The sequence below is a fragment of the Thunnus maccoyii genome, chromosome 7, assembly GCF_910596095.1.
Source record: "Thunnus maccoyii chromosome 7, fThuMac1.1, whole genome shotgun sequence".
Lineage (NCBI taxonomy): Eukaryota > Metazoa > Chordata > Actinopteri > Scombriformes > Scombridae > Thunnus > Thunnus maccoyii.
Window position 1 is genome coordinate 5,047,910 of NC_056539.1, and position 144,179 is coordinate 5,192,088.

A 144,179-nucleotide genomic window follows, 5' to 3' on the forward strand; every position below is an offset into this window, starting at 1 on the left:
AAACCATGACACCTCATTTATAGGCCTAAATGCTAAAAAAAAAAAAAAAAAAATCAATGTAAAGCGATCAAATACAACACCTTAATATATATATATATATTAAGGTGTTGTTGTATATATAACACAACTGAGTGGACACCTCTGACTCTGTGTCAACTTTAGTTAAAAATGGGCATTATTTATCACAGAATTGTGTCAAGTGTTTCTCTTCAGTGTAGAAAAGCATGATCAAGTTTTTAAAAGAAACTGATTTAGCTAAAACAATCTAGGGGTTTTCTTATTTGAAAAGACTGAGTAGAGGATGAACAAAAAGAAGATGTTTCTTTAACTTTATTAACAACACATTAATATTACAATACAATTATTTGTACAGGGAGTATTAGTGATAAAACAAAATAATCACAAAAACACAAGCAGACATAATATTGTACAATGTAAAAAGATACATAATACAGAAATTAAGATAGAAAAATAAATAAATATAACTTTAAAAAGTGAATAAGCAATATTGCAAACCAACTTCAACCATCTAGCAATGTTGTCCACAATGTTTTTCAAGACATGAGATGTCTTTACAGCTTTTTTGTCTTTAGATAATTTACTGAAAGAATCATAGAATTGAAGAAGAAGAAGAAGAAGAAGAAGAAGAAGAAGAAGAAGAAGAAGAAGAAGAAGATTGTTTTGATGGTAATTACATCCATGGGTAATTCTTTGTTTGGTAGAAATATTAGAGAAAGGGCATATCTTTATTTCACAATCCAGATCAGTGGGTAGCGGTAATGCATCGGAAAGCTGTTTGCCAACCACCGATGAAACCAAAAGAAGAAGAAGAAAAACGCCGCTGAACCGGACGTACTTTACAAACGTGACCTTTCCGCTAGTGCTGACCTAGCTCTATTAAACTGAAATACACAGATAAGCCTAATGTGCTCAGGGAATATTTTCTAACAAACAAAATACAATATTTGTCTGCGGTCTGATAAACGTGCAGTAAACGGCACACTAGCGCCATGAGTACTATGTTTGCAGACACGATTCTGATCGTTTTCATCTCCGTGTGCACAGCGCTTTTAGCAGAAGGTGAGTGAATCTAGGCAGCTTACTGTCGTCCAAGAAACTCAGGGAAACATGACGTTTTCACATTATTCTGGGTAACACAGATTGACATAAGACTGCCAACGTTATTACTATTGATAAATAGTTATTTTGGGATCTTACAATGTCCTGCAGTTCTGTATTTAGCCAACAAAGCTAATCGCAAGTGCCGTGCGTTAGTGTCGAGGCAGACAGCGCAACAAACATAATTTCCGGATCAACTGTCACAGTAACCGACAAGAGAGTCGAGATGTGAATGATGAAATGACTCCTCTGCTTCCATCCTAATTTATGAGAATAGAAATAAATTAAGAATATACCTTCAAATTAAAATGTGTACTAAAACAAGCACTTAAGTTGTTCTTACAGGTTGATATGACTCTGATAGTGTGCTTTTATTTTCCTGTTCTCACTGAATACTTCCATAAATTGTTTTTTGTCAAAGTGTTTTTGTAAACGTTTTTTTCAACCTCTTCTTTCTTGGCATGGCAAGTGCTGTTGGAAACTACAACATCTTAAATTCAGCTGTCTAATAGCAAATGTTTATTGCTGAAAAATAAAATGTTCACATTATCCCTTTTAATGATATTTATATTCTACTCATTGTTTTGTGGGTTTAATTTAATTTGATTTAAAGTACTCAGATCCTTTAAGTAAGTAAAAGTACCAATACAGTATAAAAATACTCCATTACAAGTAAAAGTCCTGCATGAAAAATCCTACCTAGTAAAAGTACATAAGTGAGAGACTGCGTCTTCTTGTTAAGTACTTGTTCAGTGACAGTAGAGTTGAATCTAAAGTATTATCAGCTTGATGTAGTTAAAGTATTGCAGTAAAAGTAGTGGTTTGGTTCCTCTGACTGATATATTATTATATATGACATCATTAGATTATTAATAGTGAAGCATCAGAGTTAGAGCAGCATGTTACTGTTGTAGCTGCTGGAGGTGGACCTAGTTTACACTACTTTATATACAGTTAGCTAGTTTAGTCCAGTAGTTCCCAACCTAGGGGTCGGGCCCCTCCAAAGGGTCAGCAGATAAATCTGAGGGGTCGTGAAATGATTAAAGGGAGAGGAAAGAAGAAAAAACAAAGTTCTGATACACAAATCTGTTTTCAGTTTGTGGACTTTTTCTCTAATCTTTAATTTTTGGTGAAATATTGGATCATTTGAACATTTATTGAAATGAAACTATGTGAGAAGTTTAGAGGGAAAAATCACTATTTGGTGGAGCTGTTAACAACTCAGACATGTGAAATGTGACCCCGACTACACACTGCTTTCTGTAAGACATCACAAGCCAAAAATGTTGGAAACCACTGGTTTCATCTTTAACAATGTGTTGTATTTTAAAAGCTTGTTATATTATCCATTGTGTCAAATCTTCATCTGAAAAGTAACTAAAGCTGTCAAATAAATGTAGTCGAGTAGAAAGTACAATATTTCCCTCTGAAATGTAGTGGAGTGGAAGTATAAAGTAGCATCAAATGGAAATACTCAAGTGAAGTACAAGTACAGTATTTGAGTAAATGTTCTTTCCACCACTGTCTGACTCCAACAAATAAATAAAATAAGGCTGCAGAATGTTCTCTGGTTAATAATTGGTGTCAATCAAGTTGATCTGAACTCCATACTGGCAGGAGTGAAGCCAGACAGGTTCTGTATTTTCTATAGTGATATCATCATGAAATAGTACATTTTCACTAACAATTCTCTTATCGATTTTCTTCTCAGGAATTACCTGGGTTTTAGTGTATCGTACCGAAAAGTACAAGAGGCTAAAGGCTGAGGTAGAAAAACAAAGCAAAAAGCGTAAGTGAATCATACTTGTCCCTTATGTAACGCTACTATTAGTATTTATATAATATATTGATTTCCTCTGGACTGTTAATATTTATTCACTGTTGTCTGTTTGGTATTAGTTGAGAAGAAAAAGGAAACCATCACAGAATCTGCAGGACGTCAACAGAAGAAGAAAATTGGTAAGAGTCTTTTAAATGATAAGAAATATGTATGTTTTAGCAGAAATTAATAGATTGAACAGGAAAACCCCAACATATGTTTTTTTTTTTTATGAATAGCCTCTTTCCTCACAGCGATGGTGTTCTAAATAAGTGATTTATGCTTCTTCATGTATTACAGAAAGACAAGAAGAGAAGCTGAAGAACAACAACAGAGACCTGTCCATGGTGAGAGATATATTATAATTTCAGCATTGTCTGTGATTTTGACTTCTGGTATGAGAGAATAGTTGTACCTGCAGTTGTACATTATCGTTATTAACAATGAATGTGTGTTCTAGTTCAATCCAATCTGCATTCTAAACAACTGTTTGTAATCTTTGTTTGTTTATAGGTGCGCATGAAGTCCATGTTTGCCATCGGCTTCTGCTTCACAGCTTTGATGGGCATGTTCAACTCCATGTAAGTGTTACGCATTGTTACACCAGGTTAAACCACTATTTATATTTTGTAAAGACATTTTTTTAAAAAAAGAAAATAAGATAAAAGTCAAAATGTTGACAACTGTAAGCTACTGCTGCTCACTGAGTGCACAGGAATATTGTGTTCTAATGACAAAAGTAATAAATAAGTAATTATTATGTTCTGTAAACAGAAAACATTATCTGATTTAAATTCTCTAGACCACCTCTTAAAATGTGCAGTCAAACTCTCACCGCTGTCTGTTCCTGTTTCTTCAGTTTTGATGGAAGAGTAGTGGCCAAATTGCCGTTTGTGCCGCTGTCTTACATCCAGGGACTGTCTCATCGCAACCTGCTGGGCGAGGATTACACTGACTGCTCCTTCATCTTCCTCTACATCCTCTGCACCATGTCCATCAGACAGGTAACTTCTACATTCACAGTGACTGTAGACCCAGGTTGGGGTCAATGCCTTTCTCTGAGCAGCAATATTATTATATTCTTTGAGATGTATCATCTAGTTTTCAATGGGAGCCTACATACAGCTGATTTGATTCAGGCAGCAACATGTTCTGTCCTCTGGTGCCACCCTCAGGCCAAGTTTTACACTGTTTGTCCCACAAAGGAATTCAGTTTAGCAAAGTTGTCATCATCAGCGAATTTGTTTTCTGGTGTGTAATGAACACTACAGCCTCAGGAGGCTGCTAGTGCAGCTGTAGACTTCAGCTTTGTTGACATTTTGAAGACCAAACAATAAAGCAGCTGTTTGAACAATATTCAATATTTGTTATAATTGCATGAATGCCCCACCAGTGGAAAGCACAGATTAGAAAGTTATACATAATCTTATCAAACTCCCATTAATAAAACCAGTACATTACAGCCATTCTCTGCTTTGGGACAGGACTATCATATTTCTAGCATCTTCAATGGGATAAGGCTGGCCTTATTCTATATATTTCTCATTGTCAACAAATCCCATGAAAAACCCCAAACCGTCAATGTGTTAGTCTGTCTCTTCATACTTTCTGACTGTTGTGGCACTCAGCTCCAAGCCCAGTGGTTCCCACTGAAGATTTACATCTTTGAAAATGGACAACAAAAGCACAAAACACTCTTAAATAACTGGGCACTGTAGTTTAAAGCAAAAATTAGAGTATAATACACATTTGGTGTTCTAGTTAGTATTTCTGACAGCAGGACGATGTGTGTGTGTGTTTGTGAGGGACTGAGTCAAAATAAACTACAATGTCCATTCATCATAAGAAAGGAACATGTTACCCAGTGCAACAGTGTGGCTCACTGATGTGTTTTTGGACAATAATGCAATGTACTCTGTGCAATACAGCAATAGCTGTATTGCACAGAGTACTATGTCAGGCTTTGAAACACAGACAGTATTTGTTAGTAGGATTAATTCATTGTTGGTTTTGTCTTTTCATGGGATTTGTAGCCTGGAAACCAGATGAATCTGCCGAGCTCATGTTTTATTTGCGTCTGACCCCCCCTTCCACTCAGACTGGTTTCCACCAAGTGGCAAACTCTGGGGCTGAAAAATGAAGCCAATGCAGAAGTGCCAAAAACTGCAGTTCCTTGAACGGCCACTTGAGGCTCCAAAAGCGAGTCAATCCTCATAGACCTCCATGTTAAAATGCCCAACTTTACAGCAGAAATAAACATGTTTACAGCCTGGAACAAAAAACACTTTAGTCAGACAATACTATACAATTTGGGTACAACGGGAAAAACAGAAAACATTGCTTTGCAGTTACACAGTAATGATGGCCTTGCCTAAGGTTAGGGATGGATGAGTGTTTACACCTCTATTTCGATAGTTTATTGTGCTATATAAACCTTTATCACATGAACCTCAGATAGAAAATCTATTTCCTTGTGTTTTCCTGTTTCTGAATGAAGTTTTTGTGCACTTTGTCTTTTCTCCAGAACATTCAGAAGATGCTGGGTCTTGCGCCTTCCAGAGCTGCAACAAAACAGGCTGGAGGCTTCCTGGGACCTCCCCCCCAAGCAGCTAAGTTTTCCTAATCATCGGACAGGTTCAAGAGTGCTGTTCCATCACTGCGACTGTGTGCAGTCATGGCTTCCTCATCAGACCACAGACACGACTGTTTCAAGCTGTGCCGGAGCAAACATATTCTCTATTGTAGCTACTGTATCACTACCCTCTGTTTGACTTCTAATACACGTGTTGTTTATTTAACTTTCAGATTGTCTTATGTAGAAATTAGAAGAAAAGTTGTTCTTAATTATATTGATTACCAAAGGATACAAATGTCTACCTTGTATTCTGTGCAACCATATGTTGTTTTTGGAATTTTAATTATTAATTGGCACAATAAACATCTGATCCATTTGTCAGTATTATTGTATATCATTGTCTTTCACTTCTTGCAAATTAATAAAGTTTTATGATCATGTTTAAGTAGTGTTTTTTTAATTTCTGATTTTTTTTCTGATGATTTCTCTTTTATTTCTCTGCCTTCTCGTGTCATTATCAGCTAAAGTGTTCACACCCTTGTGAGACCTCCATGGCATGGAATTATCCCCCATTTCCACCCTCCATTATTCAAGCATCCTGACCAAACAGTTGGAGTCACTAGTGCAGCAACACGGTTGAGAACTTTCACAGGCTTCCCACTTGCAAACACAGAAAAGCCAGAGGTACCTTAAAGGTGCCCTGTGGAGTTTTTCTGTCAACAAAGTTTCTGTTTACATTCAGTGTTACTCACCAAAACACACTGTGTATCCTTGAGCTTTAACAAATGTGTTCAATGTGTGTTCTTCCTCCAAACATTTTCATTTAGCAATTTGTCTTAAAATTTTGAAACCTGCATTATTTACATCCATGGTCACTAGCTAGCAGTATTCTTCCCTGCCTTTCCTGTTGAATTGCTGCGCTTCTTGGTGCGTTACTGCCACCTGTTGATGAATGTAATAGGGTGGAACCATTGACTGGAAGGAGTGCAGGACAAGAAACAAAACCACAACCCAAATCTAAAAACATTGCTCCAGAGTGCTGCTAGTTGTCAAGAACTCTACAGGTCACCTTTTATTGGGTTTCAAACCCTGGGTTTCATTTCACAACAAACACTTGTGATGGTAGGAAAAAAACAGGTGTTACTAATAACATTAACAACAGCTCATTCTATTCTAATAGCCCCAATGAGCCAGCATGCACAATACCAGGACCCTGAAACTGAAACAGTTAAATGAAATTCAGTCATCACTCATTTTATTATTTATGGAAAAAAGCTTGTTCTCTCTTTAATTATTGTGCTCTTCACAATTTTTCAAGCATGTCTTAAAACAGGTGTCCATATGAACAGTGAAAGAGGTTTTCTTTGCTGTAATCATTCCTCCTGTTCATACTGGCTATTAAAAGATCTCCTTCAAATGTGCTTTCAATGTAAGTGATGGAGGACACACAATCATTTTGTGTAAAAATGCGTTTAAAAGATGATCTGAAGCTTTTATGAGACTTCAGCATTCTGAGTTAGTCATATCAAGTGGATATCTGCCACATTTACAGTGTTTCCCTGTTGAGCTGCGGTGGAAGGATAGTAACAAAAAGAGGAACTTTGGCACTAAAAAGACTGTAATGTTGAAAGATATCTACTTGATTTGACTCATTTGGATGACTGAAGCTTCATATTAGCTTCAGATAAACAGGAATGATTACAGCAAACATATTTCAGTGTTCACCTGACTATTGTTTTAAGACAGACTTGAAAAACAGTGAACTTGTCCTTTAAGACTAATTTCAGTGTTAAATAGAGCAGTCTAGGCCCTCTTCCAGCAGAAACAACTGTCTATCCCGTATGTTTTGTGTATTTTTACTGGAACAGCTTCATCACTTTGTTGGAAAAATATATGACTCTTACAAAACAGATGATTTGACCAATAATAAAATAAAGAAGTGTAAAACTTTAAATGAAAACATAAATTTTATCATGCCAGTCACTAAGGATTTTTCAAGACAATAGACTGTTTTGTGGAGAACATGCTTTTGAGGTGGCTTTAGAGGATTTGATTTAGTACAACAGGATTTTTTTTAGTGCTATTTCAAATAAATCCTAATAATATAAATAATAAATAAATGAATAATCTTTTTTTTTTTTTTTTTTTTTTTTACCACTAAAGCAGAAATGATAGCTAATTTCATGGCAAAATTCAATATCCTTGAATAATTTTTCCTTCCTTCCTTTATTTATATTTATTTATTTTTCTGTATATTATTAACTTACTTATTATAACTTGTCTATGTTGAGACAACTACACATGGGTCCTCTCAACTAACTTGGGAAAGTAAAAAGTAACACGTTCTCTATCGGGACAGGACGAGCTGCAACCCAATATAAAATAAACAGAAATGAGACGCACCCAGAGGATACAATAAACAGAAATGAGACGCACCCAGGGGACAAGACAAACAGAAATGAGACTACCCAGAGGCAGTACTCCATGTTGGACGATAGAGGCGTGTACTGTCTGCTGAAGGGGATTAATGTTCATATGTGTACCGGTGTCGAGTGAACGTCTAGTTCGTGTACGGAAGCGCTAACGGTGAGTCCACATCACACTTTCTCTGTGTCATTGTCATTAACGTCTAACTCCTGTTAGCTTAAGTGCTTAGCTGAGCTAACAGTTAAAGCATAAAGATATACAGCGTGAATTTGCATGTTGTCCTAAATATTCTGCACAATATGTGTATGTAAGTAATTTTGCTGTAACTGTTGCAGGTCCTCTCACAATGGCCCAGTCAATCCTCGACATCATGCCCGGAGCCTCGACAGGGACTGTGCAGGTCACTGAGCCTCTGAACTTCTGGGCTGGAAAACGAGTGAAACCCAGACAGGAGAAAAACGCAGAGCCCGTGTTTGAACCTGCGACTGGTAAATACAGCACAATAAAGTCTGGTTTCTCATTTAATGCTGATTTTAATAAGCCGAAGGCTTAATAAAGACATTTGGGGATAAATATATCGTCACTATGAGGACACCCTGTTATATAACTGGGACCCTCCCATTTTCCCTACGGGCAAGAGTGGAGTAACCAACCTAATTCAAAAGGAAAAACTGAATGATGAAGAAAAACTTTTTCCTGTTGCTTTTGTTAAATTGCTCTTAACATCAATAGATAAATAAATAAATATTTCACTGAATTCTCTCATTCTTATGTTTGTTTTTTGAGCGTTCCCAGACTGTTAATATGCTTGTTTCTGCAGGCCGGGTCTTGTGTCAGATGGTACCCTGTGGGCAGGAGGAGGTGGATGAGGCCATTAAGAGTGCCCATGCTGCCTATCTGAAATGGAGCAAGATGGCAGGCATGGAGAGAGCTCGGGTGATGCTAGAAGCCGCCCGCATAATCAGGGTGAGACGGTCAAACTGTTGAGTCATTCTCACATGCAGAATGAGAGACTGGCCATTCAGATTTCAGTGTTGCGCAACATAAATTGAGGCTGACTGTTGCCAGCATGCAATAAGACTAGTTATTCATTAAAAACACAAACTTTGCCCCCTCCCTCCTCTACTGGCCTACATTTGTAAAAAATAGACCTTTTGTATGGCTGTGTCACCTCCTTTTTTATGTCATGCTGGTGAGGATTCCAACCCTAATTTGTCATTGCATAATCCTAAAGCTGTACACATGAAATAACACTGCATTTCCACAAGGTGTCATTTCAAATAGTTCAGCCAAAATTTTGCATTTACAAATTTCTTTGTTATTCCAAAAAAAAATAGGAACGAAGGGAAAAGATTGCAAAGCTGGAAGTGATCAACAATGGCAAGACCATCACTGAAGCACTGGTGGACATTGATATTGCCTGGCAGTGCATTGAATACTATGCTGGCATGGCTGGTACACTTGCAGGTGGGTGCACCAACGCTCTAGTTTTTGTCAAATGAGCATGATCCATCTTCACCTAAACTTCATCTGTACCATTAGATCCTTTATACTCTGTTATATTTGCTCCAAAATTGAACTTACTGTTGTGTTGTGTTTGTATTTTCTTCAGGCCAGCATGTCCAGCTTCCCGGTGGATCATTTGCTTACACCAGGAGGGAGGCCCTTGGTGTGTGTGTGGGAATCGGTGCCTGGAATTACCCCTTCCAGATAGCATCATGGAAGTCTGCTCCTGCTCTGGCATGTGGTGAGTTTGTAACAGTGTTTCTAACACATTGTTGTAAGGTTTGAGGCCATTTTTTCTGCTTGAGTGTCCAGCATCATGTGTCTCTTGTGTTTAAGAATCCTGCCGTGTGGACCGTAACCTGCAGTGTTTTTTAAATTTGTTTTTTGTTTCTTTAGGTAATGCTATGGTATTCAAGCCTTCTCCAATGACTCCTGTGACTGCCGTCATACTGGCTGAGATCTACAAAGAGGCAGGAGTACCTGACGGGCTCTTCTGTGTGGTGCAAGGTGGAGCAGAGACTGGCACCTTGCTCTGCCATCACCCGATGGTCGCCAAAGTCTCGTTCACTGGCAGCGTGCCGACAGGCAAAAAGGTACACTGACAGAATATAACAAATATAACATAGTTCTGTGAAATTTAACAGAAAAGAACAAAGCAGTGTGAACATCATGTCTACTTTTATAAGTAGACAAGTAGTATATTGCCAGAATCCCATTATATTGTGTTAGATGCAAGTTTAGCTTGATTGGGAATGTTTGCACTGTAACAACAATATAACGTTGATCACAACTGGAACAGATTTAGTGGTCATTATGATTGATTACTTAAAACTTTCAAGATATTGCAGTATCTTTATACCATGGTGAAATGACTTGGATGCCTACAGTCATGAACAAATCATAGTATGAGGAAAATGTGGATCAGCAGTGTAGATTATATGTGCTTTGTATTTAAAAAACACTAATACACTGTGTTCTCCTTGTACTCAGGTCATGGAAATGTCTTCAAAGGGGGTGAAGCAGGTGACTCTGGAGCTTGGAGGGAAATCTCCCCTCATCATCTTCAAAGACTGTGACCTGGAGAACGCAGTGAAGGGAGCACTCATGGCAAACTTCCTCACACAGGGACAAGTGAGTTTACAGGGTTTTGTTTTTTTTTTAACCTGTTGTATCATTTACTTATTCTATTCGATGCACTTCACCCCACAGGTTAAACAAAAATCAATCTGCTTTTGTAAAGGTTTGCTGCAATGGGACCAGAGTGTATGTTCAAAGAGAGATCATGCCGCAGTTCCTGGCAGAGGTGGTCAAGAGGACCCAGGCCATCCCTTTGGGTGACCCCCTGCTGGATGGCACTCGGATGGGGGCACTGATCAGTAAGCCACAGCTGGAGAAGGTGCTGGGATTTGTCAGTCAAGCCAAGAAAGAGGTACGTAAAAATGATGAAAGCATTATTACTTTGATCATTAGATTAGACAAAGTTGTCACAATTCCTACAGATGAATTGAGCAATCATGGAGAAGCCTTTATCAGGGAATTAATCAGCTGTGATAGCACCTCAAGAATACTCACCCAGCTATAAAGCAATTTAAATTGTTTTCAGTTTTTAGTTCTCATGGATATTTTACTAATATGTTTGTTTCTCCAGGGAGCCAAGGTGCTTTGTGGAGGGGAGCCTTTTGTACCCAGTGATCCCAAACTGAAAGGAGGCTATTTCATGGCACCCTGCGTACTTGGTATATCTGTTTGTATATTCTCCAATATATGTCTTTTTTTTAGTGCCCCCGCCAGCTACTGATGATACAGCTTCAGAGATTATTCCATCTGCATGTGTTGTGTCCTTGTATGTATGTTACACCCAGCTCTCTCTCCCCCGGCACAGACAACTGCAGAGATGACATGACCTGTGTGAAGGAGGAGATTTTTGGCCCAGTCATGTCTGTCTTGCCTTTCGACACAGAGGAGGAAGTTCTCCGGCGGGCTAACAATACCACTTTTGGACTGGCCTCTGGAGTCTTCACCAGGTCAGCTGAGGAAAGCTTGCGCGCGCACGCACGCACACACACACACACACACACACGCACATCTTTGTTTGTCATTATTCAGAAGTCTGTTGCAACTGCTGATAAACAATGCTGATGGTTTACACTTGACGATAAGGAGGTTATTTCATTCCATTGGCAGTGACCCTGGGTTTCCACCACATGGCCAATAAAACTTTCACAACTAACGTGGAACTCATTGTACAACTAGAAAATGCAGTTTCTGTAGAAATTGTGTGTGATTACTGAAAGCGAATTTAGATAGCATAACTGGAAGCTGAACACTATTGAAAAATCTACCAAGATTAAAATCAGCAATGGATGTTTGTAAGACAGACATGCTATGCACTGAGCTAACATGTCACACAGTAATGTCAGGCCAGATTCTGGTGTTTAGCCTGTCACTTGCATGAAATTGACAAAAAAGCAGCTCAGCTCATCAAGCAGATTGACATCACCTGGACTCCTTCATCTCTACTGAGTTCTGCCCTAATCAGGGCTCAAACTCACAACCTTTGGATCTAAAAGGAGTTCAGAAATGACATGAGCTTAAACCACTGGACTACTCAGACATGCCACGTAGCACAGGAGATGTCTTTAACAAGCATATCAGTCCACATTTTAGGTAGTAATGTTAAGGTAAGCTAGAGTGGAATTGAATTATGGTATAGGATAAAGATGTGAGGCAACTTTGTACATGAGAGAAATATTATGAGGAGCACTGCAGTGAGCAGGTACTGAACACACAACCTTGTCATCTAAAGGGTAGCTGATCATGAGAGCAGTGTTCTAAACCACTGAGCCAACAGATATTCCCAGTAATGAGAGAAAAAATCTCCATTTTGATGATGAAAATGTATTTGTCTCAAACTAGAGCTTGGAGCCCAGAGATTAGTACATCATTAGTGAAAGCAAGACTAGTTTAACATGAGAATGAATGATATGTGTAAAAAGTGTTTGAAGGAAGAGAGAATCTGTAAGTTTAAGAAACTGGAGTGAGAGGAGACACACATCCTGCAGACTGTATTGCAGTCAATGAGAACATGACAGCGACTCTCTATCAATTAAGGTTCAGATCTCAAAAACTATAAGTCCCATGTGAAATGTATTTACATTGTGAGAGAGAAGAGGCTTGTGGCAACATACTGAGACAAGATATGTGCTTGAGGAGTTAAAATTGTGGAAGTGATAGCTGTTCAGAAAAAAAATTCTAGTCTAAAAATACCTGTGCTCTCCACTGTGCCTGATCACATGACACACTGGTGAGACCTGACAAAGTCTGAAAAACCTCTGACTGTTGGCTTAAATTGCTGAAAAATTATAAAAGATATCACTAAACAATCTGATAACTTTGAAAGTTCAAAGTTTTGTGAACATTTTAAAGTTTGAATGGCGTCTGTATGATAAGGGACGTCCAAGCAGTTGAGTGTCAAAGTGACCAAGGTTCCAACTTGGTTGGATGGTTCGTCCCATAGACTGCCATTATAAATTTTAATGTTTTAAAAAATTATATAAAATCACTGAAACATGTTACATTTCAGAAAAATACAATCACACATCCGCTGAATGAGTTGCACAGATTGATGTTTGAATGGTTTTTATAGCACAAAGTATGCAGCAGTTGAAACGCAGCAAAAAACGTACAGAAGACGGAATAAGAATAAAGAGCTTTTAGCAATCACACAATAATAGTCTTTGCATCTGGATGGCAGATGAGGCAGCATTTTTACCTGCGTGGTCAAGTTGTATTTAGACGACTGAGTGTTATTTTTGTGCTGAAAATCCCAAAATCTGTCCTTTTTCCCCTGCCTGCAGGGACATTTCACGAGCCCATCGTGTGGCTGAGAACCTGGAGGCAGGAACCTGCTTCATCAACAACTACAACGTTAGCCCTGTGGAAGTGCCATTTGGCGGATACAAGATGTCAGGTAGGATGTTGTAAAGTTAAAATGGTCAGAATTACCACTTCTGTCAATGTAGACGCAAAGTGTCTTCAATGTAGAAGCATGTGATCATAGTATTACATGTTATTGCAGTAGGTGACCTGAATTAATCTCAGTGAATGTCAGTAGGGTGAATCATCTATGATGTCTACTGTGCTTTGCCAGGCTTTGGCAGAGAGAACGGCCAGGTGACAATCGAGTACTACTCCCAGCTGAAGACTGTGGTCGTAGAAATGGGCGATGTCGAGAGCCTCTTCTGAAACTCCTCACCAAGTTTACACTGCTGTGACCAGAAATTTAATAAAACTCTTCACCCTTTAGTCATGATCACTACACCAGACATGAGGACCTATAGCACTCTCCTCTTTTGCACTGTTTGTATTTTACCTGTGTACTTAGAGAAACATGCCTGAAAAAATCACATGTAAGAACTGAATATGTGGACTATTATAGCTTCTTACCTGTTCACAGTCTTAATTTTCATTAGCTAACAAGTTAACCTGCTTTAGCATTGAGCAAGTAAATCAGTGCGCTGCTAATCAAATAAAAAAACCTGCCTTAAGTAGAAACTGAGAAGGAAACGGCATTAGAAGAAAGACAGCTGGTGTCAGATACTGTGAATTTCAGTGAAATTCTGTTGGACAGCTACTACCTTTTTGTAACAAAATAAATTCCATTCAGATACAAACTCTTTGTTCCTGGTTACTTGCTGCTTCAGGGGAGAGGAGAGGAAATGACAAGGAGACAAAATAGAACTAAGGATGAATGATATAGATTTTATTTATTTATTTATTTTACAGATATGGAACATCCAATATTCTTCATATTTGCCAGTACAAATACTGACTCAGATATGTGACATCTTAATGTGATACCACATTTACACCCTCAACTACTGTAATACACCTGTTGTATTACAAGTACACTAGTTTGCTCAGCTTATCACTATTGAGCAATTCTTGCTTAATCATTTATGAGACCTCATTTGTTTTTAACACCGCTTTGTTTTATTACTTGATAGTCCAGTTTACAAGTGTGTGCAGTCACTCAAGCACCAATTGCTTTCTCTGAAGTGTAGAAATTTTTAAATGTGTGTTCTTGAAATGAATCATCTTCAGTGTGGATGTTTAATATAAAATATGCCTGTTGTAGGTTCTATATAGTCCCCTGTCACTCAAAAATATGTTTTTCTTGTTCCTACAGTTGGATGTTTGAGCTTCACAGTGTAGAATGCTTAAAGTGGGAAGTTTCAGTGTGCTCACTGAAAATCTTATTTCAAGTTCAACTTTTGAAATGAAAAAATATTTGCATATTCAATTTTTAATGAGGAAGAAGGAGTAGATGCCATTTTAAGGAATTTTACATGGTAATTATACTTATTTGTGGAAAAATCATATCAGAGATACATTATTGTTCCAAGCAGAATATTTTTGCGTGGAGGGGATCTTTAAATAATAATTACTGTTAAACTGACAGGTATGGGACACTGCAGCATGTTGTAGTTAAAAGACAGTGTGGACAACCAGAGTTCTGTCCAGATGACAATAATAATAAACTTTATTTATATAGCATTTTCTCAATAATGTTACAAAGTGCTTTACAAAAAAACCCCCCAAAAAACAGACAAGGCAGATAAAAAGAAAGTAGAGACAATAAAATGAAAAGGCTAAAATAAATAAAAGTATATATCAAACATGTCAAAAAGCTTTTACAAAGAATATAAAAGAGGGCATCACCACATAAGTGCTGTATTACCAATAAGATTAAAGACGTACACATCCAAATTTTACACAGTAGATATCCAACAAATGGACTCAAATGGAAGATTATATATTGTGTAAAACTAATCATAATATTAAAATTGACTGTAAAAATGTCATTACACTTCAAACATGATAAATATAGGGGAGAATGGGGTAAATAGAGCCAGTGGGTAAAATGAGCCACCCCCTTTATCTTGGTAACCATAAACAAAAGTAATCATGTGATCACAAATTAAGAAAGTATAGTTCACATTAATCAATCCATCTCAGACTCAAGCACATGGAGAGAGTGGTCAGCAAAACAGAGCAAAAAAAAAAGATTTTTGTCATGCCAAGTGATTTCATCATGTTATTAAAGTTATCAGTCTTGTATCTTAATTAAAAAAGATAAGTTTTAGACATTATGACATGTTAATTTAAGTCAGTGTAAGCAACAAAACAAAGTCATAAACGTAACATAACTGTGGATCTGAACCACTGTGTGAAACAGTTTTGTCAAAATAGAGGTTGTGGGGTAAAACGTGTCAGTGACATTGGGGCAAGTTGAGTCAATGGTTCAATTTACTCCCAAAAATATTTTCCGATATTCTAGAGACTAGAGACCCTGTTCATGTTAATGTTTGATCACTGTTACAAGTATTACAATGTTGATGAATAAATACCTAATTGTTGATTGATGTTAAGTTTAAGCCACACACAAACATGCTATACATACAGACGGGTGGCAAATTAAAGGAAAAGCCAACATAGAGTGTCTTAGTAAGGTGTTGGGCCACCAGAACAGCATCAATACACCTTGGCATTGATTCTACAGTCTCTGAACTCTACTGGAGGAATGAACACCATTCATCCAAAAGATGATGATGGTGGTGGTGGAGAACGCTGTCCAACACATCGATTCAAAATCTCCCATACGTGTTCAAATAGGTTGAGATCTGGTGACTGTGAAGGTCATAGCATATGATTCACATCATTTTCATATTCATCAAACCATTCAGTGACCCCTCGTGCCCTTTGAATGTGGGCATTGTCATTGAAATGGAATGGAATGTCCAGGGAGGAAAGGCAGATAAGGATTTAGCCTTCAAGTCTTAATTCTAAGCAGAGACCAAAAGAAACTCCCTAGAGATACGGTGAATTAATTAAAAATAACTGTTAGGGTGATGAATATGGGATGATTGTGATGCATGTGGCTGTATATGCAAGCACCAACACTGAACTTCATTCAATATCTCTTCAGCCTAGCAAACTGGGAGATCTGGACTTGAAAATATGTATTCTGGATATTGCAATAAAACTCTGAAAGACAACTTGCTCTCTGTGAATTCATCTTAAATTTCCACTACAGTCATCCTGGAAGAAACAACTCCCATCAAGGTAAAAATGTTTCATCATAGGATAAAGGTGATCACTCAGGACAGTGGACCCAAACCATGCCAGCAAAATGCCCCCCAAATCATAACAGAGCCACCAGACCCCCTCACTGTAGGGGTCAAGCATTCAGACCTGGACCAGTTTTTCCTTTAATTTGATACCTGTCTGTATACACAAAAACACATTCACACACATATTATTTCTGTGGCTAACACACAAAGCTCACAGTTGAATCTTTACTGAAAGTGTTTAGGTGACATGTTGAACAACAGGACACAAACATATAATTTTACTGAAAAGTATGAGTTTTTGCCTTTGTTAAATCGATGACATTAATAAAGTTCAAAATTATCTCAAATTTGTTTGATTTTGTGTAATTTTTATATCAGTATTTAATGGTAACACTATTTTCTATTTCTATTTTATAATCTTTTTATCATAACCTGAAACTCCTTCTTTTTAAATTATCATTATTCTTTATTTAAACTCGTATTCTTGTTTCTTTATTCTGTTGAGCATATCTGCACTGTTTGTGTATTTAAATGTTTTTTAAGTAAAGTTCGAAAAAAAATCCAAACACAAGCATTTATTTTGACAGCGATGAACCGGAAGTGTTTCTGCTCACTGTTTTGAGTATTCCATCGTTGTCTTGTAGCGTCCGTTCAACAATGCAGGTAATGTCATTTTAGTCCAATATACTGCGAAAGACCACATAGTTCTTTATCATAGTATTCGTTGGAGTCTTGTTTGTATTCGGTGCTTGTGGTTTATTTGTCATTAGAACTAGCAGTAGTTAGTTTGCTACATTAGGTAGTTAGCGTTCAGCTAAGTTAGCATATCTACCATCACTGTAGAGTCGCACGGACTGTCGCTATGATGCACTGTGATGTGAGTGTATTTAGATATTAGACTGACTTGTCTTTTTTCCTCCTTCAGCAGCGAGAAGAGAAGCAGTTAGAAGCGTCGGTGGAGTCGCTCGCTTCTCGAGTGGCACACGTCAAAAACGCTCTTCACAGTTTCATTTATAAGTTGGAAAATGAATACGAGCGATTAACATGGTAAGTAAAGCGTCTGCTTTACTTATAATGGGGTAACAACGACTACCTATTTTACACTTTTAATGTCATCATTATTAGTATAGATGATTATTATATTATAGATGATTAAATAGATGGTTGACCACCAAACACGTAATATCACATTTGTTTGTTTTTTCATGCAAAGCAAAGAATTGGAATATTAATATGACTAAATTCTGTTTACTTAAATGTAGACATTTGAAGTTGTCACTTCATCATTTTCAGCCTTAAATGCCTCAGCATCAGGTGTTGTATGTGTGAAGTTGTATGTGCAACTTAATTGCACAAAAACAATGAAGTGAACAACTTCACACACAACACGCATGTTGAAAGTGTTGAAATTTAAGAAAATGGTGAAAAATGTTGATCACTGTTTCCCAAAGCCCAAGGGAACATCCTTGAATGTCCTGGTTTGTCCACAACCCAAAGATATTTAGTAAAATATATAGAAGACTAAATAAACCAGAATATATTTACATTTGAGTCACTGGAATTGGAGATTTTTTTTCTTGAAAAATGACTCAAAACGATGAAACCAAATCAAAATAGTTGCTGATTCATTCAGTAGTTAATCAATTAATTGACTAATCAAACAATCTATTGAAAAGTACATTTTACATATTGCAATTTAACTGACTTTCAACAGTAGAGTCTGTGTCCAAGTAAAAACATAGTCAAAAGTCTCCATAAGCTAGAAATAACTGGGTTGTGTGCATGAAGACTTTGTGTGACTGATGCTTTAGACGTCTTTATTGGAGATGATCGTGCAAAATGAGTTGTATTAGAATGTTTGGCTTCCAAAATTGTGACCATACACCAGTCACAGTTTGCAAAGATAATCACGCCAGTCAGTCTCTGTCTCACTCTCTAGCCAAACTCTAAAATCAAGACTGAGTTGTCATTGTGTGATATTAATGAAAAAATATCTTTATCATAATATGTAGTGGATTGTTGTGGAAACCGAAATCTGTAATGTTTTAAAATTAATATGATATCTATCGCTATGATGGAGGGTGTTGAAACTATCCACTTAACATCAGCATTACCTGGTTAGTCAATGACATGTTTTACTGCATAAAAACAATGAGGAACTGTCATCATTTGTCATTAAAATGTACAGATTTTAATTTCTAAGAGGTTTTTGGCAGATAAATTTTCATTCTCAGATGCTGTGGTGTGTGTTTTCGTCACTCAGGCCCCAGGTTTTGGACAACTTTGCTCTTTTATCTGGTCAGCTGAACACTATCAATAAACTTCTCAAGAATGAGAAGACACCATCCTTTCGCAACCAGGTCATCATACCCCTGCTTCTGTCTCCAGACCGGGATGAGGATTTAGCAGTGAGTATCTTTCACTCTTAAAGCCACTTAAGTGTCTGTCTTTCTGACCTGGCCATTCATCACATCTGCTTATTGTCTGTTAGAAACTCACAGAGCAGCGTGTCCCGGTGTTCAGCCACGAGATTGTGCCGGACTACTTGCGAACCAAGCCTGATCCAGAGGTGGAGGAGCAGGAGAAACAGCTGAGTGCAGAGGCCACACGTATAGGCCCAGAGGTGGCGCAGGTACGTTAGTTATCATACAGACTGACTGGATTGATGCTGTCTTACTCTTGATAGAACATGAAGCAATTTTACTGTTCAAAAACGTAGAAATCTCACTTGTGTATTTTGCATTATTAAAATTATCAGGTGACATTTTTTACCAACAGAAACAGATCCAGACGTTGAATAAGTTGTGTACTAGTCTGCTGGAGAAGCTAAACAATCCTCGTGAGGACAGAGATGCAGAAAGTGCAGGTATGTACATGGTTTCACTGAGCACGTCATTCATCTTGAATTGTAAACTGAACTGTGCATGATTTGGTCTTTTCAGCAATACGCCAGAACAAACCATCTTTTAACCCGGCCGACACAAACGCACTGGTTGGAGCGGTTGCATTTGGAAAGGGGCTTTCCAAATGTAGACCCCCAGGGCAGGTGGCCCCAGGACACCCAGGACAAGGGCCCATGATGAGTGGAGGTCCCACCTTACAGCAAGTCACCATTGGTGGTGGTTCAAGCCAGCAAGCAGGTATGGGAGGACCTGTGGCTCCACAGCAGCAAGGACAGCCAGGTAGGAGGCCTGGAGATCTGGGTTAGTAGTTCACCTGACAACTTTTTTTTTTTTTACACTACATTACACATTACATGCATGGTAGCAGCCACAGTTGAGCAACACAGTTCTACACTCAGGTACTGTACTTAAGAACAATTTTGATGTTCTTTACTTGATTATGTCCATTTGATGCTACTTTGGAGGGGCCCGACCCCTAGGTTTGGAACAACTGTACTGAACTAACTTTATATAAAGTAGTTGAAACTAGCTCCACCGCCAGCAGCTACAACAGTAACATGCTGCTCTAACACTGATGCTTTAGTATTAATAATCTAATGGTGTCATATATAATAATATATTAGTCAGAGGGACCAAACCACTACTTTTACTGCAATACTTTTACTAAACTTAGCACAAAAAGTAAGGAAATTTGTGTTTGGTAGATTATTTCTTTGTTGTAACAATGCTTCTTGGCAATAAATCTTATACCGTTGGAAAGCCTGTTTATTTCTCTTTTTAAATGGTGCCACATTTTAAAGGAACCTGCATTTGTGGGATGAGCAGCAGAGCTGAGTATGTGGGTTGCGCCCATGAAAAATTTGCCAAATCTTCTCTGCCAGTGCCAAACTGTTTATTCTGCCATTGACTCTTGTTTGGTGGATTGGATGATTGAAGTTTGAAGAAACATGACATATTGGCAATTTAACAATTTATTCATTTAACAAACAGGAGCCTCAGTAGCATGTGGAAGAACCATACACAGCCACAACAGCCTGGCACCTCCTCCTCATGCTGGTCACCAGCCTGGTCACACACTGCTGTGGGATGGCATCCCATTCTTCAACACAAATTTCCTTACATTTTGTGCTATTTTTACATTAAGCTGATAATACTTATGTACTTTTACTTAATACTTAAGTAGGATTCTTCATGCAGAACTTTTACTTGTAATGGAGTATTTTTACATAGTTGAATTGGTACTTTTACTAAGTAAAGGATCTGAGTACTTCTTCCATTACCGAAGTTCTGAAACATCATCCAGCGTATAGTAGCATCAAAACAATATGACACAGTGTTGAGGGACAAGGACACATAACATAGATGTGATAACTCAACTATATTGATGCAAGGGGAGGAGTTCAGGATTTTTATGGGCATCTTAACAGTAAAACACATGGAGGGACAAAGTGTTAATGGAAACTGATACAATACTGCTATTCATTTGAGGGAGTTAATTAATTTGATAGTTCAGTAATCAGAGGGCACAACTTTGTAATTGCGTATAATAGCTTCCTAAGTCTCGCACAAGTGCTATTACAATATTTAGATATTAGCCACACCTGTGCATAATCAGGTGATCACTGCACAATGCATGCCAGTCACATGTCTGTCTGTAAAACATGTTTTACAAAAAATGAAGATCTAGATTTTATTAGTCTTCATTTGTACCGTGACGGTTCACTCTGTCTGCAAAATGTTCTGTGGTTGATAATGACTTTTATGAGCCTGAGAAGCTGAGAAGGTTATGTTTGTTTATATGTATTTATAGTATTTTTTTCTTTCTCTCCCTGTTTTTGTTACTCAGGTAAAATGCCAAGCAGCATCAAAACCAACATCAAGTCTGCGTCTGGTTCAATGCATCCGTACAACCGATGAGCTCCTTTCTTCTTAGTTCTTCACCCAGCATTTGTAACATTTCAGACTCACTAACATACATACATGTCACCTTTGTATGCCATGTTACTTACACGGAGCACATCAACTTCTAAGAAGTTGTTAACTCTGTTCTCTCTACTGTATGTTCTGAAAAATGATGTCAAACCTAAAATCTTCATATTTTTTCATCCATTAGTATACATATTTTCATTGTTTATACCACATCTGAGCCTTAGCATTTGACCCACTAGATGGCAGTATGTCCACATTTATGGGATTATGAACAGCTTGTATTTTGGAACTGTACTCTTTACACTTTTTCAATAAAAGATGTGTTTAATGGACTACTTGGTTGTGTGATAAATGCATATAAATGAGTATTTAGACAACAAACTCTAAAACATTAAAACAATGAACTTCAGGAAAGTAAAAATTCTATAAATATTCAAAGTAATTTGAATTTGACTTAAAATTTTGAAATAAATTGTCTTACAGTCATTTTAAAATAGTGTCAGTTTTGTTTTTTTCACATTTAAGTGGTGTTTACACAGCTCAGCATTGTCAAATTTGAAGCCTTGTTGTAACCAAACATCATTGGTATCAGTGGATCTGACTGTCTCGACATGGAGACAGTTCCCATCAAAAGACCATCCCAACATTTCAGACATTCACCATGATCCGATGTCTGTTCAGTATTTCTGCTGGTTTCTTCTTCTCTTGCTTCTCTTTGCCCATTTTGCTGCAGTACCAAAGGTGAGAATAATGAGGGTGGACGTCGCTCTGTGTGGCCTGATAATGTCAAAGTGTTTAAGGGGGGAAATGAGGAAGTATCAGTGCTGACGTGTGAGGGGGGCCTCTCTCCACGCTGGCTCCCTCTGTCCACTCCAATCCCTGTCCTGCTGTACAGCACAGTGACCGTGCTGCTGTCACAGCATGCAGGCCCATGGCTGACCTACATACACCCTCTGTCCCCAAACAGGCAGACGTCTCGCTGTGTCAGCCACCATGGTCAGACGCTCTGCTGAGACAGCTCAAAGCTGCACAAGGTCACACTTGCGTCCACAGATGAGGTCTAAATTATAAACAAAGACTTAACAGGCAGCATCCTGCAAACCTCAGAGAAAACGAACAGAACATAAAGGATCTACTGAATTTTCTACCAAACAAAAGTTAAAGGATTGTGACTGTTTTGCCCATTTGCTACAAATCACACATATAGCTGACATCAGTGTAGGCCATTTTTCCTAACACAGGAGGTTTCTAGGCACTTGGATTTCTAATTTGTTTTTCCTGATTTACAGGCAGCTGTTGGTTTGCGTTCATTTTATTACACTGAAAATCAATTTTATATGTTGCATTATCTTTATGTGTTTGAAAGGTCTGCACAGCAGTACAAAACAGTAATGTAACTTTGATAGAGGTTAAAGCTGTTATGATATGAACTAACATAGGTAGAAAACTTGTCACATGTTTTGGGAAATGGTTAGCAGAAATAAAGACAGTAAATAGCCTAAAACATGCAAAAACACCAGTGTTACATTTCAAGTAAATGGACCTTGTGATTAGATTGGTGCCACTTTCTGGTAAGGTATCCTTTATAAAGGGATATAAGCATTCATCAGTGGTTGATAAACCATTTACTAATCTTTTACAAATCATTTATATGCCACTAATAAGCATGATTTTTGAATTGCCAGGTTGTGGCCACCATACCACCATAACATTTGCTTTATTTAATTCTTTGAGAAGACACTTTCAATGTTCTGTTCAACCACTTACCTTCTGGAAAGCTCTGTGGGGCTTCCAGACCAAAATCCATTTATTAGCAATTTATTAACATTTATAACTGCAGACTTATTAGAGATTATTTTCATGAATGGCTTACTAAATATAACTGCAAACCTGATGACTTAGAAAATGTGAAACACTGACCCTTTATAATCAGAAAGTGTGAGACATTTAACCCTTAATTATTGATTAATAATCATTTATAACTGTAGGACTGATGACATCAGAGAGTGTGTTAACATTTACAGTTATAATTGATTATAAATCATTAATAAATGGTTAGTGTTTCACATTTTATAAGTCATCAGGTGTGCAGTTATATTTAATAAGTGATTAATGTTAATAAATTGATTATAAATGGATTTTGGGCTGGATAACCGGCAGCCCTTTCAAGAAGTTAAGTGGTTGAACATTGGAGGTGTCTTCTTGAAGAATTAGATAAAGCAAATGTTATGGTGGTGTAGAAAGGAGGGATTTTTCACAACCACGCAACCCAAAAAATATGCTTATTAATTGCTTATAAATGATTAAAAAGCAGTAGTAAAGGATTTATTAACCATTAATTAAGCCATAAATTAATGCTTTGATTGAATGATCTGATTTGTAAATGTAATGTTAAATTATCAATATCGTTTATTCTATCCCAGTTATATCCTCAAATATGTGTCATCTTACGTATGATTGAGGTTGAAAAAGATGAATGTTCTTCCATGTGCTCTGTAAGTTCTTTTCCTGTTGTGTTGGGTTTCTCACGTCTCATAATATAAATTCATAACGAGTGCAATAAAGAAAAACATTGATTTTGTGAACATCCGATACTTTAAGAACTGTAGGAGCAGCTATAGAGGAGGCAGTGATTTAAATTAAAATCCCTGGGGAGGCACATATAGTAATAGCACACTATCGCTGCCCCGACACTGCTGTCACTGCCATCTGAACCTCATGACAGTTATGTCTCCTCTGTGATATGCAATTAGAATATTAATTTACTCCTCGTCGTAAAACAAGCATGTTGCACTTGGATTTGAGTACAAACCATTCATGCTGCGGCCTTACAAAACCAAAACACAGACCAGAATTGGACTTTTTGACATCTTACATGACAATAGAAATTATTTTACCATAGAATATTTCGTTTTGGGGAAAGAAAAAAATAGCATTTCACATGAAGCAGGAAACAAGTAAAACAAAAAAACAAAAAACAAAAAAGTGACCACACTCCAGCTAATTGAGGCTAACTGGTGAGGTAGCCTTAGCTTAAGATGATTAACCCATTTTTTCATTTTTCCTGGAATTGGAAAATCAATTATGCTCCAACATCTTAGTATTTATACCACATAAATAACACAGTAGCTAAATCTGAAATCATAATAAAGATTAACACCAGAGAAACTACTCCTGCTAAAAGCTAACTTGCTTAGCAGAGTAGCAGTAAGCTAAATGCCGACTCACAAACTCACAATTTCAGTTGGTTAAGCAACCTTTAAATCACATATATAAATGCATTTAACTAAAGATTCATTTATTAAACTAGCTCAATTGTTAAAATGGACAAAAGCTGAAGAAGAAACAAAGACATTGTGATTGTGGATACTGTGCTTTCCCTGCGCTCCTTATTGTCCAAAAATTGAGTGCTGAATCTACATGTTTTTTTTTAGGTTTTATGTAAGGTCTGTGACAATGATTAATAATCAGCATAAAAAGGCACAAGATAGGGTTTTACAACTTATACATTACACTTTGGCAAAGAGCCTTAGAACATTAAACCCTTTAACTCAACTTGTTTCTGTGGTTTCTGCTCTCTGCCTTTGTAAAGCATCAAGTAAATGCCTCAAGTCATAGACCATGAGGGGTCAGTAGGGTTTCACTGTTGAGAGGCGCATGACCTGCCACAGGCACATTCTATAAAAACACAAATTCAAACTGCCTTCTGTTTGGACCGTTAATTTGAATATTGATTTTAATTCATGAATCAATGTCGAGTGTATGTGTGAAACAGAAAGAGATGGAGGGTGTAGTCACATCCAGTGCATTCAGACTGACTCTGAGCCACGCTGTTACATAGTGGATAATGGCAAAACTCAATATGACAGCTGCCTCCTAAATTACAATATACAGTATATAGCAGGGTACACAGAGCAGGGGTAACTGGGGAGTTTTTTTTACTAGACATAAATCCATCGTGACAGCATAATCAGCATTGCTATCTTGTGAAAAGACAGGATTTCCCTCCAAAGAAACACACTACAGTGACCAAACATGTCAAATAACTTTATGTCCAGAAGTGCAGGGAAAACACTTAAAAAAAGATGAAAACACAGACACAAACCCAAACAAATTAACTGACAGTTACATGAGAATCGACTTGAACGATCCAACTTCTGTTCTTGGATGTGAGTGCGACAATTATTGCAATGGCACTGTATCTGAATGTCCTTGATCATCACTGCAAAAATATTTTTTTCTTTCATTTTTGATTCATGTTTTGGAGAGATAACTTCCTCATTTCTTTAATAAGAGCATCTCCTGGCACAGATTTAAAGGTCCCCCCCCCCAATAATTGAAGAACATGATAAGGTCCATATCTTGCTCATTATGGAAGCTTTAGGCAAATATAAAGAAACCCTTTATAGCCTTAAACTCCCACACCCCAAACGCTCAAATATACTGCAGATTCTAATTCAAATGTTCCACGGTTGAAATAACTTGAAAGGCTATGATGACGCATACTGATCTGTGAAATCTTTTCCAAATGTCTTCTTTATGAAAGTTGGGATCAGAGGAATTCATTAAAGATCTGTGGGTGGCATAGGCAATTCAAGACTGAGGCTTTCCAGCGGCAAGTCACTGCCAAACTGAACTGTTTCCAAATCTGAAATCTGCACCACTGACTGGAACACACCCACAGTCACTAATTACTTGACCCTATTCCTGCAGAACCTTTTTTGGTTTTTGGAGTTATTTTGTGAGCAACGTGATTCATTTGAGATCTATCATTGGAGAAGAAGACTTGTTCCATCATATTAATGCAGAGGGTTTCCTTGAGACAAAGCCTCTCTCCATTATATTGTGCCCTCAGACCTCAGACCTTGCATCTGTCTGCTTCAGTAGCCCTTCCCTCAGGCACATGTGTGTGGCTTTGGTGTGTGTGTGTATCACGCTGGCAGGCATCGATGTAACTGATGCACATTATGCATTGTGAATAAGGCCAGTGTTTTTATGAGCCTCGTTATTGTCATTGATATAATGCGAGCCCTGAGCTCTATACTGTGTGTGCCACATGCACTGAGATCTGGTTGAGGATGACTGATATGAAACCCCAATGATGAGAAGGCTCCGATGTATGAAACCACTGAGGATAAGTTCACAGTAGACATTTGTGCTTTTGTCTTACATATTACTGCTATGCTTTTATTCCCCCCCCCCCCCCCCCCCCCCCCCCCCCCCCTCACATCAGAGTGAGGAAGGTTTTAGCAGTAGAGTACAGAGATGTGAATTAGACTTCAAAGACCTGTGTGTGACTACTTTTGCATTTTTTTCCAGAACAGTTATTTTATTTCCTTTTGGGAATCAAACATTTTACAAATCTAAAATTAAAAAATCTATTTTTTGTGTGTAGCCAGTTTGATATTTTTTAATTTGGAAGCACCAATATGAAGGAAGAGCAGAAATGATAGTAATATTTTTTCTCATGGTTTAACAAGTCAGAAAAGGTTATTTTTCTGTTCCATAAGAAAATACGTAGTGCCATTTGGAGCTGTACCAAATTGTTCACCTACCACAGGGCTAGATTAATCCACTATGGGGCCTATGGGCAAAAATAGCTGGAGGCCCCGCATTTCCCTTCCTCCGCATCTCCCCGTCAAGTTAGTTTGTGGTTATTTCAGTTACACACAAATGTGTTTAAAATTGCATTAGCTGATTTTTTGGCCAGTTGGCAGTTATGGAAACAACACAACACTGACATATTTATAAAGTTGATTTGGTGATCGTTTTAGCAAACAGTTGCCTATTTACGTGTCTAGCAGACACTTACAGCAACATTAGCATTCTTTTGGCATCAGGTCTGTTCAACCAATGAATCTAAGTCGTTTCCACCAAATCCACCAACTTCAATGAGCTGAAAGACGTTAAAACTTCCTGAGAGCTTAAGAGAAGCACAGTTGGGTGATGATACTTTATGGCTTCATCACTATATCCAGTCATTTGATCCATTGTTAATATGAAAATATTGATTATAGCAGCTTTAAGACTACAAACTGTATATGTAAGCATAATACAACTGATATATTAAAGGTATTGTGCTTTTATGAAAAAGCAGGGAAAAAGACAGAGAGGAACATGAACAAGACAAGAATTATGTACAGGAGTCCATATTTTCCAAGCCACTAATCTCCCACATGACCAGCAGTATTACAGAGGACATGACTGCAGTGTCCTCAGTGGTAGCTATTGCCCTGATTGACATTAGGCCTTTTTCACAGCAGAAATTTAGACTTGTCATATATGAAAAGCACAGGTGTTACTAATAACATTAACAATGGCTCTGTTCTATTCAAGTGTCCCAGTAAGTAATTACAGTGTGACAGTGATCCAGCATCCAGCGACCCTGAAACTGAAGCAGCTAAATGGAATTCAACCATCATCATTATATTATTTACACCTGTGCTTTTTTGACTGTGACATATCAAAATGTCTCCAAAATGTCACACATGTACACCTAGGTGATGGCTTATGACTATGTTGAAACATGGTCATAGAAATGCTTTAAATCACAACAGCTTTATTAAAGCTAGACGTCTAAGAAACTTTTCATCCGTCTTTTGCAAATCAGTTCTTTCTGGGAAAGGCCTTCACTTTTAAATAAAAAATATTAACACCTGGGAACTGATTCAATGAATACAAGTCAGTATTTAGAATTTTAGATTTAACGAGTTATAACAAAATATCAGGAAAGACAGGAAAGATTCTGCTTTCCTTGGGATACATTTTATTTATTATTCTTTCTTTCTGCCAAGGTATTTGTTAATGGATGAGAGACCTCACTAAGTCCTGATTCTGCTCCTGATTGGATTAGCATTTTTTTCACCATGTAAAATGGATAATGATCAGTGTTCTCCTCTTAAAAACCAACATTGCATTTGTCACGGTGTAGCATGTTATCTAGCCTATTTGTTTAGGAATCAGAAATTCAAAGGAATGTACACTGATTTTACTCAGAATGGGATTTACACCTTTTCACCATGTAATGACTAAATCAGCCTCACAATGCCTTTTAGTTTGTGGGAGCATATGAATAAATTATGCACGTCCAGCACTTCTTGCCTTTCATTCCTCAAACAGTGGCTAAAAGAAACCCTTTGATAGAAACAAGGAGGCTCCTCCATGTAATTACACTTGATCATGTTTGCATATGTCACTCCCACAGTCTCTGTCACGCTTTCTGATTTTGGATGCTCCTGGGAACCTCTTGCTAATCCACAAGTTAATGTTTCAACCACGTCCCTCCTCTTTTCAAATTTTTTTTCCAAGGACGTATGAATTGGAGGAGCAGAATCAGACATCCTGTCTGGTTTATCTGGAGGAGAGAGATAAGTGTGGATTCCGCCTCTTTCAGGGAATGCACATTAACCATGCCTCGGAGGGAGCGCTGGGTGTGGGGAAGGGTGTGCAGAGGGGAGGAGGCGGCTGTCTGCCGGGAGCACACAGCCTTCACTCACTTCGAAAACTGTGAAAATGTCCCCTTCACACCCTCAGCAGCTCGGCCGAGCTCCGGCGCTATGTTAGTGGTGATAAAATGCCTGCGTGCCGCAGCATAGTTGGAAGTGAGACGTGCAATGTTATCCAGAGGTGTTGGACTGACAAGTTTACAACGTGTAAACTTGTGTCCTACAGTGACTCCTGACCCTGACCCTGTTACAAAAGTCTAGAGGAGAAACCGCAAACAAGTTTGTGCTGAAATTCAGCAATAAATTTGAAATTTGAAAAATGTACAAACAGCACATGAAAAACGACAAAACTGCAATTTATGCAACAAAAGAAACTATTTATTTGGGATACGCATTGCCAGTACAAATTAAGAGACCATAAAACCTACACCTTTCAGCTATTTTTCTCCACAGAAAACAGGTTTTGAATTGTAATTAAAAAGACAATAGTTTTCCATTTGATACCTTTTTACATACGCAGAGATCTTAAAAGTTAAAACCTGTCAAGAAAAAGGCTCCACGATTTCACTCTGAAATCCTTATAAAAAAGAAGTTAACATTCAAAACACTGCAGTACGTTATTTTATTGAAGAACAAAAAGACATGCAACAAATAAAACATTTTATGTTTTACAAATTGTTCATTTTCTTTTCATGTCTCTTTTCCTTTTATATTCAAAAACTAAAAGCATCATTACATGAAGCTTCGATAATATTTGACAGGCAATGTGAAAAGTAGAGTTAAGCCTTTCTTTTTGAGGGGTGCAAAAACAATCCTTGTGTTTGCCTTGCATGGCCGGTGCTGTCAATTCACTCCAATGACTTCAGAAGACACGACTGAGGCAGGTTCTGTGTATCACTTCAATGGCGCTCGGCCCCTCGACTGCAATACTGAGCAGGTGAGACGAGGAGGAGCCGTTCTGAATGATCCAGATGAGTTTGTCTGGTGTAATCACACCGGGGTTGACCTCCACATTGTGGCTCCAAACATCCATAATTCCATACATGTGTGATAAATACAAACACACTGACAACTGTTCAAAAACACCAGTGGTTTCCAGGCTGTGATGAACTATTTTGTTATTTGTTGGGATCTCGGGGTTGGATTCTGTTCTCTTGTTTTTTAAGGGTTAAGTTAAGCTAAAGACAATGCCAGAGGGCAATGTTAACACTAACTTTTCACGTCACCTTCACTTGGACAGTAGCCATCTTGGAGGCAGGCTTGTGTCGGTTGGTAATAGTATAAAATATGAAGGATTTCACCATAAATCCATTTTGAACTCCATCAGGCTGCGTTAAAATGGCTACTGGCCAAATTGAAAGATGCAAAAGAAGTAAAAGTGCATATCTACATACTGTATATAGAGCATTCTTGGGCTAATTCACATATAATGGTAGCATAAAAAAAAGAAACATAGTCCTGTAGCGAAGCAAAATAATATTGAATGAAAACAAAAAAAGATGAATTATTCACAAAATGGAGGCATAAAAATATATCCAAACATCATCTGGATTTGTGTGCCATCGGGGTATTTGTTTCCATTTTGATTCATATAAACACGACTGTATTCCAACTGCATTTTTTTTGGCTTTGAATACAGAGTACTAGAGCTCTGTGAGATGCTCACTAGTACCGTAGATAATAAAATCCTACGAAAAGAGGAAAAACAAAAAGGTTGATAAAGCTGATCCCAATGTAGAGGATAAAAATTCTGCCATTTTTTTGGTATCAAAGTATGTAAATGCTGATATCTCGTGAGGACTATTGTAATCATGTATACATGTTAGACCACATAATATACTGTACATACAACAAAGGTCACAAATCTAGTTTCACATTTTGGATTGGTTTGTAGTAGATGTATGTTGTGTTCGCGGTGTCATTTTAAAACAAAATAAAAAGTGAAGGGACCCTTGGATACTGAAAATATGAACACTGTCGATGTTTTTCAAACATCCTCACTCATGTTATCAGAGAACAGGGGTTACGGGATAAGTAACCTCATGTTTTTTCAGCATTGAATGCATATGGAGTTATATAAGTGCCTCAATTCTGAGCAGGTGATGGGACAATTTAAGACGCACCTGCATAAATTATATATTGTTGTGAAATTATTACCGCACAAAGAATAATTAAATTTGAGCAAACAAAAATCTGTTCTAAGCTCACAATGTCTCATCTCTCAGGATTGTGACACGAATATAATTCCATACAAGAGAAGTGAATGTGAATTCAGAGAAAAGACATGCAATGTGTTAAATCCCAACAAAGTGGTGCCTTGAAATCAGGATTGCAATTTTTTTGTTTTGGATTTGGTTACCAGCAGTATTTGGCTATATTGATCTCACTGATACACGCTGACGACGACTGACAATGTACTGTATGTACACTCTTTCTTCCATATATGACTACTATAGTTAAATCTTACATTTCCTCTGTATGGTTTTCTCTTCGACATTTACAAATGTTACCCTTTGACTTCAATCATTAGGTGTTATTGTGCTTTAATACATATCGACGTGCCATAATTGCCGCTAATGTTGTCATTGATTTAGTGTTTCAGGTCAATTTTTCAGCCTTCTTTGAATATTGTGGATGCAACCAACATTACCTTGAGAAGAGAAAAATGATCTAACCTCATCCCTTTGTATGTTACACTCAATTTGTCAATTGCTCACTTAAAAAATGGTAAATTCTCTGCATTATTCTACTGCATATGAGCAGAAAACATACTACTCTGGCAATAAAATATAAAATGCCTTATATGTCACTGTCTGTTGTAGAAGTTCTGAGTACAAACTATATAAATTGAGGCTGGATACTGGATATTAACTGATTAACAAGACTGGACTAACATAATAATACCTCACGAAGTATGGCATGAAAAATGTAAGGACACGACATAAAAATGTTATCAAAATTCACCTCCAGGGCTGAACTTTGGCACTATAGATAAACAAAAAGAAAAATCTGTGAGCACAGTAATAAAGACAGGCATACTGTAAATGACAGGGGTGGTGTACAGTAAAATTCATATAATTATAAAAATTTGTAAAACCGAAGCATTTGAAATGTTGTTTGCTCTGTTGTTATTTCGAATAGAGGTAGTGTGAAAGCTTTTCAATTTACAAGACGTGGGGCAATATGCTGCTAACTGTGTGCCTACTGTGGTATATATGATGTAAGAGAAATACAAAGAGGCAACATGGACATCAAGTGGAAACTGTACAAACTGTGAAGTGTGAATATGAGTCCCCTACGTAGGCTGCTAACGGTGCCGCGGTGGTCCAGAGTGAAATATTTTTTGTCTGTAATGGTGATGACGTCATCCCAGACCCCAACTGTGTGTCCCCCAGTGTGACTCCATACTGTACAGTACGTCACATCAAGTCCTGATGGGGTCAAAAGGGTTAAGTTTTTGGAGATATGAGGGTGCAGCGTTGGAGGAAGTTGGAGAGCAGAGAGGACGGAGGGGGGTAGGGGAGGATCAGTTGGATGTGTCAGAGTGAACGCTTCCGGGTCCTTCTGTGGGTGAAGTCACTGATGAGGGGGTCGGAGCATCCTGCCAGCCACCGTTTGCCTGAGAGAATATAAAACAGACAGAAACAGGAGGGGGAGTTAGTTACTTACAACTCAGCTGGGTAAAACAAACAACGAATGGGAGTCCTGAGGGCAAGGTAGTGTATGAATGCAGCAGGGAATGCTGGGATACTTTCAGTTACACAGCCTTAAGCTAAATTGCCTCATGGATTGGGGTAAAATCAACCTGGCCCAAATTACAGCTAACATTTCACAATAGGACTGACATAAAAATATATATAATCATGTTTTCAACCAAGCAGAAATAGAGTGAATTATAGTCTCTAGCCCTCATACACTGCATACTCAAATTCATATAAAGAAAATGCAGAAGAAAAATCAAGATTTTGCCTTGTAATAAATGCCTGTCACTGTCATTTAAATAATATGAATAATATGTAGATTGTATGAAAAGACCTCTGTAACAAAACAAGTACAATCAATGTCATGTGCACTAATTATGACGCTGACAGCTAGAATTAACATACAATAAGAGCTATGGAGGTCTTTTCCAGTGGCAGAGACAGGCCTGTTAAAGAGCATTTAGGATATTAATAGTAAATTTAAAGCCATCAGAAAAACTGGAAATGGTCCTCGACAGCCTTTCATTTCAAAGCCTGTTATTTAAGGCGGCAGAGGGTAGTGTGTAATCAAAAGTGGAGGGGCCAGATTGTAGAATGTCTGACTTTGGTGACGCTCTGCCTGTTTCAGAATTGTAATTACAGCTGTAATCATTCACAGCATGCATTATGTATCTCCTCAGTCATTATTCAGTCTGTTTTTTTTTTTAAGATGGAATGTTTCCCTTAACTCTCTCATCATTTGTTCCACTCTTCATTCATAACATCTGTCTTCAGATGTCTGTAAAACTGTTGTTCTGGATACAGGGGTGTTAATATATTGAATTAACAAATGTGTAGCACAGAATTTCTGCCTTTTGGTGTTGAAACCTTGTATGGAGTTGCATTTTATTTTGGTATGTTTTTGATTTAAAAAATAATTTATGTCAATTTGGAGCTCATTTATGCTCCAAATTTTGGAACCTAAAATGGGAAGACATGCCAGAAAAGTTTGAGAGACCCTGATGTAATATATTCTACACTGGTGAAAAATATATAAGATCAACAGCTTTGACAATAAATATGGCTACTTGCAAAAATATTACAGAAAACAAAACTACAGAGTACATTATATAAAAAAGGGGCCAAACTCACTAACTTACTAGCCTTAGCTACATAAATCACAGGAAAACAGCTTGGCAGACAGATATCCCGCTCTTACATTATGCATTGCAGGGCTTCTTTACAGGGTATAAAAGTGAATAACACAGCATATTGTGGCAGTGTAAGATGTGGTAGAGCAAGCAGGCGTCCAAGGAGAACCGTATCTGTGAGGTCAAAGGACTGAGAAAGAACAGGGCCTGCATACGTTAGCGGCCTCTCAGGGTTAGCACAGCTGGCTTTGGGATGCGCTCGGAGCAGCCAGGAAGCCTATTTGAATACACATACATGTTTTTATACGGGGGACCTTTCATCTGATTATCATATGGCCACTGAGGCACGACGACGACAGCGGAGGAACCCAGCCGCGGCTGTGACTGTCCTCGTCCTCTCAGCGCGGCTCGCTGTCAAGGCCATTAGTGTGGCAGGAACATGATCTGAGCAATGCGCTTGGATTGCTGTCCCAAGTCCACACTCTGCTCTCCTTGTGTCTGTCTTATCGATTTTCCCCTTTACGACACGGCTTGTCGCTGTGAATTTCCCTACTGTTCGCAGCCGCCAGCTAGCAAACCCCCAACCCCCCCACCACAGCCCCCACTTCTATACCCGAACTCTGCTGCAAAATAAGACAAACATGAGGGGAACGCACCCCTACGGCACATGAGCAGTTGTTTCCAGCGGCGTGAGGTATTATTTTTAGTGGGACAGCAGCACTGTCTCCTGGGAGGCTTTAACGGGAGCTTCTGGCCCCAGGGCTGCTAATCGCAGGTCAGGTGGTCAGAGGGATTTGAAGTCCAGTGCAGGAGGTGTCACCTCACCTGTTTGTGCAGTTCGCTCACGGCTGACCATGTGTGGCTGCAGGTGCTACGCTGGACCTGATGGAACATGACAGGCTCAGACGGCGGCTCTGCATGTGTGTGGCCAGCCCCATGCCTGCGTACACCGGGCAGCGCGCTGCCCATGGCGCGAGCAATACAGAAGCAATCAACTAGGTGACCATGGAGCGGAGACAAGTCCTACTAAGTGGCATTCTGAGCCCTATGGCTTTAAAATAATTGGTAGGGGAAGAAAGTAAAAAAAAAAGAATGCTTACATTGATGCCCTGCGGACTGTACATCTGGTTGGCTGTGAGTCCTTCACTGTACCCGCCTGTCTGACTGATAACATGGCGAAGGGTATCCACCTGAAACATTCAGAAACAAACAAAGCAAGGTCAGAGTCAACACAAGAGAAGCACAAGAGAAAAGAGAAAGGGATGACAGTACAACAAGGGAGACAAGAGTACACTGCTACAAGTATATCCTTGGAGACAACAAGATCCAATCAAAAAAAAAACCAAAAGGAAATTTGGGATAAAAACTTTTGCTTTCTGCTAGTAGAGCTAAAACTATTTTCATGGTAAACACATCATGACAAATACTCTGTCCTTGAGAATCTGTGAGAGCCAACAATAAAGAAGCTCGGTATTGGCCCAGTACAAGTCTGAATAAACATTGTTCACAGCACACATTCTGACTTGCCACAGCAGGAAAAGCACAGGTGTGACTAATAACATTAATGATGACTGTTATATGTAGGTCCCCCCCCCCCCCACACACACACATCCCACATACATGGACATAGAAAAGACAAAGACTCAACTGAAACATATGTATTGGAATTAAAGTTGAATGAATCGGTTTCATGTGGGAAAAACAAACAGTCAAAAGTGCTTTCACAGCAAGAATTACCTTGGCAAGATAAAAAGCAAAATGAAGTGTACAATGGACACATTGACAGGATAGAAAAGAAAAACAGTCATATTCATCTGGCAAAAACATCATGTCAAAGCTGAAATCAAGAAAATATGACTAATGCTACATTCACGTAACACTGGAAAGACGGAAAAACAGGGAAACTTCCTGTTTTGACTTGGGAGCATTCATGCATTAAATGGTTATCCCCATTGCTAGCCTTGCTAGTCCCAGAAAATAGCCTGAATTAGCTAAATTAGTGCGATACATTTATGGCGGTTTGTTAGAAGTGAAGCCAGAACCCTTGTTTAGCTCCTTTTTAATTAGCTGAATCAACTTAATTAGAGTCAATATCAGATTTAATTTTGATGTAACTGATAGTCTGCCAAATGACAAAATGTAAACGTAACTGTCAGTGACTGTCAGTGACGGTGGTGACATGATCAGTCAGCTCACTCAGCTGCTCGTAATTACGGTCTGACGTGAGCGTGAATGCTGCATTAGTCTAATTAATGTTATTAGCTACACCTGTGTATGACAAGTCAAATGTCTGCAATGGAGAAGGTCTATAGGCGTTTTCACAGCATTTTGTTTTATCGTAGTAGGAAGAACTCAGGTGTTACTAATGACATTAATGATAGCTCTGTTCAATTCAAGTGTCCCCGACGGTCATGACAGTGTGACAGTAATGCAAAATACCATGACCCTGAAACTGAAGCAGCTATATGGAATTCAGCCATCATTAATTTTCTTATATACACCTGTGCTTGTCCTACTGTGACCTGTCAAAATATCTGCCACAGGAATGGCCTATTGGTAAGTGAGGTGGGTCTGCCACTGTATAATCTCTTCTGCACTGCCTGGGGCCCTACCTGTGACTGCACGTTGGCTCCCACCTGAGCCCCCTGGTACGAGTCCCCATTGAGAGACTGCACGCTCATGAACAAGTCCCCGGAGTTTGACATGTTAAAAGAGCCACCAGAACCTGAAAGGAGAGAGGGAGCAGTCGAATCACAGAGAGACAGAGAGCAAGCAGGGCAAGCAAGTCGGCCCATCCAGGGAGCAGCCTGGAGGAGCTCCATGCAGAGGTTAGCTAGCAGCCAGACAGGCTCTGTTAGATTAGAGGAGCGGAGCCAAGAGGAAACTAGCTGACAAGTGATGATAGAAGAACTACAGCTGTAACCTGACATAAGAGGTATATGTGTCACGTATAAGTTTTTACCATCAAATATATAAAGAGGCAAGTTATTTGCTAGTTCAATATTAGTGCTCTAAAGAGATTATTTGTGGCTAAAGCTAAAAGCAGAAAAAATGATTGAAAAAGCAGTCCAACATCATGAAAAATTCACTTGTTTGTAATCTTTTCCAGAGTCAAATTATCAATATAATTTAATCTAAGAATTGACCACACTTGGGCTCAGGATGTGTTTAGTCTAGTTTATTACTGGCACTGGAAGCAGGGGAAACTGCTAGCCTAGCCTGGGTCAAATGAGAAAATACATTTTCCAACAAAACTTTCAAACTGTCTTTACTTTGTGACTACTTGGTAAAAAAAAGTATACAAGAAGCATTTAAGATAGCTTTGGGGTGGTTGAAGGGTATGTTTTTTCACTTTTTATAGATCTAAGCTTGTTTGCATCTGCTTCCCATACTTGTTCTATGCTAGGCTAAAAGTGTTTCACGATCTGACTCCTGGTAAGACTGCAAATACATGAATTTCTCAAAATATTGGACAGTTGCTTTAAAAGATAAGGCTGGCATTATTCTATATTTTTATTTTCATTGTTAACAAATCTCATAAAAAGACCAAAATATACAACATGTCAGTCTGTCTTTTAGTACTTAATCCCCTCTCTGCCTTGTTAGTAGCCCTGATACTAAAGATGGAAATCTTGGGTCGTAAATATGTTTTCATTTTTAAAAAGGTTAAGTAATTTCAGTAATACAGTTGGGCACTGTAGTAGTTCACCCAGAGAGAAGAAAGTAGTGCATATTTGGGTGACTATTAGTACAGACTTGATGAGCTAATGAGTAGCCTATTTATGTAGGACTGACTTGATGTGTTCTTGATAGTTATTGGACAACAATGGAGCTCTTTGGCACAGAGGATATATCCGGCTCTGGCTGGGCAGTCAATATTTATTAGATAAATTCATGTTGGTTTCGTTTTTTATGTGATTTGTTGACAATAAGAAAAATACAGAATATCACCAGATTTTTCCTTTGAATGTCAGTGCAGCACAACATGATGAATACAGAGTAAATAAACATACATGAAGAATATGATTAATTGAGAAGAAGACAAAGGGACAGTAAGCATAGGGAGACTTGGCATGGGGCTCAGGTTGGCTAATCTCTGACACAGCTTTGCTCTAAAGGGGTTGTTATACTTGTTAAGGAGAAGAAGTGTGAACCTGCTCAATATAATAATGGTGCATTACCAGGTGATTGGCATGTTCCTTATAGAAGAGCTGCCTTTTTTAAAAATCCTACTTCTTTTATTCCTTACAAATCACAAGCACCAGCATTGAAATAGCCTCAATTTGATATAGCGCAATAGTTGCTGAATTGTAGTAATGCACAGAGAGGAGTTACATGTCTAATAGCTGAGCAGAGCCAGGGACTTCCTGTCTCACCTGCAGAGTTTGGAGTTGAGGGTGAATTTGCTTGGCTTCCATGTGAGGATGCATTAGCCGCATTCACGGCAGTTCTCGCAGCGTACATGTTGGCTTCTTCTTGGAACTTACCAATGTTTTTCTTGTATCTGATTCTTTTATTCCCAAACCAGTTGGAAACCTATGCAGACAAGCAAGAGAATGTAGTTTATTTCTCATGAAATCTCAACACACTGAACAGAGCCTCTCCACATTTAAGGGCAAGCATTCAGAGGAAACAGGGTAGTGTTTAGCTTGCATGGCTTTAATGGCATGTGTAACACTGCAGAGAGCCTCTGTCAGAGGTAGGGGCTACTTAGACTGCTGCTGTGAATCCACATTAGTGCCAGAATGGAATGATTGCCAATAACAGTCTCATTATGTCACCATGACTGCAGCTATCATCAGAACTCACGCACGCACCAATCAGTCAACATCCGCTAACACCCATTACTGCTAATGGACTCCCAGATGAAGCCAGGGGGGTAATCCCAGCGCTAATGATAAACAACATTAAAATGAAAACCAAATCAATCCTGCAAAGTTTCAAATACACAGAGTAGGTAAACATTCTCCTTTGTTATGACCAAGAAACGGAAACTCTACAAATCATTTAGTCGCTGAGCAGCTTCCACAATCAGGCCCAGATGCATCCTCAAATCATTTGGTATAAATTAATGAAACCAATTGAGAAAACAATCCATTCCCAAATGATGGATTCAACACACAAACTGCTGTTTACCTTGGCGTTGTCATTGCTTTCCTTATTATCAATTCTCACAGGATTGAAACAACTTGAGCGCTAGAATGCAAAGATGGAAAAAAACAAGGTGCCTAAATGTTTTACTGTTTTTGCTTGTCAGCAGCACTGGCACAAACATCTCTATGTTCAGATGTTTAATTAGTTACTGTAAGATTTATAATAAATCATCACTGCAACTGCCAGCAGTGCTAATCTTCTAGAGCTGATGGTCCTGCTATTTACTGGCTGATAGGAATGAAACTAACTATTATTTTCACAAGTGATTAACCTCTCTACCTTTTTTTTTGTCAATAGTCAATGGCGTCAAAAATAATGACAAACGGAAATCATTTTTCTACAGCTCAAAGTTTTAGCTAATGATTTTCAACTTTGTATGATGACTATCCAAAAAAACTTTATAATGATATAGAACAAAGAAAAGGAAAAAATGCTATTCAAATATCAATTATTAAGTATAGCCCGACGGATACAGGATTATCGGGGCTGATACTGATCTTGATATTTGAAAGTTTAAAAAAATCTGATAATGATATGTATCTGCCAATATTAATTTTCTTTACAGAACCCATAAAACGGTTGCCTCCAATTTGTGTTTTTAACAACTGCAACCAAGAAATGTACTGGGAAGGATGATTTATTGGCTGACATATAACAGTACACTGATACTGATATGGATGCAATGTGCTAATATTGGCCTGGCTGAAAAATTGGTCTAATCAAAAGTACAGCTGTTTAAAATTCCATCCATTGTGTACATTTTTGTGTTACAGTTCATAAAAGTAATTGTACCAGAAGAAGATGTGATTCACTATATGATGACATGAGACATATGACAGCAGTGTTGACTTTAACTTGTGTTTCTTCAGTAGAAACAAAGAGTCATTGGTCAAAAATATCTTTGTCTGGTTTAATTTACAAGATTTCAAACTTATGACATGGCATATTTAGACTTTGAGTTCTTTGTTGTCTCAGTGAAAGGTACTGCAAAAAGATTAGAAGAGCTGTCTGTACTCATGACAGTCACAAAACGTATTATTAGGTTACTTGCCAAGACGCTCACAGCAGCTGCTTCACGTGTTCAGATTTAAAACGTGTTCTGCTTACGGTTCTGTGCACAGTAGTTTTCCTACAGGTGGTGTGGGGTGGCAGTGATCTGTGGTGTACCTGGGCAACTGTGATGGCACACTTCTTTGCCAGCTCTTCTTTAGCTTCCTCACTCGGATAAGGGTTACTGAGGTGTGAGTAGAAATACTCGTTCAGGATCTCTGTTGCCTGCTTATTGAAGTTTCGCCTTTTCCGTCTGCGAAAAGAGAATCAGAAGTTAAAACAGAAATAGAATCCAGTTCTTGTCAATCATTAAAACACGCATCTCTATCCACCACCGTGTCTCACCAAAATCAGACATTTTCAAATCCTGCTGATAGGTGCTTTAATCCTGCTCATAGGTGCTTTAAGAGAAAGAAAAAAGAATTCTCTTCCACTAAACTAGAAGTGATTAAAAAGATCTTTGCAGGATCGAGTAGGGCTTGTTTTTACTCTGTCTATAGCTGAACCTGTACAAGTCACCAAATCCAGAATAAATTCAACCATCCCAGTTCCCACTGATAATCATTTTCATCACTGTTTTAGATGGTATGTTTTATGCAGTTTTGCATTAATAGCATAGAGTAGAATATATACAATTTTATTGTCCATGAGCGGAAAAACTCACCAAAACATTAAAGTAGCACAAGGACATGTAACATATAGAATATGGTAACAAAAACATCATAGACGGTAATAAAAGATACAGATCCAGATACTTAAAACAAAGCACAAATCATTAAAACACAAAATATAATAATGTAAAGCAATATTTGAGACTCAGTCTTTGAATTTAAAATGCTGATTGCACTTAAATAAAATACTTCTTAAAGTAATTTTAGTTGCCAAGGCACCCTATAGTGCCTTCCAGGATCTCAAACTGAGGAAATAAAGGATGAGAATTATGTGTGAGGATGCTACTTGACAGTATCTGAGTCACTAAGCTTTATTGGAGAATTCCAAATGATTTTGCTGGCACATGTCAACTATTTTAGCATAACAGTGTCAGATCTAATGTTGAGCTGAAACTTTTGTTTCTGTTTGGCCCGGCTAACATTTCAGCCTCTTGTGTTGTTGAAGAAGTGGTTTGGAAAAATGCTGCTGTCGTTAAAGCTGCAATTTTCTAATCATCCAACCCGACTGGAGCCTAGCATTCAAGATGTTAGCTTGATATACTGGTCTTCAGATGATGTGGTCTCTTTAGCTTTCCCTGGTCTTGGTTTGGATAGGAATGCCTTCCTTAGTGAAAACCTCTGCCCTCACCAGAAGCTTTCAATTTAACTGCAGTTTTGTCAGGACTCAGGAGAACAGTTTGGCCCAGAGCTGCTTCACTACAGTCTCTGCTTATGAGCAACTGCAAAAAAGCATTAGCAGGACCAATAATAGCACATAGAGGGCAAAAATAATTCAGTCAATATCTGCTGTTAGTTGTTGAAATAAAACAATTCATAATCTGTGTCAACGTTTGAAAAAAGGTTTATTAGCTATTTGGAAAAACCTTAACTGTAAAAATGACTGTAAAATGTGAAGTATGAACTGAATGAATTAGATTTTGAATTTTGAAACCTCTATTGAGCCTCAATAAGTGTTTGGTTATGACAGAAATGTGTCCACAGCATCGGGTAAAGAAAACTGTCAGGTACTGAATATCTGGTCAAATTCTTGATCTTGTTAACTTATTCTTCAAATTATAATTTAAGAGTGCAAAGTCTAGGCAAAGTTCTTGTGCAACTGCCTGCTTTTAGAAAGAGAAGTTTGGCTTCTTTTTAAATAGAAAAACAAGTTTATATACCTTATAGTAAGGTAATGAAAACAACATTATTTTGCTGTCAGTACCAAAACTTAAACAATACCCATCCCTACGCTTGTAGAAAAGGCTTTTGACCCCAGTGTCCCATTAAAGTAAACCATATTATTAATATTTACAAATACAAAACACATAAACATAAACAGATACAGAATATCTGTATTTAGTAGTAAACACACAGATAATACATGCAAAATCTCAATATCCCAGCGTGCCATGCATAACAGCACAAAAACAAGGCCAGATTGATCCAACATGAAATAGTAATATAAATCTTCTCAAGGTTTGCATATGAAAAAATGAAATATGAAACCCCCCCCAACACACACACACACACACACACACACACACACACACACACACACACACACACACACACACACACACACAAAGCAGATATCATGTGCCGATGCCCATGAGTTGACTGACCCTCCATCTCCTGCACCTATCAGGTCATGTCTGCATGTGCCACATCTAAAGAGGGCTTTGCATAAGCTGGAGGGGAACCCTGTAAAATCTCTTTGCGTGTATCCACCGGTGAGGAGATTTGTGCTAAAATCTCTGTCCCGCACTCCAAAAGCCTGCTTGAGAATATGTAAATGTGCACAGCATGGGCTCCAGCAGCCAGTAGATTAATCAGCGGAGCTGAGCATGGCAGTGCCTCTCAACCAGTGAAAGCTTTCCTCTTCCTTTCCCTTCCCCTTCCCCTCGCTGCACCGCCACAATCATTTGCAAGAGAATAGATAGGGAGCTTTGTAAGGGAGTGCATGCCTCATTTAAATGTTATGCCTCCAACTCAGAGTTTGAGTGAGATTTATCCTTGGAGAAATGTATGCAAATCCGAAGCACGCATCAAAAGGAACAAGCGATTACATTAAAAAAGGGAAACAGTTAGCGTTATGGAGCAAGCGGGGAACTCTTATTGGCCGGTGTGGCTGGGTATGCAGGTCCAAATGGCATCCATAGATGCAAACCAGCCCAACGTGTGTGGTAAATAGCAAAACAGCATGTGTTACAGCATGTTTATAGTATGATAGGCCTCCTACATCAGCCATTCATATGGATATGAGGCCGAGAAGAAAGCACATGATGAGGTATTTGCAGTGTTGTTAAATCGGGATGTTATTTGCAGCACGGAGCATGGTGTGCACGGTTTGAAAAGACGACCCGCACACACACGGTGTACACAAGGACACACACCTGGCATCGAGGAAGCGTGAGCGCAGGATCATGACGGCCTCGCAGGTGCTCTGCTTGAGCTGCATCTGGATGGAGCTGAACTTGCGGTGGATGATGCTCACCATGCGCTCAATCTCTTTGGGCGAAATCGGCCGTGTGCGTGACTGCTCTCGCAACAGGTTCATCACATGGGTGGTGAACTCGTTACACGCCTGTAGGGAGAAAGCAAACACACACACACACACACACACATGCACGCACACACACACACACAAGAATCAAAGAATGCACCAAAACACTTGCCTTGAGGTTAAATAACTGTGAATAAGACCTTAATTCATCAGTGTGACCCATTACAGTAACACACATCTGCACACACACAATAACATTCACTGTTTAGAATTCACAGACGAGGGAAATCAAAAAAAAAAAAAAAAAAAAAAAAAAAAGAGAGAGAGAGAATCCAGCTCTTTTCTTAATGTAGTTCTGGGGCAAGCTTTCTCACAGAGCCAAGGGGGAATATAAGCGCTGATATATTTCATATTTAATAGAAGTGGTGATGGCAGTGTGTTGAGAGGAACCAATGACAGCTGTTCCCTTCTCAGACACGCACTTTCACAGCATAGCCACCCTGAGAGACGAACACGCCGCGACGTTTCATTCATCCCCCCATGTGACACCAGGCGTGAATCTGCCACGATATTACACTCCGACTCTCTGTCTCTTACTGTCTCCTCTTCTTTATTTCTTCTCTTCCCTGTCGATCTCTCTCTGGATTTGGCCGTGTCAGGCTTTGTCTGTGTCTGTCTATCTGCATGTTCATCTGTCTCACTCACATGTATCTGAAAGGGATGCTATTGTCATGAATGCACCGGTTATCAAGGCAATGAGAGGAAATCATCCCCCCCCCCTCAACAGCTTTAAAGACTATACTTGGCATACACACACAGACACACACAACATGCTGCATATGCTGGACTATTCTGGGGTGAAACACACAATCGAAAGCTTTGTAGGGAAGTCTAACTGACAGCAACATATTTTGAGGAAACATAACAAGTCTACAAGGGTTGCAACCAAATCTTAAGACTGATCCTGCTTCACTGAAGACTTAAAACTGGATGAAAAAGTTCAAGTGTAGAGCGGAAAAGTCAGATAATGAATAATTAAATTGGTCAAACATTCGACAATATTTAATATTTACCTGAGGCTGTCAGTCTTACCTGCACTGACGCTGTGGCTTCTAATAGATGTAAATCAGTACTAGCAGTATATGTTTTCTATCAATGAATAATTTAGTCTAAAAACTGTCAGAAAAATGAGGAAAAATGAGCATTACAATTCCCAAAAGCCTTGGGTGCATCTTCAAATATCTTGTTTTGTCTGAACAACAATCCAACAAACAAAAGCTGCAAATCCTCATAAATGAGCTGCTGGAACTAAGCAACGTTTGGTATTTTTTCCTGAAAAATGACATTGCTGATTTAGCTTTCTCGACTGACTGACTGTTAACAGATTTGTTTCAGCTCTAACATACCCGACTTTCATTACAAACAGTAAGTATCCAAACCGGATGACCACAAAGCCAAGAAACATAAAACGATGTTAAAGTGAAATCCACTAAATTAAAGGGGAAGTCCAAAGATTTTGCGCATCAAGATCTGTTACTATTTACTTTATTATTCTAATGTTTCTAAAGTAGTCAGCACCCTATTACTGCTGAAACTACTGGTTGATTAATCAATCAGTTGATTGACAGAAAGTTATTCACCAACAACTCTACAACAAGACAACCTTGAATTCTGGGAAATTGTGATGGACATCTTTTGCTATTCTCTGACATCTTATAGACTTAACGATTATTAATGATTAATCAAAAAATAGATAAACCAATTATATAAATAATCATTAGTTGCAGTCCTTGCCCCTAGTGATGTCATCAGGGTTATCTCAGCTCACGCTTGGAGATGATGCATTAAACTAGGAGTGTGGAGTTTGAAAGCCTTGAGCGTTAACTAGGTGGGGAAGGGCAAAGAAAGTATGCACGCTTGCATTATGGGAAATGTAGGCACCGATATTGTAGGGCCTTGACCCAGACCAGCTTTAAGGAAGTGCAATACTAAATCTGTGGAGTAAGCTCTTAATATTGTTACTGGTGAGAGGGACATTTTTTGTCTGTGTGCTTTAATTGTAGAGAATTTTCAGAAACAATATGGTGAGACAAACATCAGTAAACTGCCTCACAGTACTTTGAAATTAGCTGAAGTCCATAAATGAAAATTAACCTAAATGAAATTTACTCACAAGTAGAGTTTAGTTGCATTCATCTGAGGAATATTGTCATTCATGAATGACTGATTTTCATTTTCTGTTATTTCTGCAAACTGTGTTTGTGCTTTTAATGTCTCTCTGAAGGCTTGTAACCTTGGAAAGCACTATTTAAATATTATCATTATTACTATTAGTATTATTGTTATTGTAATAGTAAGATGTGAGTTAGTCACAGACTGATTGGGATATCTTTTACAGTCTGTCAGGATAAGTCAATGGCTCAATAAAAACGAGCCGTCTAGTGTTCATATGTGCAGGCCGGTCTGCTGTCCTCACCTGTTCGTACTTCTCGAGCTCCGTGTGGTAGATCTGTCTGATCTGGGTCAGCTTGGCCCTGTAGTCGGAGTGCTCTGCAGAGTTGTCCGCCCCCGCTCCTCCCGAGGCCGCCGCTGCAGCCGCCGCCGCCGCCGAACCTCCACCTTTCTCTGGACCGGATACGCCCTCTGCCAGCAGCATGTTATCCAACCGCATGAGCTGGGGATCCGGGGGCTCCTCCTCCTGGGCGCCGCGGATACTCAGCACTGCAAATGACAGGAACAAGTCAGAGGTCAGTCATAAAGGTCACACCTACAATGGCGTGATGCACCGTAACAAGCTGTCAGCTGCAGAGCCTGACTGCGTGGCTGACACCGCCGAACTGCATCCACACATCCACCAGCTCAGAGTGAGTGATGCAGGATGGTGTAGAAACAGGCAGACACTTAAGCAACACTCCAGAAACTAAAACTGATTTATTTTCTTTCATTAGTACATGAAAGCGTCTTTGGGTTTTGGTGTACAAGAATTATTAAAACAATTCCAGATCTGTACATAGAGAGGATGTTTGCTGTGTCTCTGAGTATTTTTTGAAATTCAAATCCCCTAAAACTCATCTTTTCAGATGCTTAAAGATTTATAGTTTAGTTGGAAAAAGTGTTTCCGTTTCCACAGGAGCTGGGTCTGTGTTGTGTGATGGTGGGAAAATGTTTTAATCATTCATTTCAAACTTACACATCACATATATTGGATTTAAGTTGAACTGAAAATTAAATCAGATATTGATTTTGTTTAGAATGGATACAAAGCCTCATTGTTACAAATGTTTTGTTGCTGGGCTCAATAATCAACTTTTGTCCACTCGTTGCACTCTCTATCCTTTCACCAAAAGACACAAAACTCTCCATAAAGATGCTCCGGCTTCCTCCGCTGTAAAATCCAGACAGTTGATTGTCTTGAATTGGAAATCCAGCCATGCACCCTCCCATATAAACTGGATGCCTGATTTAATGAGCTACCCTTGTTTTGAGAAGATAAGGTACTGGAGAGATTATAAAGCAGATTTTTTTTTTTTATATTAGGAACCACTATCTCTCTCCCATCCTCTCTTACTGCTGCTGGGATCACTCCTTTAACCCCAGTTTCCATTTTGATGTAAATCAATACTCTAGAAACCTTGTGTCTTCTACTATTTTCCCTCACTTCCATCTCTTTCACTATTAGCATTGTTTTTTTTAATCATTTTAAAAAATACATGATTTTAGTTATTAGTTTGGGATTAGTTATGATGTGATTGTTGTGTTCTTGAGCATGTTTTGAAGTGGTTTGAAAAAAAAATCCTGTAAAAAGAGTCTGATTTATTTTCATTAGTAGAAAAGTCCAACTACAGTATACTTCTTAATTTGTTTTTCAAATATACATGTAGATTTGATTGGTTGGCATACAGCAGACTGGAGGGAGAAATAGACAAGGAAAGAGAGAATAACACGTGATAAAGATTTCACACCTGGATTCACACCTTTTAAGTGACCTGATGTGATCTGATGCAACAATGTTCATTCAGTTATAAAGAATTCTAACTGACATCTTCGCAATGTCAAGTGTTACATGGTACAATAAATGCTAATCTTGAGATCAACAACAATAACCTGGATGGATGGATACCTCTGCCTTCCACTAGAGGTCTCCCTTGCCATTCTTTAGGAGCGTCAAATCCCACCTTCCATTTTCTGAGGTGAAAACACTCACAAGCTCTGACTCGTTCTCCTCCATCTGAGAAGCATCCATTTCAATATAAAACACCTCCTTCTGGGTGGAGTGTGCTGCTGCTAGGATCTAAATTGATCCCAGAGTGGTCATCGAAAGTGCATCGACGGCAGCCGGCGTCATCGTTACAGGGCCTCGGCCATTGAGCTAACATGAGATGCGACTTGGTGACTTTATGCCCCTGTGTGTGTCGATAGCCATTTAAAACGTTACCACTTGTCATTTGTCTCATTGCCAGTGAATGAGAAGGGACAGGCAGGGAGCACTTCATTAATTCAGAGACAATGGGAGTGCTTGGTGCATTAACCCCAGACTGCTGTCCGGGTTGGTAGGCCTGGGCAGGGGGTCACTGGGATGAGAATGAGGCCTGCTGCACTAGCAGAGGAAGAGGAGGGGGCTCCCTCCGTCACCCCCCCGGTCTTTAAGTGGACTGGAAATGCAAATATGGCAACTGTTGGCGAGTGGAAGGGGTCAGAGGTTCAGGCCACGGGCTCAGCAGGAGGTAGATTGAGTGTGGGAGGAGTGCTGGAGGAGGAGGAGGAGGAGGAGGGTGCCTCTTGGGATGGCAGGACTGTACAAACATCCTGTCTCATTACCCAGACTCCTTCATCACTCTGGTAATGTATGGACAGGCTTGGAGGGGAAATCTCGCATGGCTTCACACCCTGCTTACCTCTGCGCCGCCGCAACTGCAACCCCGTTATGACCCAATCAAACCTGCTCCATCAGAAACTCTAAACCCGCCTGTCCGCTTTAGTTAACGTACATCAGCAGAGGCCCCCGCCGCTCCCCGGCTCCTGAGCGCTCACCAGTATAGAGAGGCAGTTCTTTTCTATAGTTACCACCTCATAAATACCAGACTGAAGTGGGTGTTAAAATGTGAGCACACCACAATATCCCATGGAGGGAAATGAGCTGCACTTTCTGGAAGTAATTTTTAGTTGGAAAACAACTCATGGCAGCGCAGACTTTGAAGACGAAGAAAAAAACTGACAATTCTGACAAAAGATGCACAATAAGAAGCCACATTAGGTACTTCAGTGTGGACTGTTACAAGGCTCGGAATATTCAGAGAGTGTTGATTTCTAAATTCGGCCTATTGTTTTTAGACATCTCACCTGACCCTGTCCATTGAAAACAGAGGAAGGGGAAAAATGTCACTAAATAATGAGCAACAGCACAATCCAGAGAACACCAGCACAAAAATATGTAAGGGAGGAAGCTCTTCTCAGATGTTTCTACCGAAAAACCGAGGCCGGATTTCTTCCCAAACTCATAAAACGTCTAGACTGTCAAATGAAAATGGAACATAAAAATTCCCAGTGTCCACAAAACCATTCGATTCGTGTCTGCCAAGTTCCAGCTTAACATTCATGAAGTGTTTATTTAACTTGGCTTAAAGCACCTCCAACATCAGTCTTACAAGAGCGGCTGTTGCAGAGAAGGTCATTTCTTAGGAGATCTCTTGGAAGGGGAAGAGAAGGGCCGCCTTTTTTAAAAGGATGGAATAACAAAGGTCATGTGCAAATGAAAAGCAAACGACTACATTCAACACCGCTGTGAATTCTATACAGAGGTTTTTGCTCAAAATAAATAGGTAAACATGCTGAAAGTGTGCCTTAAACTGACAATTAACACAAACTCCGACGTTATCCCCAGGCCTTGCTTGTTGACATGAGTCTACCCTCGCTAATCAGGCGCATATCACATCCTCTCCTCGTGTACAGCCCAGATCCCAGCTCCATCCTTGCTGCTGATCCAGCTGTCTTGGAGAGCATCTGTCAGGAGGGACCCAGGAAGGAACAATGCATTACGCCATGTTGGCTGTGTACTGTCATCCCTCATTGACAGCACATTGTCACACTTACACAGTGTCCTCTGAGCTGGGAACAGGCTAAGTAGCTGTTGCCTATAATATCAGCTTTTCCTGCCTCCTCTTACCATACAATCTGATGGGAACCTACTCCGAGTGGGGTTAATGTGGATTCTGCGAGGAGTATGTGACGGTGCTCATTTTGAATTTAAGTGACTAATCAGTGCAATCCGTATAACGATGACAGACGTGATGGTTACAACCTCTTGTCTTGCGATGGGTCGTTTTCCCCACGTGGAGAAAAACTGCAGACCTGCAGTGTTCGGAAGAGAATGTCTGATGGAAGCAAATGATGATTTATTTATTCCACCCTGAACCTAAAGCACATAATTAAAACCATGGAGGGATTATCTCAAACAAATAAAATTAATAAAGAAAAGAAAGGGATAATGTGCTTCCATAAAATTGGCTTTGCTGTGGGTCATAATTACACGACTCAGTGAGGGCCACTTTATTGGCTAATGGGAGCCTAATTGATTCATCCTAATGTTTTTCGAGCCTTGGGTCTGCTGGGCACTCCCTGTCCAATAGTGCTGGTGAACTTACTTAGCCACCCGCAGACAAACACTGAAGGTTCTCCCAGGGATAAACAATTATCTGTGTGTGTGCGTGTGTGTGTGTGTGATTTGGACCGCCCTCCCCCCCTCAGTGAACACACATTTTCTGTATGTCTCTAATGGATGCCATTTCCCTCTTGGAGGCGTTTCAAAGATGGCTTGTTGTCAGACGATGCCTTATTCCTTCCTCCTGTTGTTGACAAGCAATTCTCAGAAGGAGGTTTGCGCCAGGCTTTATCGCTTTGCTTTATTTTGTGTGTTAATATGAAGAAAAACACGGGATTCTTGCATCGATTACTTTTCTAATAACACACAGAATGCAGGATTGTGGTGTAACGTTGGAGGGAAATCTCAACATATGTAAATCCATTGGGTCAGGATGCACTGGTCGCTGGTGGTTTTACTGCTTTGTCTACACACAGCAAGACAAAATGTCACAGACCGAGAACACAAGAAAAGTAAACTGCAATGGGAGAAACATGACATTTATTTAACCTTGCAACATCTGGCCTTTTACAAATCAAATCGATATTTAATAAAATCCCCAGGCAATTGGCTTTTGGAGAGGTGGATGTTTAACTGTCTGGTCGTTTATCTGGGAATATTTATTTCATTTCCGCACAGCTGAGGGAAAAAGCTTTTGCTCTTTGAGGATAAGCTTGGAATATCATGCTCGCAGATGATTTACGTCCCTATTTGGGGGAGAGCAGCTTGCCTAAACCCCCGTCTTCTCCCCCCTCGTTGCTTGTTTTCAGCAAGCACATGTGTAACGTTCCCCATATATTAGTCATTCGAGAAGATTGGCTCGTGGCCTCATATGAAGACGGGTGTGGGTATTAAAATATTAATTGAACTACTTGCAACAGAGATACATCATTTCAAAGCAGCTCAGAGTTTGGGGTGAGTCTTAATTGAACAAAGACCAGAGAATAAACGCTTTCTCCTCTCTGAAGGGGAATGAACCGTGGCAAAACAAAAGTGGGTTGGCAGCCTGGGGCTAGCATCATAACTAGCTTCTTTGGAGAAATGTTATCAGTGGGGAAGGACACAAGTCCAGTATAGATTGTCATATCATCCCGCCATACATGACAGGAGTTCATAAATGTGAAAAATATTAAAATTGACAGCAAATACAAACAAGAGCCAGTTCTAAAAATACACTTTTGAGTCAGTGACAATATTTGGGATTGTATCAAAAGCTTGTCAGGGGATTAAGATTTCTTCCAGGACACTGCTTGCATCTTCAAAATGATTCAGTTTTTTATGGCATAACAATATCAGACTCAAAGAGTTACAGCACACCATGCTCTGCAGTCCAGATATCTTATCCTATCAGATTAACGGAGGCAAATGGCAGGCTGTCAAAAACCATTACCATATGTAATACCCTTCTAGATTTCGAAGGCATGTCGACAGGGACTGTTGGCATGGCAGCCTGTCATGGCGAGCGGGTGATTGGGGGAAAGCCTGATGTTTAATTAATGATGTTGGGCCGTTCTGTCACAGTTAGCGAGATGGACGGTCAAACATAAAGGCCTCTGACAGAGATTTGGTGCCTCGGTTCAAACTGGCGGACACCTTTGGAGGCTCTCCTTTCTGCACCCAGATGCTGAAATGTGATCCGCAGTGTTACGTCACGGGTAGCAGCACAGGGAGAGTCGGCCAAAAGTGACACGCGATGCCGGTCAGGTGACAGCATGTCCAGGCAGATCAACAACTGCCTGGCTTGACATTTCTAAGAGCACTTTGATTAGAAAGGTGAAGGGCACAAGACTTTAAAGTGACAACCCGTGATGTTTTCATATTAGTTTTTCTGTTCTGTCGTTGAACAATATGACCCGATAGTAATTCAGCTTAAACATAGTTAATTAAAAACTTTTGCTGTGTCAGGTAGGTCTTTCCTGAGAAAAAAAAATCATCTGGTACACAGGAAGTAATGTTTCCTCTGTTTGTAGCAGCAGAAATAGTGGTTTGTTTATGGGGAAAAAGAGAAGAAATTATCATTGCTAAAAACAAAAAAATGTAGCTACTATGGTATTTTCAAAAAATACTCAGAGAAAATGTGTTTAAACGTGGGGAAAGAAACAAATGTTCGATTTACTGTATAATGTTCTTTTTTAACTCAAAATTCACAGTGTACAGGCTGGGCTATTGTTGCTCCCTTTGTTAACATAAAATGGAGAAAACTAGTGAACCACGCTGAGCAAATGACCATAACACCAAAAGATCTGAGAGGTAATATGAGGAAACATTTTGGATTTGACACCATAAATGGAAAAAAAGTGGATAAAGGTACGGCTGTTTGCTGACTTTATAAAATGAAGCAGCCTGCAGGTAATGTTAGCTTGTCACTCAGTAAGCTAGCTGAATGAATACGTGAATGAATGGAACAACGTGAATTCTACAATGCCATTTAAGATGTGGCTTGCGTTCAAATTAATACAAACAAATTAGATGTGATTTTTTGAAAAAGTGACAGCCCTAGTATCCATCAAGACTCAATCTTCATTCAATCTGATTCTGATGTAAAATATTGTATCAGCAAATTTTAATATAACTTTGATGGCTTCCTGTAGTATTGAAAAATGGCATAAGGTATCTAAATCATTGCTGAGGAAATACAATAAGCACATTAAAAAAAAAAAAAGTCTCTTAAATATTTATAATGTTATCTCATGTGTAGCTCTTATATCTTTTACCAAATAGAGGCATGATGTAATCCTGTCTCAGATAATCATTCCATCCTTAAAAAAAGACTAGTGTGTCTGGTGAAAGCGAAATGCTTTTGCATAATTAACCCTTTTTGGTCAGGCTGTGGTCGACCTGTCTGCTTGAATTTACAGTACAGTGACAGCTCTGGCCCTATTTGTTTGCATTGGTGCTTCAGTGGGCACACTTCATTGTGGCTTCAGCAGTTAATAAATCACAGTAGAAGCCCCCTCTCTCGACGCCAGCCTGTGCTACGGTGGTCCTGTCACAAGGCAGGCACCAGAGCCGAAGCGACAGCTACATGCTAATTCTACATCGGCATAATTCATTATACAGTCGCAAGTGTACTGGAATGGAAAGAGAACCAACATACACCAGGAGGAAGACGACAGGCATCAAACTGTTAAATCCAGCTCCCTTTAAGTCCCCTCTGTTTGCCTTTGCAAAGATTCAAGTCTTTAAACTCCTGCAAACAATATAAAATTATACTTCACTTATTACATATGCACAAAAAGCACTTTGGGATGTGCAAAGAATAAAATAATTTTACTGCATTTGCTCTCAAAGCGTAGCCACAAAGTCATGTAATTCATTTCAGGGGAAAAAGGTTAACAGACAATATCAAAGAGGTTAATGGACAATGAAGACAATTAAGAAGCAACTGAGCTCCTTAACAGTGTTGTTAAAGAAATCTGCCTTTTTATGAAATATGGTAATCTATACCGCCACTTCCTGTAAGTCAATGCAAAAGCCAATGTAAAATGACATATCAAAAGGTATAACGGCAGCTATTGCACTAAAGGGGAAATTAACAAAAAGATAAAGAGTCAATTAAACCGATAAGGCCTTGTGCTCTTCAGAAGGTGAAAACCAAGGGGAGTGGAGCTGACAGCCTTCACATTAAAGCGCTTTGCTGCCTTCTCATCCTTTCTGTGGCCCCTTCGCTTTGTAACCACCACTTCAGAACTGAAAGAAGCAGCACTCTCTGTTAAGAAAGCCTGATCACACACACGCTCCTTCTCAGCAGATACCACTAATGAAGGTAATTAGAATTAGGTCCACCAAGGCCTCAGGGCCACGAATAACGATGTAGCCTTTCATACAGTGGACGTACACTTCCTACTGGAATTTACATGAAAAATGATTTCCATTACTCAGTATTCACTTCTGTCTGACACTTTTTTTATGAAAAACTTTTCTGTGTGAGAATGGTACATTTGACCTAATCTCAGTGCATTCAGGAGGAAGTTTAGAAACTAGCAGCCTCAGGCTTGCTTCTATGCCTTATTCTATCTACATGGTGAGTGCACACAAATTTTTCAAAAAAGTTTCAATATTTTTTATTGCATAACAGTTTCCTACTTTTTTTGGCTTATGACCCTTTAAAAGGGATGCAAAGCCTTCTTGCAAACCCTTGTCACAGGTTGCATATGTCTGTGAGCTGTGGGCTGTTTGAGTGATTTTCCTTTCTCAGATGGTTTCATTTTCATATTTTTTACCTGAAAAGGTCAAACTGTCCAGTATCTCACAAGAAATAAAACAAAGATACTAAAAAATGTACATGTCGACATGTAATTTTGGTTTGGTAAAAATGTCTTTTTCTCAAGTGTGAAAGTTCACTCTTGGTCTTGTAAATAGCTTGACAAAGTCATCTTAACAGAAAGTACATTTACAAGCTTCGTCTGAACCTTTCAACCACATCTCATGGTTTTCATCAGGCTTTGTCCACTGGTGAAGCTGGTAAGATGTAGAAAAAAACTAGTAAGTGGAGCTTGAGTTACGATTCCACAGTCAAATGTTTTTTCTTTTTTTTTTTCTACTGTTAATCATTTGGGGACCGCTCCAATCTATCTTGACCCCAAAGTTGGGCACTACTGAACTAAAGGACAACCCTTCCATCAATGTGTTTGAAAATCATGTTTCAATGAGCAAGTTTTTTTCTTTACTGGAAAATAATGAGGCTTAAACTTGAATAAATGTCTTACAGTCAGACAGAGATTTGGAATCCAGCAAAGTTTGGGACAACTTTGTGTTGTTGCTGGACCCAGCAGCATCTGTCAGTGTCAAAATGTCTTTCTCAATCGTTTCCCATTTTATTGGCGATCAAAATCTGTTGCTGGATGATGCGATACAAGCTGAAAAGTTTGGACTTGTCTTAACTTTTTCTGGTACACTGCTCTGCTATGTGACAGGCCCTCTGCTCTGGCTATGGACAGGACACAATAGTATACAGAGGAGAAGGTCTGTTGTTTTTTCACATGGCTAGTGCCAACCTGAGAGTCACTCCTGCTTTGTGGTTGGCTTTTTCAAACATGCGATTTTGGGAATCTCATACCATTCATTCCCCACTCTTTGATTCCTACTTCCTGAACCCAGTATTCTAAACTTGCAATTTCAAAAACTGCCAAGATTAAGAAAAAAAGTCATCGTTCACCCAAGTTTATTCAAAATCAGACAAAAGGTCTCTATAATACTGCCTGTGATTAAATGCAGTATAATGCAGGAAGTCAGGTTGGGTTCATTTCACTATGTGACTTCTCAGCCCACATAAAGGATGGGTAGCAGTTAAAGAGCATCCAGACAAGTGTCCTGCGTGTCCCACATGAGATAGCGAGCGTCCAGCAGCGTGCACCAGACTGGGGCCATCCATGGCCTCAGGCAGTGTGTTGACTGGGCCTGCCATGTCATTAACAGTTGCCTTGATCTGCTCTACCTTATTAAAGCCATTCCTTCAGGAGAGCAGACGAGCATGTCACAGTGTGAAACCAGGCCAAGGAGGGAAGGTGACCACACTGCCACCCTCAGCTTGTGCAAGGGGTGAGGTGGGGGGGGGGGGGGGGGGGGCACGAACACAGTGCAGCGGCTTTGTTGTCAGCCTCATCCCGGACCCCCTGATGTCCCTGTGATTCCCTTGTCAGTCTGTGTTAATGGAACTCACAGTGGTTATGCTCCTTCACATTCTTATCTCCTGTAGCAGGATAGTCGCACAGCCCAGCAGTGTCTGTTTAGCCTCGGCTGACCAGGAGCGGTTTGGAGACAACTGCTGTGTTGAATATTGACAATGTGTCTCCTCTTAGCAACAACGTGTCCAGGATGACTCCTATTTAGGAATACAGAGACTCAACCAATCTACATAAACATTCAGTACAAACTGGCTTTGTACTATTTGACCAGTATTAACTGATGCAGAGAATTATTAGAGGTTAACTTCCTTTGACTGGTGTGCTCATGAGTAAGAAAGCTACAGCATAAACCCACAGGAGCATCCGACTGGGAAGCCCGGCGCCTTCCAGCTCTGTCCCATTCCATCTATCTGACTACACACACTTGTGTGGTATTTTCCACAGAGCGCAGCTCTCCTACTGCCAACCAGTTTATGTAAAAGTGATTAACAGTAATTAATCCTTAATCACCATGATTAGCCAAGTCGCAGTAAATTAAGCCACATCTGGAGCAGCTGAGGGCTTGTGAGTGGCAGCAGGCATGCTGAGTGTGAATGCCACTGTTTACCGAGGTCTACCTGAACCATCTGAAAGCAAACAGCAGAACACTCATCTCAACTGCTTTGTGCTGTTCAGTGGTGTGTACATTCAGACAGTGCCCCTCCAAGAACAAATCCTTTTATAGCTGTGTTATGAACACACAGAAAATAAACTAAATTCATACAATCATAAAGATTTGTGCAATTATTCTTGATAATTATTAATATAACTACAATGTAGACCTGTTGTATAACACAAAAAGATATGCTGATACTGACATAGCAGTGAAAAGCCACTATCGGCCCAATATGTCAGCCCCATTGATTTATTGGTTTACTCTGTTTACTACTGAAATTCTGCAGCCTGAAAATATTTGTGTACCTACAAATATACAGTACAAGTGGACCTTGTCTTCTTTGTATGAAGACATTTAGATTTTCTTTTGAGGATTTTTTTATACGATGGCCCACACTAGCCTTTTATCCTATTTGTAATCTTTTGTCACAGCAAAACGGCATATTTTATACCAGATTTTCAACATTTCCTTGCTGTGAAATTCTTTTTGGTATCTGTTATGATACCAAAGTGATAGTTGTTAAGCAGAAAGCATTTAAGTCATGGTACTGTAGTAACTGAAAGTAAAAGTTCTTTTTTAAAAAATATCCTTAATTTTTGCCATGCTGTTTCCTATTTCATAAATTGCTCATGTGTAATAATTTTACAACAGATAAGTACTATAGAACAATTAGGTGCTTGACTATATATGATAATATAATGTGTTAAAGTGTTCTATGAGTACATTAATGATCTCTGAACACTTACATTTCATTTGAAAATTTTAGGGGAATCTGCGTTGACTAAAAAAGCCTTCCAAGAAACACAGAAACTGACCTTCAACATCTACAGTAAACAGACACCAGAGCAGATTCCCCACATTCACAAGGACACACACACACACACACACACACACACACACAGCCTCAGCGCCTTCTGTGCACCCGCGCTGCATCGTTGATTGGCTGAGTTGCCTGAAGATGTCTCGGTGCGGCGGCGCCTCTCTGTAGCTTTTTTCTGCCAGATAAATGATGCAGGAGGACTGGTTGTGTGCCGGGGAACTGGTTCCATCACAGCGGGTGTGCTGTGTCTCTTAGCCCAATGTTTCTCTTGTGCCCCCCCTGGAGAGTTTCCTCCCTGCGCCCCAGTCTCTCCCTGTTACACAGCTCCAGATTAATTACACACTTTAATGAGCTGAATTATTAATGGGGCTCTTACTTGGCAGTTTAAGGAAATGCAGAGGAGAAGACAGTGTTGAGCATCGGGATTCGGGGCTCTCATTAAAACATCACACGACGCCTTTGGGACCGGTGTTATTTAGCTGGAGAAATAATAGGATTTGGTATTTTACATATCAGGAACAGTGAAGCTGCTTTGACTATGAATCCACAGCGAGAGATAGAGAGAAGAGCCCTGCAGAGGCTCGTGCACAACATTATGTCATTATGATTGCAGGCCCAAGGAAAATAAAAGGCTATCTAATGCAGCCACTAGAAAAGGTTTCCTCTCTGATTGTTCAGCACAGATGGGAGCAATATTATCTGAAATGAGGTGGACTAAAGCAGGAAGTGAAATGAATGAAAAGAAAGGCAATTTCTTGGTGAATATGTCTCATTCCCTCCTTCTTCAAAAGGGACGTTCTTTTTATCTCGCACAACTGTAACACTTACGGCGGCGAGAATGTTCTTCAAAATCGGAAATATGGAACATTGTCATTGTGAAAGCTGCAAAAAAAGCTGCTGAGAAAATGAGATTATTCACATATCACACTTGCTGATAAGAGAAAATCCAACAGTGAAGAGACAGGAAATGAAACCAGGAAACAAGTTCCAGAGTTGTTCCTGCAAGTCTAAATTTATATTTCTGCTGGAGCAAAATTCAATCTGCTCAATGCGTCTATGCATAACACGTATATGCATGTGTCTGTTCAATAAGAGTGTTACGATGTGTGAACAGGTCTGACACTGTGAAGCATTCTTAAAGCTCACATATGTGATCTGACAGTGTTGTGAAAAGAACAGAAAGAAGGCGACTTGTTCTCTAAACACACTTTAATGTGTCTGTCTCTTCTCTATTTTTGACAAAGCATCTTTATCAAGAAGCTGCTCATATTTCCGGTGTGATGATTGTGTTTATCCGACAGGTTCACTGTGATGGCTGCTGCACTAACACGAGCTACATGTCTTGAGAGCATCGTGCGTCTTTCACGCTCGCTCATGGAATCCACAGTGGGATCCCAAGGGATCACTCTCTCTCTATTTGTGTACAAGCTGCTGCCAGCGCCGACTGTTCCTGGTGTTTGGGAGGAAACAATACCAGACTCATTGCACAGTCAGATTATATTACAGCCCGATGCTCTGCATGACTAGGACTCTGAATGGATTTTGGGTTTATTGCCATATTTGGGAGGACACTTGAGGAAAACTGATGACATAGCGCCTGACGAATAAGATTGAAATCTGACTGATGACTTCGCCTCTGCATCTCAGTGATATGGTATTAGCACAAGTCCCTGATTAGTAATCACCATGAAGTGCAATCAGATGACCTAGAATGGCCTGTGTGACCACGCAGCCAGCCCCTGCAGCTCCAGACACAAAGCCCTGGGGACACCACTAACACCACAGCACAGCAAACACCCCCCTGTACCACACAAGTTCCTGCTTGGGCAGAAAAATAAATAAAAAATAGCCGAACGGCTCATTACATGGGTCCTATTTGGGTCAGGGAGCAGATGCAAATGTAGGTCAGAAGGAACCCCTGTTGTCAATCAAGAAAGAGAAAAGGGTGGAGTAATGGAGGAGGATAAAGATCGCGCCTGCTGCTCTTCACAGCCCATCCCCAAGGACGAAGGGTATCAAATTATACGCAGCGAGGAGGAGTGGCGCTAAGCTTCAATGAGGAAACTTAATTAGACTCATGCTTGTGAGGTTAATTTGAGCTAACTGGCGCGAGTGAAAAAGCATTAAAATGTGTCTGTAGCAGGACTGATCCAACACTCCACATCAAGCTCTGTTTTCAGTCTCGTGTCACTGGGCCATATATCACCACCGCACCAGTAAAGCTGTTTTCCATCTACTGTAGCCTATCCTGTATGGTGTGCAGTTGGATGATGAGGCCAGTCTGACCTACATGCTGCAGACCTCCAGAGAGTCCAGGATCATCCTGCAGCCCAAGAGGGAGTAAACTGTACACTTTAAGTCACCTTGAAGCAGGATCCGTTGTCACATTTCCATGCTTTTTCCTTTTTAAGCGCGGAGTGCATCATCTTTTCTTACTCTTGCACTTTTGGCCAATTCCTGCTCCTCTCTGAAAATCTCACAGCAGCAGCTCCTCCAACTCTGTAGCACTTCATTTCACCTCACACTGAGCTTAGATGCAGCGCTAACTGCCTCGAGGTTGACACTTGTCTGAATAATGTTATGCTAATGCTCCAGTCTACCTGTATTTACCCCTAAGTGCAGCAAGCAATCTGTTGATTGCGAGAAAGCAATTTTCCTGAAAGAGAGGGAGAGCGGGCGGCGAGAAAGACTGAATGAGAGGATAACAAGAGATCTTCTTTAAGCTGTGGCAAAGCAATTTACAGAGGACGACAATTTTCTCCAGCTCTGAAAGGAGCGCTCTCTCTAATTGTGCCTACGCAGAGCCATCAAGATGGGGATACAGAAAATAGCAGAGCAAGCTCACACATATCCCAGAGCAACTTAGAGGTACAAGCAGGAAAACAGCTATAAAAACCTTCCTTTTATTTAGTCAGGAATATGTTTTTAAATAAATTGAGATGCCCATTCCTTCTGTAGAATGTGAAAAAAAAGAATAGCTCACATGAACACCGTAGCAGCATGTATGTATTATGTTTTCCAGCTCATTACTTTTAGGTTCTACATTATATGTAACAAAGAGTGACCAAATATGATGACATGCATAAGAGAGAATGCCCTCCATCTTCCTGCTCTTGTTTCTTTTCTCATGCACAGGCATTCTGAAACTCCAAATGCTACAATGATGAATGGGGACATTGTCCTTTTAATTTGTTTGTTGGTCCTTGTGTTGCCCAAGAAGGCAGATGTAGAAATTAATTGCTCGTTCTGACAAGGAGTGGGGCTGGTGTTGTGTGGTGTGTGTGTGTGTGTGTGTGTGTGTGTTTGGGGAGGGGAGGGTGACAAGGCTTCTAAAAATAAAGCAGCAGAACCATGTGTGTGTGGTGCCAGATTGGGCTCAGTGCTGTGCTCGTCTCGCTCTGGCTCGACTTCTATCTGCCCGTGTGATAAAGCTGCTAACAGGCCTTTATCGGGGAGCAAGGGGAAATATGTTCCTGCCAGATTAGGCCCCAGACTCTGCCAAGGTTATAAACAGCCTGTTATCTGTGTCCCAAACAGAGTAATCCACGCTCTATCAGCACCCAAACATATGGGCCACACAGAGCAGAGATAGCCTCTGATGGACACTTGGTTTTAATTGCAATGAGAGCCAGCGGAGCATCGCTGGGAGAGAAAGAGGACATAAAAAAGGTCTGTTATTGTGGACATCTCCCAGCCCCGGTATAACTGGCCGACATTCACAAAGACCAACCTCGACCTTTCTGCAATCCTCAGGAAATAGAGCCACTGGCAGGCTTTCTTGACCATGGTGTCTGTGAGTAGTGACCAGGAGAGGTCCTCGGTGATGTGCACATCGAGGAACTTGAAGCTGCTGACCCTTTCAACCTCAGCATCACCAATGTGGAGAGGAGGTGTCCACCCCCTGCTGTCTCCTCTAGTCCACGATCATCTCTTTAGTTTTACTGACGTTGAGAGAGAATGTTGTTGTCATGGTACCAGCTGGTTAGTCTCTTCACCTCCTCTCTGTAGGCTGTCTCATTGTTGTACGTGATGACGCCAAGGATGGTTGTGTCGTCAGCAGACTTAATGATGACATTGGAGCTGTGCTTGGCAGCACAGTTGTAAGTGAACAGGGAGTACAGGAAGGGGCTGAGCACATAGCCCTGTGGTATGCCTGTGTTGAGTATCAGTAAGGAGGTGTGGCTGCCAATTCTCACCACGTGGGGCCTACCCATTGACCCATCAGGAAGTTGAATATCCAGCTGTAGATGGAGGTCTCCAGTCCAAAATCAACAAACTTAGAGACATGTTTTGAGAGAATGATGGTATTTAATGCTGAGTTGTAATCAATGAAGAGCATTCTCACATATGTGTTCCAGGTGGATAAGTGCAGTGAGTGTCGCCAACGTGATGGTGTCATCCGTGCCCCTGTTTCGTCTTCATGCAAACTGACAAGGGTCCAAGGTGTAAGAAAGGGAGGAGCAGATGTGGATTTTGACTAGTTGCTCAAACCACTTTATGATGACTGATGTCAGTGCGACAGGGTGGTAGTTGTTTAGACAGTAGGCCACTGGTTTCTTAGGGACAGGAATGATAGTGGATGCCTTGGAAGGGGTGGGGACCATGGACTGACTCAGGGAGAGGTTGTTGGTGAACACCTCTGCCAGTTGATCAGCACATGCCCTGAGAGCCTGGCCTGGGATACCGTCCAGCCCCAGAACTTTGTGAGGGTTGACCCTTCTGAAGGACCGTCTCACTTGGCTGTTTCTCGGGTCAATGTGGCAGCCTCCCTGCCCAACTGAGCATGAAAGATGTTGAGCTTGTCCAGTAGTGATGTGCTGGGCTGAAGAATGTCCTTGTTTTTCCTTTTGTAGTCTGTGATGCAGCATAATCCACTCCACATATGTCTGGGATCAGAGCTGTACTAGTTGGACTCCACTTTGTCCCTGTAGGCCCTCTTGGCATCCCTGATGGACTTCCAGAAATCATAACTGGCTGCTTTGTAGGCATCAGGGTCCCCTGCGTTGAAGGTGGTGGTCTGTGCTTCGAGTTTATCGCAGATCTCTCAGCTGACCCAGGGTTTCTAGTTGGGGTAGGTGCAGATGATGGCTTTTGGAACATCGTTGATGCACTTACTTAAATAGTCTATGACAGAGTCTGTGTATTCACTGATGTTGCCATCAGCTGCGTCCTCAAACATCCACCGGTCAGTTGGATGTTGGAGTCAAAGCAGTCCTGTAAGAACCCCTCAGCCTCTTTTTTCCATTTGTAAATTACTCTCGAAACCAGTTTTACCTGTTTCAGTTTCTGCCTATATGCAGGCAACAGTTGGATGGAGCAGTGGTCTGCCTTTCCAAAAGCAGGGCAGGGGAGGGGTTTATAGCAGTGTCTGAATGGGGTGTAAGGCCGTATTCAGACCAAATCAGGCGTTGCGGCGAACTGCTGCAAGGTTGAGTGGAGGTGTGTGGGGGTGTGGGCATGTTTGTGCTCTAGAACGTAACAGCTGTGAAACAATCAGAAAATAACGTTTTCTTCTCTCTGTCTCTCTCTCGCTAGTGCTCTCAGCTCTCTCTCACTCTCTTTTTATCTCATCTTTTTAAAAAAAGCTTGACTTTACTTTCAACATTATCAAATGAAGAGAAATGTCCTCCCCTCCTCCTAGTAACGTCTTTGTCCTCCCTCATGGCAGGGTTGTACAGCTCTGATCTTCACCGGCTGTGCTTGGCCACTGCAGCCTTCAGCTGCAGTGACGTTGGGTTGCATTTCTCCAAAAATTGACTCTCAATCAACTTTCACGCCGCAGGCTGGTGTGGTGCCATTACAGCCAAAACCCCTGCGGCCTAAACGCACTACCCCCATTCAAATGAATGTGAGGACTGGCGTTTTTCGCTGCACTGCCGGCTTTGGTCTGAATACAGCCTAACAGTGATCCACGGTCTGCTCTCCCCTGGTGGGAAAAGTGATATGTTAATAGTATTTCGGGAGAACCATGTTGGCTCTGTTAAAGTCTCCCAAAACAATGAACGCACACTCTGGGTGTGAGTTCTTGAGTCCATTTACAATCCTATTCAGCTCATTCAGGGCTAAAGATTTATCTGCCTGTGGGGGGATGTAAACTGCTGTGAGGAGGACTGAGCTGAACTCTCTGAGGAGGTAGAAAGATCTAACTTTGATGGTCAGCGGCTCCAGAACCGGGGAGAAGTGCATTGTTAAAAAATAGACATGTGTGGCCCACAAAGAGTTAACCATAAAGCACACACCCCCTCCCTTCAACTTGCCTGAGTCTCTCTTTCTGTTTCAGCACAACTCAGTAAAAGTCTAAGTGAAGTGAGGACAGCAGACACAGAGATAGTCTTTCAGCCCCACAGGAACTGTGTAGTGTGTGTGTTGACAGATAGGTATGAATACAATAGAATATATTGATATTTCAGTATTACAGCTTCTGCCAAGGAATACTTCATCTTTTTGTTCAAAGTAGCTTTGCCTTCAATAACTTTAAACCTGCATAAAATGATTTTTTTGGCCAATTGGGGGAAGCGCAACAAGCTGTAAATGCAACATTGATGTGTTATCATCTTATAAAGTAGATAATGACAAATGTGTTAGCAAATAGTTGCCTCTTTGCAATTCCAGCAGACATGCAGCATCATTATTATTCATTTGCAGTCGTGTTCATGACCACCTGACAAATATAAGTCCAACATTCACTCTCCTTTTAGCTTTGTTTTGGTCTCCATCAACTCCTAAAAAAACCCCATTTTGCTCTTAAGGTGCTGAATGGTGCACTATGTTTGCCAGCTAATTGCTAACTTTGTCTGTTGTTTTATGCTGGGCCAGTAGCATACAGAGGGTTTATTAGAGCTGGTTTGCTGCAAACAGCTGCCCAGTGGGGCTGGAAAAGATGCTAATGAGAGCAACAAGAGCTAACCAAACAGTAAAATAAACCAAAACAATGAGCTAAAAGACACTGAAACGCTCCATAGAGCTCCATAGATCTAAGTTGGCTGATAATTCTTTGTGGGTCTGTCACTATGAGTGAACCCTTTCACATTACACATGGTCATTTGATCAATTGTTCATATAAAAATATTGATTAGCACCACTTTAAGCATAAAAGCTTTGGCAAAATAGGAAGTGATGATGCCCTTTGCCAAATTTATAGACAAAGAAGTGTTCTAACTAGGAGTTTCAACCAATTTAACTATACATATCTTTAAGTGCTGGCTAAATTGTTCGCTTATTTACAACCTGATAATCTGACAGCTCTTGTTTCTTAAGGCCCCAAAATGCTTCAATCGAAGTAGGCAAGGTGTGCCGATGTGTGAAAGAAGGCAGGATTTTAACAGGTAGGCAGTCCAAAAGTGTGCATCATTATCCCCATATTTTAATGATTACTGCGTCTCACCCCTCTCTGTGACAGCAGGCTTTTTGCACCGCCTTTGAGTGTGGCCTTCAGACAGGGTTAGATTTCATTTTGAGCATACCAGCCTTTGGTGAATACAATTTTATTATAAAATAAGATCCAAGTTGCAATAAGTTATCCTTAAAATCATGCTTGATCATGACATCTAACTAATGCAACCATAATGCAAAATATACTGAATGGTAACTATGACACGATGCTTGTATTCCCACATTGATGCTCATTTTTGGCAACACAGTGCGAGAAAACTAAACATTCACAACTTTCACCCTCTTCCGCTGTGAGGCACGACACAAAACATGCAGCAGCTCCTGCGTTAATGAGGACTGAGGTAAATCTGGGAGAGATTTAGACCCTCTACTACTCTCTGTCTCCTCATATAAGCAGCAGGCTGCTCTTTCTGTCGGCAGAGCTGTGATCTGAATACCTCTGCCTTCATAAAAGATTCAGGCCTTATTGACTTCCTACTTTGGTTTCCCTGCAGAGCCTACCTCCTCGGCTCCTTTTAAATTCTGCTCTCGTGGCTGAGGATGCGCACCTGCCTCGGGAAAAAAGTTGCTGGCTTAACATGGGGCTTTTATAGCCTTCCCTTAACCGTGTCTAGCACATATCATTCTCTGTGCAGGAAATGTACGTCTCAGCTCGGTGCATCATTAGAGGATGACCCTGAAAATAAAAATAAAATCCTGTATATCAGATAAACTGAAACTAAAATAAACAGCTCTGAAACATTGTATGGTTAGATTTACTAATCACTGAGCTAGGTCAGGGTCAGTCGGGGATTATTGGCATTATAAAATGCCACATCACATCTGTTATGCTAAATATTGATATATCATGTTCCTTTTATTTCAGCATCTGTTACCTGCTCTTTACTGCACATCATTACTGACTGACTGCAGCATTAAAACCACACAGGCTGAGCTCATCTGTCTCTCTATACGATATTTCAAACACAACCTACACAAAAGGGCACAAAGTCTAATAAATTCCTCATTTTATATACTGCCCCCAGATTTCAAAGTCCTGTCCAATAAAGTTTTAAATGTCATGAAGGACCTATAATAAAGATAGCATAAACTAGAGCCAAGAAAACCATACAGTGCTCTGTCCCATATCTTTTTATCCAATAAAGTTTTATATCTTTGAATCAACTATAAAATGGTTTGGAAACTGTCAACAAGGGGATAATTGGTAGACTTTATTGTTATGGTGATATGTCCCAACAGACTCATTTCTCTTTTCTGACAGCAAATGAGAAAATTGTATACTATACTAACTTAGTCTTTCAATAAGCCCGTGCAGTCTGAATTATCTATCTAATTTATATATTTAGTTTGAGATGATAATGATATAATGATGATATATAATAAGGATATACTCTCATGTTATAGCTTGTGTAAGAAAAGTAAATAATATCCAAAAGAAATGTGTTCTTGACCTCTAAAAGCAGCACTAACCTTCTGTCCAGGATTTCCGAGTTGCGACAAACTGGTCGAACAAACAAAAGCAGACCAGCATCTCCAAGGCGCAGCATTTCACACTTGGGTAGAGGCAGAGGACGGGCCTTTAATGACACACAGTCCCCCCAGTCACCTAGAATGAACACGCAGCGCTGGAAATAGACCGGAAACTCTGCCTCCACGCGGGCCAGAAACCTGGTGATGCCTGCCTGCCTGCCTGCCAAACAAATCCTACCACTGAAGAGAGACACAAACCCCCATCTACGTCTCAATCATACAAGCGAAACATTATCGAAGCATGTTATTCACTGAGTTATAATGCTGACACCATCACTGAGCGAAGTGCTCACATACTGCAGCACACTTCAGTCAGCTGATGTGCTGTCCAGTGATGTGTGATAACACTGTAGATGGCAGAATGCCCATCCTTTTTTTTCTGTCCATGTTGTGTGCAGATAACAACAAAACACTACACTCACTGTGCAACAAAATCCTCATCAGAAGCAAAAGTATATTTCTGTTGTTGGTGAATTTGCTCCCTGACGAAATAATGAATATGATGGGACGATTATGGTTACAGCAAATATAATAACAGAAATTGGAATTGAAATTTTGCGATACTTGTGTCGAGTGGGTGTGAGTTTCAGTCTACACCAATTTTTTCTATACCTTAATATTTATAAACATGTTTTTCTATAAAACCATGAATACCGTGAATATGATTTGACATTACCAGACAGCTGATATATGAGCCAGTGATTGTGCAGCATGAATAAAACAGCTGATGCCAATCAGCTACTACGAGTGTAACATCAGTGCTCTTCCTGAACTTACACTATGCCTCTTAAGCCAAACTTCCAAAATGTTAAATGTTGTCTAATTACAAGCAGTTGTACATGGACTTCGCTGTACATAAAAGTATGAATCACACTAAACATTTAAGGCCATTTTTCAGTACTTGTTGCTATGGACACATGTTTGTCATTACTAAAAAAGTATTCAGGTTCAGTACCCAACCCTTGTACTGTAAACACTTGCATTTGGGATTTAGATTTGAATCACTGCTGGTTTTGTTTTTTCCACATTTAACATGACGTATAGATGACTTATATAGTATTAATACTGAGTGCTTTCCTATTGATTGTGCTTCCTTGCCAGTGGGAACGACATGGCTGGTTTGCTGCATGGAGACAGGCCATTTTGTACATAAACTAACTCACCTGTGCCTCTGCGCAAAGACCCCCAAGTATTGAATTCCACCTCCCAAAATGAATTCTCCCCCTCCAGCCCTAAATTCCCTGGCTTCTACCAGTCTGATATGACAAAGGGAGTAAAGGCAAACAGCACTGGGGTTAAGGCTCCAGTCTCCTAATGAGCTTCTCTGTTCCAGTATGTTGCATAAACCCATTACCTCCCAGCACATTACCTTATTCATTTCTTATATGTGGATAGCTTCCCTCTCCCAAGAGCATGGCATTTCAGACACAGATCGTCTACTATATTGCACACACACATGTGTAAAGTCTTAAAGTAAGAGTCTATAATGTTTCTATTTCACATAGCCATTGAGTGTTGACCCTGAGATACCAGGCAAACACTGAGGGAGGGAAAAAAGAAGCTCTACTGGCAGGAGATCTATTATTCAGAGAAAAGACAAAGAGAGAAAAACAGAAAGAGAGAAGGAAAGAAAATGTCTCCCCTCGCAGTAGTATTATCTCAGTATGTGGTAACTATTGCAGTGTAGGATGAAAGACGCAGGTGGTAGTGAGCTCCACTGTGCCTCAAGCTAAACTGCAGATGCAATCCAGGATGATGGTGTTTCCAGATTCTCTCTCAATTTGCCTGATGGTCGTATACAGTCAGTTCTCGAATAATGACAGGGATTCATGCAATGACCAAGTCTCAAGTATCACCAGTGAGCATAAACAAATAAAGGCTATATGCTAATAAGGGCTGGGTAAAAAACAGCTGAGGTTTGGAAGTGGAATTACCACAATACAATTGGCTGTCACTATATGGTGGCATGGTACCTTTCATCAGTACAACCTACTATACGTCATACTTATTCTTTCATTATCTTATCTTTTCAACAGAAATACTATTTCATTTACCACATATTTAGAAATTTCTTCTACTTTGCTGTTTTTTTGGTTGCTGTAAAATTATTGTCGGTGAACCTCAAAACAAGCAGATCTTTCACATTGAAGGGAAATGCTAAGAGGGGGAAAGACCTAATATGAAACATGTGAGCAGGAAGTGTTTCATTGATTGTGGCTAAATACTAATTGAAAAAACAGCAAAGTATAAGTGGCTAGAATTTCTCGTTTCAACAGAAATACTATTTTCACCCACTAATTATTTCTAATTTGTTCTACTTTGCCATTATTTCAATTGTTTTGACTGTTAAACTATTGTCAGTGAAACACTTCCTGTGTTTCCTTTTTAACACTAAAATCCTAGCAGGAAAGCTTTTAATATGAAGCATCTGAGCAGGAAGTGTTGCATTTCACTGATGGCAACTTAACAGTGATGAAAAAACAGCAAAGTAGAAGTGACTGGAATTTGTCTTTCCAACAGATATGCTCTTTTCATTCACTACTCATTTTCTATTGCTTCTACTGCAGTTTTTTCAATCACTGTTCAACTATTGTCCATGAAACTCAACACTTTCTGCACTTCCTGTTTTACATTAAATTCCTAGCAGGAAAGGATGGAATTATGCTCTTAAAGCCACTAAAAGTGTTGAACTTCACTGACTATAGCTTTACACCGATCAAAAAAACTGCAAAGTAGAGGAATTAGGAGTAGTGGAATTAAGTAGTGTATGAAAACTGTATTTACACACTCAAATTCTTAAAATATTTGATCATAACTTTATATTAGGGAAGAAGGCCTGTCTGTAATGTAAGTGGTTTTCTAATAAAGACCTGGTTCTCCATTTGAGAATTTAGAATGCTTCGATAAAGGCATAAAATGACCAATGTAAAAAAACTATTATATACTATATATCACTATATAAAAAAATATTTACATTTGAGCAGACTATAAGTGATGGCAACACAACTGAATGCACAGATAGAAACCTCCAAAATTCCATTTGCAAGAATGTAGAACATGTTTAGGACCACGCGCGTGCAAATCAAACAATCAAAAACATGACTGGCTTTCATGTAACAACTCTATAGAGTGTTATGTTGATGGATTGCGGAAGCTGAATAAATCTTGTCAATTATCAATTAGGCCGTACTAATCCTCTGTCTTTTCCCAACGAGAGAATATTTATGCCTGTGGAAGACAATATTAAATTACTGCTTCACGTATGCCGCAAACCAAGGACATATGTGTTACCTTGCACCGGCAGAAGGATTTATTCAAATTCACCAACACCTTAGTTGGAAATTGGTTGGGCCTTAATTTCAGCTCGGTGTCAGAACACTTTATTTTGTCACCATAAATCAACAGTGAGCCCAGAAACAATGGGCCTATTTCTCAAGCGAGCAGCAGCTCATTCCACACTGCGGAGGGAGACTGTGACTCTGAATGAAGTACTCAATATGGCACGAGTGTTTACATAGATATCAATATTTAATCAGAGTTCACAGAGACAATGAATGGAGTTTATATGAGTGCCATTGCCATCAGCCAAACAATGTGTGGAGTTTGCATGACTTCCTTGGCACTTAAATTAAAAAAAATAAATAAACAATGACATCAAATCAAAGCCAAGTGGGATTTTGTACCCAGAGTCTGTGTGCAATAACTAAATCTTCTTACATTACAAGTGATAATGAGAATAACGTGAGATCCTGTCTCATGTTTAGTTGATTCATCACTCATTTCTCCCACTTCTATGGCAACCAGCGCCGAGGACACTGATGTCTGTTGTTGATGTTATTGTTTGTCAGGCTGAGTCAATAAGTAATGTTTCAATCCGAGCCATTTGGACTTCGTTAGAGCTCCGACCACAGCCCTCACACATCAATCAAAGGAAACATTGTGAGCAAATGTGTCCCCTGTTATAATTGGATGCAGCCCCTTTTTCTATCACACAGTGACAGTGTACGCAGTGCTGGAAAACTGTAATGCAACCCGCGGTAAATTATTCTGTTTGAAGAGGGAATGTCTGCGATATGAAATCCATATGAATGTTTCAAAACCTCCTCCAAGTTTCCATTTAAAAAAAGAGAAAAACTTGTAATAAATTGCCATAGAAAATTGTCACCATCTTTCTCTTCCTTCAGGGGAGGGATGTGAGGCTTGGCGAGGCTACTGTCTTCTGCATGTGGCTCCCTTCTCTTCTTTTCTTTTCTCTTCTCTTCTCTTCTCTTCTCTTCTCTTCTCTTCTCTTCTCTTCTCTTCTCTTCTCTTCCAAGGCTAAGTTAAAACAGAGCATCAAAATCCCAGCTTTAATAATTGAGGGAGAGACTGCAGGGTACTCTGCTCAGGCCTTCTTGATGTGAGGAGTCCTTAAAAGATGCATGGATGCCTCCCCAGAGGGAAATGGAAGGGCTTCATGGAGCCGAGGCTCTGTACACTTAAAGATTATGTGTGCATCCGCTAAAGCAAGATGACCAGAAAAATGCTCAGAGGACCATTATTCTCCACAGAGTGGTTTGAGGGATGGGCACCAACCTGATAAGATGCTATCAATATTCATGCCTCTAAATCAATTATATCCCCATGTACTTCAAATGCAAATCATTTGGCGAGCGAGACATTTTCAGAGTGACTCTGCAGACTGCAATAATTGAATGCAGGATATACAAAGATAGGTAAACAAGCACTTAGACCCAGACTTAGCTTTAGAGGAAGAGCAATAAGGATTCCAGTAAACATAAAAGTGTCAGCTGTTTACAGCAAACACATTCAGGGGTTTCTAGTTAACTCGGCTAGCCCGACTGGAGTGGAGCTCTGGCTGTGCCTTTAAAATGTAATCTCTGACTCAGATGTATCGCTTTCTCCTCACCCCGCCATTAAGGCTAGGGCCTAAATTATTGATCCCCTGCCTTCATCAGCATAGCAGTCACGTCCGAGCGCCGGGGATCTAACTCCGGCTGTGTCCCCACGCTCCAGCCACTGAAATAATTAGGAGGAGTTCTCATTAAGGGAGAATGAAAGGTTGAGAAAGAGAGGAGAGGAGAGCAGCCTGAGGGGCATTCTGGGTGTTTAATGTCTTCCCCTGGGCCTCCAGATCATTCTGATCAAATCCTGAGGCTGTGTCTAAAGACGACAGGAATCTCTGCACGCTGCGTGGACACACAAATAATACATCAAGACATCAAGAGAGAGGAACGATGCATAAATAAAGATGCTGCACTATGCAGCCAAATTAATAATAAATTGTTAGGATTAGGATCAATAGCGTCAGCACATAACCTCAGCTGCATGAATAAGGCAAAAAAGACTAGTATGCATGCAGTATATTTAGAAAATGCAGCAATGTGAATGAAGTGGAGCAATCCCTGCTCAGCTTGTTTTATTTTAGCTGCTGAGGGAATCCACAGGGCTTTGGTGCCCCAAGGTAGTTTCCTCCTTAACGCTCAGTGAATCATAAAGCCAAAAATTCTACAGTGTGCCTGAATGTGTGCACGTCTGTGTGTGTGTGTGTGTGTGTGTGTTTTGCTGTACATGGAATGCAAAATGTTGACTCTGAACAGAAGACATTTCAAAATATAGCTGCCAGAAATAACAATATTGCTATATGTGCCAACACTACACATGAAGCGACAAAAACACCTTTGATTTTAGTCAGTCCAAGATATGGAGATTCCTTCATTTATTGTTCAAGATAAGAGTGCACAACTACGAAATTGCATTGTCATGTCTGTACACCGAGCAGTGCTTCTAAACTGAGTTTGCAAAGGAACCAACTGAGGAATTTGCATGCTACAGTTACATTTGTGCCAAAATGGGTTTTGCAACGACTAGTGAAGTCCATGAATCTTTTTGTCACATTGTGCTTTCACTGTCAGCTTGCCTCATGCTGCGACTCCTAAGCTTTCTAAGTAGCTCAGTGTTGAGGCCACACCCCTCGTTAGTGGGGAGGGTTCATTATGCAAATGATCCTGCTGGAGCGGTATCAACGAGGCGCACGCTCCGTTATCATTTTCTGCCGCCGGGGCTCTTCTTCTCCCCGATCGCTCATACGGAATCATGGCCTAATAGCATCCCATTAACATAATTGCCAGCACAACTAGTGTTCCGTGTCTCAGAGCCACTCTGCTGCTCTGCCAGCCGAAAAAGAGAGAAGAGGATGGGTGAGGGTGAGGATGAGGGGAGGGGGGGGTTAGTGTAGAAAAAAATTTAATTAAGCCAACGCATTGGCCACTCCCTCCCACAGTAAATGTCTGTTTTCTTTCTTCTTTTTTTTTCAAAAAGAAGAGGGCAGAGCTTTTGTTTTCAAGAGACCTTGAGAGTCTCCCTGTGCTCCTGAGAAGCAGGAGAAGTGCTCAATATTCCACTGATGAGCTCACAGCAGACGCCAGAATCATGTCCAAACCCAGTCTGCCAGGCAAAATAAAATCCCCATTATTTTTTAATTAATCCTTAATTAAAATATATTACAGCGCCGATTCCGCAAATCTCTCCTAATGCGAAGATGTGGCCCATTCAAGCATATTTACACATCTTTAATTAACGCAGCACATTCTTTCCGTCTAACAAGCATGGTCCAAAACAGGGCTGTGACTGTGGAGCTGCTAAGAAGGAGGCCCTTCACACACTCCCACAAGACAACAATTTGCCATTGTGGTCCTCTAAGGACGCTCCGCAGGACTCTTTGTAGCCGTGCACCGATGGGTGTACAGTCAATCAGTCCATTAAGGCACTGCAGCATCAGCTACAGCGGTGAGGGGAAATAGTTGCAGCAGGGAGCCATAATCATGTGCTGCGCTCCTCCTGCACGCTGCCATTACCACGCCCCCAGCTCTCCTCTCTACACAGCCACCCGTGTTGCTCTGATGAATTGATTGACACCATTTTCCATCTTCCGGTGCTGTCAGAGAAAGAGAGAGAGCCACACAGGGAGGCCTGCTCCTCTGACACTCCAGTAGCAGCAGCACTGTGGTCATTTCTGAAAGGTCTCCACTGGGAAATGGACATATACTGTAAAACATAGCACTGGCCTCACTTAACCCCTATATGCAGTCTGTATAATTATAAAGTAGAACAAAAAGATTGCTATTTTAACAAAAGTACGTAATGTAAGAATGATCAGACTCTAAACAATAACAGTGTTATTCACATTGAATATTTCCCAGAATCATAAACACTCAACATAAAGGCTCCATCATAGAGAATATGCTAGGGATGAATGTAAGAAATCTGCTTTCCCACTGCAGCCTCACAGCTCAATAACATGTCTAGCCTCGTTACGCTTATCACAATGACATCTAAATAAGCACAATTAACAGTCACCCAGGCATCCGCACTGCTGCTGATTTCATTCCCCAAATCATCCCAGAGATCCCAAATGTTGAAAGCAACTATTCTTCATCAAGTAACACATGATAATCACACAAAGGAGGTTAAAGCAGCAAATCAACATCACAAGCAGCTCTTGTATTTACAGGATCGCTCGCATCAAACTCATTGCTACAGCAGAGAGGTGCTTCTGTTTGGTGTTGACTAATTATTTAATTGAAAGATAAAAAGTTCATTTTGTTCATTTGTTCTCAATGGTCAGGAAATCCACACTGTCACAATCCTAACCACTTCAAACAAATCGCTTCCCTAAACACAATAAATAATGCAATGAGAGGGACATACAAGCAATGAGACAAACATACACACGTACTGTACATACTAGAACAGTTTCTTCTCTCTTTTCCCAGGCTGTTTTAATTTGACACCTTGAGCTGGGGTAACTAGGTGGGGAGTGAGGAGCCGCAGAGGAATTCATTAGGCGCGCCACTGCAGGGTCCTGGCTCGCAGCGTTAATGACATTGGAGGATAGGGAAACGAGACAGCCCAGACGCAAAATGAAATAAACATGAGGACTGTCAGTTCTGACAGCACCAGCAAAGGGGACAGAGTCATTTGGGCCGGAGACCTTCAGCCCGTAAGACCAGACCACACGGCTTATGGACCAAAACAATATTAGTGTGGGAGCACAATCATCCTCACCAGGCCCTACGATTCACATTGACAGACACTGAGCGTGTGTGTGTGCTGGCATTGATCTTTCTGGGCTTCACTCTTCATATCATTAAAAATATCCATCACTTGGTGCTCCTGCAGCATTCAGATACACGACAGCAATTAAATTATTAATGTCACAGCATCCCCCCCCCCCCCCCCCCCCCCCCACAAACAACACTCTTAATGTGGCTGCTGAAAGACATTAAATATACAGCAATCTTTGTCCGGCTTCACCGTGGATCAATTTAGATCACTACAAAAATAACACACAGAGAGAAAATAGGAATGCTAGCCACAGTATGAAGACAGGAATGAAAGACAGAAAGAGAGAAAAGGGGACATTAGTCATTTGGCTTTCATGTCAATTCTTTGAATAAAAATGTCATGTACTGGCAGGTAGAACAGCAGCGAAATATGGACAAATTGCTTCTAAAATCATGGGACTTTAGCATCTCTCTGTGTCTCTCCATATACAGAACATGTTGTAAAGTGAAGCTGTTAAAAAAGAAAAAAAGAGCATTTCAGACTTGAGCTTTACTTGAAAAATCCAAAAGCTATTTTTACAAGTGTTGTTCAATGCCCCGAGTCTCAAACACCAACTCTTGCTGCGACAGGATTGCAGGATTACATACATTGCATTGGCTCGACTCGTGAGGTTGTGCTAGCGACTGGAGAAAAAGCACTATTTTTAAATGCTTTGCCACATGTAGTAACGCATCTCTAAGTACTTTTGCTACTTGTAACTAGATCTCTGTGGTTGGAGTTTTGTTCCACACCTGCATGTCTATACTTATCTATCTATGTAACAGATATGAGCCGTACTGATGCTTCCATATAGATGTATTTGCTGTTAAGTTACTGCTAATGGAAACCGAATGTTACCTGCTACTGTTGCTTCACATTTAAAGCAAAACTATGTAACTTTTGAAAGAAGAAATAACATACTCTTTCTCTTATAAATGAAAACTGAGATAATCAGCAAAAACACACCATTGCTTAATTCAATATACTGAGAGTTTTTACTGCAATGGCCTCACTGGTATGACCAGTAGCTTATGACTGCTAATGTTAGCAAACATTAGACAGACATTGCGATGTAACTGATATTACGGAGCCTTTATGACTCCTCTCTTTTTGTGCTATTGTTACACTATGATTTAGTATTTACCATATCCCGTAATTGTCACTTGAGGCCAAAGGCTCGCTTTAAAGCTTTCCACAAGCTAAACACTAGCTTCTATTGTGAAGCAGCTATAGGAAATGCAATGTATTTGTAACTAAAATTAGCTGTAATAGCAATAGTGGTGCTATTGTTTCATAAAAATTGGTCTGCGCAACAAGATAGAGATGTATGTGGCATTCCGTAAGCCAAACCATTTTAAATATTATTAAGAATGAATAAAAAAAAGATGATGAAAGAAGAAACTGCCAGCATGGTTTAATGGTCAGAGTTGCTCATATAGCTTGGCTTGTATCCAAAAAGTCAATGGTAGTAGCAACTGTATAGACTGCATCTATTGTATCCTGAATAAAAGCTAAACGATTTTCAGAGGAATTCTTTATGAAAAGAAGCTAACAAGCTAACAAGAGTTCCTCAATTCCTGCGTCTTTGGAGCTGAAGCTTTGTAGCCAGAGTATGACGAGTCAGATTCCTTAATGGCTGCTTTTGTACAATTAGAAAAGTGTTGTCAGCTAAAAGACGTGGACTCTATACAAAGAAACAACAATGCATACAAAGGAACAAGCAATTCTTCCCGAGCATGACTGAGTATGGTCTGTGTTTGTAAGGCCTCTTCATGAGAGCCTTTCATCCCCGTTCCTCAAAGGACACAATAAAGCTGTCAGTCAGCGTGTCAGTCAGTCAGGATGCAGCTCCAGTCTGTAATGCTCTTGGACTGGGACAGTCTCCTCTGGTGGATGCTCCATATCTGACACAGGCGCTCTCACACGCTGATAGAGCTTCGGTCTCTTGCGATAAGGCAACTGTGAATGGGTGGCAGAGATGACCCTTCTTTCCGAGTTGCTCAGCTTCAAATATGTGGCTCCGTCGCAGCAGGCATCTGCCTGGACGAGTGAGAAGAGGGGGGGCCGTGGGTTGCTGACACCTGTCTCTCCTAGGACGAGCCCGCCTTTGTGACATGGGAGCCCGGGTTGGCTGTCGGGACAGGGCCGAGACAGATATGACAGGGCCGCTGACAAGGGCCAGGCTGCATGCTGGGAGCAACACTGCAGTCCAACACAAACAAGACTTCTGCTCTCTTCACTGGGCCTGCAGTGAGACCCACAGCTGGCAGCTGAGAAGCCTCAGTCAGTGAAAGCAACGCTGTGAGCCACTGGCTTCACAACAATGCTAATCACTGTTGCATGGATGGACCTCCAAAACACAAACACAGAAAATCAAATGCAGCTTTAACTGTATGTTAGTGGCAAAAGGCTGCATGCTTCTCTGAGACTTCAAACTCGGCAGACACAAGAGCTGCTCTCCTCTGTGCTGCATCTGTTCATTATGTCAACCTCGCTTGGCACGCTCATATTTCTGAGCCCCATTCCAAAGCAGACGCCTCCTAATTGTTATCGGGTCTGTGTTGAGACAGTCTGAGCAGAGAGACGACGATAAAAACTCCCCCGGAGCTGATGAGACATCTCACAAATAGCTGCAGAACCCAACACGTTATGGATGTCTAGGTACAGTGGAGGGTGTGAAGGCATCAGCTTTGCTCTCTGACCACAGTTAGAACAATTTGACAAATTGGCCTAGTTTTCCTTTTAATTAATCATTGCCTTGCTGACAGCTACCTGTGCCACACATCATCATTAGTCAAGAGGAGAGGAAGCCCCAGCCACATATGATAAGACAGGAGGATACACCTCATTAACTAGTTTTCCTCCGTTTATTTTTTACAGCAACACAGCAATCACAGAAAGAATATTCTACACCTGTATTTTTGTAATTATAAGGGAGCTGATTTGCTTTGATTTACAGAACTGTCAACAGGTAGAAGTTGGATGATGTGACAATACATACTGTGAGTCAGAGGATTTTCCATACCATTTGTACTATGGTAGGAATATCTTTAATATATCTGGGTGTAAAGTATTACACTAGCACAACTCTGTAAAACTCTGCAGATCAATGAGTGGGACTGCTTTATGGCAATATTAGATTTTTGTATCAGTGTGATAAAGTACCCTGATTTGTTATTTGTAGAACTTCTTAGGATAGCAAAGAGACATTTCTGTCTTGTTATTTCATACACAGACAGCTTCTCAATTGATTTTCTAGAAAATTTACTGTGTCAGGATACAGTATATATTGTATATAAAGTATATCAATATCACAATATAGAATCATACACCATGACAGAGGATTTTATCCATATGGCCCACTCCTATTTCAGCATGTTTGAAAGTGTGTTACAATTTTGAAAGAAAATATGTTAAAAATGCAAGTACAATTATTTTTATTTTATTCTTCGTAGGTCTAAAACCCTAAAGGTTCATTCTCATTTACTACAACTTATTTTCAAAGTTCTGGTAATCATTCTGGTGAACACTGCATTCACCAATATTCCTGCTGAGATCTGGACGATCAGATACGTTTTGAACAAACCTCCAGGTTAGCCAAGCTCACTTGGAAGAAAAACCAAAGTTGAACAATAAATTTCTTACCATAGCTGTCTGTTGTGAACATCCAACCTGCTGTTTACAGACCGACATTTTGATTTAATGTTTACCTACTGTGCTTGCTGTAGTTTTCATGTACAATGGGGGATTATAACCAACATTTGAGGTGTGCACACTTGCCTTTTTATTTCCAAATAAAGTTTAAAAAAAGTAGAAATTCTAGGTAAATTGTTGGCTTGTTTGCAACCTGTCTTACTGTCTGACTGCTGTCCCCACTGGACATTAGCGATGTTGGCATGTTTCCAGATCTCAGCTGTTACTTTGGTTAGTACAATGTCAAAACTGAAATAAATGATGATCAAAACTCAAAAAACCCAAGCTGTAATAAATTGCAATTATTATTTAAAAAAATGCCCCCAAGTCACAAGATCTAAATGACCTGACTCTGCATTGCTATATTCAGTCATCATCTGTGTTCCTCCCCCTATGTGCTTCATTCAGACTGAAAGGATGAATTTAATTAAAGGGTAACACACTGTCTACAGAATGGCCCACAGAAATGCACATGTGTGACAACAGAAGTCATTGTTCCAGTCCCTCAGTGAGAACTGACGCTGCCTCACAGGACTTGGGAAGCCTGTAGATGACTGACAGCTCCATCTTTATAGGGGCCATCCAGCAAAATGGCAGAAAGAGAGGGGCCATCCCCACCCACTGAGCTGAATGAGCTTGGAGACCAGATTTTTTTTTTATCTCACACTGGTGAGATAAAAAAAATGAATTAATTAATAAGAGAAGCGTGATGCCTCTCGCAGTTTCCCCTTTATGTCTGGGAACACTAATACTAGGCAGCTTCTAATTGGACTTATTGTTTATAACAGGCAGTTCAGGTTATACCTACCCTGCAGACATTTTAACAACTAACCATATGCTGTTTAATGCAATGTGTTTGGTCTTATCCTGCCCATAAAGGAATAATTACTACCTTTATAAGGCAATAAACACCTTGTTACAAACCAGATCTTGTGTAGCCAGGGTAGAAAATACTTAGAGCCCATGTTCAGGCGGTAGGTACAACAGTGGAATATTCTATCGCTGCCATTAGCGAGGGAAAGATATTTGAGGTGAAACAGACTAGCCTACGTGTGGAAAGAGGGTTGATGGATATCATCTAAAACATGAAAAAAAGCTGGTAGAGTAATAGCCTTCCTGAACTCACACAAATAAATGTTCCACCGCCTGTGCTGACATAGTTAAAAATGAAGAGAAATGTAGCAATGTAAAATTCTCTACAAGCTGTTAATATTTCATGAGTAGCCGTTCTGACACTGTCAGTATTTAATTTGTATGGCATGCAAGGAGAGGGGAAGGGAAGAACTGGCGAAGGGAAGAAAAAGGAGGGAAGAGAGGGTGGATAGAAGTGGAAAAAATAGTGGAAGATATAAGATAAAGGTGGATAAGTGTCTCCAAAAAGACTTCAGCATGTGATGAGCTAGCTGACAGTGAATTTTTTGGAAGTCAGCACGGTACAAAGAACATTTGAAATGGCCATTTAACAGCACTGTACTCCACTCCCAGCCGATGCCACCATTTGCATACTTCATATCAGATGAAGATGGATGGTGAAAATCAATGTCACTGAGATGAGCATTTTATCAAGGTTACGCTATCCTCCAAACTCCTAAAACCTCTTTATCTCATCTCTGTTGTCAGAATATTAACTTATCAACACAATCTTTTTACAGCAGAGGCAGAGGCAATGTGAATTCATCAGCTGGAATAGCAATGACAGGCTGGCCAGCTGGCTTCCAGAGCTGCAAACAATGATTATTTTCAGTAGTGATTCATCTCCTGATTATTTTGTGATTAATCAACCAAGTGTTAAGGCTGTAAAATTTCAAAATGCCAATCACAATTTGTCCAGCCAATAGTTCAAAATCTAAAGATATTCAATTTAAAATTATATAAAACAGAGGAAAGTAGAATACTAACATATAAGGAGCTGGAACCAGCAAGTGGCATTTTTACTAAACGATAGAGCAATTATGAGAATTGATGTTGATCAATTTTCTGTCCATCAATAAACTGCTTTGTCACTTAAGCATTTCAGCAGCACTGTTATTCAAACAGGGTTTGATCCCATAAGATGTCCTGTCACTACAACCTAAATAAAGGGTAAAATCAGTGCTGTTAGCTGGCTTCTCATTTTTACATTTCATCAACATTTATTTTGTGAGTTATCCTAACTTTAGAATTAAAATCTTGGCTGTTACTTAGTAAACATGCATTGCATGGGTTTGTTAGAGAGAAACCTTTGATACTTAAAAGGTTAGCAGGGATTGTTTGTTGTTCAAAAGACAAAGTGACAAGGCCAAAAAAGGATTTTAACGTTAGCTTGTCGTGCATCATTTTCCAGCTCTGTATTGTATGTTGTAGCTAGATAACAGTTAAGTACTGACCAACAGCTAACACTAGTGGAAGGTAAATAATAGTCAGAGTTCCCCCGGACATTCAAAGCTAAACAGAAGCTATGTCTGTGAAATTATAACATTGGCTAATGTTAGCTAAGCAGCTAACATTCATATTTCTCATTTGTTTAGTGTAATCGAAAACTAAATTAGTTTTATGTGTAAGGTAATATGGCTAGCATCCAGTATCATATTTTAATATGATTTTTTCAGCACTCAATGGGTGTACAGTTTTAACAATATTGTTTGTTGCTCCACTTGGATTGGATAATGAACCCATAGAAAAGTAGGAAAACACTTAAACACTGTTAAAATCACAACCTATTGAGCTCTGCTGTCCATGTTTAGTAAAACATCATTATATGTGCTCACCTCTCTCACTGCCAAGATACAGACCCCTTTCCTTTGTCTGCATGATTAGCTACTGGTCCCTCATTATGGAGGTGAAGACTGAACTTCCATTTCAAGCCTTTGTGACTACCACCTTTACTTCAGTCCACTACTCATATAAATGTCATGGCAGCTATAGAGCACACAGGCCACAGTAAGATCTAACAGGAATCACACACTCAGGGCCAAACCCAACAGGGCTGATACGTCCAGTGGTTACAGTTTGGAGGTCGGTAAGGAATCTCCGCATATGACTTTCCACATGCTCACCCCTTCCAGCCTCCTGACATCAGCCTGAAAGTGACTTTAACCAAGTGCACATCCTCCGTTTACTCTCTCCTGGTGTACTGTTGCACCACAGAAAGAAAATGACAGACCATTTATAAAACAGGAAGAGGAGCTAACTACAGTAAGCATAAGCTATTTCTGGAGGAGGATGTCTGCAAATAACAAAGAGCTGTCAAAATGTAACAGGTCCACAGTGGAATGAAATCACTTTAAAAATAAATAAAAATGACACTTTAGGCTATGTAGAGAAACTCCAAGTTTTACATCCCCAATCCCACCTGCTGTGACCCCTGCTGATGGTACAGACGATCACACTCCATGTTTTAAGTTCCCCACCATGTCGCTGGTGTCGGCGCTGGGAAGGATTCCAAAACCACAATACACTTCTGCTATGGAACATTTGTTTCCTTTCAGGGGGGCGCAGGGCCCCAACATGCTCCTTCTACATTTTTCTGTCCTGCCACATTGCATGACAGTTTATTTTGGGAAGCGCAGGTTGGCACCTGAGACACAGAGCTGACAAAGCACTCAGTGTCACTTCAATGAGGCCAGTTGGTGCCATGACAATGCCTCTGGCCAAGCAATCCTACAAGATGGACAACACTGCGCTGAATATCTTGGCAAAGTAGGAAAAGAGGCATCAGCTGTTTGCACAATTTCATCTTCAGAGGGGAACAAAGCAAAACTCAAAATCTTAGACAGTTGCAGGAGGGATTTCACCTCAGATTATTGGACAGTAATAAAATCTGAACTGCGGTGATGGATTGTTTGCCAGTTCAGGGTGTTTCCCTGGCTTCTGCCCAGTGCATGCTGGGACTAATTCCAGCTCATCCAGCTCCCTAAATAAGAGCAAGTGAGTGACTAAGTCAATGGCTGAAAGAATGAAAATCTGAATGTAAAAAAAAAATAATAAAAAAAAAATTGTAGAAATCATGATACCTATTTTTTAATAAAATAAAGAAGGGATAGATATCAGATAAAAGGGATGCAACTTTCCCCCCCCAAAAAAATTGAACAAATGAAAACAAAAAGTAATTAATTAATTAAGTAGTGTAGTTCATTCACGTGTAGTGTGTCAGTGTAGTGACATTTTACATTTATTTTACGTCAGCAAACAGCCTTACATTTTACAAATAATTTTTAAAAATATTCAAGAAGCTCCTGAGTCAAATCTCATTTTGTCAACCAACTTTCTGCTATTTTTTTTTTAGCAAGCTAGCGACATTGTACACAGAACAACGCATGATACAGTCTCAAAACAAAAAATTACCTGACTGCATAACTGTAATGGAATTAGAGAAGGGTGATGGAAACAGAAACTTCTGTTTGCTGCTTCAGTACTCTCTGCTCCAATGCTAACTGTTAGCAAAGTTGGCTAAAACTACTTAGAGATATCATTAGCTACTACTAAAATATGTATTTTTATAATATTTTTCATAAATTACGTTATATGACGAACTTCTGTTGTAAAAAATGACATACAGCAGTCATAATAATGATAAGAATGAAAACATTATATATTCTGTTTACATAATCACAGTGGATATGACTCAGTAATGCATTCCTTCTTTTTTTCTCTACAAGAATGACGTAAACTACGTTCACATCTACAGCAAAGATATAGACACTGTTTAGTTTCAGGCTTGTTTCTTAATAATTGTCTCTCTGAACGTGTTTTTATCGGAGCTGGTGGAATGATAAAGAGATGAGTAGCAGCAGTGGAATTGCGGCCTGCATTAGCTCGGCCAATTATGAGCCTTCATGGAATGCTTAATGTTTCTCTGTGAGGAGGGTGGCTGATTAGCTGAGAGAAGAGTCAGTGGATCTTTAGATGCCATTACTGCCAGTCATTGAAAAAAAAAAGTTACAATATACAGTGTTGATTTAAATTGAAATTGAACATTGCATGCTTTTAGGATAAAACCTATAGTTGTTAAGAAAATGTGATAACTTTTTCTACAGCAGGACTTTAGAGTTCACTTTCCCAGTAGTGGTTGATCTAACACTCAGAACCAAACAGCAAATGCATATCCTCTTTCTGATAATGCAGTGGCGACTGAGTGAAGATAAAATTACTGACTGGAGCGACTGCTTCAAAAACATACACGGACAAAAGCCTGTGTTCACACACTCATACATACCCACACACATACACACTTGTACTGTAAAGTGACAGAGCAACTGCTTTGCTGTGTTAAATATCAGATGCAAATGAAAAGAGAAAATCTATCATGACTCTAATGTGGCCTGATAGGAGGGGGCGCACTCTCTTCTGAGGAGCCGAGCGGTGTGAGGAGGGTGATGTATGGAGGAGCTGGATGAGAGGTGAAAAGCGTAGCGAGACGGACGAAGGGAGGGGTGGATTGCTGGGAGGGAAGAGAGGAGGAGGGGGGGGGGCACGCAGTCCTGCCAGACTCCTGAGAGCCCAGGGCAAAAGTGGAATAAATGTTGATTAGTGTTGATTTTGTCCAACGAGCACCCGGCAACTGACAGTGGGACTAAGCTGCAGCGAAAGGGAACCATTAATCTTGGTCTGGTTTAAGTAGTGTATATTAATTTGTGTCATTTCCACTACGTGGAGAGAGGCCTCTCTCTCCCTCTCTCTTTTCTTTCTCCCTCCCTCCAGTGTTTGAAAGCTGTGGAAGCCAAGCCTCTTTCATAGCGAACATACAGTGGAAGCCTGGAGGTGGCGTCTGCAAGTAGCAGCAGGGGAGAGTGGAGGAAATGAGATTCCAAACACTACATTATGGAAAATGAACTCCTGGGGGGTTGGTATGACAACCACATTCAAATGTGCCATTGCATGTTCAATTTAACGTGCATAACAAATTTGCAGACTTGATTAAATTCGTAACATATTAAGGAGGCCGGTATAAAAAAAAGGCAGACCAAACCTGCAGGGACTGAGATTGCAAAGAGAGCCTTGAACGAGGTAAATGGCGGAACAGTGATATTTAAGCAATCGTTTCTCAGCATTGAGCACAGGAGTCGACATTCAGGTAAAAGATTGAGGCCCGCGCTCTTTTACAAGTCTACTTGGATCTTGCCTTCATTCTGTAATCTCCACACTGGCAGGGCTGCTCGGAGCTAAATGTAATTTTTCTGCAAACAGCATTTCAGTGGCCTTCAGCAAAGAAGGAAAAAAACATTAATCAGTTCAGAAACTTCGGAAAATATATCAGTTAAAAACATAAAAATGATATACTGCTCATAGTCATTGCTTTTCACAAGGATGAGAGGAGACTATCATGGTAGAGAAACTTCTGGAAAAAAAAATAGATCACTTTCCTGGTACATGTGATGTCAGTGTTAATTAACAAACGCAGCACAGTAAGATTCCTATAATTAAGCTCCTTAATATGATTAACATGTATCAATTAGGTGACTGACAATTTGCATAATGTATAATGTAACCACATTGTTCTATACTGTAATGGTATTAACTCACCATTTACAATGCTGTCACTCACTCATGATTCTGTGATTAGGATTCTGCATCAAATACAGTAAAAAAATAAAAACTCAGTACAAGCCTTATGCTGGTTAATCAAAACACATTTTTCCCCACTTGTCTACATCCTCTGAGCAGAATTAGACTTTAGCTCTTCCTCTTTCTCGGTGGATGATTAAGCAGAGAGATTGGGGAAACAGCTGTGGTGGCGAGCTTGGCATTTCTCTCCCCCTCAATGCTGCTGTATCAGCAATGAAGAGGAAGGATAAGAGGGAGACAAAAGCAGCACGTATTAAAGAGTCGTCTCTCTGTCCGCCGAGAGAGGCACAGCCCCGTGACACAACGCTCGCTATCAGAGCAGACATCTACTGTACATCGAAGGTAACATTCACTGTCACTGCCTGCTGGTTTACACTTACACTGACTATGAACAAGCCCTACAAATTAGTTATTATGGATATTCCTTAAGATGCCTTTTTAATAGTGATTAGCACCAATTAGCTATCCTGAAAATGTGGAAAAAATTTCTTTTTGTTCTGTATTATGCAGGTATTTTTCCAATCTTTATTGAAGAGTTTGGTCTTTCAATTTGAGGGCATGAGCTATTGATTTCACATTCAGATTTTGTAATGCTTTCCCTCAAACTCCAATAGTCCCTGCTCGCGCTTAGATTTGTTCTGCTTCTGCTCAAACTGTATGCTTGCACTCACATATATTGTTGCTTGCACAGATTTCCTGCTCCAGCTTCAGCCCTTCTCTTCGCATTCAGGCTGCTTCTGTGCGCTTGTGTCCTTGATTCCAAAAGTCGTACAAGAAAGCAAGGGAAGTACATTTAATAAAGCCCTGGAGGGTGGGAGTGGATGAATGCGATTAAAGAGTAACCACCCATACAGGACGCTCTAAGAAGTAAGGGACGTAGGGGATCATTTTATCGGTCAACACTACACCTGACATTCTATTGGTTGAGAAATTTTGTCAGTTATTGCACAAAAAATCAGAAAGCAGAGGAGAAATCTGAGAGCAGACGTTTCACGAGCACACAGAAGCAGCCTGAGTGTGAGGAAAAGGGCTGAAGCTGGAGCAGGAAATCTGTGCGAGCAACAATATCCTTGTGTGCAAGCATACAGTTTGAGCAGAAGCAAAGCAAATCTAAGCGCAAGCAGGGACTATTTCAGTGCGAGGGCAGGGTTTGAGGGTTAAAAAAAATTACAAAATCTTAATGTGAAATCAATAAATCATGCTCTCAAATTGAAAGACCACGCTTGAATACAGATAGGAAAGAAGTCCCATACTTGTATCACCAGATAAGTGCTGCAACTAATAATTAGAGCTGAAACAATTAGTTGATGAATGGATTAGTCAATCAACGGAAAATTAATCATTCTGATAATTAATAAATTGTTTCAGTCATTTTCCAACCATAATTACCAAACATTTCCTCGTTCCAGCTTCTAAATTGTGAGGTTTTGATGCTTTCCTTCTCTTATGCAATAGTAAATTTGATGTCTTTGGGTTTTAGACTTATGGTTGGCAAGCCGTATGAAAACGTCAAGAGTGAAAAATTGTTATCTTTCACTACTTTCCTAACCCTAACCCAAAAAATTATTCAGTAAATTGAGAAAAGAATCGTCAGATTCATTGATATTCAACTATTTTTCAATATATTTAACAAGATGGTACTGAATATAGCCACTTTGTTTTGCGCACCTCACTGACCTCACAAATCTTTGCTTATTTTACTTTCTTTGCATTATTTTCACCTCTAAAGTAGCTAGCTACTTTCTCCACTGGGACCCCCTGCTCACTCGAAAAGCTGAGGACCCAAAGACCACAGCAGTGTTACCATGAACGTGTCAGAGGCATGGCTGAAGGCAAGAAGAGCCGGGATGCCAGTGAGGCTGAGGTGTCGTGCCAGCCGACTCCCACTTCCCAGCATTCTGCTAGCCAACGAACAATCCCTGGATAACAAGCTGTGCACTTGAGAACAAGGATCCCCTTCCAGCAGGAAACAAGGGATTGTAACATCATCTGCCGTACAGAGACTTGGTTGTCGGAAGAGATACCAGACTACGGCATCGTACCCTCGCAGTTCTCTGTGTTTCGTGTGGACCGGTCGAGAGAACTCTCTGGGAAAGGCAAGGGAGGGGGTGTATGTTTCGTCGTCAACAATGCTTGGTGTGACCCTTGGAACATTCATTCCCTCAACATTCATTCCCTCAAGCCGTTCTGCTCCCCAGACCTAGAATATCTCACGCTCCTGTTTTGGCCATTCTGGCTGCTTAGGGAGTTCCCAGCTATTGTTGGGACAGCTGTGTACATCTCGCCACAAGCCAACATGGACCAGGAACTCAAGAAAATGTATGGGAAAAGCAGCAACATGGAAAACATGCACCTAGAGGCCACTTTCATTGTGGTTGGGGACTTCAACCAAGAGTCTCTGAGGAAAGTATTACCAAAATAATTTCACCACATTGATGTAAACACACGGGGAGATAGTTTACTAAATCACTGCTACTCTCCATTCTGCAATGTCTTCAAACCTCTCCTCCGTTTGGCAAATCGGATCATTCCTCCATCCTGCTCATGCCAGCCTGTAGGCAGAAACTGAAGCAAACAGCACCCATTGTGAAGATGATCTACCGCTGGTCTGACCAATTAGATGCTGTATTACAGGACTGTTTTGATCACGTGGACTGGGAGATGTTCCGTGATTCATTAGATGACTATATCAAGTACGCAGAATTAGTCAAAGGAAGTGGAATAAAGGATATTGTCCCCACAAAAACAGTCCAGGTGTATCCTAACCAGAAACCATGGATAAAAAGTACTGTACGAGCTGCCCTCACTGCATGTGACACTGCCTTCGCCTCCGAAGAGATAGCGGAGGGAAAAAAGCCAGTTACAACCTCAACAGTGATCAAGTGGTCATGACTAACGTAGCATGAGACAGGGACTACACACAATATTGGACTTTAAAGGGTGACCCAGCTGTGCAGCTAACGTCGCTGCCTCTCTCCTGGACAAAGCTGAATAGTTTTTACGCCCGTTTGGAGGTTGTTAACACCAACCTCCCGGAGAAAACCCCCCCACCGCCAACACGACCAACGCTCTGGTCATGGCATGCACAAGTTGTTCAAGCGCATCAGCGTTCACAAAGTGGCCTGGCCAGATGGCATCCCAGTTTGGGGGATGAGAGCGTGCACAGCGTAACTAGCTGGTGTGTTCAAGGACATATTCAACCTCTCCCTTTCCATGCGTGTGGTCCCTTCCAGCTTCAAGTTATCCACCATTGTTCTGGTACCGAAAAAAGCAAGGTAACATGTTTAAATGACTGGCATCCTGTTGCCCTCACTCCCATAGGGAGCAAATGCTTTGAGAAGCATGTTAAAGACTTAATCTGTAGCACACCCTGGACCCTCACCGATTTGCTTACCGACAAAACAGATCCACAGATGATACTAAGCCACAACACTCCACACCGTCCTCACCCACCTGGAGAAGAGGAATTCTTATGTGAGGATGCTGTTCGTACAGTTCAGCATTCAACACCATGGTCCCCTCCCGACTCGACACCAAGCTTAGGGTCCTAGAACTCAACCCCAGCCTGTGCAGCTGGATCCTGGACTTCCTGTCGGGTCAACACCAGGTGGTGAGGATGGGCTCCAGCACCTTTGCACCTCAACACAGGAGCCCCCCAGGGCTGTGTCCTGAGCCCCCTCCTCTATTTTCTGTACACCTATGACTGTGTGGCCATGCACAGTTCCAACTTAGTAATTAAGTTTGCCAATGACATGACAGCAACAATACGGCCTACTGGACAGAGGTCAACAACCTGACACAATGGTACCAGGAGAACAACCTCTCGCTCAACGTCGATGAGACCAAGGAGCTGATTGTGGACGACAGGAGGAGAGGAGAGAGGCTGGACTCCCTCGCCATCAACGGGTCTAGAGAGCCAGCAGCTTTAAGCTCCTCGGCATTCACATCACCAAGGACCTCACCTGGGACGAGCACACTGGCCATGTGGTGAAAAAGGCACAGCAATGCCTCTTTCAAGTTTGGCATGGGGCCCAACATCCTACGGGTCTTGGGCTCCATGCCAAACCCCAACCAAGAGCATCCTGACTAGATGCATCACTGCCTGGTATAGGAACTGCACTGCCCTCAACCACAAAGCACTGCAGAGGGTCGTGCAGACAGCCCAGAGCACCAGTGGATGTGAGCTTCCCTCCATCCAGGACATTCACAATGGACGGTGTGTCAGTAAAGCCCACAGGATTATCAAAGACCCCAGCTACCACAACCACGGACTGTTTCAGCTGCTGCCGTTTGGCAAGTGGTACCACAGCCTCAAGGCCCGGACCAGCAGGCTTTTTTCCACCAAGCAGTTTTTTCCACCAAGCAACCAGGTTTATGAATAATGGACACTAACGGCCTGTTGCCTGTCTGTCTGTGACACACACACACACACACACACGCACACACACACACACACACACACACACACACACACGCACACACACAGACGTAGCTGTGCATACAGAAACATACAAAAACATGCAAACAACTACATATATATATATATATATATGCACATTTATTAAGGCAGGACCAACACACACAACTGACACACACTATACATTATTTATATTATTTATATTTATATTTTATTGTATTTTTTAGTACTACTTTTCTAGTACTATTTTAGTACACACACACACACACACACACACACACACACACACACACACACACACACACACACAGCATTTTACACACATTATACATTATTTATATTATTTATATCTTTATTTTATTGTATTTTTTAGTACTACTTTTCTAGTACTATTTTTTGCACACAAACACAGCATTTTACACACACTATACATTATTCATATTATTTATATTTTTATCGTATTGTATTTTTTACTACTGCAATGGAAAGGAGACGAAACCCAAGAATTTTAATCTTGTACTGTACTTGTATAATGGGATGTAACAATTAAGGAATCTTGAATCTTGATACTGATAATGGATGGCTGCACCCTACTTGATTGTTTTCAATCTTGATTAATCTGTCAATGATTTTTTCCATTAACACATTAATTGCCTAGTCTTAATCTATATATGTGGGGCTGAAACTAACAATTATTGTCTTTATTGATTAGTCTGCCTATCGTTTTCTCTATTAATTGTTTGCTCTATAAAATATCAGCAAATAGTGAAAAGTACCCATCACGGTTTCCAAAAGCCCTGGGTGATGTCTTCAAATGTCTTGTTTTGTCTGAGCTGGAAGAAGTGAATGTTTGGCATTTTTGCTAAAAAAAAAAAAAAAAATCAAATTAATAGCAGATTAATTTTCTGTTGACTGACTAATTGACTAATTGTTTCAGCTCTATATAAATGTGAATGGCAATCAAAAGTTCCCAGAGCCCAAGGGGTCATCTTCAAATGTCTTGTTTTGTCTGTCCAACAGACCAAAGCCCCAACTACTAGACTGTATTAAAGTTAAAGTTGAAATCAAACCAGTCTGCTTCAAAGTGTTTATTCAGTGACGTGCAGGACTGAGCTCAGTTCAGCCTCTGTAATACAAAAAGGCAGATGCCAAACATCTGAATGGACTGACAAGTCAATTTAGTGTAGGCTTCTATGCACCTTCCATAATCAGACCTCTGGCTCATTTCATCCTGTCAAACACTACTCGGCTGCCCTCTGTAAAACACCCTATTTTCACCCTTCAAAAAATAACATTACATCACTCGGCTAGTCATTTTTATAAATGGAGGATCCCCTAGGCTTGAAACCTTACACTATACAAACACAGGCCACAAGAAAGCTGGCCTTTTGTTGAGGTTGAGAGGAAAAAAATTAAACAGCAAGTCAGAGTAGTACATTTACTGAGCAGCTCAGTCAAGGATTGGTTTTGTTTGACACTGCTAGAGATTTATGATGTTGGTGAAGTGTTTACAGAGGTCAAGGCAGCTCATTTTCCAAATCAGTTTGTCAAGCATTTGCTTATCTAAAGAGGCCTTTTCATCAATCATAAAAAACTGATGGTGAAAACTCAAAGAAAACAGTCCACCTTAAAAATATCAGTTCTTATAGATAAACGGATAAGTAGAGAGTGAGAATATTTAGATGAAGCTGTGTCATATTATTTGATATCATGGCCTAATAGCAGCAGAGTCAAATTGTTTGGATATACTTTTGGAAAGTCTCTGTGAGAACCTCTCCTAATAGATTACACCAGCGTTGCTAGGCTGTACGGTAACACAGACAAACCAAAACTACAGCTGTTTTTACCTTTGCTCCACATTTTGGACACATAAAGTAATATAATTAATATGATTCAATATATTTTTATGCTTCATCTCTTCTTGGGAATGCACTATGCCACACACACACTCACACACACACACAGAGTTGTGCGCAGCGTCTGAAAAACAGAATTCCTTTGATGTAAAAAAGACAACCAAAATATGCCTGGAATGAAACTGTGTGAAAACTAAGCCAATCTGTCAAAAAAAAAAAGAAAAAAAGAAAAAAAAAATCGAGGCATTGGTTTAAATTAAGTGTTCCTTCCTTCTCCTTTCCTCCCGGGTGTCGCTGTACCATTGTGCTTGTTTATACTGCACAATATTTCTGTTGGCCATCCCTCACTTCATCCCAGTAAAAATACACAGAGTAGGTCAGAAGTTCAGGCCCTAGATCAACACTGGCATTGTGTCCTGCAGGTGCTGTCAGCTGCTCCAGGGACAGCCAGGGATGGAAAATATACACATGCAAGCAGCAGCTCTGTGGATACACACTGTCTACACTGAGATGGTACTTGGGACAAAGTTACAGTGGCACAACTACAGCTTCGAGGAGTTACTAAAGCTGTTATAGCACAAAAAGAAAATGAGGCATTTTGTGAAACAGAAAAATAAATAACAGCTAAAGTTGTATGTAAAAATAATAATTGGGTGTAAGTCACTCAAACTAATTCTCCCAAGTCATGATTTTATTCATTTTCAGCTTTCCATCAAGGCCAATAGGTCGTGTATACAGAAATAAAACCTTCTTTCATTAATACACTGCCAACTGTAATACATTAGAAAAGTAAAATAACATTTACTCAGCTTTACCCAGGCTATCACAACTAAAGTATAATTTCATTACGAAAACTTAAACCAATACTGAAGTTGAAATACAATACAATACGATTAAAAATGAAAGAAGTGTCAAACATTTAATAACCCTCGTCAGCTAGTTGAAGTATGTTTTAACTCAATTTGTAAAGGAGACAAAGCCACCAGAGGGAGCAACAAGCGGCAACTTCTAAAAATTTTCAGTCATTTAATATTGATGTTCAGTACAGAACTGGCATCTTTATTTGAGACGTAATCAAAAAAATACTAGTTCATAATATCACCAGTTAAATCGAGGTGTGTACCAACTAGCCAGTGGCAGTAAACTTCACAACATCTTGAGCTCTGAGGAGGAGGAAAATATTTTTAAAAAAATATTGAAAACAATTGATAATCAAGTCCATGTGCAACTCCAGTCATACAGTATGTTCTCTATTTGATGAGCGAACCTCAAGAAGCAGGAAGTGAAAACAGGACACTGCATTATGTGTTTTCTTTCGTGCAGGTAAAAGAAACACTTTTCTGACAGGTTTGCTATGTCGACATGGATCTTTTTAACACTCCATCTTTTATTTACTCTAAACCTGACAGTACTGCCGAGGTGTTGAGATTGGTAAAGATGAAACAGTGTTTGAGGCACAATTACTGTGTAGTGATCGTGATGATTTTTATGCCATGACAGCAAGTGCACAAAAGCAAAGAGAGGACTTATAGTATTAAGAGTATAAAAATATGTTTAGTTAAACATCCAAATAAACTGAATTAGAGAAGCACTATAAATTGCAGTAAATGTCAAAGGTTTCTCACTTAACCTTACAACAAAGCTAACTGGATAAAAATTGAAGTCTACAACAAGACAAGCACCATATCTCTTGTGTAAAGCTCCATAAGCTGCACCTTGTATTAGGTTGCCAGCTGAAAGAGAGAAGAATGGGTGTGCAGGCAGGAAGAGGTCCAAGTTACTTTGTACTCTCAGCAGAGCCGAACTTTGGATGAACTCCGAGAAGCGCCAGGGAGTAAAACACTATGCATAACTGTGTCACTCCCCCTCCAAAAACCTACCAAGACAACAAAAAAGAAGAGCGAGCCAGCAGGCTTCAAAAGGCCCCCTGCTCTCTCCTGAGGCAGTGGCCAATTCAAGATAAACTGCCGGGCTTGGGGGTAGGCAGCGAGGTGAACTTCAATGAAAACCTCAATGAAAACATCGATGAAAGCACCAGGCGAGGGTCGGGATCGCACACACAAGAAACAATATAAACAGCGCCAGTCATCACCGCCACAAAGGTCAAGTATGAGCAAGAGCAACTTTGGAGACAATGAAAACAATATCTTCTTCATCCTCCATCCATTCCATTTGATTTCATGCACTAATAAGTGTGAAACATACAGAAAGCACCGCCTCTCGCGGTAAACTGCCATGCTTTGGCAACTCAATATCTCAGCTGTGTAAGTTTTGAAGAGTCCTATAGCACATCTGTGTGAAGACAGGAAAATAAAAGATGAGATGCACGCTATCAGTCTGAAGTGCACTGAATTCTATCTGTGCCAATTTCAAAAATGTCACCAGGAAAATGATTTGGAAACATGACTTACGCCTCCTATGTTACGTTATTTCTCTCCTAGCAATTATTCTGCTGACACGCTCTCTCACAACTGCTTTAATAGACACACAATACAGAATAGAAAGAGACGTGCTCACCAGACTTGACAGTTAACTCACAAGGGGAGACATGAACATGCTTTTGACAATTTTGCTCAATACTCTCTATTATTCCACAATAGCATAAAAAAACCCCTCTTTCATATTTTGACACAATAATTGATAAGGACTGCTTGAGGTAATTGTCCACTGTTCCTAAAAATAGTTAAAACGCGCAGACTTTATGGCTACAGGAGGAAACACATGTCTTACATGTCAGTGAAATTTATATGGTGAATTGTGTTGTGACTGATCAGGTTGTCCAATGTGAATTTTAGCCTGAATAGCAATTTACCCTCTGATGATAAAATAGCCCACACAGAGCTGCTGCTGTGCCTCTCTGGAATTTTTTTTTATGTTCTTTTAGTGAAAAATACTGTGTGTACGATTGTATCTATCCTACCTGCTTAAAGAGACTTACGGTATGTCTTGCAAGCATGAAGACAACAGCGGTACAGTGTTTGTTGTTGTGGTTTAGGTCGTCTTATTAGAGCACAGAATAAATAGGAACTTACCCGTTTTTTCTTTGATTTCACACAAGACATTGAAAAGAGCTGGCTTCATTCTGTGACAGTTCAGAGCGTGTTTCCTGAAACAGAAAAGTGGCTTCATGAGCAAACCACTAAAAATGTTTTCAAGCTCTGAAATTACTGGACAACAAGGTTACCTTACATTGTTTGAATTTGTATTTGTTTGATTACATGTTGCAGTGCAATTACAGGCACAAATATTACAGCTACTTAATAAACACCTGTATATATACACGTGCTGCAGCTTCTTTGTTGTAACCTATATCCATTATACCTGTATGCATAGTTACTGATGAAGACCTTTATTTATTATTTATGTACTCTCCTGTTATCATATTATATAATAGATATAAAATGCTTTTTTGACCAACTACATTAAAAAACTTAACATTTAAATGTTTAATTTTTTGACATTTTAATGTGGATAACACAATATGGATGAAATCTTGAATTATGTATCATAAGTAAGAAAGTTCGACTGCGTTTGTTCATACAGTGTGGACTGTTACTCAGTAATTACATTTCATATGTAGAGAATAAAATCGCAAATATATTTGCGTTGACCAATAAATGGAGCGTGACTGTATTAAGGTGTTAAGATGAAAGTGAGCGACACGTTGGCATGTAACTGTAATAAACGCCATATTCAAACACTTTTATCTTCTCTTTAAGGAGCTCGGATGTTGAGTTATTTGAATGTGAAGTAAACTATGATTTGCAGGCATGCCAACGTTGTTCTCCACAGTTTTGTACAAGGCTGCACAAGGCGCGTAACATTTATAGTTTCATCTACATTGCACTGCATTGTAAATTTAATTTTTAAATATATTTTTTAAATTTTTCTTTTTGCTTTCTTTTTTAATTGGTCCTAGTTTGCCGCCTCCTCCTCCTCCTGACAGCGGAAGATGAGGCTGAATCGGCGCACAGCTTTTACCTGGCTTGGGCTTCGTCCAGACTTTGATCTGTGATGGTCATAATTTGCTGTAAAATGTCTCCAATGTCCTGTTTTCTTCCGTCGCCGTCCGTTCCTCCGGTGCCTTCCTGCATATGCTGCGGCAGGCCGGGGTGCCCTGCCATGCCTACCCCCGTGTGAGAGTGCATCAACCTCGGCTGCTCGTCCATCTCTTCTTCCCTCTATCTAATTCTCTGTGGCGCTCTCGCTGCTGAAATCCTGCAAAAATACATAAAAGAAAAAAAAGGAGGGGAAAAAATCCCGGCGGTGCTTTAATATTTGCGCCGCGCACCCGGTTCTTCCTCGCAGGGGCTTTTTTTTTTTTTTTTTTACTGGCGCTGCTGGCCAAACAGAGAGGGGGAATCGGAGGTGGGAAAGCGGAGAAACGGACCTCCTGCTCTCTGGCTCTCTCTCTCTCAGCTGGTCGGAGCTGAATGTGAAATCTGATCTGAACTGCTGCTGCCTTCACTGGAGTAGGGTGTGCGTAAAAAAAAAAGAGATAGGCTGCTGGTTTCTACTACTAACATGAACTAGGACACGATTTCATGTAATGTGGCGCAGTGATCCAAAAACCCCTCTTCCTGCCAAATTACAAAAAAGTGGCTGTGAGATATAAGAAGTGTGGATTTATTTCACTCACTCCATCCTCCTGCTTTTGTCATGTACAGTACAGGCTGGGCAGGCAGCGGCGTAGCAAGGAGCATGAGAGTCAGACTCCGCCTACGCGACATGATTGGGAATATAAGACCATTTAGCCCCACCTTGAGGTGCCTCTCATGAAACGTCGATCATTGGACTGTAAAGGTGGGATGCAGAGGAGAAGCTGGGAGATGTGGCTGCTGCCTTACAAGCAGGGAAACGGTACAGAGTGACAACACGGTGATGGATAGAGCCTGAACTCCAAATAAATAATAGTGGCTGACACAAGAGGTCTGCTTTAGTCTCCCCTTCTGACCTCAGCAAGAGCCCCCACTGGCTCCACAGGAGACCATTTCATTTCCATGCTGTGCCAAGATATAAGGTACACTAATCAAAACTATTGGCCAGCCCTTTCATTTGTTAAAATTAGTGCTTAGATAATGTGCTTAAAGATTTGTGGCAATAAAAATCCATCCAGTGATAGATATCTAGCTAAAAACACCTTTGTGATGTCATAAATATTTCATGTTGATATTACATGATATGATAAACAGAATCCGACAGTAAAACATGCTTGTTTTGTTGCAGCAGGCAGTGGAGCATCGACTTTGTTCATTCATTTTCAGGTATGTTGCAGGGCTCCGCTTGGCTGACTTTGGCAGGGTCCTCCTAATGTAAGGCGGTGACCCATGTTGCGCAGCCAAGCAGCAAGGCCCGAGTGTGTCTGGCCAGGCTGAAAAGTGCCCTTCAGGCCCAGCGCTGCCTCACTGCCGCTGCTCTCCTCCGCCACTGAGAGCCATTCAGAGGGAAGAGAGGAGGAGGAAGAGGAGGAGGGGCAAAAAAAAAAAGCTTCAGTGTGCAACTAAAGTATGAACAGTGCTGTGCAAATCACCGGCCTGGATGTATACGTGTGTGACACACAAAATAAGGAACGTAGTGTTTGTAAATACCTCAGAGTGCCGCAGTGTTGTGTTGTGAGCAGCTTAAAATCAAACAAGAGTAAAATGAGATGTTGATGACTGCTAGCTGACACTGGCTCTTTGTAACCAATGCATTGTTCACAAAAATACAGTTGTTATAGTGAAATGGCTTGTTAACACATAATTGAATATATATTATTGCTATATATTGAATAGCTTTAAAGCCTGTGAAAGCCTGGTTTCAAATTTTAAGTATCACTTTATAACATTAATGGTGCCCTGTGGAGTTTTCCTGTAAACAAAGTTTACAAGTGTTACTCACCAAAACACATTGTGTCCTTAAGCTCTAACAAAAACAAAAAAACATGTTGAATGCATTTCCTCTCTCATAAAACCTTTACAAAGCTGATCTTTTTGGATCATCTTGAAGCCTGCATTGTTTACGTCTATGTTTACTTGTTACCAATCTTCTTCTTCCCTTCCTTGGTTGATTGCTATGTTTCTTGGCCAGAGTATATCAGTAGAATAATGTGAAATCATTGGCTGGAATGTGTATCGTGTCACCGATGTGCTAGTGTGAATGCATGTGTGTCCAATCAAAAACTCCACACGGTACCTTTAAGTATTTATGACTAAATAAACAGAAATCAAAGTTTGGCAAAAAAACATTGTCAGATATTATTTATTAAGAGAACACTCAAAAATTCGGGCTATTGTCTCAACTCTCGTCTCGTGGGTTTGTTTTAAATGTTGCTTAATCATGATTGTTGCACAGAAGTATGTGACATCACCTCATTTCAAAACAGTGAGAAGAGCACAAACAAAAACACAAACACATCTGAAATAACCAACACTGTTCCAACTTTGGCAGAGAGTTGTATAGGACCCACTCACAGTGACAGTCTGACTGAGAATATAGGTTTTCAGGGCCTTTACATGTTCAAAGACTAATTTGAGATTGAAAGGCTACCAGATTGTTCATTCTTCAATTCTGAAACTTAAAACTCCTGATAAGTGACAGGCTCCATATGCAAACACTCCCGAATACAATAAAAACACTATTGTACCATCTTATTAAGTCTCATTCATAATAAAAACATTTCTTGATTGATATTAAACTGCAGATTTTTCTTCCTTACAATTTAAACTATACAACTGGGATGCACCCATTGGAATTCCTCTGTACAACTATTAGCATATATGAGTTTGAGGTGTAGCAGCAGTGACATCTCAGACTGTCTTCTGAGCCTCAGGTGGAGCTGCAGCGCAATCCTGGGGCTAGGTACTCTCCCTGTAGGAGCTCCTGTGAAGCACCGGCTATGTAAATTGGGAGCAGAATATGTATGATGGATAATGGTAAGTGTGGTAAGTTTCCCTGCCATCTGCTCAGTAGTAGAATAATGAGAATACCTGAGGGGGTCTCTGTTACACCAACATCCATATGACTCCCCAACATCTGCTAAGTTACGTTAGCAGGGCATTTAGAAATCTAAATATATGCTGATACTTTCAGTCTACATGGCAAGGCAAACAAATCACAGAGCTGGCAGTGATCTTCATCCATTCATTGCCAGGCTGATATATGATCAGCTACTCACTAGTGATAAAACAGGAAATGCTAATAGACGTCCTGTAAAATGGTTAATTTGCAGCAGAGACGTAAGCGATATATTATGGAGCGTGGGGCTGAATACATGAATTTTCCATGCAAGTACCATCCACACTAGTGTGATTCTGTGATACCGTCACAGTTATTAAAAGTAACAAAGGCAGCCTCTAACAGTGGTGGCAAATATAACGCCCAGGTGAAGTACAGACCAGCAGCTTTGGCCCTCACACCTCTGCACTGTAGATCTTCCAGGGCACTGGTATGGAAGACAAAACCCGACTGTCTGGAAATAAAATTGACACTTAAAAAAATCGTCTCAAATAATTTGACAATTAAATGAATTAATAACATCTACAAAGAAAATTTGAAATAAATTAACTTTATATCATAATCTATTACCTATAACTACATTGACTCAAGTACTGTACTTTATTACTATTTTGCGCTACTTGTATTAGTATTAATGCCACTTTATTGATTTTATTTATGCCACTTTATACTTCAACTTTTAAAATAAAAAGCTACTTAAACATTTATGCATCAGTAATAATATTCCTACAATATAAAATATATAATATAGTATAACACTTACTGGGGCATTTTTCTACAATGAGTACTTTTACTTTTGATACTTTTAATACTTGATACTTTTTATTTTCAGAGTAACATTTTCAGTGCAGAACTTTTACTTGTAATGGAATATTTTTACACAGTAGCATTTGCTAGTTTTACTTAAGTAAAGGTTTTGAATACTCCTTCCACCAGTGGTTTTACCTTCAATATGCAAATTATATGGATGTCAGTCAGACTTTTGTATGAGTTGTCTCAAATTTATAATTTACCATTTTGTGTCACACTGGCTTAAAGAGAGGATGTTAATGAGGCAACAGCTAAAAGTTTCATTTTAGCCATTAAGGCATTAATGTTAATTAGGGACAGCTGATAAAATCTGCCACCAGTAAATTTATCAGCAACTATTTCAATAACTGATTAGTAGTTTTGGTCATTTTTCAAGTAAAAATGAGATTTTTTTGCTGGAAAAAAATTGATAGTTCCAGCTTTCAATTGTGACGATTTGAAGTTTTTGTCTTTGTCCTACATGATAGTAAACTGAATGTTTTTGGGTTTTGGACTGTTTGTTGGTGAAACAAACTATTTGAAGATGCCAACTTAGCCCCAGGAAACTACAATGGGCACTTTTCACTATTTTCTGACATATCATAGACAAAATAATGAATAGATTCATTAAGAAAATAATCAGTCGGTTAATAGTAATAATCGATAATGAAAATAATAGCTAGTTGGAGTCCTTAACACGTACATACACCTCACACCTACGGGGAATTTACAGATGTCATTTATCTAGCCTGTATGGCTTTGGCTCAGTATTTCTCAATTTATTTGTGTTTTTTAGTTAGATACTCAATACACAATAAGTCATATTTGGTTTACATGGATAAGCTTTTTTTCACATCACATTTTGACATATCACAGTAGGAAAAGCACAGGCGTAAATAATAAAATGAATGATGGCTGACTTCCGTTTTGATACTCTGGTTTCAGGGTCCTGGTTTTGTGCATGCTGGCTCACTGTATCATCAAGTGGAGCAATTGTTAATGTTAGTAAAGCACTTGGGTTTTTCTTGTCATGATGATGCACAACCTTAAACATAGAAAACACATATTCACTAGATTTACTGACTTAAATATTGTATTTGATAAAGAGGAGACTGAAAGAGCCATCACAAGGTTGAGAAATTTGTTGATCCTATCTAAGCCTTATAGCGCACACTGCAATATTCTATGTATGTAAAAGTTCTATGTATCATTAGCAGCATGAGTTAAATCCCAACAAAACAGGGTTCTCCCAGCTTTGGAATCATCTTTTTAAAAACTAACTCAGATATTCAACAGGCCTAAGAAGCCTCCACAGAGTGTCAGCCAGATATCTGCACAGGAAGTACAGAGGGCGACTGGAGGACGACAGGACATGCAGCCAGAGGTGGGCTGGTTTCCATGGCACCTGAGAGAGAGACCTTTCTACTCCAGGCCCCGGGTCACACCATGTGATGAGGTTGTGCAGATAAATCCTCCCTTTCATCGTGCACAGCTTTTGGCCAGTGTGGAGGCAGCACTAATGGAACGTATTCATACACATAACCCTCTCTTTGATTCTAATATGTTTGGACTGAGAAACTAATGCACGAGAGCTCCATGTCCGCTCTGTTTCCAAACATACAACACAGCATGAAGTATATGAACAGCAGTGAGTGAGGAAAAGAGTTATTTATTTTCATAGAAGCTTATTATTATTAGAAATAAGGAGGTGACTCTGATTTAAGCTTCAGTATTAGATACATGAAAAATTCTTTGTAATACCACCAGTGAGTCATCATGGCTGCAAGTGAGATGACATGTTGCGACCTGGCAATAAGTGACACTAGCTGCTCCACTGGAGTCTTCCTTTTTGTGTCAGAATATATACTACAGTGTGGCAAGACAACTTGAATATGCAAACATTAGCCGTCTATCTTATTTCTATCTTGTTTATTCTCTATCTTGTTTATAAATGTGTTGTTATTTTGATCTTGTGATTTTGTTTGATTGTAACCATCAATCAAATAATCTCATAATTTTAATTTCTCTGTAAAGCACTTTGGTCAGCGTCTGTTGTTTTTAAATGTGCTCTATGAATAAATTGACTTGACTTGACTTGACTCTCATAACAATCCCTAAAACATGTATTATTAAAGATACATTCCTGAGGACACAAGGAAGACACAATCAATGGATCTGCCTGTATGGTCTTTAATTGATCGGTTTAACCCATGAATTATTAAAATCCTTTAAAGATGCAGATATATGATTGACAACAGAAAGCTTGAAGTAACAAATACATCTACAGGTTTTTAAAGCAACTGCAAGGAGTTTTTAACCAGTTATGAAACAGTCTCAATTTAATATAGACCTACATAATCAACAGTAGTTTGTATGAAGTCACTTAAGTGAGTAAACCTATTTATGACCAAGTTATGTTTTTCTTTCACTCGCTTTCAAAATAAATGTGCACACTAGCCAGATCAAGATCTTTATGACACAAGGCTGTGGTGCTCATGGGAAATGCAATGTTCTTTCCAGGAAACACTACCGCTTTTGTCCACAGCGGCCGCTAAAATCAACACAAAATGAAATGTAGTTGCTTTAAAGGGGGCCTATTAATCTTTTCCTTTCTGTAATATATGTTATGTTACAATGTCAGATGTTCATATTAAACGTGGCCAAATTGTCAAATAATGAGTTAAACATATGGAGAAGTAATCCCGGTGAGCAAAAAGCACCAGCGTCAGACTGCTCTGAACACTCGGTTTTTTTTCTATTTTCAGCCCGAGCTGATGTCAACTTGTGACAGATTTCTTTATATAGTCATCTGCCCCACACACAGTGTGCCAGTTCACTGTACCACTCCGCTAACATGCTGGGGTAGTCACACTGAGCCATGACTCGAGTCAAGCTTGCACATTGTGTTTTTCTGTTACACAGCAGGGCAAAGTTAAATAAATAGTTTACCTGTTGGAGGTGTGCTGGTTGTCTGCAGCTCTTCATCAAACATCATCCTCACTGTGGCTGTTTCTGCTTGTACTATTCCTCCCTGCATTATTTCTAACTGTTCCGCTGAACAAAGAGCTCCAAATATGTCCAAATCTTGTTGTGTTGATTGGTTTTTAGTGCTGCTAACGAAGCTCTGCTAATTTGGCGAGGAGCGTGTTTCATTTCCTGTAAATTCTTCACAATAAGAGTCTCCTGTTATTTAGTAATTTAAAGGCTTTTAATATGAAGCCATAAAGAAGGAAATGTTGGGTTATTATCGGCAGTAACAAAACACGACTCTGATACCGCTGCTTCTCAGCAGGCTTCCTGAAGCTGGCCAATTCAGAGTGGGGTCACCGGGAGGGGGGGCTTAAAGAGACAGGAGCTAAAACTGCCTGTTAAGAAACACAGGCTGAACTGAGGGGCGACATAAATGGCCAGTACAAGATAAATACGTTTTGAGTGTTTTGAAAGAGGTTTTTGTGAATCATGCAAAGCTTCTCTAGTGGAGTCCCAGAATGAAAATATAGAGCTGGAAATGAGCATATTAGGCAAAGTCATTATTATCTGACTAGAAATATGAGTCTTTGGGTTTTTGTGGAGGCTCTGCTTTCTAGTTGCTCTGTGAGTGAACATTAAAATGGAAGATCCATGGCACAAGCTGGTTTGAGCAGAGTGAGCACCAGTGGAGTACATTCAGGAGGAGGTCTGAATGGATCAATACATCACAGAACAAAAGGGAACTGTGCTTCAGCAGGGGCCCTAGAACAAGACAGGCCCATTGCTCAACTACTGTCACAGTAGTGTATCACAGGCATCTCACATGCACCTTTTCAGGTCTGAGCCTCTAGTAACAGAACGGGGATAAAGACAGATGTGTGGATGGGTGGATAAACTGAGGAAACTTGGGATTCATGCAACAGATTGACAGATAAACTACTCCTGTGTCAAACATAGAGGTGATTTGGCCAGCACAGTGGCTCTGTTATGTTCCACTCTTAGTAACTATTTATTGTATTAAAAATAAAAAAAATTGGAATTCAAATGTGTTTTAATTCTAAAACAATGATATATATTTTTTAAAAATGGTTGTACACATTAAAAGTTAACGGAGGTAGCTGTGTGAAGAATGAAACTAGAACTTAAAGTGGGCATTATTGTCAGATTGTCTGTTTTGTAAAGTTACATAGATTTCTGAAAGGGGTTTCACATGCTTATTCCAACAAGCACTTTGTATGAAGCATACCGAGGCCTAAAACTGTCTCAGATGGACACATTTTCTAATTAGGGATACAATGCATTGATCCACAAATCTAAAATGACCTGCTTCAGGTCATAGGAAATGACCAAAAATGACTTAAACTCATAGAATTTCTCTCCTTTTAGAGCAGGACATTAAGCTGTGCCTGATCAGTGCTTTTCCACCTGACCAATTCTTAATATAGTAGATACAATGTCAACCCATCACATAAAGGTTACTGACAGTCTAGTTACCCTTCACACACCAGTAGCTGCATGCCCTTTCTCTCATTCATTTCAAGACATCTCTTTTTTAGCTATCTGTCATATTTCGTATGATATTGTTTATACCTCTCATGTCAGTGTGCATCTGGTGTGCTTTCACGCAGCTTTTACTCTAACCAGCAAGAAACAAAAGATCTCTTCACTGAACTTTCAAGAGACCCCTCGCCCCTTTCTTTTAAATCCAACCTGTTTAATTTTTGTGCTGGTGGGCTGCTGGAGACTTAAATGAAGCTATAATCAAACCTCAAGATAAATTAAGAGGCAAGTGTTGACTCAGCGGTTTGTTGCCCTAGCGATCCATTGACCCTGAGGGCCGGCAGCGAGAAAATTGAGAAATGCTCGTTTTAATGCCTATCCAATATATACGGCATCTACCTCGAGATGGGGCTGTGCAATCAACCACTAATCCATTAGACAGAGATGTTTTTCAAAGATTGACGCGTTATTGTGCTGCTGTCTGCACTGGCTCACGTTCAAGGTTAACCTTTTAGAGACGCCTGATTGTTGCTAGAAGGTTAAACAACACATTAACATGCATTAAAATATTAAATTATGGCTCCATTTGCTATATGAGAGAAAAACAACAACATAAAAAAGGCTTTTAAAATTATGAAGGCAATTGATAAAGTGGGTGGCTAGCAGAGGCGTTTACTCTGGGGGAAAAACCGGGTTGAGGAAGTGCGATGGTTTTCAAATGGGCAGACCAGGTGCAGTTCTGGCAGAATGAGGGCTTCTTTTATTGCCGGGTTAATGAACTGATGGTGAGGTCAAGTATTGAAGCCTTTGCAATTAAGATGACTTTCCCCGTAAGAGCCGGCCAATACATGGGATGAAAACAAATTGAAACAGCCACCTCTCTGGCTGATATTTTATTCCAATTTTTGTAGCGCATGGAGCCTCTCAAAAATTGCTACAGACTGTGGTGGTCACATATGGGTTACATCTATCTTCCAGAGAGAGTAAACCTACACGGCAGGAGGCCGTAGAGAAGCCCCTCTATGTTACAGTGTATTGACAGTGGGAGGACTCTGAATAAGTGATGCCTCCTGTCCGCTTGAGTGAAATACAACCTCTACCTTGTTCCAGCGGATAACCAATTAACTAATCTGAGCGTTACAGTAGAGCTACAGTGGCAGCATGCGCTCCTTCCCTATCTCGTCCATTTAAGTAATTGAAGGATTGGAGAGGCCGTCCTGTTTTAAGCATTATAAGGGAGCAATCCCATCATGCACGTCTTCACTCTCGCCGTCCCATCTTGTGCTGCCTCCTGTCAAACGTCTCTGACTGACAGCGTTTCCTTTTTAAAGGTCCCACAGCACACCAAGTTCAATTTACTTTGTGCAGTGCCAATAGTGGCCAGGATTGAGGATGCACATTTCCTTCGCCGCAGCGAGGATGGAGGAGAAGGAAAGACAGGCTTGGGGGATGGGGTTGTGGTGCAAGAGAGGAAGAGATGGAAATGGTGAGGGGAAGAAAGGACAGACAGAAAGACAGAGAAGGAAGAGAGAGAGAGAGAGAGGAGACCCTGTCACTTGGAATCACCATCACGGAGCAGGTGAAGAGAGATAAATGTCAAAGGACTCTCGGCGAAATAAAACAACAACTCGCCTGCACTCATCCAGGCAAGCACAAGTCAGCCACAGTTCGTGAGTCTGCTGGCCTCTGGTCTAAATAGACACACAGAGATGCAGCAGAGAAAAAAATCTATAAATCCGAATGCAAAGGAGAATCGAAAATAGGGCACAAGGTTTGACTAATACGCACTCATTTAAGATAAGCAACTCAATAGGTTAATCCTAATTAATGTTTGCATGCATGCTGTGAATAATTTAAAATTCAAACCACATCTCAGAATTTTAATCTTCTGTTTCTGGTATGTTGAGGTCTGGTAAGCAGAGTCTGAGTATACAAATTATTCATTGTTTTCATGTGAGGTATTATACCTGGAGAGGACACCTAAAAGTGCAGGAAAGGCTCCAAAATTTGGTCTAGGTCCCATGTGTGTGGAGAGTGTCACAGCTGCGGTGTGACAGGTCCTCCTGCAGGCCCTATTCTCACAAACACACTGAGGCTGCTTTTATTAACACCCGCCACCCCCCCCCCCCCACCCCCCTCCCTAAAAAATAACAGAGAATAGAGCCAGGACTCTGGAGCCAAGTAGCTGTTGCTGGAATTTTTCTGGCCTAATTTGCATTAATAAAGAGGCTGTTCCTTGTCGGAATGTGTTTTATCCAGCTCAAAAAATCCCTGGGCGATCCCTCTCCGTAGAGCACTGGGAGAATCCGACTGTCAGAGCCGACAAGACAAATGAATCCTGGTGTCAGCGCCGAGTGGCTCCGCGTTGACAGATTGAGAAGAACTGTCCCTCTGTCGACAGGCATGCTTCATTTTCAAATTAATAAATCTGAATAAAATATTTTACCCTTCATTATGAGTGCTGCCGCTGTGACAGCTTTGCTGAACAGGGCTGGGATGGGGATGTGTGGGGGGGGAGGTTGCTGCCAGTGAAAACAGCTTGCACCAAATCCACCTGGGCTTATGCTGTGTATTTATAATGTTTGTATGTGTGTGTGTTTATGATGTGTAGGTGTGCGTGTTTTTGTTTCTTTTATGCACATGTGCTTGTGCTTTTTCCATTGATCCTCCGCTCACACATTTTCTGCTCTACACACTCCCCAAGCCTATCATGTTCTACCAAAGAGGATGGGACAAACAAAAATAACCGCTGCAGTATAATAGTGATAGATTCCTCACATATTCTCCCCTCACACCTGTACAGCCATATGGAAACACGTCAACATGGCAAAAAATAACTTTTCAATAAGACTGTTGAGCATGACATAAATACTGAATGTAGTGTTTGGCTAATAGCAACAATGCAAATGTGTTTCTTTAGTCATTCCAGCAAAATCTGAAAGTCTACTTAGTGCTGTGTGTGATTTGATTTTCCCAAACCACAGCTAATCATGTGTACCACATGCAGGCCCACTGTTTTAAAGTCCTCCTATGAAGTAAATGAGGATTGATCAAAAAGTCAAGTGTTTAGCAATGAATGAACAGACGAGTCTCTCGGCAAAACAGTGCGGTGGGTATAAATAGACGTTGAGTGACAGATTGATGGGGTGAAAGACATAATTGCTCGAGATAAAAAGGAATAGAAAGAGGGGGATGTATAAATATAACACACAGGACTCATAATCCTGCAATATTACCCCCTTCAGGGCGAGAGAGGAAGGCATAAAGCAGCATGGTGGGTTGCATACAGTCATTCTGGATGCTAAATTAATATGCAACAGCAAACACTAATATGCCCTTTGAGGAAGCCCTGCATATTGTGCAAGACTTTAAGCTCTCAAAGTTGCCTGAGGGCATGGCCATACGCATCATTCAGGTCCCCGAGGTCAGGACCTCGGTATTTTTACAGATGAGTATATTAATAAAAGTCGTCAAATAACTACTTAAAATGACTTCACTTTGGTTCAGCAAAGATTTTATACAGCACCAGGCTCATTCACTTCCTCACCTGAGTGGTGCTTGTGTGTGTGCGCTGCGCGGGGCTAGTGGATAATGTTGTTGTTACTACAATATCTTTGCTCAACACAGGAGCTCTTTGATTATACGTGACTGGAAGCAAACTTTGGGTAACAGATTTTTTACTTAATTTTACTGGTGAACTGTTGACAAATAGCTTCTGTGTGGTTGCGCTACAGACAGTTACCATCCATGTTTTATGCATGGATGTATTATAAGAGCTGGATACCAGACTAAAAATGGTGCCCATTCAGTCCTATAGGAATTGCTCGCATGGCGCATACACCAAAAAAAGTTTCTAGCGTCTGGGTTTGCTTCTCCGTTGTGCGCCCCACTGAATATGCACAGTGTTTCTCCCGCTGGCCCCGCCCACAAGCTCTCGCTCAGCCCATTTACAGACTTTACATTGTGATGACGTCACAGATTTTTAAATCGCTTTTCTCGACTCGAAGAAAGTTTTATAAACATAAAACCTCCATGGATCAAAAGTTCATAATAGAAAGAGTCATAATTGATATTGTCTGCAGTTTGAGCGGTTCTGTCAGCAGATTTACAGGCGTCTCTTTTACAATGGTGGTCTATGGGGAAATCCTTTTTGGGCCGCAGGGGGATTTTCCGCTGCAATACCGTGAGTGACCACTGGGAAAAATTGGCTGCAAGGCAGAGCGGCGGCGTCCTATCCAGCTCTTATTATACATCCATGGTTTTATGTCGGCTAGTTTCACGTGAGTGATTTTGCTAGCTAACATAACCAGTCATCTGATGGCAGATGGATAAACTTTAAGCAAATGCTTTTTTTTTCAGTACAGCATTTTACCCTGTTTACTTTCTTCACTGAGACAGAGAACAAAATGAAAAAAATTAAGACAGACAAACCTGAGCTTTGGGATGGCAGGAGATGTAGCACAAGAGGTGAATGAGAGAAAGAGAAAGAGAGAAGGCGACGGAGATGACAGAGGAAGAGCAGCAGGTACAGCATACTGTACTGCACATAATACAATCTCAAGCAAAAGAATGAAATAAAGAGCATGTATCTAATTTTACTAAATTATTTTTACCACACTGGCAGGAGACACAAGAGAGGAGTCAAAAGGAAAGGGACAGGTGGTGAACACAGAGGGTGAGAGAGGAGGAGATTAGAGAGAACAAAGAGTTGAGCGTGGACAGAGAAATGTACAGACAGGATATAATGTTGAATGCAAAGAGACAAGAGGATATGAGGGAGAGAGAGAGAGAGAGCAGGTTATGGAAAGAAGAAAGACACAGAAAAGGAGGCTGACCAAAAGAGCACAGGAGACAGGAAAACGAGAGAGACATCAGACAAGCAGAGCAATACTCTGGGACATGAGGTTGGAAGAAAGGTGACAAGAGGAGAGAGAGATGAGAGGTGAGGGGGCTGATGTTAGTCAAACAGACACGTTTCTACATGAACTGGATCCAGCCAAGTTGGAAAATAAACCACTAACAGATGAAGAAAAGTACTGCCATCTCAAAAATAAATGGGTCAAATATAACCATAATTACCCAGAAACAAGTTGGTGAAAAGCAATTATGCCATAATGAAAAACGGGAGGAGAAATATCCTTGGCTTAGATATTCAGTTTCGGAAGATTCCACCTACTGTGCTATTGTCATTTAGCAAAAAAAACCCCCAACAAACAACAAGCAACACCATTTTCATAAACGAAGGATTTTGAGATTGGAAAATGCCAATGGGGAGAAATGGGGAATCATTTCGAACCACAGCTGCAGTCCAGGGCACCTAAAGGCCTCTGAGCTTGCTGAAAATTTTCTGTCAATTGCACAAGGGCAAGAGAAAAGCATTAACTCTATTCTAAGCAGTGCATATGCTGAGAAAGTTAGTGAGAATCGCAAAGCTCCCCTTCTCATCTTAGATATTATAATCAACCTGTCAAGGAGGAACATTGCACTGCCTGGTAAATGGACGGGAGAAAGTGAAGATGGTAACTTTAATCATTTCCTCTCAAGGAAATCTTCATTCAGTGTCACACTGAAACATCATCTTGAGACAGCACCAAAAATGCCAAATACATAGCATCAAGGATTCAAAATGAACTGATAGCATGCTGTGAAGCTTAGAGAACATAGCTACATAAACCATGACAGTGGAGCTGAAATATGTGAAGAATTTTTGGCTGGACCTGCCACAGACCAGCCCTATAACCACGGTTGTCTGTGAGTGAGTGAGTGAGTGAGTGAGCGATGATGTTACATCATTGGTCGGCCGGCCAAGTGTTGGAGTTTCCTCATTGGCTGCTGCTCTTTTAAAATGAATCGGTGCAAGATGATGGTAGCAGAATACCAAAATGCTGTCAAAACTTTCATTTACAATTTCCTCTGCAGCCTCCATGATCATCGACCGGGAGAGAGGCAGAAAAAGGGCGCATAGAGGCATGAGGTAGAGCGCCGAGCGAGTTAAAGCACCACAAATAACCATCTCTCTGACAAAACACTCAATACAGAGTGAAAACAAGAGACATCCGCAGAGTGAAACAGATGAAAGAGCAGGGGGAGTTAACAGATAATTAGAATAGTTATAATTAGAATTAAAATAAATTTTCTTCCAAATCAAACATCCCAAGATATGAGTGGAAAGTATTGTTCTTGCAATTGCATTTATAACTTTTTTTGACTCAAACTTAACCATATCATGTGATATGCTACTTCAGTACACTTTACCAGCAAATATTACTGAGACCACTGCAGAAAACTGCAGATAAACATTTAATTTCCAGGAATTCTCATTATAGACACTACCACTGACTATCCCTGTAACAAACTGGCCACAATTTCACACATTGACCATACAAGGTCCAGCCATATACTAGGTTTTGACCTGGTCTTGTTAGGTTTTTGTCCTCTCACTAATCAAGATGCTGCATCTATTACACAACTGTCACTGTTGTCACAACAAATAAAATTCTAGGCTACATTCAGCCACTGACAAAAGAGTTACAGTCATCAAATATCAACCTTGTGACTGTCTACAGAAAGGCCAGAGAGGTGGCTCAGGTCATTTCTATGCTAAGGAAGGAGGAGACCTTCAGTGAAATTTATGAAAAGTCAACAGAACTTGCCAGCACCATTGATGTGGTTGCAGTAAAGAAGCGCGTGACCAATAGGCAGCAAAAACAAACAGAACACACAATCACAGTCAATAGAGGAACATTACAGACTCAATCTGTTCTACCCCTTTATTGACCATGTGACCAGCCAACTAAAAACAGGTTTATGGGAAACTTGGAGCCAGCTGTGCTTGCCATATACCTCATACCTTCAGCTCTGTCCAAAGAAGACCTCCCTCAGACAGACTTCTTTGATCAAGACATTCACAAATGGACGGTAAAGAACCAAACTCAAAAAGCACTACCATTGACAGCAAAGGAGACATTGGATCAAAAAGACATGCAACACTACCCCAACATCCGCTGTATCCTGTCAATCTACCAGAGAGATCGTTCTCTGCATTGAGGCGGCTGAAGACCTGGCAACGATCAAGCACGAGTGATGAGACGCTATCAGGACTTGCAATGATGCATGTACACAGAAACAGAGCTCTGGATCCTGAAAAAATTTTCAGGCGCTGGGATGCCTCTGGACACAGAATAATTGCACTGGTGTTTGAGAAAAGGGTAACATCTAAGCCAGATAATCTTTGAAACATTTGTTATATAAAGGTTGATCGTGTTTGGAATATGTGATGGTGTATTAATGATCGTATTAACATTTCTGTCATTTTAGTGAGCCTACATGGATCTCTTGAGATGATCTCCATTGCCCTCTCCATGAATAATCAACACACACACACACACACACACACACACACACACACACACACAGAATAATGAAAAAACCTTAATTTACCAATTTCAATGGTGTTGGTAATGCAGATTTCCCTTTACTTAGAGACTTTAGTTAAACTTTGTCAACATTTATTTTCAGACGTTTTGTGGTCATTTAGCCTTTTCTGTATTTCCAGATTGTGGTGTGGATCATTCATTTAACATTTAAAGTTAGATTATTTCACAAATATTAATACATAATATACATTTATTCTCTACATTTTGGCAGCTATTGAAAACTTAAGTGTTCTGTGAAATAATACAGTTTGTGTGAGTGTCCTGGGCTCTGTACTAGACAAGTCAAAAAATCTCACCCCAGTCTTAGATAAATCAACCAATCAGGACAAGCTATATAGCTACCAATCAAGTCAGCTCTCTACAAGCCAGGGTCCTCCCTGTGGGCATATGTCTGTGTGTGTCTGGAGCATGGTTTAGTGGGAGAAGCATAGGAGAAGGCTTTTGGTATTGTTTTTTTTTTTCTCCTCCAAATTCTTGTTGGTTCTTGGCATTTCCTTCAGACTTACATATTGCAGCTTTAACCGGATTCTCATGTATTACTCCTTGAAAGATAATTTATGTTATTGTCCACTGATATGGTTATAAGCTATTGTTATCCAATTTTTGCTCTCAAAACATCTTAAAATGCACAAATTTAGATCAGGAAAATCAACATTTTTCAGGGAGCCATACCCCGCAACCCTGCTGGCAAGCTCATTTTTTGACCTCAGTATTTCTAAAATCCTGTGTATCATGCTTGAGGGCAAATTCCTCTGAATAACATAAAATACAATATCATGCTCTGTAAATTGTGGAATCTTTATTGTTCTGTGTATCCTGTCAGTTGTCTACTGTTGTTTTCTGCTGCCTATTTTAGTAACATTCATTGCAAATTCATGAAATTATGTCTCACTGTAATAACAAAAGTTAATATTTGGTGATATGAAATATGAAATCATAATTTAGCCAAAACACATTCTAATGATGCAAATTTGGGAATAAATATTATTCATAATGAAAACAATTTATACTACATAAAAGCGGGTTGACAGTACAATATAAAGCAGTGCACATTAGAGCAAAAGGGATCTGTTCAATGTCACTGTGTTTCTGGTCTTATTCTTATAGTTTCTGGGTAACTGTACATGCAAAAGCCACAGGAGCCATTTCTGAAAGGTATCCCATTTCCTTTAATCAACATACAAAAAAAAAAAATGCTATCCAGCCAATTAATTTACACACAGCCGACATGTGTATAATAATGACAGGCAGCACAAAGGACTCAATGTTCCTCCTTATGTAGGCCTTCAATATTTAAAGAAGAGTACATGCTTTTGGCAAGGCTACGGCGATGCGTGTCAGTTAAACTTCTTAGACGTCAGCCCTCCCTGTGAACATCACATCATCAAAGATGACATTTCATCAACTAGCTCAATAAATAATAGAACACAGTGCCTGCCATTTGAACCTTGGATGACAGCATCTGAGGAAATTGTCACCCTGTAATTTGTTTTCTTATGTCTTCTGTCATCTTTTATTAGAGTTATCACCTGTTTGTAATATCCCAAGTACAGTAAGTCTGGGATTACTGTAAAGCTCAGAGCATATATACATTTAATCCAGGTGCTAGTGACAAACATATATACAATATAACTATAAAGGCTGGAAAGGAAGCAGCCCTCTTTAAAAATGTCAATAAAGTAAAAACTATGGTGATATTTAAGAGAAATCTTTACAGCCTGACTTGATTTGACATCCTTGCTTTGACCATAGATAGATAGAAATCAAGTAAACAGAGCGGACAGGGAGTGACAGCACTGTATTTGTGATCTCTTTCCAGTGGATAGGGATTGTTAGGGAGGGGAGCCGGAGAAATGTGCCAGCCCTAATGCCTTATGGCAACTCATGCTCAGCTGATAAGACAATATTTCATGTAGGGTCAGGGCCAATAAGGAGCCTTTTCAACACCACAGAGATGAATAGGGCCTGACTGTCATGATCAAAATGCCAGCCACACATACACATTCAGGCACACACACACATACAGTCCAGAGAATGTAAAACACGGCTGAACAGCACTTACTGATGATAATACAAATTATCTCAAACTGACTGAGAGGGTGTAATCAGGTCAGTGTGTGTATGTGTATAGTGATGCTGAAAGCTCACAGACAAGACTAGCTGACATAACAACGTCTTGCTTTCTTGTAATGTAGAGACGTGGAGGGCAAGGCAAGGATGACTCTTCAGGGCCCTTCTCAAAAATGTTATTTATTTATTATTTAATTCGGACTTGGCCACCTCTGTTGGCACTCTGCATCCAATAAATTTAATGATGCTGTTTTATGGGATTGTGTAAATAATGTAACCTTCTATTTTAGCCTACTGTTGATTTAGATTCCGAAATATACAGGTCAGGGCTAAGGTACTTACATTAGCCTCTATATATTTATTCCAAATGATTTGAAATGGCATGGGGCATTTAAAAAGATTTCCATGCAATATCATCACATCAGTTCAAGATTTAGAGCTGAAACACAGCCACTAGCAAATCTGTTGATGTATTGTCCAATCAGTTCTGTAAAAGTACACTTAAAGACTAACTTAATACCATACTGAAAAGCATTGTTTCGCTGACCTCATCTGGACGAAAGTTTAAAGTCTGTTTCACCTCCGACCACACCCATGTACTCTGTTGCACCTGTAACCACACCCAACAGTGATGTCATGGTGTACTGATACACCCTGGAGTACACTTCTACATCATTGCTACACGATTGTGAGAACATCAGTCACTGGAGATCAGCAAAAACTGATTTCAGATTATGTGAAGTTGATTTTTAAACACTGTGTGTAGAGCATTATATACAATGAATTAGCTGAACAACTAGACCAATTCTCTTCAGAGATCTAGCCAACAGTTTGAGGGGACTCACAGTGTTAACATTGTGTTTGACATGGCAATATAACAATCTTTAGGCAGATAGACATGGTTACCTTCTCCTTCACAAAACTGTGTCCTAGTTGCCTATACCGTATATTGTATACCTAAAACCAAACAAGCCATAAACACAACATTGACATATTGTCCCTTTATACAGTAAGCCAATGTGTAAGCAAAGAATTAGCATTAGTATTCATTTGAAGTCATATTTCTGGCCATCTGCAAATGCAAGTCCTATATTAGTCACTCTCCTTTTAGCTTTGTTTTGGTCTCCACCAACTCCTGAGGGAAATATCTGCCTGCGACTACAGTAAATGCTCCACTGTGTTCACCAGCTAGTCGCTAGCTATGCCTGTCTGCTGTCTGGTGTTGGTCTGGTAGCGTACAATGGGTTTATCTGAGCTTTTTCACTGAAAACTGCTCCTCAGGAAACCACGTTGATGGGAGCGGTTTCGGAATGAAACAAACAAAACAACAAGCTGAAAGACACAAATGCTAAAACACATCACAGAGCTGAGGGGAACTACAGAGTCGGGTGATAATTCTTGGTGGGTTTGTCACTACAAGTGAGTCCTTTCACATTGCACATAGTAATTTAATCTGTTGTTAGTATAAAATAATGATTAGTGCAGCTTAAATTCATACTTAAATGCCAACATGTGTACTAAAATGTCCTGATTTTTGCCTCAAATGCTACTTTTAACATGAAGTATTCACAGCTGCAAAAAGTAAAATTGATGCAATGATAATGCAGCACTGGTGTTTCTGAGAAAATAAAAATAAAATACATAAATGACAACTGGACAACAATGTTCTAGGAAGCTGTACAGTCCATTAAAATGAGAGTTTGTCAATGCTGGAGTCGCTTGATATACTGATGAGTTACTGAGTTGTACAATTTATACTGGTGCATTTCAACAAAGTATATTAAATTGAAGAAGAGTGGAAGAATTATGACCAAAAAATGGCATAAAAAATCCAGGTCTGGGCACTCAAGGTAGGTTTGAAAAATAAAACGCCTTTATTTCAGTGGGCTAGAATCATTAAAAAACACACCAACGCGTGTCGGCTTGCACCTTCTTCAGGGTGTGGAGACACAAAAGAAGAAGGTGCAAGCTTGGTGTGTTTTTTAATAACTCTAGCCCACTGAAATAAAGGCCTTTTAATATTCCGTTCTTCTTCAATATTATTCCCTTCCATGAGCACGGGTGGTTTAAGGGACACCAGCAGTGCTCCTCTTACTTCTCTCTTTTAAAGTATATTAAATACTTTTGAAACATATATTTCATTCATATCATTTTAAGCTCCTTCATGCAGTTTAACATGATTATCATTGTTACTGGAGTTGTAGGATCTAAAAATGGAACCTGTTTAGAACATTAGATTGCGGTTAGATTAGATTACATTTGCAATGTGACCCAAAGCCTGTTTTATATTACTCAAATGGTCTATATTCATTAGGCATGATAAAATGTGTACACCAAAATAATAATTATTGTCAACATTCACCCTTTCTGTTTCTGTTTACTGATAATTGGATTGCAGGACAAGGAAGGGTTAAGCCTATAAAGAGATATATGTACCTCAGCTGTGACCCCTTGCTCTCCAAGGTATCTCCCCTGTGCAGGATTCTTATTCAACTTCAAACTGACAGTGTTTTTAATCTTTTCTTTGCTTCTCTCCTGGAGATTGGGGAAACAAAAATCAATACACTGTGGCAGGCGATCTAGAAGCCTGTGAATTACAAGGCCTGGATCCAGCCGTGCCGCCTGCTCGGCAGCCTTGAGCAGGGGACCATGGGAGTATCATCAGAGACCAAGGGGAGGTCACAGGTTCAGGTCAGGAGCATAGACAGAAAAGCAAGGTATTTACTGTCTGTGCACGAAAATGAGAAATAAGTTCCACACGGCACCAGGGGAGCCTCGAATCTTCTCTCTTCATTTTTTTTTTCTTCCTGAGAATAGTTCTGGCGTCCATACTGCTCTCCCACCACACTCCTCTGCTGACTCCCTTTGGATGATATACTGGGCCTGAGCCTGTGATAATGCCCACACTACAAATCTGAGCGCAGAACATATCGACACCCAGGTCTGTCATTATCCGTTAATCACGCTGCTGACGTACGTTTCAATCCAGGCTTCTTGGCAGCCCACCAAGCTACATAACTGACCTCAGATAAATTCACGGTGCTACAGTACAGAGCTCATACTTTCCTCTCAACTCCAGACACTAACCAAACTTACACACTATAACACTGTTCATCAGGAGCTTGCAACAGATGCACATAGCCAACAAATTATTACACTGACTATAAACTAAACATGTGAAATGAGAGTAGATTTAATTTAACGGTCTCTTAAAGAGAAATTAAGATCGGCTGTTAAGCAAATTGTTATATTACTGCACTTTTGACTTTAAACTTAAAAAAAAAAAAACAGACTTCCCCCATTAAGTAAATTTTTTTCTATGTGTTTGTCTAGACGCTGGGTCAGGGAGGCATTAGCAAAATTGATCTGAAGCAGTTAATGGTTTAAAATTTAATATGCCATGCACACTACTTTTTGCATTTTTTCCCATCTGTTCCATTAAGGGAATCATTGAGGGCGGTACACAGTATAGTGTATACATTTCACACTGGGAGTTCAGACACTCAAAGAAAGCGGCAGACAGTAAATATAGTGCTCAGTATAGTAAACAGGTGATTTTGGACAGAGCCTTACATTTACTGTGCGTTTGTATACACATGGTGGGTACTCTTGTGTATCCTGCGTTCCTTAAGAACGCTGGTATTGTGCATCCTCACAATGTCCGACGTGTACAATTACCACATGAATGGAGGGAGCAGCATGGTCAGCAGCAGCCTCTGGCAGACAATAGCAGAAAGTTTTGAAGAGAAATTCATAGAGCTTTTCTCTTTTGTTTTTCTGCCATGATTTTGACATACTGGTCATACTGCATACATATATCCTTATAATAGAGTAAGCTAATGTTGGTGTTGCCATGGTTAGTTGTGTTTATGTTGTACAAAACTGGTAGTTGCATCACAGAAATCTGTCTACGCATATGCATCCCAAGTTACTGCTGCTGCTACACAACTACATCACATATTTTTTGTAAGGTAAGATGAAAAAATCAAAATAAACCAGAAATAATGTGATAGGTAGGTTTGTCAGAGAAGTGTTTATCTTTTGTTGTCATGCCATTACAAAAGCCTCACCCCTTATTTGAGGACTGAGGTTTGAAGAGTTGTCACATTACAACCCCTCTGTCAATCAGGTGGCCTTTTTCGCCCAGAATCCTTCTGCCTGAGAGGATCAAGGAAGACAAACTGTGTTGACTTTTCTGAGGTATCTCAAAAATTCTGATGTTTTAAAATAATGATATAATTTGATCTGATTTGAATTACCTATGCAGCTGTATGGTAAAGTCAGAAGCTTTAGCTCGTGGTGATTTTCAAATGTAATAGTGGGGGAAATATTCACTGTTTAGCAGTCAGGAGGTCTTTACTGGAAGGTGATGGTGTGACCTCAGTTATTAGCCATCCAGAGATCTTCGACTTCTTGACTTGCTGACTGGACTGTGATTAGAGTGACTCCTTTAAACTGCACGTCTCTGCGTCATTGCACAGCGATTCATATTCCCTGATGTCATCTTATGTTCGGGCAATAGTCCAGTGAAAAACAAAATTGCTTTGTAAACACCACATCATCCACATCCCATCAAACATGAAGGAGTTTGAGATTTCATATTTTTCTTCAGCAAAAATAATGCCAGATTAATTTCTGCTTCAGAGTCCAGCCTTAAGCACTTTGATCAATATGTGTGCAACTACCTGCCAATGCTGGACTGACTGAGTAATTAGCCAATGTGCTTGGCGGGCCTGACGGGGGTAATGAAGTCACACAGGCTAAGAGCTGCCAGGAAGAAAATTCCGCCTGTTTTTCCAATCCAAATAAAGACACTTTCACTTCAAAGTACGTATAGACAGATAAATTGAGAGAACACTATAAGATGCTCATATATGCTTTAACATCACAACAACACAAATCATTTCTGTCCCCACATACGTTGACAGAAACAGAGAGCCCGTTCATTTGCACGAATATTAATTCCCTCCATGATTGAGGAAGAGTGCTATAAATATCTGTGACCGCTTGATTGCTCTGGGAAGATCAAACGGAGACAAACAATGTACTTTCTAAACAGTTTGTTCTGAGAGAATTATGACAGAAATAACTGACAGCTCTTGATGAACAGGAACATCCAAAGATCAGACAAGTTTTTATTGCATCAGAAATTAATTCTAAAAATGATACATCACTCAATGGCGTATTAAAAGCATTCAGCTCCCCGGTTGAAGAATTCTTGATTTCCCTGACAACGGAGTCTAATTAGACCAAACACGTCTCTGTTTGTCTGACTGAAATAACTCAATTATAGAAACTCCAAACATCTGGCTGCACACTTGCAGAATTGATTAGAACAAATTCTTCTGAAATGATTAAATAAGACAGTAATCACTTTAGAGCCAGTTCCATCACCATTAGAAGTATGTAGAAGTCAAAAGATGTGGAACCTCAACTAATCCAATCACTGTGGCGGCTGAACCCACACTCCTCATTATGTGCCGTTGCATGTAAGGTTGACAAATAATCAAATGCAACTTTGTGCACAAAATAGGTTTAGAATCACAGCCACATCATGTCTCGACTGGTTCTGTTTTACTTGGCTTGTTCTTTCAGAAGTAATGCCATGAATCGCTTTTATTTTTAGGTTGTTTTTGTTTGTGACAGATTACACAGAGCTGGTCTCTAATTATGATTATGTGCAAATTACTGTTGGCTACATGCTTCGCCGATGCGTGCCATGATTACCTTGAACATTTTTGAATGCCAGACCTACTCAGATATATTTTTCAGTAAGGCTTTGAGCCTGTGGGCTTGTTACCTCTTCTTCTTCTTCTTCCTGTGTAGCCTCTGCCATCAGCCCATTACCCATGACAGGACGGAGCAGAGGAGGACAGAGCAGAATTTGCTGTAGACTCTAATTTCAGGAGGAGGGAAGAGAAAAAAAAACCTAATTGAAACTTTCTCTCAATGATTTGCTACTTGATTTGACGCTGGACTTTCCCATTGTCACAAAATCGATAAAGGCAAGACAGGCAGGGCCTAACTGGAAAAGGCTTTTGGCTTTTCATGCCCAGCAAAGGCGAGTGAGAGCGTCAGGGTTAAGTGATGTGTTTCTGACGCTGAGTGGGTCTGGGACACCCTATTCGCTCACCAGCCCTCTGGAACTCGCAGGTCTAATGGCAGGGCAAATCACTGGGGGGGAAGGGGACTGACTCACAGTGATGTGTGTGCTTATCTATTGTCCATGTGAGCCTGTTTGTTTGTGTGTGTGTGTGTGTGTGTGTGTGTGTGTGTGTGTGTGTGTGTGTGTGTGTGCATGCGTGCTGCAAGCGTGTGTGTGTGTGTGTGTGTGTAGAGGAGAAAGTCTCTAGGGCATTGGATTGTTCATAAAACCAAGCACGGGCTGCAACATAATGACTTCACTCAACTCCTGAAATCAAAATTAAAAAGTGGGACATCACAATGGACATAGCTATTATCATTGTAATAGGGTAGCCACAATCTGCCAGCTGCTGTGTGTGTGAGTGCATGTTTTATGTGAGTGTGTGTGTGTGTGTGTGTGTGTGTTAGGGCCATCTTTATCTCTTCCCTCATGTCACCTTTCATCTCAACAAACACAACAACAAATACAAATACAAGGCAAATATCACTGCTGTCAGGTGAAAATCTCCAAAATGTCAACTTTACAGGAGGTGCCAGTTTATTTAAAGTTATAATATGTAAGATTTTCATTATATCAAACTGACTGTGGGATACACAGGAAACAATACATATATAAAGCTGGTGTATGTCCACATTTTTACATAAAGTGGAGGAAGATATTTGATCATGAATATCAAGTATTAACGTGTTGCACAACATCGTAGATCATCTTCTTTAATCTTCTATATTAAAACAACCCAATGCTCTCAGCTGCTCAAGGTGTGTTTTCTTCCCCAGTGGTCGATACAAGTGTCATTTCAAGCTGAACTCTTGGACCTGAGTCATCAAAAAGCTCTTGCTGTTACCAGTAATCACAGGTGTTGCCAGATAAAATGGGCTGAAACCTTTAAAGGGGAAGTCCACCAATTTTATACATCAAATTCTGTATAAAGGTCTTGTGGAGTACAACTGAATATTTGAAAAACAATTTATGAAACATTTTGTGACTCCAGACAGATCTGCACAAAGTCTGACAAATTTGGTTGGAGCTGAAGACTATAAATTTGAAAATGAAAAAATTGGGGGTGTGGAGTTAGACAGAAATGAGGTTACCAGACCTTTGTAGCCTCCTCTCTGCTGGAGGCTAGTAGCTGCAGGCTACATTGGCTGCTACTAGCATAACACACCTCAATGTCTGACAGAACTGTTGGTGGTGGAGTTGCATTGTGGCGCCAGGTTTTGACAAATGCATGGAATAAAAAAGACGATCTCTAGTTCTGCTGCATCGGTTTTAATCCTTATTTTTGGTGAGTCCAACAATGTTATACAAGTGTAATGCTAAATCGGTGCAGTACTCTTTTAAGGGAGACTACCGTCTGTCACTACTTGGGTTTCATTGTTGTAGCTTTGGCCATTGGTTTTCTTGGTTATGTTAACATTTGTGCTGATATCTGGGAACATGGTAACATCGCTACAAATCCAGCGAGGCAACAAATACAGATAGTCAGACAACCATACAGGACGCAAACAAAGGTTAGTATGATATATATATATGAGAGAAAACAAAGACAAATAGTACAATTACAAACCAAACTGTCTATTATAAACATCCATTACAGCTTATAGCCTGATTTCCTCATTCAGCTTTGACCAACATACTTGTTGTGGTGGTACACACTGATGGATGTGGCACTTTAATTTTTTGAACAAATTAAGTTGTAGCAAAATTGTCGACTTATCATCTGACAGCTCGTGCTTGTTGCCCTGTTAGAACTATTTTCAGCAATGTCACTGTGTTCTTAGCACTTACTTTGGAGAGTGACATGTTATCACAATTGATAGAACCAAAGCTATGAAATTCTAATTCTAATGAACCTTTTCTTGAAAAAAACAACAACATTTTGATGGATTTTGAAAGATGTCTCCCTAGCAATGTAGATCTCTCTTAACCCATAGAGAACTGCGTAATCCTTCAAGGTAAAACATGGAAATTTCAAGGTTTTCACTCAACAGCCAGAATATGCAAAACAACACATTTAGGCTGACAATACAATGAATGATAGTAATGAAGCAACTGACACAGAGTTCAGCATAAAGGACTAGTCAAAGAGGTTTGAACCAGGTGCATGAATTCCTGAGAAGCCTGAGTAGATGCTCTTAGGCAAATAGAGAAGGCCATAGCCATTTGGGTAAGTAGGGAGCAATTACACACCAGGATGATTTAGGGGAAAGCTTTCACTGTGGTGAGGAGCCAGGACCTCTGCAGATGAAATGAAAATGGCCCGGTATAATGGCAGAAGCGACAACGCAGCCACTTTGGACGGACTGACTATTACGGCACGTCAACACAGGCAAGAAAAAGAGCAAAACTATGAGGACGGCAATTAGAGAACATGAAAGAAAATGGATCGGGGTGGCATCGGAGCTGAGGAGAATGTTACAGCAAAGGACTTCTGAGCAGGAGTTAATGCAATGATTTATAGAATTTGTCATCACAGACATGCATGTTATAAATTTCCTGACTGCAGTAATAGCGATAATGAGGTCACCAACTGTACAGTGTCATCTCAGCACTTTGGGGTTCAGGCACAGCACTGAGAGAGGTTACCCGCCCCAGCATTCTGAATCATTAGAAGACGGCATCAGTCACCAAACATTACCTTAATGCAAATGTCAGTCTGACTTTGGGCATGTCTCTGTCTCGTGATAGCTCATCGCTCTGAGATGCCCAGACTACAGGAAGAACAGCTAGTGATCAGTTAGGGAAGGTCATCACTCAAAATCTACAGTAAATACATCCCAGATATGAACAGTCATCTGCATCATCATCATCATCATCATCATCACCATTATCCACACGACCATCATCATCATAATCATTATGTAAATATGCTCTTGACGCTTTGCAGTTTGGATCCTGGACAGCACAGCAGGCCCTGTCTTGCATTTGCATGTGCATATTTCAGTGTTTTCTGAGAACGCGCCACAGCAATTAACACAGGATTAATTGGCATCTTTATCTCATTAGGGCCAATCTGATTAGAGTATGATGAGGTTTCGGTGCGCTCCCATTTGTTTAAGCGGATTGTGGTAATTGCTGTCATTATTATGGGCTCTTTAGCGTCATCCGTGGGCCTCCTCTCCCTGCCTGGACCCCATAAAGCCCAGCCATGTGTCACGGCTCAGTTTAGTTAACCCCTGAAATGAGCCTGGTGGTGCCGGCGTGTGGTTAACGGCCAGGCGGTGATTAGCTCTCACACATCAACCCATTAACACGTCGCCCCCCTCTTAAACTGCCTTTGTGTTGACTCCTAATTGCAGTCCTACCTTCCCAAATAAAAACTTTACAAGCCCCATGCGGGGGGGAAACATGTACACACAGTGTGGTATCGGGCAACCTCGGGTTGAGTATGTGGTAGGGTGTTTTACAAAGCCCCAGGGCCTCATTTATCAATCCTGCAATGATGTACTTCACAACTGTGGCACAAACATGCCATAAAAGACGATAGATATCACTTTATAGACAATGAGAAGGAATTATGTTTTTTTCACACACTGATATGGAGGTTTTGAGTAAGGCCAATATTAGAAACTAGGAACAGGTTTTCATGGCATGTCCCTACACCCAGAATATATGTTTTACAGCATCCTCACCATAATAAATATACTGTGGATCTAAAGCATGCAGCATCAAAAGACAGTATTTCTGAGAGAGGGAGCTATTACTTCAACATGAACTCAGATCTACAACCCACCAGAGAGAAGTAACAGACAGATATTGAGATATAGTGTACAATAGAAAAAGGGAACCATTGATCCCACGGAGTGCAAACTTTACACTTACTGCTAAGTTCTCTAAAGGGGGCAATCAAATTTTATATGCTCGTAACTATTTCACCCCCTCTAAATGTTAACAACTGTGCACTCACGCTATATGGCCCGTCCCCTTTGTTGATCTACCACAGTGATGAGCCCCATCTTCATGGATTTGCAATATAATAACAATCTGAGCCCATACGATGTAATGAGCTGCAACGAGCGTTTCACCTTGACAACCAGTGTCTTAAAGTAAATTCATAGGGCCAATATACTGCCTTCACAAGTCAATCAAGTCCTTAGGGTGCTCTAAAAACATATGGGTAAAGATCTATCTGTCAAACTCTTTGAACAAGGGCAGTATTGAGACACCCAGGAGGCACTCTGATATATCATCTACTCTGCTCTGCAGAAACTTTGCATCTTGGTAAGGCTGACAATTTGTTGAAAGAAGAAGTAGTGGGAAGTGTGACTATTGCTACACAAACTGACTTTTGACGCAACCGTAAAATATCCAAAAGAACATTGTTAAGTTAATACCACAGCCATGACATTATTTGAAAATAAGAGATAATTCCATGAAATCGAACTATGTCGTCCTTTAGAATTATTTTTTAAAAAACACCCAATGCACCAAATAAATATTCTTTGAACGCCCATACATATGAATTCAACATTTTGGAAACTTAATTTGTTTCGACACCCTTTCAAAACCCACTTAGTTTGTGACTTTTCTGGTGTGTGGACCCTTTTGCCTCTCAAGTAAGGCATCATAAAAAAAAAATTTAAACCAAGCCTTGAGACGAGGAGACACAAATACTTCTTGAGTGTGTCGTGAAGGAGAACCAGAGATTGTCAAAATTAGACAACCATGAGCACCATCAGAGACCTGACAGCCTCTCCTTATATGACAGCAGCAGGCACCAGTCGTACCCACTCACCTATGCCTCTAAGCACAAACAAAGCTTTGATTTTCTCAAATTCCCAAAAAGTAAACCCCCCCCCCCCCCTCCTTCTCCACCTCAATGCGTACCACGGCGACAACACACTCCACCCCACTCCACCCCACCACCCCTCATCTCCCCTAACACAATCTGAGAAGGCGCGTAGCCATCTGTACCTCCGGGGAAGCTTCTTCTTCTTCAAAGAGCAACATGATCAGCATTATGGCATCTGAAAGACTCTCTCCATGACTGGGGAGAGTAAATCAGTCACGTAGTTGAAGACTGACACATTTGGAAAGAGACACGTCAAACACCCACAGCAAGGCTGTAAGGCCCTACAAACTTTAAACGCTGTTATTTAGTCTAGGAGGTCATCTGTTCAAACATTCTTTGAATCCCTTTATGAACATAGAAATCAAATGAAAATTTATATCTTTGCTTAATTACAAATCTCATAGATAAGATACAAAAATGATAAAAAGCTGTCCAATTTCAAATATACAGAACCGCCACTGCAAAAATCATTTATATCAAAGAGGCTCCACTTTTATTAGTTACACCAAACAGCAGCATTGCAGTCCATAATGCAGCCAATATTGCAGTCAATAAACTTTGTGGGAAGCTTCAGGGATCATGCGCTCAATTACGGCTGAAGCACTGTGAGGCACCGACAGCAAATGTCTCTGATGCAGCAGAAATATTCATGTCAGTGGTGCCCTACAGAATCCAATAGGCCTGGCTGCCTTTGAGGAGAGACAGATGAATAATCAGAAAAGGGAGGGAGGGGGGGTCCAATGCGAGAGGAGCTTTGGTGGAATAAAAAAAAAAAAAAAAAAACGAGGAAAAAAAGTGAAAAAGCGAAGCAGCCTTTGCTCTGCTGGGTCTTTGAAGTCCTTCTTCTAGCAGACACTGGTGTACAGACACACAAAGGCACGCAGCCTCTCTCTCTCTCTCTTCCTCTGTTTTCTCTCGTCCTCTCTCTCTCTCTTCTCCCTCTTTCATCTCCTCCACATCCCTTCATCTTTACCCTCGGTTTGCTCCAGGGATCCCCCCTGTCCCTGAGTACTTACCACTCGTTTGCTGTCCAGGCTTTGATATCTGTATGCAGAAAGATCAACAGCATACTTTGGATTCATTTCTCCAGCTACCACGGCTTTAATAACAGCAACAAAGCCAAGGCTTTTCAACTGCACTGACTCACATCTATTTGTTATTCATAGCCCACTATCATTTCCCCAAAGCACTGAAACATATGCATGCGGCACTGACTTCATGATTTCTCTAAAACATGAAAAGAGAGCATACGCTGTGTGGGTTTCTCAAAAGTAGTGAGTACCACTCTGAACACAAGTTCTGTAAAGAAAAAGAAAAAAGTTCACAGTGCAGAACTACAACAGTGAGCACATGCCAGAATAAAGCTATAAATAAACTACTGTTTTATATATTATATACAATCTTGCTTACACATCGGATTAATCCCAATCTTACAAAATGGGGTTTCAAAAGTTGATAAACGTCAAAAGCCAGAATTGTAAGCACATTACTGAGCATACTGAGCATTTCTCATACAGTATACTGTGGTTTGATGATGCTCTCTGGCCAGGCAGACAAATGCAGCCTGGTTTTGTCTCAGTAAAGGTTCTGCGAGCCTCCAGGCCAGCCATCACACCAGGCATGAATCATGGAAATGTCAAGTACAAAGTCTGCCACAGAACATGCTGAAGAGCCTCCGCACTGAAGGCACCAACCACAACACACTAAAGCATAATACCAGAACAGTCCCGCCATTATTAACAATCATTTTCTCTGTGTTTCTCTCTCGATGATAAAATGTTATCAGTTCAATCTTTTTTTTTTTTAGGTAAAGTGGAATTACACTGCTGTCTGCAGGCACTGGACAAGTGGCACCCTAAAGAGCCAATTAAATGAATGTGATGAAGTTAATCTCCTTCCTCTAGCCAAGTCTGTTTCCATATGGAAAGGGAGTCCACCCCTTCCAGTGTAAACAAATAAACACTAAGGAGCAGAGGAGGGCAGGAAGACTGCAAAACAGAAGTATTATTTTTAGAGAGTGTGGAGAAAGAACGTCAAACATGCAAATTCAACTCAACAAGACAATCCTGTCTCCTAAAAATTACCTTTATAAATTGCAACAACAAATAAGTTTTTATCAGAGAATCAATGCCACCTGGCATTATGTTTATAATCAACATGATGAAGGAATTTTGAATACTAAACATATCTGCCAAGTCGGGAAATGCTGATAAAGAATATATCATCAAAATATTCATAGACTGTAGCCAAGTTTATGTCCAAATGTAGCACAAATTCTTACCAGATATCCAAAACATCTGCAAAAGAAAATTAATGTCTTTTTCCTTTCACTACCGTTATGTGAATATTAGGACTTGGGTTCATCAAGATAAACAGTTGGTGTTCCTGATTCTTCAGTCCAGTGCCACTAAGCCACTGCAGAAGAAGAGGGTGCAGCCAGAGTCAATCAATCGAAGAAAAACCATGTGGAAAACATGATGAAAATATGACACATGTTTTCATCTCTTCACTGGAAGCTTCAGTGACATTTAAGTCATATGTTTCATGTACGTCATAATTTATTCACCAAGAGGTGGAAAAGTTGATTAACTTTTCCCCCTCAGCCAAGTGTAAAACCTTTTATTTTTTGCAAAATTTCAACCTTCTCCCAAATTCCACACATATCCAGTCAGGTTTTTTTTAATGTGCAAATTGAAAATGTGTATAAAAACCGGTGGAAGGAAACGCACTCACTGCATTTCATTTTCATTTGCATTTCATTCATTCCATAACTGCTCCTGCAACATAAGATGTGCTCATAGCAACTGAGGTTATGTTTAGGCACTCACAGCAATTGGTTAATGGTAGAGACAGATAGAGATCTAGGTAATTACTGAAAAAGACAAAAAGTAACTATGACCACCACTGTCAAAGCAGCAACAACAAGTAGTAACAACAACTGTGCAGGATATGCTAAAAACTTTACAGTGAAAGCAATCCTCAAGTCCATTTTTTGGCAGATCTATCACAAATGACTTGTCAAACTTGTTATATTGAATTAATTGTTTTTATGACTGGTCTGGTTTCTTAAACCTTTTTCATTATAAATTTTAAAGCCTTATCATATATGAATGGAGGCTTATATACTGTACCTTTTCTACTCACAAATACACGTAGATAGATACAGGTTAGATGATGACATTAAGATGACTGAGATGCACCCCTCAACTCTTGTACTACAAAAGCTGTTCACTTAATAAAAACTTGATGATTAAAGCTGCAATGATAAAACCAGATGTGGTACAATGTTCCCTTGCTCCAGCTAAGGACAGACAGCACTAACCTTTATACCATATCACCTTGAGGAAATGGGCCAGATGATTAGGAAGGTGTTAGTGGGCTGCTATTTTTACACTTCTGTCTCTCCCTCTGTCTGTCTTATTATCTCTTTCTCCTTGTTTCAGGAAACAAGTTGTTAATAAGCCCTGGCTGAGGTGGGATAATGGTCTTTCAGTTCACTTACTTTAAAATATTCAGAGTTAAAGAGGATTTTACCTACAATGCTATAATGGAGGCACAGCCATGTTTTCTGTAAGTAATGGTTTATACTCAAAATGAGCGACGCTACAATAGCTGGGTAACATCATAGAGCCAAACTTCTTTATGGTGACAACAAATGTATGAACCATCAAATTTTGATCCGCGACAGATTGTCAGCAACTGCAGCAGGTACACTTTGCCATATATGAATGCGCCTCCAACAGATGGATCAAAGATGTGCAGTGCACAGCAAATCTGGAACTCTTAATAATTCAGCAACTTCTTGTGTGACATTGACTGCAGTTTAGCTCACTCTCAAACTGGGCACAGATGGAAAGGCAGACGCGTCTCCTACAGCAAACACTACACTAACAGGAGAAGTCCCCAAAGAGAGCAGAGAAGAAGTGAAATAGGTAAGGACAGACAGACTGCTGCACGAGCCCCCTGAGACCCAGGGAGACTGCTCCTCAGCTGCGCCTGTTCAGCTGCTAACAGCTTGAGCTGCTGTGCCACATGCTGCCGCAGACACTTCCTCCTGTTCACCAGTTTAATTTGTGCTGAAATTAGAGTACAGCCAGAATGTACCCGGTTCAGAATGACTAACCAGACCCAAAACAATGGTAGTTAACCCTACCAGGTTCACAAAACTGCATTTGGAGTTGTTATAGCATATGTAACACACCATACAGATAAGAATCTTATACAGTAGATGAAAAGGCAATTCACTGTGTAACCTTTTGGTTTTTTTTTTAATAGAGATGGATTCTTTCCCATTATAAACCTAGATACTGAGCTCTACGCACAGCTACAAACATGACAGAAATATCTCACTTTCAATCAATAAGAAATAAACAGTTGTATGGTAGAGGTCAGTAACAGTTACACAACAGTCATTTCCATCTGGAAAGAAAAACAAACTTAGACTGGACAGCTTTAGTACTGCCAAGCTTGACTTTCCCTGTAAAACCAACCCTAAATCTCAGTGGTGCATCCCATGTTGTTACCAAGGCAACATAATGGATTTATTCCACTTGAGCACTGAGACCCAATGGTGTCTCAACAGTAACATTTAGTTTAAGAAGGTGACCTGGACTTCTAACTTACACATTGATTAGCCACATATATGCAATACTTTCATGCTGGTCATTTACATTTTAGTGGTGGTTTTCTGTCTGAGTTAAAAATAGCATTAAAGCTTCTACATACAGAATATGAGTATGAGTTCTATAGTCGTACAGTATTTTAGAGCAATCACTGTCCCCCTCTGCATAGAGCAGGAAGAACAAATCATTCAAAAGCAAACTGAACAATGGGCCTAGAATAAACTCCTGAAGAATACAGGTTATTTTCCCACAACTCAAGATGTGTTCAGAAGCCAAATTCAGGTCCACTGTTTCTGTAAGTATGTTTTCCATACAGAAACAAAACATAGAAGTCTCCAAGAATGAAGTGTCCAAAAAGTGTAAAACAATTCTGAGATTATGTTGTGGGTATTGGTTGTTATGGTGAGTCTCACTGGCCTTTGCTGGGGAAGATGCCAGTTACTGTAAATCCAAAAAATCTGAGTTCAGTCAGACCTTTTTAATGGCTGACATTTTAACTTGTCAAGGTAGGTAAAGCACAGGTGTGGCTAATAACGTTAACAATGGATCTGTTCCATTTAAGGGCCCCAGTAACAAAAGCCAGTAAGCCATGGAATACAGCCATTATTGATGTTACTAATTACACTTTTTTTCTGTCTGCTTTGATTGAGGTCAATTGAGAGTAGTTATGGAATTGATCTGAACAGATCCCAAACCAGAAAATAACTGGATTCAAGCTGATAAATGTATTCAGTAAATTCTACAAAAATTCCAACAGAATTTTAAGATTGTGTGTTTTAAGACTGTATGTTTCTTACCTGACATTTTGACTTCTCAAGATAGATAAGGTGTAACTAATAACATTAACGTTGGCTCTGTTACATTTAAGTGTCCTGGTGTGCCAGGCCAGTTAGCTAACATACACAGTAGCAGGGCTCTGGAGCTGACATACCTAAATAGAATGCAGCCATTGTTAATGTTATTGATAAAACTTTGGTTTGACAAGTTCAGAAGTCATGTGTGAGAAAGTATTAAAGAGTAAGTCTTTCAACATAAGAACTAATTGTTTTAACTGGTGAATTAACCATCCAAGTTTTAGAAATACTTTGACAGCCAGTAACATAACATGCACAACAACATACTGCATATTCTAGTTGTAGTGACATATGCCAATTCTGAGTGATATGCCACTTTGACTTGTGGTATGTCAGTGCAGTCCGACCGGCATATGGTAGCAACATACCAATAGCCAGCAGCATATGCTAGTAAAGAATTGTCATAAACCACTGGGGAGTGGTATGTGGCAGTGGAAGACAAGTGACATACTGTTTTCATGTGACATATGCTGGTTGAACAGCATCGACATACCACTAGTAAAATTGGCATACCACTCAGTATTGGCATATGTCACTAAAACAATAGTGGCACACCACAGGTATGTCGGTAAACAGTGGTATCTGCCAGTGATATGGAAGTGATAAGCCGTTTTTAAGTCATACACAACACTGGCATATGAAAATAAGAAGTGGCTTAGGTCAATAAGAATTGGTATATGACAATGGAACATGAGTGACATACCATTTATGCCAGAATGGCAGCAGCATACCAAATACAAAACAGTGACGTACCACTCAGAATTGGCATATTCCTCTTTGCTAATGAGTATTTTAGTTACAACCAATTAAGAAGGTTACAGATATAGAGCTTTGACATCTAATGAAATTTTAACAAGTAGTTTGGCAAACTAAAAATATAACTAAAGCTTAATTAGTTATCCAAAGCTAGCAATGTACTGAACTAGCACGTAGATATGGAACAGAAAGACAACTAACCTAGCTGGTATAAGACTGGACTTGGGCATAAAGCTCATATGATGTGATATGAATTATTCCACAACCGTAGTAATGTGTAATGTCAGAGGTGTCACTTAGTGGTGAACCTACTGAGAGAGAGAGTTTTAGTGAATTTCTTCTCACTATTTAGCTGTCTGGCTGCAACTTACAGTTTTGGTTCATTCTCAGCGCTCTCATGGTATTGTTTTCGCTGCAGCAGACAGCTGTTTTCAATGAAAAAGTTCAAAAAACCCACTGTACATTACCTGCTCAGCACCAAATGGCAAACAGACACAATTTGCTGTAGACTAGCTGGTGAACATAGTGGAGCATTTAGCAGCTAAAGAGCCAGATATTTCCCTCAGGAGTTGGTAGAGATCCAAAACAGATTTAAAATAGAGTGAATATTGGACTTACATCTTCAGGGACAGAAACACGACTCCAAATGAATGATAATGTTGCTCCGTAACTGCTGGATGTTTGTTTGCTAAGAAGTTCAACATATCAACTTAAAAGGTGATAATATGTCAATGTTGTGTTTCCACTGCCTCCAAGTGGCCAAAAAGTCATTTAATCATGGATGTATAAAGACAATTATATACCGCGTTGGAGGTGGTGCTCCATTCATTCCTATGAAAGTTGCTGAGTGGCGCACAAAGACAAAAAAGCCACTTCCCGCTGTAAAAAAATGACCTGAAACATACTGCACATGCTATGGGCCCCATGTGCCCATACAGCATGCTCACTAGAGACTTCTGCCGGCTGATACAGCTAACTTCCGGTTTAGCCCTCTGCTAACTTGAGTGAGGATAAAACAAGTCAATCGTGTGGCTCTTCTAGTATTTTGGAATGTAATTGGACCGAATGGATCAAATTCTGATAGCAAAACAAGTCATTTCGCAGAGGTTGTGATGCTCAAAAAAATGTATCCATCGTTTTACAGCCGCTTCTTTTCCCATGATTGTGTGTAGGAAAAATGCTTTTTCGGCCTCTGTCGGACTGGGAAGTTGTAATTCCACAGTTTGGCGACAATGTCAAATTGGCTTCAAAGCCCAGCTTTGTTCCTGGGGGCTTTCATTTAATATATGGTTAAAAATAATATATGAAATATCACACTGAAGATTTCCTATGCCTGATTAAAGGTTAGTCGCACCAAGCTGACATATACTATTAAGCTTTCTACCTGCAGGTTAAAGGTGCATCCATATCAGTTACAATTTGATTTTAATATCAGAGATAAAATAAATATAATATACTGTGACAGAGACTCTAATTTCACAATATTCATAATATAACATGGTGTCTGGTGTCTGTTGTTGCATAGGCACATTTTATTCTATAATTCTACAGACTTGTCGTCTAATGACTTGTCAGATGAGCAAAGGCATACTCTGGAAAAACTCATGACATACCATGTGTGGGAAGATTTTTCAAAAGATGGCTTTCAGTGCCATCTCTGCTTCTCAGACACTTTCCCACTAATTATGACATAAACAAAAGCACCAGTTGTACAGTATGCCAAGATTTTGTCACCAAGGGCCAGATTGGCTTGTGCTTTCTAAAAAGAGTAATGATAAACAAGAAGAAGAAAAAAGAAATCAAACCAAATCAAACTTTACGACCTTCACAAACAGAGGTTACCTCATGGTCTGATTGGACAGTTTGGTCTCAACAGTTTTCATAAAGGCTATTATATTTCTTTGGTAGAAAATAGAAACTGTGAACACTGAGGTTTTTGCATTATATGAGTGACACTGTTTCTGGAAAAATAAATATTTAAGTTTTTTTCAATGCTATGAGCACCACAAACATTTTTTTTCCTCTTATTGTACTGGGGTGGAGGCAGACATTTACGAGAAGGATATCTCAAAACCTGAGCAAAATTACCCAAACTATCTGCATTGTGCAGCGAGAAAATGTGTTTTTCTCTAATTTGGGTGCACCAACCTTTTAATTATGGGAATGCCAGTGCTGCATTCACATCATGTGGGATGGCAGTTAGCCCATAGTTATGACTCATGTCATTGGACAACTAAATATAGTGACTGCCGGTGTTATTTGCACACTGAATGAGTAGTTACCTAGAGATGAGCTAAGGTTGTATGATGGGCAGAGTTTGAGCAGAAAATCCGCTCAGTATTCCTGGGAATTACATCCATATTGAATGTTCAAAATCATATGAAGAATCATTCAATATTGAGATAGGGTTGCAAAAAATGTGTGCCAAAAATATGTGCATAATTTAAAAGCATGTAATGGCACTAGTCCAATAAACTAACATGAAAATTAAAAACAGAATCTTCAAATCTATTCTAAAATTAACTAGCAAGCAATGAGAAGACTCTCCAACAAGAGCAATACAGTTTGTGTTCTCTTTTTGGTCTTGGTTGGCAAACTAGCTCCTGCATTTTGGCTCATCTTCAGGTTATCCAAAGCCTTCTTGGATAAAACCAGACAAAAGACCACAGTAATCCAGCCTCTTATGGATATAAACATGCATTATCTGTTCGAGAGAGAAAGATTTGTGTTGTTTTGCTCTAATACGTAAACATCTGTATGTATCCAGTTGCAGACATTTTTACAACTGAAATGTTCTCCTCAGGAAATTGTAAGGAAATTTTTGGAAATACATTTATTCTTTTTCTTGCTGAAAATTAGAAGAGAAAATTGATGACACTAATATTTTTCCATTTAATTTGATGCTGGTACCAGCAAAAATTAGCCTAGCTTAGCATAAAGATTGTTAACGGGAAAGAAACTAGCCTGGCTCTTGCTGAAGGTAACAAAATCTGCCTATCAGCACCTCTAAAGCTTACTAATTAAAACATTATGTCTCATTAGTTTAATCTGTACAAAAACTCACGTGTAAAAATAATAAATTGTGGTTATATGTGATGGATGGTAGAGATGGGAAAGATTCCCATGTTACTTCATGACAAGTGTTCATGTCATCTGACAACTCAAGTAGGTTGTATGACAACCAAGTTCGCTGTGTGAGGGTTTACAATACTGTGCATTGACAAAATTACATGTCATCCATTGAATTTGGGTTTAATTACATTGAACGTTTGACAGAATTCACTTGATATAAGGCATTCAAATTTGCTCAGTTTTCAGGCACTTACATATTATTAAGTGTCAAGTCAGATATATTGAAGCTTTCAGTAAAATCAGAATTTCCCAGCTCCTCCTTCTTGTCTTGGATGGTTGATGTGTAACAAATCAGAAACTTGTAACCATGATAACTCCAATATGATATGAACGTTGCATTAATACAGTGACTTTCTCAGGAAGCTAACTGGCTGCTGGCTGTTTAGTCTTATATTTAAAGGCTAGTTGTGAGTGTGGTATCGTTCTTCTCATCTGACTGTCGGCAAAAAGGTAATTAAGCGTGTTCCCCAAAATGTCAAGCTATTGCTTTATCAAGACTTTTGACAATGAAGATGATATGAATAGAATTCCATAAGTTTTATCAAAAATAGTCAATTACAAAATGTGCACATAAATTAGTAATTAATATAAATTTGCATTTATTATCTGTGTGACTATAGGGAGAAGGCTTGACTGCTCAGTGCCTGTTGGCAACTATAGAAACTTCCACACAACTTGGCACAGCTCCTTCAAGACCTCTGAAAACCCCTGGCAGTGCATGAGTCACAAACACACACACATGCACACACACTTCATAAGGATAACTTCCACTTCAGCTGGTTAGGTGGACTGCCTGGTCTCTCTCTTTCTCTCTCACACTCTATTTTTTCCCCATTTCACTCTTTCTTTTTCTCACTGCTTATCTCACGGACATCCCCGGGGCACCAGCAGTTGTTAGTGTCTCGTAGTGGAGGTGGCAGTGGGGGCCGTGGAGCACCATGGTCTCATTACCTCCACACACTCACCCTGCAGCCCACAGTGGGGGCCTGAGATGAGGGGTGGCGGACGGAGCCTGATTCGTTTTGATGTTGCGCACATAACGAGGCTCCCTAGTGTTACTCCTCGTCCACAAGCGGAGCCCCAGGGACCCTGACGCGCATACGACGCTGTGGCTGCATGAACGCCTTGCCGCAGCGTCCCCAGCAAACCTCACAAAGGTCAGGGAGTAATGTCTGCTGAATTTCTGTGTCCTCGGGGCTTTTCTCATTAGCAACCCGGAGTGGGTGGATCTCCAGCGTCAATCAAGAAACACTCTAAGGATCTCCCAGTAGGATAAAGAGAACAAAACCAGGCTGTACTATCTCCGTAACAAAGCAGGCATAATACAGTTGGGACTCTTCTGCAACCAAACCTCTGGAAGTTGCAACTAATCCCTCTATCCCCTTCTCTCTCTCACACACACACACACACGCACGCACACACACACACACACACACACATATTTCCCACCATCCCGGATCCCGACCACATGCATCGCACCGTCACACATATCCCACACTTAATCTCCACGGCTCGGCCTCCAGCCTGACAGTTGAGCTTGATAAGGTATCTGGTTTTCCATTATTGTGTCTGGGATGATGGCTGAGTATATGTACACATGTACGGCAAACACCGAGCTGTGTCTGCCTCACTGATGCTTCTAACTGGTAGAGCCTAATACCACCTGATTGCCAGCGCTCAGAGAGGCTTTGCTCCCAGTCTGCCACCCTCTCCGCTGCCTCCTCTCCCAGCTCTGTTGTTTGGTCTCTGGGATAATCTAATAGGCACATCACGCCTGAGATGCTTCAGCCTAATATTTCCTCTCAGAGGCAGCGCGGATGTGGCTGGAAGTGAATGCCAGCTGACTGCCTGGTGAAGTATTCAGTCATGACAGCTTGCTGAAAATTCAGATGTATTTTTTTAATATATTTGGATAATATAAAAATGTTCCAATGGTATTAATAAAAATACGAACACTAAAACGACTGTTAGTGCAGTGCATATAGTAATCTGCTATTATCTTTATGGTTACTATTGCTACTGCAACTGCTACTACTAACACAGCTTTGGTTTTATTTGTCCAGTTTTTGAGATATTTGACACTGACCCAGATACAATGGAAATGAATGGAATTATTTGTGGAGCTCATAGCATTGAAAAATTACAGTAAAAACATTTAACTGGAACATCTTTTCCTCATATGAGTGTCACTGACATCAATGGGAATTGTAGTTCAGTTTGAATCAATCCTACACACCCCTGCTGCTGCTGTAAATACTCGATGGACATCAGCATTGTGTCCTTAAAAATAATGATTCTCATGAAAATAATGAGGTTCCCTTAATGACTGCTAAAAGTGCAACTGATATTAAAGATTTAAAAAGAGTACACATTGATTATAGTCATGATAATGAACTGAATGACAACAAATTTTATTTAATAAGCAGTTGGTCCACCTGTATGCCAGACACTCCTACAGTATGTCTCGTGAACCACTTGTCTATAACATGGAACAGAAAACATCAGCCATTAACTAACAATATTGCAAAAAGAAACTGTGAGACTGTGAATGAAGATGTCACTACTTTTTCATCAGGGAGAATTGTTTATAGCTGTCATTGTCTCAATGTCAAGACGAGGGAAATATTTCCCTCCTGTGAATAAGAAAATAATCAAATTTTGCCTCAAATCATTTGAGTTTGCAGGGTCTGCAAAAGTGAAACCACCAGAACAGGTTACAAAGCAGCCTGTCTAGTTTCTCTGTTTCTCACCTTTACTTTCTTTCGTCTGGTAACCCTGTAATGTATGTGTCTCCAATATACCGACTTCAGCAGAACTGTGATTGGCTCCTTTGTGCCTGTCCTATCAGATTGGAGTTTAAAAAGAGAGGTCTCCCTCAGCCTTCAAGACATCCATTCAGTCCTGTTCCTCTCCTCTCTGCTCTGCCAGGCCAACAGAATGAAAGGCTGCAGACGGACGGCATCGGGCAGGTGGAGACGGGATGAAGCACACTCAAGAGTTTCTTGCTGATCACTATCTGACACATAGGCAGGGGAAAGCAATCAGCACAGCAACCAATTCTTACTTTTCTCCTGCAATAGCATTTTATCACAGCAAATTTTATCTGCAACTGATACAGAGATATCGAAGGAGCTGAGGACATGGGGAGAGATTACCAAAAATATACAGCCTGGGATCAAATCCGATTCTACCTACACATTACGCATAACATGAATAACAATCTACTGTAGGTTGTTTATTCTTACAATTCCAATACTACAACCCGTTTAAAGCTGAACTGAATTTAAAATGTATTTTTGCTAAGAAATCAGTACATGGTAGTATTGGTATTTGACTTGTGTACTAATTTTGGCACAAATGTACTTAGCAAAAAGAAGAAATGTATGTTTTATTTGCTTTTCTACAGTGATAGTGTTCATCAGGGGGTGTGAATTTTTTGTTGGTACTGCAATTTGATTGATGTAATATCTATCTGAACAGACACTAGAATAGTTTGTAGCCAATAACTTAGCTGTTGGTTTATCCCATCTGTAATTTTAGCACTTTTAGTGTCATGATGCCGGGTAACATACACAGTACTGAGGTTACAGGACTACCCCTTTTGACAGTGTGGTTATTTGCCATCAGCACAACTGAACTCATGAAAGAGAGACAGCAAGAGCCATCTTCTTTTTTATAATGTGGGATGAACACAACACTGAGTGTACAGGAGCTGCCAATGACTCAGCAGGTGTTGATAAAACATGATGAAAAGTACAATCCAGCAAGAATCAGTGCTAACGTTCGCAAGATAGGCTAACTAGCTTGCAGTGGGTCCTCCCAAATGTTGAACGTTACAGACAGATTATGTGTGTGTATGTACCGGTCTACGGTACATAACCAGCGCTATGTGTGCTTGTTGGAAAAGTCGAACAATATCTTGTATCAGTGTTTGTAGTTATAGTTCTAGTAGTGCACTACGGAACTGTCTCCCTGTTTCCACAAATATTTCAAACATGACTTTTTCTGCTTTTGAAAATGGAAAACAAATGTTTTTAGCTTACTGAAAAAACTTTCACTTTTGATTTTAGTGGCAGATTTTTTGAAATCTGCTTATGGATAAGAATAGTTCTTTGTGTTTGCCTGATGACGCCGTACAATATGTGTTTATTAAAGTGGGCCTGCTTTTCAAAGCATTTCTACAGCATTCTTAAAGTGGATTGCAATGTGCTCTGGGAGTGCTGGTCTGTTTTCTCTTACTCCGAAGCAGGAGATGGGGATCAGAGGGTGAAAAGTCAGAGGGAGGACAGCTTGACAGATAGAGCCAGGGTGGTGGAAGGGTCAGCGCTGGGAGGGCCATTTCCTCGCTGATTTTTATCTATCTATTAACACAATACACCACCTGGCAGCTATAAACACACATGAATAAGAACACAGCGCGTGCATGCATGTTGTGTAAAATATATTTTTAGGAACAAACCTTGAAGAAAACAAGAAAAGTTGAATATACATCATATTGAAAAAGTCGCAAACAGCCAAACAATATGTTCCAGTATGTTCCTCTCATACCAAACTCCATTCTAAGAACTGAGTCCCACATTAATCAAAGAAACTTTGATGACAAACTTTGAAGGTAATTCTTTGTCCCAAGCAACCATCTCTTTGATTGCATTTTCCTTTTATTCTTCAGTGTAATCAGAGGAGCCTTTTCAATAGAGAATTCAATTACTCCACACACCTGAACACACAATGCTTTGGACCTCATTCAGTGCGGGTCATTGTTGGTTTAAGTATCAGCGTCTCTAATAGGAAATATTGATTCAAACTTCCTCGCCTTATTTCTGTCCAGGCACCGGCATGTGTTCTGTTCTGAGGCTGAGCAGATTCGAATCAAAAGTGAACGGGTGTTTATTTCATTTGGGCGTATTTCCCAATAGACCAGAAACGCCTCTCTGCAGTTTATTGCTTGCACTATCATCCTGAAAAAGCAATTAGTATGAAATGATCCCTTCAATTCATTACTATTGGGAGAGAGATGAGGAATCAGGGCTGAACATGCTAACCTTTCTATGTGGTGAAACATTGTCTGAATATCATTTGTAATAAGAGCTGAAGCGCCGAGAGCTGCTAATGCTCACAATATTCGTGACAAAGGTAACCATGTTGTTGTAGCAGACACTGTGAAAAAATCATAATGGCAAAAATACTTAAAGGAATGAATGCCCTTTGCAAGAATGGTGGCATATTTTGTTAAAGGTCAACATGGTTGAGCAGAGTCAGAGAATAAACAGGAGCGCTCCATCCAGCTCTGGAAACAAGCAGCATTCTCTGGACAGCACCAATTTCAGATTCAGCAGTCCAGCCAGAGCCAAGTGGAGTATATTCATCATGTCCAGGTCTAAAGCGAACAGCGTCTACAAACGACTTCTGCAAAGATCACTTCATAAATCTACTAAAGCGCACTTAATGAAGGTCTACGATCCCAGCCACAGAGATTTACATACAGGTTATGACACTGCAGAAGGCTCCGAGTCGATGCTGTTATCTACTTTCATTTGGTTTTAGCTGGTGCAGAGGGCACTTTTTATCCAAGTAGTCTCTACATGCCAAGTCTATCAATTTCATATTACAGGCAGGAGACATTCACTGCAAGGCCACATCATAAAAACATTTCTGTATGTATTTACCTTAACTGAATGTACCACAACAATACTACTTAAACACTGTACTTCTTATTGTATGCACCCATTAATGTACTGTAGGGTCAACTCTCATTATATGTCCAGTTCTCTGCTTTAGGTTTTCGTTTGTTCCTTCTTTATAATATTTTAACTAGACTTGCAAGCAAGTATACCAGGGTCCAGTTCAGAACCGAAGGCTTACTGATCCAGAGTGCTTGAGAAGCCAAGAGCACAGCTGAATAAGACTTAAGTGTGGCATAACATGCATTTGTTTGTGTGCTTGGTTTGGCTCAGACACCCTCCTGCAGGTCATACCGGAAGGATCTGATCCAAGTCTTGGACGGGAAGGCTATGGAGTCTGCATCTGCACCAAAACTTTTCTCAGGAAATCATTTTTCATCCTACTCCCCAGTCATAGAGTGCCTCCTAGTTTCAATACTGTTCTCTGAAAATATGAGGCAAAATTTTACTCAATATACAATCAAATCTTTAACTATACCTACAGTGATTATTCATATTTGGTATGAAAATGTAGAAGGTGTGAATAGTTTCTTTGACCAAAACTGGCAACCATAAACAGAATCTTCTAGGACAGTGGATCCCAATAGTTTTGGCTTGCAATCCCTTAAAAAAAACAATGTGGTCCATCATCACATGAAAAAAAAGCTAAGATTAGAGGAATATTTGATAATAAATTGATTAAAAATATAATTTTGTGTTTTTTTCTTCCTGCTTTCCTGTCCTGGTAATCTTCTTGCGACCCCTTAGACACCTCGGAGGACACTGACCCCCAGATTGGGAATCATATTTCTAGGACGCAGGTAAGTAACTAAAGGGAAATAGTGGAGATATAGCAAACGAAGAAATTAAAGTAATATATTTAGAAGAAAATCTCCAGTACAGGCTACAGCACTGAAAATGAAATATATCCAGATTTCTTTTTCAAGATTTAATAAGAGCAAAGTCTTCAGCTTATGTCAAAACAAAAATATAAGTATTGTTTATTTTTTCTACTGTTTTTTATTGGCAGACTTATCCTTCTTAGTAACACAGAGAATTACAGTGTCAGACCTACAATGAAGCCTCCCTCTGTATTTTCCATCCCAGAATGGAGGTGCTCTGCAGAGCATGTAGGCCTCTCTGTGTGTGTATCTGTCTGTCTGTGTGTGTGTGTGTGTGTGTGTGTGTGTGCTGTCTACCTGCCTCTACCACTGAACCCATTGCAATGGGAGGGAGGAATCCGTGATCTCCCATCAAGCGCTCAGGAGAGCGCAGCCACGCAAGATTGATGACACCCTCCGGAAGAAACAAAAGATCTGCCGCCTGCGAGAACTGGCTTATGAGACCTGATAGACTCGTCTCTTAATAAACATCACTGATATGTCAGCCACGGCATGTTTCACCCACAGCTGCATCGTGGAGGGTGCAGTGAGCAACTACACCCCTACTGTCACTGCACTCCCACAGTAAAATGCCATTATGGTTACACCCAGACCAGACAGGGAAATATACTAAACTGTTAATATGCAGGTGGAGCTTTTTCCTCAGAATTTCATGGGGACTTATGACCTGCCACATTAATGGCAATATACTTTGGCATATGTATATATGTATGTGTGTGTGTGTGTGTGTATATATATATATATATATATACACATAAACACACACACACACACACACACACACACACACACACACACATATATATATATATATATATATATATATATATATATATATATATATATACATATGCAACAACTGAGAGACAGCCAGGTGGCATATAAATAGGCTTTGGGCTTTCTTAGCAATTCTTATATGCACAACAAACAATATGGCAGTTTTCACAAATTCTCAGTCAGTTGCTGTGGTCAGGGTAGTTGAGCTGCATTTTGGCAGGACTGCATGTCATAGAATAGCTGCTGGTGAAATTGTCTATTTGCATGTGTTTGCCTGTGTGACATGGTTCATGTTTTTGCAATAGTGCCATGTAACTAAATGGCACATAATCAATATATTAAAATCTGTAATCTGTGAATTAAAATGTTTGCATTTTTATAAATGAAGCCTAAACAACTGCTGCTGCTATTGCTTACACACCCTAAATGAATGGAACCTTGACAGTGGACTTCATTTCCACGGGGAGGAGGAGACTGAATGACATCTAAACATACATGAGCAGATTTCCTCTCTGAACTCTGCCACATTTATACACTTTGCTGTTTACAATATTCTGTATTTTCACCATAAAAAATGTTGTATCTGTCACAATTCTATCTCTCAGACCTTCCCTCGGTGCTGTATAATGCCTTGTTAAAGTCAGCCGTGTGTGAAATGGCGTTTTAAAATAAATGAAACCGAGCAGGAAAGTGAGGAGAAGGGGAATATTGCGATGTCAAGCTGACAGACAGGCAGTGAAAATGTAACAAGAGCTATCATCTTAAAGAAAACCGGATTAAATAAGAACCTAGGACCGTCGGTGCATCTCCAGCCCTGATATTGACATGTCGCTGGCTAGGGCCATTTTTCATTGTCTCATCAAGACAAAGCATTATGGGAGATCAATCTCCCCTCCTGCATCAGATAGGCACATCCAGTTTAAAGTGCTTGGTGTTGGTTTTATTATTCCTGGTAATCCACTGAATGTTTTGGACACTATAGCAAGAGCATCACTGTCAGACTCTGGTGTGCCGAGTAGAGGGAGTTTAATTTTAACATGGAAGGATGTATAGCATCTGTTGTCACCACACAGCATCACAGACCAGCATAATCGTAATCAATAAAACACTGCTGAAATCACTTTGCATTTATTCAGTCATCCCACTTACTTCTGAGGGATTTAGTTCATTTATATAACAGTTATGGGAAATGAAGGCAAAAATCCAGCTGATGCACATCTTAACTTTTAACCACAAACAGCTACAAAATTAAACCATGAACAATAAATTTAGTGTCTATGTTACACTGCAGCAACTGACTGAAAAAAACAAAAAGATTTTTTTTTCTTTCTTTGAGAATGCGTTTAAAACATGGCCAGTGGTAATAATGACATGAAATTGTACATCATGCCTTTAACCTCGAGAGCTTGTACATCTTTAGGGGTCGTTAATTTTAAAAGTCAACCATTAACCTGTGGTGTAATGTGGAATGAGAGAGGTAAGGCAGGTCTCTATAAAAACAAACGTGCATGCAGACGTGCCAACACGAGACCGAGACGCTCTGCAAACAGCTGTGGTGGAAGAAGAACTCGGATCTTTTACTCAAGTAAAAGTGGAAATACCACGACTACAGAAAAAAAAGTCCTGCATTCAAAATTGTGCTTGAGTAAAAGTGGAGAGGTATTATTAGAAAAAATCAGCAAGACAAGTGAAAATACTCATTATGCAGAATGTCTATATTATTGTTTAATTATTATTGACACCTTAAAGTGGTATTTAAATGGTGCAGCTGGTCAGTATGAAGCTAATTTAACTACTTTACACACTGCTGGGCACTTTAATTTATAACAATGTATCTGGTTTTGTAAGCATCATAGATTTTGTATACTTAATTGATTAAATTGAATCTGCAAAGTAACTGTTGTCTATAGCCATCAAATAAATGATGTGGAGTGTTATGTTTCCTACTGAAATGTGGTGGAGTAGAATTATGAAGTGGCATAAAATGGAAATACACAAGTAAAGCACAAGTAGCTCATAGTTGTACTCAAGTACAGTACATGAGTGAATGGACTTAGTTACTTTCCAACACTGACACAAAAGGACACAAATCCTACAGTATATCTGTAAAAAAAGAAAATGTAAAATGTAAATTTGATTGAAAATTTAAATGTGTGATTTGCTGATTGATTGAAAATAGGAGGGTTTTGTTAGATTTACCATTGTTTTTATTTTTTATGATTAGCATTAACACAAACGAACTGAGCAGTGAGTGTTCATAACTATATAGTCTGTTTTCTCATTATCTGAGATAATTGAATAATTTTGCATTGTGAGTCACATGCAATCAACTGAATAATTACAATTCTCAAGTCCCAGCTTTTTTTTGCAGAAACAATAGGCTAATTGTAAAGCCTCCTTCCTCCACCCGAACACAACTCGACTCAAACAAAAACAAACCGCCAGGCTTGTCCGGTTGAGCTTGTCTTCCCCCAGCGAGTTCAGACCTCGGTGGTTTTACCTTTATAGCTCCGCAGGGAGTTAGGTATGAAGCTCTGGCTTCGCCTGTTGATTGCACTTTGACCGATCATTTCCTTGAAGTGCTCCAGAATGTCACATACAAAAAGCATTCTTCATTCAGTACCGAGAACCTAACGTCCACTGTGATCAAAGAGACATGAGTGTATTTGGCACCCTCCCACTCTCCCACAGAAACATAAGTCCTGAGTGTTTAGACTCCACTGTCTACTACTATATTTGGTTGTGTCAAAGTGAAACACCAAAGGTTTCTCAAAACTGTGATTTTTCTTGTGAGGAAATTTAAATACAGAACATTTCTTTCTGTAATCTTTGTCTGTAATATAAAAACTAAGAATATAATGCTGATGTTTAAAGCCTCATCAGCATTCTTATACATTTCACATAATGGTGAAAAATAACAATGGCTACAAACAGCAGAGATTTAGTTCAGTGTACTTCAGTCAACAGCAAAAAGAGAACTTGATGTGTCCTTCCCGAGGAGAAAATCAGACCCAGAGCTGTGTTTGTGAGGATTAAGATGTTTGACGACCAGGGCCCCCTGACCGAGGCGGTTTCTGACCACAAATAAACATCAGCCTCAGCGGGTCCCCGTGCTCTGGCCTCTGCACGGTCAGCAACAGGAGCGCATCAATCACAGCTGGAGTGGGGGCTCCCCAAGGCGGGCGCACGGAAAAAAAGCCTCAGCCAGCTGCCGCCCCAACCCTTCAAACACACACACACACACACACACACACACACACACAGGCACAGACAAAATGCACAAACACACACATAGAGGCTCTCTGATAGACACCCCGTGGCCTGGCTGAAACACAGACAGGCTGAACAAAGAAGAAGAGGCAACAATAAAATAAAAAAGTGAATTTGATGAAGATTTTACATCTGTCTGTATTACATAATGTAAACATATTATCCAATTAGTATTTTCAATGTTTAAAATTTTTCAAATATTTTTAGAGATAGCAATGTGTTTGTTAAAATGTCACCTTAAATATGTTAGAAGCAGTGGAAGATGTAAACAGATGCTTTACAAAAGTAAAAGTAGCAATACACAATTTATGAATACTCTGTTACAAGTAGAAGTCCAGAATTTACTGTACAGATTTACCAGCAAAATATGTTCAAAAGTAAAAGTACTCTTTCTGCAGTCTGGTCAATTTCAGAGGTTATATATTCTATTATTATTATTATTATTATTATTATTATTATTATTATTATTATTGTTATTATTATCATTATTAATATTGCTATTATTATTATTATTATTATTATTAATAATAATAATAATAATTAATTAACATGAAAGTGTACATTCATTCATCTTTCAGGCTGGAGCTAATTTTACATTAACTAGACTATATTTAACATTTTACACTACTGGGAAATGTGGTGAAGTAGAAGTATTAAGTAGCATAAAGTACCTCAAAATTGTGTACAATATAGTTTATATAGTTTAGTTTCCACCACTGTAGAAGGCAGTTTATTATTACAGTATATTGGAGGCAAAAAGTGAGGACCATAACAATAAATGTCAATAAATAATGACCTATAACATTTTCAATAAGAGGGTTATTTCTGTATCGTCTCCTTTTGGATTCCTGCTTTGTTTTTGGAAACAATTCTGAATAACTGTGCAACACTTTCACCTCACCTGTGAAGGGGAAATATTATGCAGTGATAATAATCCACTGCTCTTGTGGTAGTCTCACTCTTTGCCTCAGGAAGCGGGATGAAATTATGCAGCCTGTAGTGTTATACTGTGTGTGTGTGTGTGTGTGTGTGTGTGTGTGTGTAACGTGTTGTCTTTCAAACAAAACAAATGTTCACATTTGGGATTTGAGACAAAATGTGTAATAAAGTTGGTTTGTGTGCAGCATCAATCAGTTTATCGGGTATCAAAGGCTGTCTTGCCTGTGAAGCAGCTGTTTGTTTACTCCG

At 40.0% G+C, this 144,179-nt stretch overlaps 4 protein-coding genes across 7 annotated transcripts; 3 read left to right on the forward strand and 1 right to left on the reverse strand.

Annotated features, from left to right (window-relative positions):
- The first annotated feature begins 823 nt into the window (after positions 1-823).
- tmco1 (transmembrane and coiled-coil domains 1) lies at positions 824-5,958 on the forward strand. The gene is made up of 7 exons (XM_042416917.1): positions 824-1,080; positions 2,831-2,908; positions 3,019-3,078; positions 3,239-3,285; positions 3,452-3,519; positions 3,798-3,942; positions 5,463-5,958. Exons 1-7 carry the CDS (start codon positions 1,011-1,013, stop codon positions 5,559-5,561), a joined length of 567 nt encoding a protein of 188 aa, XP_042272851.1. The 5' UTR covers positions 824-1,010; the 3' UTR covers positions 5,562-5,958.
- A 1,989-nt stretch (positions 5,959-7,947) lies between these two features.
- Positions 7,948-14,114, forward strand: aldh9a1a.1 (aldehyde dehydrogenase 9 family, member A1a, tandem duplicate 1). Its single transcript, XM_042416707.1, has 12 exons — positions 7,948-8,099; positions 8,276-8,428; positions 8,761-8,906; positions 9,278-9,407; positions 9,553-9,687; positions 9,843-10,039; positions 10,437-10,577; positions 10,687-10,875; positions 11,095-11,182; positions 11,329-11,470; positions 13,304-13,416; positions 13,597-14,114. Exons 2-12 carry the CDS (start codon positions 8,287-8,289, stop codon positions 13,689-13,691), a joined length of 1,518 nt encoding a protein of 505 aa, XP_042272641.1. The 5' UTR covers positions 7,948-8,099; positions 8,276-8,286; the 3' UTR covers positions 13,692-14,114.
- A 3,028-nt stretch (positions 14,115-17,142) lies between these two features.
- On the forward strand, positions 17,143-21,743 carry med8 (mediator complex subunit 8). 2 transcript variants are annotated; one of them, XM_042416978.1, is made up of 7 exons: positions 17,143-17,242; positions 17,505-17,626; positions 18,843-18,987; positions 19,071-19,211; positions 19,358-19,445; positions 19,522-19,782; positions 21,329-21,743. In XM_042416978.1, exons 1-7 carry the CDS (start codon positions 17,237-17,239, stop codon positions 21,397-21,399), a joined length of 834 nt encoding a protein of 277 aa, XP_042272912.1. In that variant the 5' UTR covers positions 17,143-17,236; the 3' UTR covers positions 21,400-21,743. The 2 variants fall into 2 exon arrangements, with proteins under 2 accessions (XP_042272912.1, XP_042272913.1); XM_042416979.1 differs by having other exon boundaries at positions 19,522-19,761.
- A 7,721-nt stretch (positions 21,744-29,464) lies between these two features.
- On the reverse strand, positions 29,465-94,980 carry LOC121900498 (pre-B-cell leukemia transcription factor 1). 3 transcript variants are annotated; one of them, XM_042416899.1, is made up of 9 exons: positions 94,302-94,980; positions 93,353-93,426; positions 45,521-45,765; positions 42,935-43,125; positions 40,009-40,144; positions 38,175-38,223; positions 36,300-36,412; positions 34,788-34,877; positions 29,465-32,475 (listed from the first exon to the last, which is right to left on the reverse strand). In XM_042416899.1, the coding sequence occupies exons 1-9, from the start codon at positions 94,487-94,489 to the stop codon at positions 32,383-32,385; spliced, it is 1,179 nt and encodes a 392-aa protein (XP_042272833.1). In that variant the 5' UTR covers positions 94,490-94,980; the 3' UTR covers positions 29,465-32,382. The 3 variants fall into 3 exon arrangements, with proteins under 3 accessions (XP_042272833.1, XP_042272832.1, XP_042272834.1); XM_042416898.1 differs by having other exon boundaries at positions 38,064-38,223; positions 94,302-94,978; XM_042416900.1 differs by lacking the exon at positions 36,300-36,412 and having other exon boundaries at positions 32,387-32,475; positions 38,064-38,223; positions 94,302-94,976.
- Positions 94,981-144,179: the final 49,199 nt, after the last annotated feature.

Excerpts from the sequence above, each read along its gene's own strand:
- tmco1 (XM_042416917.1), top strand. The coding sequence starts at position 1,011 with ATGAGTACTATGTTTGCAGACACGATTCTGATCGTTTTCATCTCCGTG. Across the intron at positions 1,081-2,830 it reads CACAGCGCTTTTAGCAGAAG|GAATTACCTGGGTTTTAGTG; the intron begins GTGAGTGAATCT and ends TTTTCTTCTCAG. Across the intron at positions 2,909-3,018 it reads AGAAAAACAAAGCAAAAAGC|TTGAGAAGAAAAAGGAAACC; the intron begins GTAAGTGAATCA and ends GTTTGGTATTAG.
- aldh9a1a.1 (XM_042416707.1), top strand. The coding sequence starts at position 8,287 with ATGGCCCAGTCAATCCTCGACATCATGCCCGGAGCCTCGACAGGGACT. Across the intron at positions 10,876-11,094 it reads TCAGTCAAGCCAAGAAAGAG|GGAGCCAAGGTGCTTTGTGG; the intron begins GTACGTAAAAAT and ends TTGTTTCTCCAG. Across the intron at positions 13,417-13,596 it reads TGGCGGATACAAGATGTCAG|GCTTTGGCAGAGAGAACGGC; the intron begins GTAGGATGTTGT and ends GTGCTTTGCCAG.
- med8 (XM_042416978.1), top strand. Across the intron at positions 17,627-18,842 it reads GAATACGAGCGATTAACATG|GCCCCAGGTTTTGGACAACT; the intron begins GTAAGTAAAGCG and ends TTCGTCACTCAG. Across the intron at positions 19,446-19,521 it reads CAGAGATGCAGAAAGTGCAG|CAATACGCCAGAACAAACCA; the intron begins GTATGTACATGG and ends TGGTCTTTTCAG.
- LOC121900498 (XM_042416898.1), bottom strand. The coding sequence starts at position 94,489 with ATGGACGAGCAGCCGAGGTTGATGCACTCTCACACGGGGGTAGGCATG. Across the intron at positions 45,766-93,352 it reads TGAAATCAAAGAAAAAACGG|TGCTGAGTATCCGCGGCGCC; the intron begins GTAAGTTCCTAT and ends TGTCATTTGCAG. Across the intron at positions 32,476-34,787 it reads ACAGTCCGCAGGGCATCAAT|GCAAACGGTGGCTGGCAGGA; the intron begins GTAAGCATTCTT and ends ATATTCTCTCAG.